Source organism: Tauraco erythrolophus, chromosome Z (assembly GCF_009769465.1).
Source record: "Tauraco erythrolophus isolate bTauEry1 chromosome Z, bTauEry1.pri, whole genome shotgun sequence".
NCBI classification, from domain to species: Eukaryota; Metazoa; Chordata; class Aves; order Musophagiformes; family Musophagidae; genus Tauraco; species Tauraco erythrolophus.
In genome coordinates this window covers 92,626,638-92,770,816 of record NC_141496.1, presented here as the reverse complement: position 1 = coordinate 92,770,816, position 144,179 = coordinate 92,626,638, and the positions used below count along the sequence as shown (strand labels likewise).

At 42.5% G+C, this 144,179-nt stretch overlaps 1 protein-coding gene across 1 annotated transcript; it reads right to left on the bottom strand.

The window, feature by feature from the left end:
* Nucleotides 1-48,255: 48,255 nt before the first annotated feature.
* SLC1A1 (solute carrier family 1 member 1) lies at nt 48,256-110,399 on the bottom strand. The gene is given in 13 exon segments (XM_086629836.1): nt 48,256-48,539; nt 51,882-52,016; nt 52,530-52,724; nt 53,826-53,948; nt 61,455-61,562; nt 63,559-63,743; nt 65,122-65,229; nt 67,122-67,164; nt 69,447-69,561; nt 71,409-71,501; nt 94,813-94,953; nt 110,308-110,335; nt 110,337-110,399. Coding segments are annotated over 13 exon segments (1,581 nt in total). The 3' UTR covers nt 48,256-48,295.
* Nucleotides 110,400-144,179: the final 33,780 nt, after the last annotated feature.

The window sequence follows — 144,179 nt, the reverse complement described above, 5'->3', positions numbered from 1 at the left end:
ACTCTGTGAAATACATAGCTCTGTGAAATAGCTCTGTGAAATGTTAGAAGTTATCAAGTACTAATCCCTGCTGTGAAACACTAACTACCCAAAAAGGCCGGTAAGAGAGACAAAACAAATGTGAGCAAGGTTGTAACTCGTGACCTGTAGGGAGAAAGACGGTCAGATAGGAGAGATAAGGACTAACAAGAACTGACATTTGCCTTCAAACAATAACAAGTAGGAGACAACCAGGTGTCCACTCAAGGCCAGGCCAGGCTGGGAACTGGTTTGGCTCTGCAAGCTCAGCCAAAACAAGAATTCTAGGGAAGAAGTGAAAAATACACAGTGAGGAAGACCTACAGCCTTCATCCTGAAGACCCGTGCCCACCACCACCAGGAGGCGTGTCGAGGAGGAGCCTGAGGTGGATCCTGAGGCGGGGGCTATGGAAATGTTCTCCTGGGAGAGACTGCCCTTTTGGGGAGGGGGTTATGAATGTGTCTGTATAAATACAAGAAAACTGCTACGGCAGGTGTGCACGTTTGTGGTGGAGCGATCCCCTGTGCACCCAGCACTGCAACGAACATACCTACTGGGCAACTTTCCCAGTTGTGGAGTCTATTTCCGCATGTCAGTTCTGTTGATTTGTACTTTGTGTTTGAAAATTATTTTTTTGTAAATGATTTTAAGAGACAATGGCTGTGTCTATTCACAAGAAAAGCCATGCTGAAGCCATTGAAAAATAGGAATAGACAAAGTTTAGAGGAACAGTGTCTTTCTTCTCCATTTATTCAGGCTGAGAGAGTTGGGGCTGTTCAGCCTGGAGAAGAGAAGGCTCCGGGGTGATCTTATTGCAGCCTTCCAGTACTTCAAGGGGGCCTATAGGAAAGCTGGAGAGGGACATTTTACAAGGGCATGTAGTGACAGGACAAGGGGAAATGGCTTTAAACTGAAAGAGGGGAGATTAGATTGGATATAAGAAATTTTTCCCTCTGAGGGTGGTGAAGGCACTGGCACAGGTTGCCCAGAGAAGCTGTGGCTGCCCCATCCCTGGCAGTGTTCAAGGCCAGGTTGGATGGGGCTTTGGGCAACCTGGTGTAGTGGAGGGTGTCCCAGCCCATGGCAGGGGGGTTGGAAGTGGATGATCTTTGAGGTCCCTTCCAACCCAAACCCTTCTATGATTCTATGATTTCAGATTCTTCTCTATTCTTTTTCAAACCACTCTCTCTGCCTGTCTCTAAAATTCTTTTAATCTCCCTGGCAAGAGTCCTTCCCTTGAGGGATGCGACTACCTTGGCTTCCCTCCGTGGTTGTTATTGGCACAAGCATAATTGATTGTTATTGTAGCCAATTATTGGCTACATAATTGATACGTCTGAAAGCCACAGAGTATGCTTTTGCTTGAGACCTTCACCCTGCCTCAAGGGGAACACAGCTCTGAGCACGGGACTCTTCAGCCCCTGTACAATAAAAGCCCATAGCCACATTCTGACTGGAAATGGGTAGTATAAATCACTTCTATAGAAGAGTAGTTTCTTGTACATTTACCTAGTCATAAGAGGAGCATCAAAGTAATTACCATGAAGTAGATGTTGTTAGTTATCTTTTATCTTACTTGACAGTAACATGTTCTTGTGCCTGAAATATTGTCTGAAAACACTGATGCTGTTTGGAGAAGGATATTGACCCATTTGAAAGAAACAAGAAAGTAGCAAATATTGATAAAATAAGTGGGATGAAGCTGAAGGCAAATCTTAGGTAGAATTTCAAGCATGAATACCTAAATAAAATTAGTGGTAAAGTTCCCATTTACTTCAAAGGGGTCAGAATTTCACTCCAAGGCATGAGATTATCTTTGAATAAGGCATAATTCATTGCAGTAAAACAGACAAGCTAAGTTCAGGCAAATGCATTTAATTTTTTTTCTTAAAAGACATTGCATAGATGACATTTTAATTCATTTTATTTTTGTAAAATATTTGCTCAATCTTTACATAATATAATGAAACATACAAGAAAACTTCCTCATACCTTCTAATTTGTCTATAATCCCTGTGGAAGATTACCTATGCTTTAAGGTGCTTGCAACTGGGGCTTTTAATTTTTTCTTTAGGGATGCATTTTATAGGATTGGCCAAGAATTCAAGTGTTTTCTGAACATAAATTTCCTAATTGTACTTGTGGTTCTGTGTTTTACAGTTCATAGAATTGCATTTATGGTACTGTATTCATGATAATTTTCTCTACAAAGTATAGACTGTTCTGAAGTTGACGCAGACATGGATGAATATGCAATTTCAGCTTTGAATTATTTTTTCCAAAATATAGCGTAACTTTAGAAATGTAGATGACATCTTAAAGTACACAAACATATATAGTATTAGTTAAGTTTAATTTTGCTTAATGGCAGCTTGACAAAGAATAGGGGAATTGTTTTGAATAAGTGTTAAATTGTTTCTATGAATGCTAGATTGTTAAATTAGTTGGTGTTATAATGAATTTGTTTGCTTCTTACTGTTTTCCTGAAGGTATTTGAAAGTGCCGTAGATCACGCTACAATAACTGAAATGCTTGAAAGTAAGTATGATCTTTAAAATGCTTGAATAGTTGAATAACTAAAAATGGTGAAGTAGGTCCATGCATTCCCATAGTCTGTTTGTCTGTTTGTTTGCTTGTCTGACTGTCTTTCTAAAGCGCGTGATCTGGAACACGTTGTTCCCCTTACATGTTGCTCTGAATTGAGCCATTTGAGCGTCAGCCTCTACTACCTCCACTCGAGTCAATGACATGATTTTTCCATTCTTAGGCCACGCTGTGTTCTGACACATAGTGTAACACTAGGCTAACCTGACAGGTCTGTTGTTTTTTTTTTTTCCATCAGCAATTCTTCATTTTGAAGTCTGTGAGAAGTCGTGAATTTCATGACTAAGCAGTCTTTTAAAAGCCAAAATCTTATTTATTGTTTGTAGGGAGGTGAGGGGAGAGAAAAAAAGATTTATGACAACCATCTGGCTACATTCTATTTCATCATTGCAAGTAACCTTTGGCCAGACTTTTTCAGTCATACCTACAGGAGCAGGTGTCGTATTAATTTAAAAAATTTTCATCTCTTAGCTTTAGTTCAGTTAGCATTCCTTTGTCCTTCCTGGGTCTCAGGTTTTTATCTTTTTGGAGCAAGCCACTCCTGTAAAGTCAACAGAAGGCTTGTGTCTTCAGGTAATAGGCAAGTAAATATTTTCCACATGCTAGTTAATTTGAAACTGGAAAGGATATTAGTGGGTGTTAGTTTTATGCCATGTCCCACAGCTTTCTATCACAAATTTCAGGACCTCCACCAATGTGATTTCCTTCTACTCCGTCACTTCTGAGGTACAGGTATTCTTGGGTATACACTTGAGGAGAAAAAAAAACTCTTCTAACTATACTAATTGAATAGTTTGTTAGGATTGGTCATGTTTCTTTATTCATAGATTCATAGATTTCTAGGTTGGAAAAGACCTCAGAGATCATCGAGTCCAACCATCCCTAATCCCCATTAAACCATATCCTCAAGTAGATCATCCACCCTATTCTTAAACACATCCAGGGATGGGGACTCAACCACCTCCCTGGGCAGCCTATTAGTGGCTGACAACCCTTTCAGAGAAGAAATACTTCCTAACATCCAACCTGAATCTCCCCTGACTAAGCTTATGCCCATTTCCTCTTGTTCTATCACCCATCACTAATGTAAAGAGTCCTTCCCCCACCTCCCCACCATCCCTTCTCAAGTATTTATAGGCCGTAATCAGGTCTCCCTTCAGCCTCCTCTTCTCCAGGCTAAACAGCCCCAACTCCCTCAGCCTCTCTTCATAAGTTTTATTTTCCAGCCCCTTGACCAGTTTAGTCGCCCTTCTTTGGACTCGCTCCAGGAGCTCAATATCTCTCTTAAAGCGAGGGGCCCAAAACTGGGCACAATATTCCAGGTGCGGCCTCACCAGTGCTGAGTACAGGGGCAGGATCACTTCCCTGCTCCTGCTGGTCACACTATTCTTGATACACGCCAGTATCCCATTGGCCTTTTTGGCCACCTGGGCACACTGCTGGCTCATATCAAGCCGGTAGTCAACCAACACCCCCAGGTCCTTCTCCGCCAGGCAGCTCTCCAGCCACTCTTCCCCGAGCCTATAGCGATGCTTGGAGTTTTTATACCCCAAGTGAAGGACTCTGCACTTGGCCTTATTAAAGCTCATGCCATTGGCCTCAGCCCAACGATCCAGTCTGTTCAAATCCCTCTGAAGGGCCTCCCTACCCTCGAGCAGATCGACACAGCCTCCCAGCTTGGTGTCATCCGCAAATTTACTGAGGGTACATTCAATTCCCTCATCCAGGACATTGATAAAGATGTTAAACAGAACTGGACCCAGCACTGAGCCCTGGGGAACCCCACTGGTGACCGGCCTCCAGCCGGATTTAGCCCCATTTACCACCACTCTTTGGGCCCGGCCATCCAGCCAGTTTTTAACCCAAAGGAGGGTGTGCCTATCCAGGCCAGCAGTTACCAGTTTCTCAACCAGAACACTATGAGAAACTGTATCAAAGGCTTTACTGAGGTCCAGGAAAACTACATCCACAGCCCTTCCCTCGTCAACCAGGCGGGTCACCCTGTCATAGAAGGTGATCAGGTTTGATTGGCAAGACCTGCCTTTCATAAACCCATGTTGACTGGGCCTGATCACCCGGTTAACCTGTATGTGCTCGTTAATAGCACTCAAGATAACCTGTTCCATGACTTTGCCCGTCACCGAGGTCAAACTGACCGGCCTGTAGTTCCCCGGATCCTCCTTCCGCCCTTTTTTGTAAATGGGGGTAACACCCGCCAGCCTCCAGTCCAGCGGAACTTCCCCAGTGAGCCAAGACTGCCCAAAGATCATGGACAGGGGTTTGGCAATGACATCCGCCAGCTCTCTCAGGACCCTCGGGTGGATACCATCAGGGCCCATAGACTTGTGGGCATCCAGCCGAAGGAGCAGTTCCTTGACCCGTTCCTCTGGGATCACAGGAGCTTCGATTTGCTCTCCCTCCCTGCACTCAGACACCGAAGGCCAGCTCACCTGGGAACTGCTGACCTTATTATTAAAGACTGAGGCAAAGAAGGCATTAAGGACCTCAGCCTTGTCCTCATCCCTAGTGACTAACGCACCCCCTGAGTCCAGTAGGGGCTGGAGGTGATCTTTAGCCCTCCTTTTGTTATTAATATATTTATAGAAAGACTTTTTGTTGTCCCTTACGGAGCAGGCTAGTCTAAGTTCCAATTGGGCTTTTGCCCCCCTGATTATCTCCCTACATGCCCTAACTTCCTCCCTGTATTGATTCCTGGATGCCTGCCCATTCTTCCAAGACTTACAGACATCCCTTTTTCTTTTGAGATGTTCCCAAATCTCCTTTGTCATCCAAGCTGGTTTTCTACCCCGGCGGCTCGACTTCCAGCACACAGGGACAGCTCGCTCCTGTGCCTCCAGAATTTCCTTTTTGAAAAAGTGTCAAATAGTATCTGTACCCTAATTTTCTTATTTCTAACAGTAGTTAAGTTTGCTAGTAACATTGAAATAGAACATGAATAACAACGTAGAGTTCATCTAGGCAGATGATACTCTTGGTCTTCTACAGACTTCATGTTGTGTGTCTTTATGAGACTGATTGGCATTTATGAATGCTGTTGTTAAGGTCACTGATTATGGAGCATTCGGATATAGTCTAAAGCCGCAGGCAATTTGTTAAAATTGGTTGTTGTTCTATTACAGCAAATTCAAAATATACTTCATGTTCCCTGTGTAACAAATGTTGCTTGTACATTTTGTATTGATTTTTCAAAATGTTTTGGTTCAGATAATCATCTTTCCCTTTCTTCATTGCATTTTGCTTTTAAGGGTTGATGATATAATAAAGGGCTATTTGTGATGTCATTCCAGGTTCAAAAACAGTCAGTGATACTGGAAAATGGAGATGCAAAGACTCAAATGGAGAATTTGTCATTATCTCTACATAAAAGCCTAAACAAGGCCAAAAAAAAAGTGATCTATGTTAGTCCAGAGAGTTCTCATCTTCTCATATGATTACTTTCATGCAAGCTTTGTGAGTATTGCACTGTCATGTAACTATATGTAGTATATAATGCTTGTTTGTTCCCTGGGCATAGCAGATTTTCTCTGTCCATTGTAGGGCAGAAAAGACTGTTCAGTGATAACTCTAAAAGGTATGAGACTGTTTTAAAAACTGCTAAAGGATTTAACAGTCTCCTCAGCATATTCTGGCACTATAGAACACCTGTTCTTTATTCTGTATAGTAGCTACATGTCTTTCATGACTCAAACTTCAGATGTTTTCCTTTTTTTTTTTTTTGGCTCTGCAAAAATATGCAGCTTAGAAATTTTGCTTACTTCTTGTACAATGGGATATGTTGTTTGCTTAAATTTAACTTCTTAAATTCAAAATTTATTCAAAAAACCTGAGTATATTCCTCATGAGAGGAACCAGTGCCTACCTATGCCCTTACTACATCAGAAGCCAGACCTCATATGGCATAACTGACTGTTTGCTTTCTTTTTGTAGTGTCAAAAGCTCACAAAAGAATTTTTCCTGGTGATTGTAAAGAATTAGAAAGAAAATCCTTATCAGCAATGTGACTAGAAAAAATGAAACTTTGCATAGGATTAAAAGCATTACTCTCATTATTAACTTTTTCTGAAAATTTTCTTCCTCATGCCATTGTTTTTTACGACGTGCTGGCTTTCTGGAGACAGTAATGTTTCAAAAGTTATGTCAACTCTCTTCCAACACTGTTTTATGATGATGCATTTGCTGATATCAACCTTTTTTATTTTATTCCTGCAGGCGGCTGATTAGAATAATTAGTTGTTTTCCCAGTGAAGTGACTTCTGGTCATACTTGAAAGCACTGAGAAATCAGCTGGACCAAGATTTAGCATGCTGTGTATAAAAACATGCATTTTACATACATTATATGCATTATAAACAGGCGTTACATATCATTATCCTCTGTCACAGCTTTGGACATTGTCTACACTGTGACTAGGTAGTCTGCCTTCAAGCCTTGCAGCCATCTTCATCCTCAAAATATTTTGGGGCATTTGTGACAGTTGGAAAGTTAATGACAGCAACAAACTCCAGTCCTGCTCTGTTAAGCCAAATCTTTCAAAACTAATAAAAATGTAAATGTCTTCCTTCCCTTTTGCACTCTTCATTTTATGTTTGGAAGACAAAGTAATCACGTGTAGCATAGTGAGAGCACTGGAGATGAAGTGAATAAGCTGTTTGCTGGAGAAGCAGTTACTCTCTCAGTCAAGCAGGCAAAAAAAAAAACCCTAATGTTGCCATGTTCTTTCTTGTATACAAATACAGAAATGAATGGTTTGGATTTGCTGCTTTTCTGTGGCTTTGTTTGCTGTGACCCTTAAGAATGTGAACTGAAAGGTTCCCTGCCACAGAGGAGGACGTTATACTAAAAAGGAACTGCTGTCTTAAACATTTCCAATGCTAAATAATTCTAAATCATGCTGAGCATGCGCCATCCTTATACCACTCTTCCTAGGCCCACTGATGTCCTAACCACCACCTTTTACTGACAACGTCTTTATGAGAGAGGCAACATTCTGTCAAGGACGTTAATAATTTACTGAGTTTCCATTGTATAGCTATTAATGAAAATTCCATGTAACAATCTTGACAGCTATTTTTATGTGGACCTTCCAGTAAAGGTTGACCTTGCATTTTATGAAGAGAACACACAAGGCTTTCTCTTCCCAGAGAGCAAGCTGACTCCTGCATATCCTGGTGTGGATAGAGAATTGCTCATGAAAACTTGTTTCCCAGCAAGTTGCCTGAAGCTGGTAATTACCATATGCGTCTGAAGAAGGAAGGAAGGAAGGAAGGAAGGAAAGAATTCGGCTACTTAGTAGCAACTTTATGAAGACTGGAGTTTGGCTGTCTCTTTGGTCCTTCTGAGCAGAGATAGATGCTCATGTGCTCTTTTGAATACGAAGTGCCTCAGAGAATGTCCTGAGTGTGTGCTATCCTAACTATTAAATCTCAGTCACAGACAGTAAGAATAATCTCTCTGCATAGGCAAGTTAGAAGCCCTAATAGCAACATTTTATGTTCAGTTATGTACCTCCATCCACAGATTATGTGAAAGGGCCAGGCGCTTAAAAGATTTTCAAGATTTTTTGTACCAATTGCCCTTGAGAATGCCAGCTTTCTATTCATTTTCTTTCTTTCATGTACAGGCCTTGTTTTTTTACTCTGCCTGTTCTCACTCATCGCTTGAGGGTCTTTCATTTTCATATCTTCTTTGTAAATCCTTCCAGTGCCTATTCTTGCTACGGTTCATTGTTTCCTGAAGCAGCAATAGCCTAAAATTATTACTTTTTCATCCTTCTCACTGCATTATGGATTAGATTCTGCAAAAGAAGCAATAAAACTAGCTTGAATATTATTAATCTGAGTCCATCGCAGCTTAGAATTGGTTTGAACAGGGAGGAGCATCCTTCATGCAGGCTCAATTTTGCATTGATTCATTCAGAATGTTCTTATAGCTACTTTACAAACTAGGCATTTCATTATTTCACATGAAAAGCTGGGGTTTTGTGCATAAATTGCAGATAAAGAAAATACTAGACTTAAGAAAAATTAAATGTTAGAAAGTTCTGCCTAATATAATAACACTTTCTATACATTTAGGAAAAAATATTAGAAATGTACTCCCTGGTTAACCAAATGCTACATCGTATGATTCCTTAACTTGGTCCTAAAGAACCAGCTGAAGGCAAAGAAGGTGACAACATACTGGTAAAAGAGTAGGTGATTTGGGAGTACCGTCAGACTAGCTCAGATCCAGCCAGAGAAGTGTCAGCATCACCTCATTTCTTTAGCCGGATCTGGGCCAGTCAGATGCTTCCCTCAGATCACCTGTTCTTTTACCAGTGTGTCATCACCCTGTTTCTCTTCAGATGCAGAGCTCATTTCTTTGCCTCTTCATCACTACTGCATCACCAAACCCCAAGCCCTCCCATGATATTTCCCACTAATTTTAGCTGTATTTACCAGATATTTCGGCTACATCTGCCTGTGGCATGGTTGCGCACTCTTTGTTTCAGCACCTGAAATGGCATCTGCTAACCTGTTTATACTTACAATACAGCAGTGGGAAAATTCAATATCCAGTCGTAAATTTGTTTAGCAAGAAGTTGAGAATGAGAGGAGGTGGAAAACTGTACAACCGATACTTCAGGCACAGCACCATGAAAGCATATTCTGTAACGCGTGGTGTCTGCTGTCATAGATACTTAGCTTCCACTCTCAACTGGAAGCCCTAGTTTTGGCCCGAGCAACGTTGTCTGCCAATCCCCTCAAGAATGTAAGAGTTTATTTTCACCTTCAACTATGAAACAGAGGAGGGAGAGCAATACCACCTATGAACCTACATTAGAGAGTGCTGCGCATAAAACACAGCCAGCAGAAGTAATGGTTTATCTATTTGTGAGCGTGTTAGCAGCCGCTATTGCCCTGTCTTCCTGCTGTCTCTGACCTCGAACACTGAAGAACAAAATTCTTGATGAAATCTAATGGTGTTTCTTTCCTCACCAGCACTGATGTTTTCTAACGAGGAAGTTCATTTTCTGCAGTCGTCTGTGTAGTTATGTCTACTTTGGTGGGGTTTATGCAGGAATGACTTTGAGATTGGCAATTGATGCCACAGCAACTGGCATATAGAATCATAGAATCATAGAATCGTTAGGGCTGGAAGGGACCTTCAAAGGTCATCTAGTCCAACCCCCCTGCAAGGAACAGGGATATCTCCAACTAGATCAGGTTGCTCAGGGCCTCATCCAACCGGGCCTTGAACGTCTCCAGGGATGGAGCATCCACCACCTCTCTGGGCAACCTGTTCCAGTGTTCTACAACTCTCATGGTAAAAAATTTTTTCCTAATATCCAACCTGAATCTACCTCCCTCTATTTTAAAACCATTACCCCTTGTCCTATCACAACTGGCCCTCCTGAACAGCCTCTCCCCATCTTTCTTGTAGGCCCCCTTGAGGTACTGGAAGACCGCTATAAGGTCACGCCGGAGCCTCCTCTTCTCCAGGCTGAACAGCCCCAACTCTTTCAGCCTGTCCTCATAGGAAAGGTGCTCCAGCCCTCTTATCATCTTCGTGGCCCTCCTCTGGACCCTCTCCAACTGGTCCATGTCCTTCTTATGTTGGGGACTCCAGAACTGGACGCAATACTCCAAGTGAGGTCTCACGAGGGCAGAGTAGAGGGGGAGAATCACCTCCCTTGACCTGCTGGCCACGCTCCTCTTGATGCAGCCCAGGATGCGGTTGGCCTTCTGGGCCGCAAGAGCACATTGCCGGCTCATATTGAGCTTCTTGTCCACCAGTACTCCCAAGTCCTTCTCCTCAGGGCTGCTCACGATCCATTCTCCGCCCAGTCTGTATTTGTGCCTGGGATTGCCATGACCCAGATGTAGGACCTTGCACTTGGCCTGGTTAAACTTCATGAGGTTGGTACGGGCCCACCTCTCCAGCCTGTCGAGGTCCCTCTGGATGGCATCCCTCCCTTCCAGCGTGTCAACGGCACCACACAGCTTGGTGTCATCGGCGAACTTGCTGAGGGTGCACTCCATGCCACTGTCCACGTCACCAACAAAGATGTTGAAGAGGGCCGGGCCCAACACGGACCCCTGAGGGACGCCACTCGTGACCGGTCTCCACATGGACATCGAGCCGTTGACCACTACTCTCTGAGTACGGCCATTGAGCCAATTCCTTATCCACCGAGTGGTCCATCCATCAAACCCATGCCTCTCTAGTTTAGAGAGAAGAATGTCGTGCGGGACAGTGTCAAAAGCTTTGCACAAGTCCAGGTAGATGATATCCGTTGGTCGACCCTTGTCCACCGATGCTGTCACCCCATCATAAAAGGCCACCAAGTTGGTCAGGCACGATCTGCCTTTGGTGAAGCCATGTTGGCTGTCACCCACCACCTCCTTGCTCTCCATGTGCCTTAGCATGGTTCCCAGGAGAATCTGCTCCATGACCTTGCCAGGCACAGAGGTGAGGCTGACCGGCCTGTAGTTGCCCGGGTCCTCCTTGTTCCCCTTTTTAAAAATGGGGGTTATGTTCCCTCTCTTCCAGTCATCGGGGACCTCGCCAGACCACCATGACTTCTCAAATACAATGGCCAGTGGCTTGGCAACTTCATCCGCCAGTTCCTTCAGGACCCGCGGATGGATCTCATCAGGTCCCATGGACTTGTGCACCTTCAAGTTCCTCAGATGTTCCCGAACCTGCTCTTCAAGTACAGTGGGCGGTGGTTCATCCTCACAGTCCCTGCTAGTTCTTTCCACAGCTTGGGTGGTAAGACAAGAGGCTTTATCAGTGAAGACTGAGGCAAAAAATTCATTGAGTACCTCAGCCTTCTCTATGTCGCGGGTGACCAGAGCACCAGTATCCTTCCGGAGGGGGCCTACATTCTCCTTGGACTTCCTTTTGTCCCCTACATACCTATAGAAGCATTTCTTATTGCTTTTTATATCCCTTGCCAAATTCAATTCCTTCAGGGCTTTAGCCTTCCTCACCTGATCCCTGGTCACTCGTACAGCTTCTCTGTATTCCTCCCAGGCTATCTGTCTCCGCTTCCACCCTCTATAGGCTAACCTCTTCATTTTCAGTTGGTCCAGGAGCTCCTTGCTCATCCACGCAGGCCTCCTGGTCTTTTTGCCCGACTTGTTCTTCATCGGGATGCACCTCTGCTGAGCTTGGAGGAGGTGCTCCTTGAATGTGGACCAACTTTCCTGGGCCCCTCGTCCCTCCAGGGCCACCTCCCACGGCACTTTGCCCATCAAGTCCTTGAAGAGGCCGAAGTCCGCCTTCTTAAAGTCTAGGGTACAGAGTTTGCTGAATGGTTTCCTTGCTGCCCCATGGATCTTGAACTCCACCGTGTCGTGGTCACTGCAGCCAAGGCTGTCCTTAAGTTTCACCTCACCCACCAGTCCCTCCCTGTTGGTGAGCACAAGGTCGAGCATGGCACCCCTCCTTGTCGGCTCCTCTATCACCTGCAGGAGGAAGTTGTCATCCACGCATTCCAGGAACCTCCTGGACTGCCTGTGCCCTGCCGTATTGTCTCTCCAACAGATGTCAGGGTGGTTGAAGTCCCCCATGAGGACCAGGGCTTGTGACCGCGAGGCTGCTCCTATCTGGCTATAAAGCGCCTCATCTGCTCTGTCCTCCTGGCCAGGTGGCCTGTAACAGACCCCTACCGTAACATCCCCTATCCGTCTCCATCCTCTAATCTTGACCCATAAGCTCTCTGTCAGCTCCTCCTCCGACCCCAGGCGAAGCTCCACGCATTCCAGCCGGTTGCTGACATAGAGAGCGACACCCCCTCCTCGTCTCCCCTTCCTGTCCTTTCTAAAAAGCTTATACCCCTCCATGTTGACACTCCAGTCATAGGAGTCGTCCCACCACGTCTCCGTGATGCCAATAAGGTCGTAGCCCTGCTCATGTGCGCGCATCTCCAGCTCATCCTGTTTATTTCCCATGCTGCGTGCGTTGGTGTACATATATAGGAATGGGTTCCTAGATCGTCTTCTGTCCTCTGACTCTCAGCAGCCCTTTGGAATGTTGACTGCTACTTACCTAAGCACATTAAACACTTGTCTGATGACAAAAATTTGTAATTCCAAACAATTCCGTTATATTCAGTGTAGCCGTTCCATCGGTCAGAGACTGGTTTTATTGCAACCTTTAGATGGCGACAGAGGCCCAGTGAATTTTTTGTGGCATTTCTTTTGGCCCTGTCTTGCTAAAAGGCATCTTAGTAATGAGGCATCCAGCTCTTGAGTAGGCTGCAAGAGACAGAGGACAGTGTCTGTTGCCCTGAACTGGCTCAACTCTATTGGAAATAAGTGAAAGGTTTACTTTGGACTAGACGGTTCGACCAGTTCTCTCGAAGATAAGCAATGAATGAACTTGAGGTGGTTTTGCTAGGAAGCTCCTAAGAATGAGACTGAGGATGTCCTTGAAAGACGTCTAGAAAGGTCTGTCTCTCTGAGGTGTTCCCTGTATGACGACTCAAAGGAGTGAAGTAGTTCTTATCAGAGCGGTACGCAGCCTGGGGCTTAGCCTTTTGGTAGCGTGAATTTATGCCAGATCCAGAAAGATTATAAGCGAGCTACCATATCAGCAAGAGAAACTGTAGTGAAAATAGTCTAAGCAATCCTATTTCCTCATTCTGGAACTGCAGGTGGTTGTGACCACCATCTCTTTCATCTTTTTAGCTATCCAGTCACTTAAACTCACACTCTAAACTCAGGGATCTGATAGATAGATTCTGCGTTAGGAATTTTGCGTAGGATTTCTGATTAGATTTTCAAAGAGGGTAGGTATTACACTATTAAAGTTTAGTGCATCGTAATGGCATTGGAGCACCTAGCTGTCTTGGACTTTCTGAGAAGTTCAGCTCTTTTTCAGATCTGTCATACCAACACAGCAAGTAAAACTGGCAAAATACAGTAAAAAACCACAGCTGTCCATTTTGGTGGCAACACAACCGTAAGACCTATGACTAAGACTTGCTGAAGAGTAAGATGCTGTATTTGCAGTGTCCCTCCAGGTCTCATTTCTATGTATTTTTTCTTTGCTTGAATCCCAGTTCCGAGGCATTATAGTTGCATGCAGCTGTCAAAACAAATGGCAGATGCTCTCATCCTTCAACTCAGCGAAACTCCCATAAAGCAGACTATGTAAATGAACCTCTGTTAGCAATTGCAGAATCCATGTGTGTGTTCCAATTTTGCATTGGCGCACTTCGTTAAGATTTTAAAGGCCAAACACAGTGACTAACACATCTTTCCCAAATGCCAGCAGATCCATACAAAGGGCTTTGCATCAGTTCTTTCTTAACCACGCTTGATTTCAATCTTCTTGTTGATATTCCACTTTTGTGAGTAAAAAGTGAGCAAATTCTGACCCTGTGCAGTGGTCTTACCTTTAGGTAATTTGCCTGCATATAAGTGAAAGCAGCCTTGAGCATTTCCTTACACAACCACTTCAACAGTCTCCTGGAGAGTGTGGCGATATATGTAGCATACCTGTCATGTGGCCATTTCCTCTCATGGCTTCTGTTGGAAACAAAGGGTTTGGACTGTCCCTTCAGCCTCAGGACCCTTTTCTGCACGGCCAGGTTGAAACGGCTGAAACGGAGTGAAGAAACAGCCGGCCACATCCTGGAGTCTTCCCTCAAGACTTAAAGCAAATTCAGTGGGATTTTCAGTTTACTAGAGACACAGGATTGGTTCCTTTATCTTTGTGACACAGACCCTAGTAACTCTAAAGCAGCACATCGAATTGGTTTGTGCTTGAGTCTGAAACCTTTAATGAAAAGCCTGTTTCTCACAGCTTATTCTTAAGCCCAGTTATCTCGGAGATCACCCTTGAGAAGTGTTGTGATAAAGCACTCTTGCAGATAACTCTTGTTCTTGGGCAGTAAAGTTATTCTTGTTTCTGCAGGTGGAACAGCTCAGTGACTGCTGGATTCTGACCTGAAGAACATACTGAGACTGATCATAGAATTATAGAATGATTTGGATTGGAAGGGACATGAAGATCATCTATTTCCAATCACCCTGCAAGGGCAAGGAACACCTTCCATTAGATCAGGTTACTTAAAGCCTCATCCTACTTGGCCTTGAACACTTCCAGGGATTGGGCAGTGACAACTTCTCTGAGCAACCTGCACCACCCTCAGAGGAAAGAATTTTTTTCTTAGATCTAATTGAAATCCACCTGTTTTCAGTTTAAGCCATTGCCCCTTGTCCGAAAACACTACACTCTCTTGCAAACAGTCCCTCTCCAGCTTTCTTGTAGGCCCCCTTTAAGTACTGGAAGGCTGCTATGAGGTCTCCCTGGAGTCTTCTCTTCTCCAGGCTGAACAACCGCAGCGCTCTCAGCCTGTCTTCATAGGAGAGGTGCCCCAGCCCTTGGGTCAGCTACGTGGCCCTCCTCTGGACTCACTTCAGCAGCTCCATGTCCTTCTTCTGTTGGTGACCCCCAGAGCTGAACAAAGACTTCAAGTGGGGTCTCACAAGAGCAGAGCAGAGGGGCAGAATCCCCTCCCTCGCCCTGCTGCCCACGCTGCTTTGGCTGCAGCCCAGGACACGGTTGGCTCTCTGGGCTGCCAGCGCACGGTGCCGGCTCATGCTGAGCTTCTCATCCACCAGCACTCCCAAGTCCTTTTCCTCAGGGCTGCTTTCAATCCATTCTCCACCCAGCCTGTACTTGTGCTTGGGATTGCCCTGACCCACGTGCAGGACCTTGTGCTTGGCCTTGTTGAACTTCATGAGGTTTGCATGGGCCCACCTCCCAATCCTGTCAAAGTCCCTCTGCTTGGCAGCCCTTCCCTCCGGCGTGTTGACCACACCACACAGCTTGGTGTCTTCAGCAAACTTGCTGAGGGTGCACTCGATCCCACTGTCCATGTCAGCAACAAAAATGTTAAATAGCACTGGCCTCAGTACTGACCCCTGAGGAACACCACTTGTTACTGGTATCCACTTGGACATCAAGCCATTGACCACATTCTTTGAATGTGTCCATCCAGCCATTTCCTCATCTACTGAGTGGTCTATCCGTCAAATCCATGTCTCTCCAACTTAAAGACCAGGATGTCATGTGGGACAGTGTCGAATGCTCTGGAGAAGTCCAGGTAAATGATGTCAGTTGCTCTTCCTTTATCCAACAATGCTGTAACCCCATCGTAGAAGGCCACCAGATTTGGCAGGCAGGATTTTCCCTTAGTGAAGCCGTTTTGGCTGTCACAAATCACCTCCTTATTTTCCATGTGCCTTAGCATAGTCGCCAGGAGGATCTGCTCCATGATCTTGCCGGCCACAGAGGTGAGTCTGACTGGCCTCTAGTACCCTGGGTCTTCTTTTTTCCTTTTCTAAAAATGGGTGTTGTGTTTTCCCTTTTCCAGTCCGTGGGATCTTCACTGCACTGTCACAGCCTCTCAAATATGATGGATAGTGGCTTAGCAACTTCATATGCCAGTTTACTCAGGACCCATGGTTGCATCTCAGCAGGTCCCAGGGACTTGTCCACCTTCAGGTTCCATAGAAGGTCTCGAACCTGATCTTCTCCTACTGTAGGTGGTTCTTCATTCTCCCAGTCCCTGTCTTTGCATTTTGTGACTTGGGCAGTGTGGCTAGAGAACTTGATACTGAAGACTGTGGCAAAAAAGTCTTTGAGTACCTCAGCCTTCTCCATATCCTGGGTAACCAGGTCTCCTGTTTGCTTCCGGACAAGGCCTTCATTTTCCGTAATCCCCCTTTGATCACTGACATACCTATAGAAGCTTTTCTTCTCACCTTTGATGTCCCTGGTCAGATTTAGTTCTATCAGGACTTTAGCTTTCCTAACCTGATTGCTGACTGCTCAGACAATTTCTCTGTATTCCTCCCAGGCTACCTGTCCTTGTTCCCACCGTCTAAACTTCCCTTTTATATTTGCATTTGTCCAGGAACAACTTGTTCATCCATGCAGGCCTCCTGGTGTTTTTGCCCTAGTTTCTCTTTGTTGGGATGCATTGGTCCTGAGCTTGGAGGAGGTGATCCTTGAATATTATCCAGCTTTTGGGGGCTCTTCTTCTCTCCAGGGCTTTAACCTTTGGTACTCTGCCATGCAGATTCCTGAAGAGGCTGAAGCTCTCCTGAAATCCAGGGTAGTGAGCTTGCTGAGCACCCTCCTTGCCTCCCTAAAGATCTTGAACTCCACCATTTCATGGTAACTACAGCCAAGGTTGCTTTTGAATTTTGCATTCTCCACCACCTCCTCCTTTTTGATGAAAATAAGATCCAGTATATAAGATCTCCTCTTTGGTTCCTCTATCACTGGGAGATATCTCTATTCTCGCTGAGTGTGAGCTTCTTTTTGTATTATACTGTGTCATATCTCTTAATCAATAATAAAATCTTTAAATCTGAAAATCTAAATTTGAATTTAAATTTTCTTTCTCTAAGATTTTGGTTTTTGCAATCTGATGTTGGATAAAAGTGGTTAATTGAACGATTACACTGACATAGCAGCTATAATTTTCAGAAAGGTTTGAAGTAACTAGCTTATTAACTAAGCTTATTAGCTTCCAGTACTTAAAGGCCCCCTTTAAGTACTGGAAGGCTGCTATAAGATCACCCCAGAGCCTTCTCTTCTCCAGGCTGAACAGCCCCAACTCTCTCAAACTGTCTTCATAGGAGAGGTCCCCCAGCCCTCGGATCATCTTCGTGGCCTCCTCTGGACCCGCTCCAGCAGCTCCATGTCCTTCTTCTGTTGGGGACTCCAGAGCTGAACGCAGTATTCCAGGTTGGGTCTCACGAGAGCAGAGCAGAGGGGCAGAATCCCCTCCCTGAACCTGCTGCCCACGCTGCTTTGGATGCAGCCCAGGACACGGTTGGCTTTCTGGGCTGCCAGTGCACAGTGCCGGCTCATGCTGAGCTTCTCATCCACCAGCACTCCCAAGTCCTTTTCCTCAGGGCTGCTCTCCATCCATTCTCCTCCCAGCCTGTACTTGTGCTTGGGATTGCCCCGATCCATGTGCAGGACCTAGTACTTGCCCTTGTTGAACTTCATTAGATTCTCACAGTCCCACCTCTCCAGCCTGTTCAGGTCCTTCTCCAGTTTAGAGACAAGGATGTCATGTGGGACAGTGTCAAATGCTTTGGACAAGTCCAGGTAGATGATGTCAGCTGCTCTTTCCTTATCCATCAATGCTGTAACCTCATCATAGAAGGCCACCAAATTAGGCAGGCAGGATTTGCCCTTAGTGAAGCCATGTTGGCTGTCACAAATCACCTCCTTATTTTCCATGTGCCTTAGCATAGTTGCCAGGAGGATCTGCTCCATGATCTTTCCGGGCACAGATGGGAGACTGATTGGCCTCTAGTACCCTGGGTCTTGTTTTTTCCCCTTTTTAAAGATGGGGGCTATATTTCCCCTTTTCCAGTCATTGGGAACTTCACCAGATTGCCTCAACTTCTGAAATATGATGGATAGTGGCTTGGCAACTTCATCCGTCAGTTCCCTCAAGACCCGTGGATGAACGTCATCAGGTCCCATGGACTTGTGCACCTCCAGGTTCTTTAGAAGGTCTCGAACCTGATCTTATCCTACAGTGGGTGGTTCTTCATTCTCCCAGTCCCTGCCTTTGCCTTCTGTGACTTGGGCTGTGCAGCTGCAGCTCTTGCCAGTGAAGACTGACACAAATGAGTTGTTTAGTACCTGAGCCTTCTCCATATCCTGGGTAGCCAGACCCCCTGTTTCCTTCTGGAGAGGGCCTACAATTTCCCTATATCTCTTTTTATCACTGACAATAAAATTCCCTACAACTTGTTATTATATTACACTGAAGAGTCAGCCAAGTCCTATGTTTGATACTAAAAGATTACACAATGGGTAAGCAGATGTTATCTATTTTATATTAGCCAGTGTTTAACTCTCTCCTACAGTGCTGGAGAAAGCACTCAATGCTTTTTATTTGAAAGTGCATCTTTTGCGACGGATAATGTTATGAGATAAAGCTCTGAAAGGCAGAGGGGCTCAAGAAAGTTTGTTGGTATTCAAAGATCCCCTCCTCCAAGCTCAGGGGTCGTGCATCCCAACAAAGCAGAAGTCAGGCAAAAACACCAGGAGGCCTGCATGGATGAACAAGGTGTTCCTGGACAAAATCAAGCACAAAAAGGAAGCCTACACAGATTGGTAGCAAGGACTGGTAGCCTGGGATGCAAAGACATAAATAATTGAAGAGCAATGGAGGTTCAAATTAGTTTTTCTGGCTCACAAACACAGAAAACGATGAAGGCCTTTAAAGTTTCTGTCTATGAAGTGAAATGAAAATGCCCTCCAGAGAGGAGACAAAAAATCTAAGTGATGTGGCTTCTCTTTATAGTGATGCTTATGCAAGATCTGAGCTTCACAAGACATATAGAAGCAATATGCTAACTCTCCCTAATTGAACTAATAACAAATTAGAAGCCTGTATCCTTCTGAAAAAGTAAGAAAGCAGAAAATCTGATTGATCATTTTAAGTTTCCCTATCATTAAAATCTTTCTGAGGAGTGAATGAGTGAGTACACATTACCTTCAGGCATGTGCTGAACCAACACATCAAAGACTTTGGGACAATGAGAAGCTCCAGTGTCCAAAGCAGTGATCATCTGTCACTGACTGGCTCTTTAAAACATGCTGCAGTAGCACAGCACTGAACGTACCCTTCATTTAAATGCTGTTTCGAAGGCAAGTTGCCATCCTTTTCAGGCTGTAGTGAAAGATCATCTCTGCTACCCTGCAGTAGGCAGCCTTTCAAATACAGTAGACATCAGTTTCAATATTCTCCCTGTTGCTGTCATTGGTCCAAGGAGAGTCACGTTAAAAAACAGAAATATTCTTAAAAATGGAGATACCAATCTAGATATACATCATGAAGTCTGTAGCAACCCATGCTAAATCATGTCAACAAAGGAAGTTTTAATTAAAGTCACAAAGCACACATTTACATATGGTATCACCTGTATTCTAAGGAATCTCTGTGCAATAGCCTACAGAAATACGACGTATTTTGCCTGTCGTGGTTTAGCTCAGCTGGTGATTAAGCCACCACAAAGTCACTCGCTCACTCCTCCCTTCAGTGGGGTGGAGGGGAGAAGAGTGTATCCAAAGGCCTGAGGGTCAAGACAAGAATGGAGAGGGAGCACCCACCAGCAATGGTCCTGGGCAAAACAGACTCGGATTAGGGACAAAATTCAATTTATTAAGTTACTTGAGAGGATAAAGAGAAACAAAGCAAGATCTTAAAAACTACCCCTCCCCTCTCCCGCCTTTCCTCTCTTCCCATCTCTACCTCGTTTCCCAGCGGCACATGAAACGGGGAATGGAGGAGTGCAGGTCAGTTCATCATACTTTGTTCCTGCTGCTCCTTTTCTTAAAGGAGGAGGAGTCCTTACACTCTTTTCCCCTGCTCCAGTGGATTCCTTTCTCATGAGGCAGTCCACAGACTTCTCCAATGTGAGCCCTTCCCACAGGATGCAATCCTTACCCAGCAGATTGCTCCAGCACGGCAACTCTTAGGGAGTGGCCACTTGCTCCTGGGCAATTCGCAGAGGTGCTGATTGGCACGATCCTGGCCTGAGGGGTATGGGGGTCTGACCTGGTGGCCAGAGACTAGTCAGATCCAGTCCCGAAGCCAGGGAAGTTACAGGGGGTGAATCCCCTCTCCTGCCACCAGAACCCCGTCACACAAACTCAACACATTGCCATAACACAGTTAGAAATAAGTACTAATCGAGTAGGTAAGTGGTAAGTTTTAATTCCTGTTTTTCTGCTAAACTGTCACTGAAATTTCGCAGTCCATCAGTGTTCTCAAGCTCTATCAGACAAATAGAGGACTGATCTCTGGGGCAGAGAACGTTTCTTATTTATTTAGGTGTACAACACTAGGGATCATTGCTTTACTGATTTTCCCTTGCACTGCTTTAATATAAACAGCATGTGCCTCAGTAGACTGCTCTGTGCTTTAATAAAGACATTTCCTTCATTTAGGCTACATATCCTTTCCTCTCACTGAAAAAGAATGTAAGTATTTTCTCACTGTATCATATGTAATTATGGAAGTGCAAGTAGGAAACAAACGATTCACGCTAAAAAGTTCACATTTGGATTCTCTTCTTCGGTGGCCGCTGCAGTGGACAAACAGATGAAAAACACAGTAACTCCACTCAGTAGCCTGGATAGTAGCATTTTAAACTGACCTTAAGTATATGTTGGCACAAAGGTTTTCCTATGTACTTTTATAAGCTACTAGCTTCAAAGATAGGTCATCAATGGGGCTTTTTAGAAATAGATGGAATAAGACACAGTCTAAAGTCTTAATATGTGTGGCATACTGTTTTTAGAGAACTGAAGTAGACATACCCAAGTAGTCTTCATGTTTATAATACTACAGAAGTAGCCACTATGGCCAAGCTACAAATGAAGAAAATAAAGCCCCAAGAAGACAGGAAGCTGCTACGAAGTTAACTCAGAATAGCACCTGCATGATGCACAATCACTTATTGGAAAAAAGAACTAGTTCCTTGCTATGTCCTACTTGCTTTACAGCAGAGTTAATCCAGGGAACTTATGCACCCACCAAAAGGTATTAACCTAGTGCTGAAGTATTCAAATGCATAAGAAGGTTGAAGAGCTTATTTTTCAGATGTCATTTTTGCAGCTTGCAAGGAGATCTTCGTGGTCTTTATTTTCTCACTGTCTCATGCTCCAAAAATACAAAAAAAAAAAAAAAAGGAGGATAAAGCTATTTAACAAGCTTACAAAAGGAGGAAGTCAGGAGTTCATGGTTATTTACCCACGGAACAGCAGATCAGGCTGAAATCATGCAAAGCCAGGCTTCTTCATCTACAGAAAAAAAAACTTTTGTCTGCTATAATTTTTTTACTACTGAGCCATTCAGTTCATTGGTACTTTGTTCAAAATACACAATTTTGCTTATCATAAAGCAAACACCTGACTTGTTTCTATTCTTTCTCTACCATTCCATAGTAGCTTCTGAGGGGGTTATTTTCATATAGGACATATTCCAATATAGGTTGTGAGACTTGTTCAACATACTCTAAGGTTTGGCAGTAACAAGCAGCAGTGCACTCACTTGCTAAAAAGATTTCGTCAAAGAAAATTTAATTCTTGGAAACAGAACACAGTGTTCTTATTTCTGTCTCCTTTCCCTTATTATATGCATATCACTAAGGATATCCAGAACATACCTGATTGAGATGTTAATAAACTAGATATTGCTAACTTACTACCTTACAAAACTATCTCAGAACAAGGTGATCATTCTAATAAAAAACATTTCATTTTTGTATCCTGTTATATTTCACATATCAGAGCCTCCAAGTCATGAAGAATCTCATAGATTAATTCAAAATTCCCTAAGTGGTCTGTTTGCTTATATGTGTACCTTAAAATGGTTTTGTATAAACACAATCCAGAAGATTCCAAATTCAACAGGTTGCTCATATAATCTACCAGGTGATCATATTCCTCTGTTTACCATTCCTCTCGATGTTATTTGTGACCAACCAGTCAAGCTTCAGAAGCACACAGGTTATTTATCTGGGATAGCTGCCTGGAGAGGCTTGTGTATCATCCAGTATAGTTTGTTCTCCATTATATGTCTGAAGACAGGCTGCTTGCAGAGAAAAAAGAGACCTTCCACTTGACTGCTGTGGATGTCCAGGACAAGTCCTTACTTCGTGGCTCGATTCTAGTAAACTGAATGGCTTCACTGCAGCAATCTCAGGTCCACAGGAAGTTTCCTTCTATCACTATAGAGACCTGTTTGTTCATCTGCTTACTGCTTCCTTGTGCTGTAGGCTCCCAGCTACTTGCTGTGATGCTATGCCTTCTTTTTCAAGGAATGTAGCCAAGAAGAGTGTCTACATGAAGCAGCTTGGAGGATTCCCTCTAAAAAGCTTTATCTTGAACTAGTACAGCACCATGCAGAAAGACAGATTTGACCTGAGGTCTGAAAACACTGTAGCCATGCCAGTATGATGTATGCTCATTCGCTGTACAGCATCTGTGCCTGGTGTCAGTCTACACAGGAGCACTCTGTGTGCTTCTCAGCTGTCCTGCTGCATCTCAAGATCATCATGGGGCCAGCTTTTGCAGGGCATATTGTTATGTCCACATGAACCTGTACTACTCATTAGAGAAGGCTGGTCTTTGTTAGACCAAGATCTTGCCAGAGCCAGTACTGCTCTCCATAGTTTCAGCACTGATTTCCCCTCCGAAGTCTACGGGCTTATTTCCACTCTCTATATATGGCATACAGTTGTGGTTGGTGTTTTGGGATGTTTTTTAAAAGCCTCTGTTACTCAGAAAAATCATTCTTTCATAAAAACATAACTGTGCTTGCCAGGAAAATCTAACATTTCGTTAAGTTGAAAAACTACAAGATTTCATTAAATTATTTAAAATTAAATTCTATATATAAAAATTATATATATATTCTATATATTTTCTATATATATAAGTGATGTTCCAAGTACATCTTGGACATATTCAAGATCCATTTCAACAGATTTCTTCACGAAGGAGGAAGAATACATGACACAGTTATTAAGCAAGCGAAGAGTCTTTACTCTTTTTATGAATATGCAATCTTTTCAGATTAACAGTTCCAGTGCTATAAAATTTTGGTGGTAATTTCAAGTGTCTAGCCCTGACAAAATACAGATGACAGTAAGGATTCAAAGACTTCCATTTGCATCAGTAATAAGCTAGTTACTTCAAACCTTTCTGAAAATTATAGCTGCTATGTCAGTGTAATCGTTCAATTAACCACTTTTATCCAACATCAGATTGCAAAAACCAAAATCTTAGAGAAAGAAAATTTAAATTCAAATTTAGATTTTCAGATTTAAAGATTTTATTATTGATTAAGAGATATGACACAGTATAATACAAAAAGAAGCTCACACTCAGCGAGAATAGAGATATCTCCCAGTGATAGAGGAACCAAAGAGGAGATCTTATATACTGGATCTTATTTTCATCAAAAAGGAGGAGGTGGTGGAGAATGCAAAATTCAAAAGCAACCTTGGCTGTAGTTACCATGAAATGGTGGAGTTCAAGATCTTTAGGGAGGCAAGGAGGGTGCTCAGCAAGCTCACTACCCTGGATTTCAGGAGAGCTTCAGCCTCTTCAGGAATCTGCATGGCAGAGTACCAAAGGTTAAAGCCCTGGAGAGAAGAAGAGCCCCCAAAAGCTGGATAATATTCAAGGATCACCTCCTCCAAGCTCAGGACCAATGCATCCCAACAAAGAGAAACTAGGGCAAAAACACCAGGAGGCCTGCATGGATGAACAAGTTGTTCCTGGACAAATGCAAATATAAAAGGGAAGTTTAGACGGTGGGAACAAGGACAGGTAGCCTGGGAGGAATACAGAGAAATTGTCTGAGCAGTCAGCAATCAGGTTAGGAAAGCTAAAGTCCTGATAGAACTAAATCTGACCAGGGACATCAAAGGTGAGAAGAAAAGCTTCTATAGGTATGTCAGTGATCAAAGGGGGATTACGGAAAATGAAGGCCTTGTCCGGAAGCAAACAGGAGACCTGGTTACCCAGGATATGGAGAAGGCTGAGGTACTCAAAGACTTTTTGCCACAGTCTTCAGTATCAAGTTCTCTAGCCACACTGCCCAAGTCACAAAATGCAAAGACAGGGACTGGGAGAATGAAGAACCACCTACAGTAGGAGAAGATCAGGTTCGAGACCTTCTATGGAACCTGAAGGTGGACAAGTCCCTGGGACCTGCTGAGATGCAACCATGGGTCCTGAGTAAACTGGCATATGAAGTTGCTAAGCCACTATCCATCATATTTGAGAGGCTGTGACAGTGCAGTGAAGATCCCACGGACTGGAAAAGGGAAAACACAACACCCATTTTTAGAAAAGGAAAAAAGAAGACCCAGGGTACTAGAGGCCAGTCAGACTCACCTCTGTGGCCGGCAAGATCATGGAGCAGATCCTCCTGGCGACTATGCTAAGGCACATGGAAAATAAGGAGGTGATTTGTGACAGCCAAAACGGCTTCACTAAGGGAAAATCCTGCCTGCCAAATCTGGTGGCCTTCTACGATGGGGTTACAGCATTGTTGGATAAAGGAAGAGCAACTGACATCATTTACCTGGACTTCTCCAGAGCATTCGACACTGTCCCACATGACATCCTGGTCTTTAAGTTGGAGAGACATGGATTTGACGGATAGACCACTCAGTAGATGAGGAAATGGCTGGATGGACACATTCAAAGAATGTGGTCAATGGCTTGATGTCCAAGTGGATACCAGTAACAAGTGGTGTTCCTCAGGGGTCAGTACTGAGGCCAGTGCTATTTAACATTTTTGTTGCTGACATGGACAGTGGGATCGAGTGCACCCTCAGCAAGTTTGCTGAAGACACCAAGCTGTGTGGTGTGGTCAACACGCCGGAGGGAAGGGCTGCCAAGCAGAGGGACTTTGACAGGATTGGGAGGTGGGCCCATGCAAACCTCATGAAGTTCAACAAGGCCAAGCACAAGGTCCTGCACGTGGGTCAGGGCAATCCCAAGCACAAGTACAGGCTGGGTGGAGAATGGATTGAAAGCAGCCCTGAGGAAAAGGACTTGGGAGTGCTGGTGGATGAGAAGCTCAGCATGAGCCGGCACCGTGCGCTGGCAGCCCAGAGAGCCAACCGTGTCCTGGGCTGCAGCCAAAGCAGCGTGGGCAGCAGGGCGAGGGAGGGGATTCTGCCCCTCTGCTCTGCTCTTGTGAGACCCCACTTGAAGTCTTTGTTCAGCTCTGGGGGTCACCAACAGAAGAAGGACATGGAGCTGCTGAAGTGAGTCCAGAGGAGGGCCACGTAGCTGACCCAAGGGCTGGGGCACCTCTCCTATGAAGACAGGCTGAGAGCGCTGCGGTTGTTCAGCCTGGAGAAGAGAAGACTCCAGGGAGACCTCATAGCAGCCTTCCAGTACTTAAAGGGGGCCTACAAGAAAGCTGGAGAGGGACTGTTTGCAAGAGAGTGTAGTGTTTCGGACAAGGGGCAATGGCTTAAACTGAAAACAGGTGGATTTCAATTAGATCTAAGAAAAAAATTCTTTCCTCTGAGGGTGGTGCAGGTTGCTCAGAGAAGTTGTCACTGCCCAATCCCTGGAAGTGTTCAAGGCCAAGTAGGATGAGGCTTTAAGTAACCTGATCTAATGGAAGGTGTTCCTTGCCCTTGCAGGGTGATTGGAAATAGATGATCTTCATGTCCCTTCCAATCCAAATCATTCTATAATTCTATGATCAGTCTCAGTATGTTCTTCAGGTCAGAATCCAGCAGTCACTGAGCTGTTCCACCTGCAGAAACAAGAATAACTTTACTGCCCAAGAACAAGAGTTATCTGCAAGAGTGCTTTATCACAACACTTCTCAAGGGTGATCTCCGAGATAACTGGGCTTAAGAATAAGCTGTGAGAAACAGGCTTTTCATTAAAGGTTTCAGACTCAAGCACAAACCAATTCGATGTGCTGCTTTAGAGTTACTAGGGTCTGTGTCACAAAGATAAAGGAACCAATCCTGTGTCTCTAGTAAACTGAAAATCCCACTGAATTTGCTTTAAGTCTTGAGGGAAGACTCCAGGATGTGGCCGGCTGTTTCTTCACTCCGTTTCAGCCGTTTCAACCTGGCCGTGCAGAAAAGGGTCCTGAGGCTGAAGGGACAGTCCAAACCCTTTGTTTCCAACAGAAGCCATGAGAGGAAATGGCCACATGACAGGTATGCTACATATATCGCCACACTCTCCAGGAGACTGTTGAAGTGGTTGTGTAAGGAAATGCTCAAGGCTGCTTTCACTTATATGCAGGCAAATTACCTAAAGGTAAGACCACTGCACAGGGTCAGAATTTGCTCACTTTTTACTCACAAAAGTGGAATATCAACAAGAAGATTGAAATCAAGCGTGGTTAAGAAAGAACTGATGCAAAGCCCTTAGTATGGATCTGCTGGCATTTGGGAAAGATGTGTTAGTCACTGTGTTTGGCCTTTAAAATCTTAACGAAGTGCGCCAATGCAAAATTGGAACACACACATGGATTCTGCAATTGCTAACAGAGGTTCATTTACATAGTCTGCTTTATGGGAGTTTCGCTGAGTTGAAGGATGAGAGCATCTGCCATTTGTTTTGACAGCTGCATGCAACTATAATGCCTCGGAACTGGGATTCAAGCAAAGAAAAAATACATAGAAATGAGACCTGGAGGGACACTGCAAATACAGCATCTTACTCTTCAGCAAGTCTTAGTCATAGGTCTTACGGTTGTGTTGCCACCAAAATGGACAGCTGTGGTTTTTTACTGTATTTTGCCAGTTTTACTTGCTGTGTTGGTATGACAGATCTGAAAAAGAGCTGAACTTCTCAGAAAGTCCAAGACAGCTAGGTGCTCCAATGCCATTACGATGCACTAAACTTTAATAGTGTAATACCTACCCTCTTTGAAAATCTAATCAGAAATCCTACGCAAAATTCCTAACGCAGAATCTATCTATCAGATCCCTGAGTTTAGAGTGTGAGTTTAAGTGACTGGATAGCTAAAAAGATGAAAGAGATGGTGGTCACAACCACCTGCAGTTCCAGAATGAGGAAATAGGATTGCTTAGACTATTTTCACTACAGTTTCTCTTGCTGATATGGTAGCTCGCTTATAATCTTTCTGGATCTGGCATAAATTCACGCTACCAAAAGGCTAAGCCCCAGGCTGCGTACCGCTCTGATAAGAACTACTTCACTCCTTTGAGTCGTCATACAGGGAACACCTCAGAGAGACAGACCTTTCTAGACGTCTTTCAAGGACATCCTCAGTCTCATTCTTAGGAGCTTCCTAGCAAAACCACCTCAAGTTCATTCATTGCTTATCTTCGAGAGAACTGGTCGAACCGTCTAGTCCAAAGTAAACCTTTCACTTATTTCCAATAGAGTTGAGCCAGTTCAGGGCAACAGACACTGTCCTCTGTCTCTTGCAGCCTACTCAAGAGCTGGATGCCTCATTACTAAGATGCCTTTTAGCAAGACAGGGCCAAAAGAAATGCCACAAAAAATTCACTGGGCCTCTGTCGCCATCTAAAGGTTGCAATAAAACCAGTCTCTGACCGATGGAACGGCTACACTGAATATAACGGAATTGTTTGGAATTACAAATTTTTGTCATCAGACAAGTGTTTAATGTGCTTAGGTAAGTAGCAGTCAACATTCCAAAGGGCTGCTGAGAGTCAGAGGACAGAAGACGATCTAGGAACCCATTCCTATATGCCAGTTGCTGTGGCATCAATTGCCAATCTCAAAGTCATTCCTGCATAAACCCCACCAAAGTAGACATAACTACACAGACGACTGCAGAAAATGAACTTCCTCGTTAGAAAACATCAGTGCTGGTGAGGAAAGAAACACCATTAGATTTCATCAAGAATTTTGTTCTTCAGTGTTCGAGGTCAGAGACAGCAGGAAGACAGGGCAATAGCGGCTGCTAACACGCTCACAAATAGATAAACCATTACTTCTGCTGGCTGTGTTTTATGCGCAGCACTCTCTAATGTAGGTTCATAGGTGGTATTGCTCTCCCTCCTCTGTTTCATAGTTGAAGGTGAAAATAAACTCTTACATTCTTGAGGGGATTGGCAGACAACGTTGCTCGGGCCAAAACTAGGGCTTCCAGTTGAGAGTGGAAGCTAAGTATCTATGACAGCAGACACCACGCGTTACAGAATATGCTTTCATGGTGCTGTGCCTGAAGTATCGGTTGTACAGTTTTCCACCTCCTCTCATTCTCAACTTCTTGCTAAACAAATTTACGACTGGATATTGAATTTTCCCACTGCTGTATTGTAAGTATAAACAGGTTAGCAGATGCCATTTCAGGTGCTGAAACAAAGAGTGCGCAACCATGCCACAGGCAGATGTAGCCGAAATATCTGGTAAATACAGCTAAAATTAGTGGGAAATATCATGGGAGGGCTTGGGGTTTGGTGATGCAAATTTCCTCAGTTGAAGCATCTGACCCTATCCCTGTGTACACTTTTAACTTGTAACTAATTAGGGGGCTGGGAGCCGTGTGCCTCTTTACAGCAACGGCTAGATGTGTTGAATAAAGCAGTCTGTAGAACTAGAAAGCAAAAGGAAACGTTAATTTGATTTCTGCGTCATGCACTGAACTAGCAACACTGATTCTTTCATCCTCGTTCATACGTTCCCCTTCCTCTACAAGAAGAGTCAGAAAGAGGATTCCAGGAACTACATGTCTGTCAGTCTCACCTCAGTGCTTGGGAAGATTATGGAGCAGATCATCTTGAGTGACACCACACAGCACTTAGAGAACACCCAGGTGATCAGGCCCAGTCAGCATGGCTTTATGAAAGGCAGGTCCTTCTTGGCTAACTCCATCTCCTTCTGTCACGGTCTAACCCAGTGGGCAGCTAAGCCACCATGAGGTCGCTTGCTCACTCCTCCCCCTCGGTGAGGTGGAGAGGAGAAAAATGTAATAAAAGGCCTGAGGGTCGAGATAAGAACAGGGAGGGATCACCCACCAACCATGGCCCTGGACAAAATGGACTCAGTCTGGGGATAAATCACCCTTTTCCCCTGCTCCAATGGATCCTCTCCTCCAGAGAGGTCCATCTCAAGCCTAATGGTTTCATGATTCTCATGCAAAACTGGATTTGAAGAATGTAACCTTTCACAAATTACCGTATTTGTGGAAACACTTAAAAAAAAACACTTACACAGGACAGTTAAATATAGGGCTGGTAAAACACACGCACACTGGAACAGGACTGTGGAATAAAAGACTAGGACCTACACAAACCTCAGTTACTCTACATAGCTACCACTTTACCTTGAAAGTACCGATCACCTGAGAAGCACTGTTTCCCTCTCTCTAAACCAGGCAAAGTCTGAAGAACACTGTCCTAGTAATTGTTAGTGCTTTGAAGGATTCGGATGGTACACCCTATTGGCTAAAGGCAAAGGTTTATCAATGAAACCCCAGAAACACTTTCCACTTACTTGAGTGACTGACAAACGACTTTGATGGATCTAAGTAGAACCGTGGGGACTGGCAATCACTGCCATATCAGGTAGCTCAGTTCACTGGCCCATCAGAAAGTACAACCAGTCTCAGAGATTTCAGGAGGAAGCAGAAGGACTATTTCAAAAATATGAAATAAACTGCCTATAGATTCCTTACTAAGTACAGAAATGTACAGATTGGTTTATGTCCTAAAGAAAAGGAGAGGGTTAAAACGTATTATATTTTTATAGTACCTAAATGTATCTTTGAATTCTTTGTTTGAAATATCTTTTCCTTTCCTGAATGTTGTTAATTGACTGACCTGATTTCCATCAGCCCTCAGTGAGTTTGACAAGCCAATTACATACTGAACAAAAAAATATTTCTGTTTATATTCTCAAATTTGTTGCTAAATTTGTTCAGTCTTCTGTCAATCTAGTAGACCAAGACAGGATAGACTTACATGCTGAAATTAATACTAATAAAATTCACCTTCTTAATGCAGTGGAGAAATTTTAAGACTTACACATCTGACTACAAATGGTGTGCTGTCGTCTTTTGATTTGTGCTAAGCAGATTCTAGGTTCAGTCTTGATGAATGCTACTGATTTTCTCTGCAGAGTTCACAGAAGTGGACTCTAGTATTTAGAGAAGGAGATTGTTATTTTAAGGACCTTGTAAGCCTTCTGTCGCTTTTATCTCTTTTCACTGATGTCTTGCATTGAGTCAATGTTAGATTCCTTCATTTTGGTGATGCAGATGCAGATCTTTGATTCCTTGTTCTATTTTGTCCTTGGTAGAGAACTTATCTGTAGTACAATTACCTAAGTAAAAAGAAGTACAAGACATTTGCAACTCCCTGGAAAGAAGGCTAAGCTCTAAGCAGAAATTAGGCCAGCAGGAATTGACCATATGATAGTAGAATTTAGATCTTTGTATGTACAAAATGGAAGAATCTGTGATTCTGTGTTGGAATGTGACAAAGTCAAAACCAGAAAGAAGTCAACATGGGCTCACATATCCTATCTCCTTTCACGTTATCTCAGTTGTATAACCTCTCTAGGGCTCAGTCCTGAAAGATTGTTTCCTGGTTGTCGCAGAGCTCAGAAGTACTGAAGTTTCTGAAGTACTTCAGAAAAGCACTGTGAGCTTAGAAAATTCAGAACTTAGGTTAAAATCTTGAAATCCTGACTTCTGTGAGAACTTATTCAAGTAAACCTTGTAAGTATCTCAAGCTAAGAGACAATTTATGGGGGACAAATTCAGCAGCTGTTTCTCAAACAAAAGTACTTTATCTGCTGTGAGTGTCTTGTTCCAGCTAGGAGGGCAGAATTTTGTCTCCACAGAATATTACCTAATAGATAACCTATTAGACACATAGCCACTAAACAGGGCACAGAAAGCACTGGTAGAACTTTCTCAGAGGAGGACTAACTGGTTGCAATTCATTCTGGATCAGAGGATGCAATGATAAATAGGGAAGCATGAATTCACTAAGCAAAAGCACGCAAAGAGAAACATTTATAAAAGCCAGATATAAACCACCGTCAGCAAAAGACAGGACGCAGTGAAATGCCATCAAATCAAGAGATTGTTATCTACTCAAACCTTACCTTTGTTAGAAAGAAATACAAGGATTATTTGTTTTTGTGGGCTTTCCCTGGAACAAAATATTTAATAATTAGGAAATGAGAACATCTAGGATAGCAGACAACAGACTGAGAAATGGATGGCTTTGGTTCAGCCAGTCAGATTTGCTGTTGTTACCACAAAATGTAGGACCTTTAGCATGCTGCCTGACCTATCTAGACACAAAGACAACAGTAAAGCTAGTCTCAGACTCAGTCAAAGGTTACAAAAGTGTAACCTGGTCTGCATCCTTGCCATAAATACTTGCATTAATTCTTCCTCCTGTACTGAAGTGGAAGCTCTGTAATGGTTGTTCTGTGGAGAACTCTATTTTTGGTGCTATTCCCTTAAAAATAAGTTAAGAGAAAAGGATTAAAAATATAATCACTGCATATACATCCCCTTTACAAGCAGAACACTTCAAGTCCTTCACTGCACCTGCAGAATCAAAAGTGACTAAATGAGGCACTGCAGCTAAAAAACACCTGTGGTAAACTCACCAGCAAAGAGCAGTTGTAAAGCAATTTTGCTATGAAAAGCAATACTTTGGTTTTAGTCTGCTCTCTTAATAGGTATAAACCATGCAAGAAGGGAAATATGATGCACAGGGCCAGCAAGATCAAAACGTATGCTTGAGGCACCAGCTCTGCCCCAGAGCATTTCTTCATAAAGAAATTCATAGAGTGAATCCAGTTGGTGGCCAGTCATAAGTTGTGTTCCCAGAGCTCTTTACTAGGGCTGATTCTGTTTAATATCTTTATCCATGGTCTGGGCGAGGGAATTGAGTGCCCCCTCAGTATGTTTGCAGACAACACGACGTTGGGTGGCAATGTTGATCTGCTTGAGGGTAGGAAGGCTCCACAGAGGGATCTGCACAGGTGAAATTGATGGGCCAAGGCCAATTGTATGAGGATCAACTAGGCTGAGTGCCGGGTCCTGCACTTGGGTCACAACAACCCTATGCAACACTGCAAGCTTGGGAAAAGTGGCAGGAAAAATGCTTGGAGGAAAGGACTTGAGGGTGTTGGTCAACCGCTGGCTGAATAGGAGCTGGCAGTGTGCCCAGGTGGCCAAGAAGGCCAATAGCATCCTGTCTTGTATCAGAAACAGTGTGGCCAGTAGAACTAGGGACATGATTGCACTCAGCACTGGTGAGGCTGCACCTCGAACACTGTTCAGTTTTGGGCCCCTCACGACAAGAAAGAAATTGAGGTGCTGGAGCGTGTCCAATGAAGGGTTACGAAGATGGTGAAGGGTCTAGAGAATAAGTCTTAGGAGGAGCAGCTGAGGGAACTGGGGTTGTTTAACCTGGAGAGAAGGAGGCTGAGGGGACACCCTCTACAGCTACCTGAAAGCAGGTTGTAGCAAGGTGTGTGCAAGAGACAGGATGAGAGGAAATGGACTCAAGTTGAGCCAGAGGCGGTTCAGTTTGGATATTAGGAAAAATTTCTTCACCAAAAGGTTCTCAAGCACTGGAACAGGCTTCCCAGGGAAGTGGTTCTGTCACCATCCCTGGAGGTATTTAAAAGATATAGAGATGTGTTACTTAGGGATATGGTTTAGTGGTGGACCCAGCAGTGTTAGGTTAACAGTTGAACTCGGTGATTTTCAAGGTCTCTTCCAACCTAAACAATTCTATGATTCTATTATTTTCTTTTAGGGTGGTTCCTTCAGGCTAGTGCAAGGCCAACCAAGATTTGCAATGCTTGTGAAACTCCAACCCATAAACAAATGCTACCAATTAGCTAAACAATTGGAAATTACCTCAGTGAAATGAAGGGCCTTATCCTGAAAACCTAACTCATACAAGATCTCCTACCATCTAACTCCTACAAGGTTATTAATCATTACGGTCTTGTTTAGGCTGTTTTACAACCCAAAAAGTTAGAGAGTAAAAGCATGAATTCTCTCACTTCTTCCATCTGAGGTGGGTAGTTCCTACTCATAGCCTATATAGAAGAGGGAGAGAGAGAAGGAGGGAAGAAGAGAGGGAGGGAGGAAGCATCGGTGATTTGGATTTATAGCCCTTCCCTTGACTGTGAAATAAATACCTCAGTCTTGGACTTGTCATTGAAGTAAAAATCAGTGACAGACTGAAATAATCTTCTATATGCCAGTGTAGAAGAGCAGGGTTGCAGTAGCCTTTTTGGAAGACAGGCAGAAAAGAGATACATGGACTTTAGAGAAAGATAATGTCCTGTTGGACCAGATATTATTACTGTAGCTGGAAAAAAGAGAACAAAATACAGTGATTTGTGCACAAATTGCAGGGTCTAGATCTTTGAAAGGATGTAAGACAGACAAGTCTGCCAGGCATCTCAAAGCAAAGTTAATGTTATTGCCACAACCTCCATGCAGTCTGGACATATATGCCGTGCAAGACTTTCACTACCAAGGGAACAAGTACCTATGTCAAAACAGGAAAGAAATGAAGACACAGGGTGACTGAACTTCATGAGGTTGGCATGGGCCCACCTCTCCAGCCTGTCGAGGTCCCTCTGGATGGCATCCCTCCCTTCCAGCGTGTCGACGGCACCATTAGGCTAACAAGCAGTCCTCCCAGCTAGTTGCGCTGGCCCTTGACATGTGAGAGCATCAGGAAAAAGGTGCCCTGAGAGAGGTTTTTATGAAACCTGCATTTTCGCCTTCTTTTGCCAAGTGGAAGTTCAAGTGACTTGTGACTAAATAATGAAAAAGAAACAGAGTAGCAACCCTCTGTGATGAAAGCGGTTCGTTTCAGTGATGAGTAGGGAGATACTGAAAGACCGTTCGGTCTCGTCTTTGATATCTGACATAATTAGCAGCATGCCTGATTTTTGAGAGAAAAACGATGGCATTCATTGATAGGACCTAAAACTGTGTCTCGTAATTACTTTTGCAAACCTGCAATCCTTACTCAGAGGAGGATAAATGAAATGGCTCAAGGCAAATTCTAGTGTCTAGAACAAGCGATGATATGTGACTTCAAAATTTATCTAATTCCTCTGACAACGCTGACCACAGGTTAGTATGTGCGCTGTTCATCTCACTTAACGTTGGTTATATGAAAGCTTGGCATTCTGTTTTGACTACTTGTCCATTTTAGATAATCAATGAAGAGAGGTAAGACTGCTAGTCTCTGATACACCCCAGTTGCCTTAAACTGTGATTTTATGAAAGAACAAATCACCATCTTTCCACCATCTATGGAAAGAACTGAGATGTTTAGCTGAGGCTAGATGTCAAACCCAAACCTGGCTGTAATTACCTTAGATGATTTCAACTTCACTGTTCTCTGTTCAGTGTTCTTTCTGATGCGACTATAGATGTCAGTTCAATTAATAATGAACATCAATTAAACCCACATGAAATATCATTATATTTGGTTCTACCAGTCCCTTGTTGCAAAGGCTGGAGTCTGACTGAACCTTGAGGTTAGTCAATGAATGACAGACAGAGAATGACCAAGAAAAATACACAGGAAGAGCAAATGTCCTTTTCCACTACAAATTCGGTATTTTGTTTGAGCAGTACTCAACAGAGATAGTCAGGACACGAAACCTTTCACCACATGGCTTTACCTCCACATGCAGGGCAATTACTCTAGAGCCTTTTCTTACTAATACCAATTACTTTCTGCTACTGCTAATCTAAGGCAGGTTTGAACTCACGACTGAGAGTGAACCAACCCCTCTGTCGTATTGCTATAACGACCCGTGCCAGCTACAGCTTTTGTGTGAAAACCTTTTCCACATTTGACATAGCTACAACTTCTTGGGTACAACTGCCATGTAATCTGATGTGGCAATGCAGCATATGACAAAATGCTGACCAGGTCTTTTAGTGTGCTAGCAGTGACTTTCTTTAGCAACTGTACAAGGAATCCTAGACCAAAGGTTGTATTTGCATAGGAAACTCCCATTCAAAATCATATTATATGGGTTTTGCTGCTGCTAATCGTCAAGTCAGTTAGACTAGTGCTGACACGAGTATGTTTTTTCTTACTACACCTCCAAGTGAAATGCAGGCATTGGCAAAGAGCTGTTTGGTTTTCTCCATTTTGGCCTAGTTGTAGGCCACTTAGACTAGATTTCCCTACAGTTTTTATTAAAATGTGGTCTGTAAACAGTTGTAAACAGCATAGTTGATGGGGAAACTTCAGTATAGCCTACCACTATTTTTTTTCAAAATTAAAGATTTGGGGTGAATATATTTTTTTTTAATACTTCTGATTACTTCTGTGGGTCTTTCATCTTCCCTCTGTACAAGTATCATGTCCCTCACATTTTCTCCATGACAAATAACTAGAATTACCCATTACTGTCTTCTGAACCATCAACCAACCTCATGGAACTGTTCCATTAGAATACATAGTAACAGAAGAGACACAATTTTCCACTTTAATTACCTTAACTGAGGTGTTTAATGCTTCACAGTTCTCAAAAGATGAAGCTAAAATAAAATTTTAAAAAAAGTATTTCAGTGATTACTATTGGCAATTAATCTTATATTGGTACTTTCAAGACATTAGCACTGAAGTTAAAAAGATATCACAAAACGTTTCTTACAGAAAATGCTCTTTGTAATCTCAATTACATTATGTATTTGTGTTACAGTCTTTCCATTTGGAACATTTAATTTTCCAATATGCTGACTGGATTATGAATAGTTCACATATGATGAGGGGCAGAACAGACAACACATGAAAATTGGTACATCATCATATTGATGCAGGGGTTTGGCTGCCCTGGCTGTAGGTATTCCTATTCACATTAGTAGACTTTGGATGAGGACCTTTAGAAGTCCTCACTGAAACAACAAACAACTGGAGTAACACATACAAACCTTACTCAGTGAAGAGGAAAGACATCGGGATGCTCTTTTCGTGAAACGACTTCAAGATCAGTTTTCTTCAGAGATATGTGCTGCTTAACAAGGGGGAAATCACTCACTGGAACTCCCACCTACGTGTTTACTAGCCAGCTATTGCCACCTGTCCATCCCAAACTGTTTTCTTTCGTGAACAGTTCATATGAACTGAAAAACAGCACAAGCCTTCACATAGTTTTAGAAAGATTTGTTTGAGATAGGTGGTATTATCAGCAGCGGTATCAGCCCTGTTCTATTACTAGCAGTGAATTATTAGTACCTTTTTTCACAGAGAATTTAAAAGAATCTTTTGTCTATTTCACATTTTGCTTCACCCTATGCTAAGGTAACGGCAAGGTTACTTCACTGAATGATTTAGAACTATCCACCTAAAAATGAAGAAATAATATCAGGATGCACTTCTTAATGTACAAAAATTTGGTCTAATGTAAAGCATCCCCAGCCTTCACAGACAATAATACACTCACTCATCCTGCCTTTCTTATTCTTTGTTTTTTTCTCCTCAAAAGTGCAAAAGTATGTACACAGCATAATGCAAACATTTTTTGCAAAATCACGTCCTCTAAAAATACAGTTTTCTCTGCTTTTTAGATTTAATTTCACAACTAGACACTTCCCACACAATGTAAAGTTTCAGGACAAAAGGTACATCAAGACACATGAGCATGTTTTAGGAATATAAAGTGACATACTATTTCTGGAAGTAAGAACAACTTTTCTACCCTCAGTTCCCTGCTCTGGCCCTCAACTCTCTGCAGTGAAAATCATTCTAAAGCAAAATATCTTCTTTTAAAGGTTAAGAAACGCTGCTATGAATGAAGCCATCAGAGTTGTTACTGTGAGAGGCAGGTTCTTTCTTTCTCGGAGAAACATGTCCTAGGCTCCCAGCTCCTGTCCACTGGGTCCCGGCTCCTGAGTAGGAAAAAGATGCCTTTTTCCCTCTTTCAAGCACTGATTACATCAATAGACAGACTTTTAGTGCTAGGCTCATAGTCCCGATAGCCACCCGCTACACTGTCTCTGCTTTCCACTCTGAAATATAAATCCCCTCAAAGGACTGGCAGTGTTCATCAGTGGGAACAGGGTGGATGGGCTGGAGCCTTTTGTGCGATCTCAGCAAGTCTCACTGCCCACTTCCTCAAGGGAGGCAGTGGAGTAGGAGATGCTGATCTCCTCTCTCTGATGACCAGCTATAAGACATGAGGAAATGGAATGAAGCTGCATCAGGGGAAGTTTAGCATGGACATTCAGAAAAGCTTCTTCATTGAGAGGGTGGTTGGTCACTGGAAGAGGGTCCCCAGGGAAGTGGTCATGACGCCATGCCTGTCAGAGTTCAAGGAGCATCTGGACAATACTCTCAGTCATATGATTTAGTTTTAGGTAGTCCTGTGAGGAATTGGACTCAATGATCCTGAGAGGTCCTTTCCAATTTGAGATATTCCATGATTCTACAATTCTTTTTAAACATGTTTGGCAGCAAGATGGTAAAGAACATGAAGACAAAACTCAGGTCAGCAAGATTAGGAGTCTGTTTCTGTTGCTAAATATTGTGTGGATGTTTCAATAAGGTCATGGACACTACGTTACTGGCTAATTCACACCAGGAACACCTGGTTGCGGATATGAAGGTCAAGGGCAGCCTTGGCTGCAGCAACCATGTAACATTGGAGTTCAGCACTCCGAGAGATAGTATCAAGGCAAAAACCAGGACCACAACCCTGGTTTTCAGGAGAACAGACTTTGGCCTCTTCAGGAATCTGCTTGGAAAAACCCTATGGAATGTGGTCCAGGAAAGAAAAGGGCTCCCTGAGAGCTGATTGATATTCGAAGATCACCTCATCCAAGACCAAGAATGCTCCATCCCAACAAGTACGAAATCAAAGAAAGGCAGCAGGAGCCTGGCAGGAGTAAGGAGCTCCAAACTGAACTCAGTCCTAAAAAGGAAGAGTGTTAAGTAGTGGAAGCTGTAATTGGTGACCCAGAAGGAGTATATAGTTGCTGACTGATCTTGCAGCAGTACCAACAGGAGAGCCGAGGCTGACCTGGAGTTGAATCTGGCAACATTCCTGGATGTGAATACATGGAGATAAGTTTTTGGTTTTGATAGGTTTTCCCTATCAATTTATAAAGAGAAACAAGATCTTCATGGCAAACTAATCCTTGCAGTTTTAAATTTACATTTCCTCTGAAAACACATAAAGTGGCATCACCATGAATTATTTCTCATTTAATAATAAATTACCAAGGTACAGTGACCATGGAAACCCATAGAGCAGTCAATCACTTTTACAATTTTAGCTCCTACTGCTGTGGCGTGGTGACAGTTGTCCTAATTTGAATTGGGTTACGGACTTTTTTCTTGATTCATCTTTGCATGTTGTGGTTGATGACATGGTTTCACAGTTTTTTGATCTCTGCAACATATACTGCCATTATCTTACTCTGCAGTGGTGTTTCAAAGGTAGCATCTTTGCTGATGTTATCCCAGCTGTGCAAGAACTGTATTTCTTGCAAGAAAGGTCAAGGACACCAGAAAGGGCTTCTTCAAATACCTTGCAGATAAAACTAGCACTAGAGGCAATGTAGGCCCACTGGTGAATGAGGAGGGTGCCCTGGTGACAGAGGATGAGAAGGCGGCAGGGTAATAAAATGCCTTCTTTGCCTCAGTCTATACTGCTGGAGGCTATCCTGGTGAGCCCCGGAACCCTGAGGCTCCTGAGGAAGTCAGGATACGGGAGGAGTCTACCCTGGTTGATGAGGACTTGGTTAGGGACCAGTTAAGCAACCTGGCCATCCATAAATCCATGGGTCCTGATGGGATGCACCCGCGGGTGCTGAGGGAGCTGGCGGATGTCATTGCCAGACCACTCGCCATCATCTTTGCTAAATCGTGGGGATCGGGAGAGGTGCCTGAGGACTGGAGGAAAGCAAATGTCACTCTGGTCTTCAAAAAGGGCAAGAAGGAAGATCCAGGTAAGTATAGACCTGGAGTAGTCAGCCTCACCTCCGTTCCTGGAAAGATAATGGAACAACTTATCCTTGGCGCTGTCTCTAGGCACATCAAGGATAAGAGGGTCATTAGGGGCAGTCAACATGGCTTCACTAAGGGGAAGTCGTGCTTGACAAACCTGAGAGCCTTTTATGAGGACATCAGCAGTGGATGTGGTCTATCTTGACTTCAGTAAAGCATTTGACACAGTCTCCCACGGCATCCTCACAGATAAACTGAGGAAGTGTGGTCTGGATGATCGGGTAGTGAGGTGGATTGTGAACTGGCTGAAGGATAGAAGACAGAGAGTGGTGGTCAGTGGGACAGAGTCCAGTTGGAGGCCTGTATCCAGTGGAGCTCCTCAAGGGTCGGTACTGGGACCAGTATTGTTCAACATATTCATCAATGACTTGGATGAGGGACTAGAGTGCACGGTCAGCAAGTTTGCTGATGACACTAAACTGGGAGGAGTGGCTGACACACCTGAAGGCTGTGCTGCCATTCAGAGAGACCTGGACAGGCTGGAGAGTTGGGCGGGGAGAAATTTAATGAAATACAAGGGCAAGTGTAGAGTCTTGCATCTGGGTAAGAACAACCCCATGTACCAGTACAAGTTGGGGACTGAACTGCTGGGGAGCAGCACAGGGGAAAGGGACCTGGGGGTGCTGGTGGACAGCAGGATGACCATGAGCCAGCAACGTGCCCTTGTGGCCAAGAAGGCCAATGGCATCCTGGGGTGTATTAGAAGGGGTATGGTGAGTAGGTCGAGAGAGGTTCTCCTCCCCCTCTACTCTGCCCTGGTGAGGCCGCATCTGGAATATTGTGCCCAGTTCTGGGCCCCTCAGTTCAAGAAGGACAAGGAACTGCTGGAGAGAGTCCAACGCAGGGCTACAAAGATGACGAAGGGAGTGGAGCATCTCCCTTCTGAGGAAAGGCTGAGGGAGCTGGGGCTCTTTAGCTTGGAGAAGAGGAGACTGAGGGGGGACCTCATTAATGTTTATAAATATGGAAAGGGTGACTGTCATGAGGATGGAGCCAGGCTCTTCTCAGTGGCATTCAGTGACAGGACAAGGGGAAATGGATCTAAGCTGGAACACAGGAGGTTCTGCTTAAACATGAGGAAGAACTTCTTCCCAGTAAGGGTACCAGAACACTGGAACAGGCTGCCCAGAGAGGTTGTGGAGTCTCCTTCTCTGGAGATGTTCCAAACCCACCTGGACGCATTCTTGTGTGATCTGATCTAGGTGGTCCTGCTCCGGCAGGGGGATTGGACTAGATGATTCTTTGAGGTCCCTTCCAATCCCTGACATTCTGTGATTCTGTGATATCCATCAGCCTCACCTACCACTTTCCCGAGGACTCAAAGTGCCTCACCAGCTCAAAAGTTCAACATCAAAGTTCATGCTGGTGTATTGTGGAAAATGATGCTGGTGCTGGCATTGCTGGGCAGCATGATGTTCTACAATTCATCTTCTTCCACCTTTCCTTTTTCCCTTGCCAATCACTACATAGTCTGGATGCAGGAGTGTCCTGTCTAACTGTTCAGTTTCTGGCAGCAGCCCTACCGCTTCTCCAGCAATTGTTTTCTTTCTTCCTTTTCCTTCTGCAGTGATGTTCTCCCCAATTCTGTAGATTCTGTCCTCATCAGGATTCATTTTTTGAAGTTCTTTAGGGTAAAATGTCTCCTCATTTGCTTTGTGATCATAATCTGTTAAGTAGTATGTAGGTTGTTGTACCCTTCTCACAATTTCAACTACAAAAATTTCATCTATGAACTTCTGCTCATAACCTCTCTCAAATCTCCCTCTTGTTCTAGACTCCCTGATGAGGTCTACTTTTTTGAGCAGAGGTGAAGATTCTTTAATTCTAAACACAACCCCATAAATAGTTTTCCAAACCCTTGCAGAGTTTAAAGCGTTGATGTCCACAGACCTGGCTCTGATAGCTTGGTGGAAGATATAGTTATAGCTCTTCATAAGCTTTGAAACGTATCAGCGTAGCAAGAAGTGTTACATGTTGTAAAATATCTCCACACCTTGGTTTGGAGCATCCTGTTCAAACGCTCTGTGACAGAGCCTTTTTTTTTAGTAATAACGTGGTGAATATTATCAGCTTTAACAGCTTTTTTTTAAAGGCTGGTTTAAAAATTCCTTTCCCTGGTACATCTGTAATTTCTTAGGCTTGCACTGTCTTCTAAAATTGTTTTAGAAGCCCCAGCTGCCTCAGAACATGTTTTGCCTTTTGGATTAATGGCTGAGGCAAGCTTGGATAGCATGGCTATCACTGATAAGATGTACTAAACACCGTCATTATGATAGAAAACTGTTGCATATCCACCAAATCTGCTTACCATGGTGCAGCTATCTCTGCCACAACTATCCATTTCTTTTGAAGTCCTTTCTTGCTGCCTTGTCTAAGCTATAAGCATGCTGGTTTGAAAGCCAGGTTGCCATTTGGCTACTATTGAAATCACCAGTTCACCTTTTAGCAGCTTCAAAAAAGGGATTTATACCCGCAAAGCTTCCTACCTCCCCAGGACGACAGTAGATCTCTGCTAATAGAAGCTGTGGCATAGAGGTCTACTCACATGCCATTACACATCCTTACATGTAAGGAACCACTGGACTACCAATTCAACTCCAGTACAGAGAAGCTTTGCTAGCAGCGCATGATGGGAGCTGGTTGCCAGTCAGACTTCTCCAGGCTTTTCCCTTTCGTCCTTGAACACCGCTGCCAGTTCTGTGCCCATGTTTTATTTCCTTGGCTGCTGCAGACCCAGACAGGAAGGCAGACAAGTCATGGCACACTTCCAATTCCCCCTCACTGTGTCACACAGAGCTTTCCAAAACCTTTTGTAAGGTCATCAACCTAAGGATAAGGTAATATACATAGCAGCAGCCTGCACCCCATAGTGGTCTTACAGGTATCTTCCTGTCATGGTTTGATGTGGAGGGGGTGGGGGTTCTGGTGGCAGGAGAGGGGTTTTGCTCCCTGTGACCTCCCCGGTTTTCAAACCGGGTTAAACTTGGTTCTGGCCACCAGATCAGACTCCCATCCCCCTCGGGGTTGAGCCAATAGGGCGCCTCTGCGAATTGCCCTATTTAAGTCGGGACAAAGGAACTGGAAAAGGTGCTTTGCCCAGGAGCGAGGAGAGAAGGGAGGAGGGCACTGCCCCCGCTCCCTGGCTCCCGGCCAGGCAGCTGCCTGCGTCGGGCCGGCGCCGCCCACGGAGAATGGCGGCGGCGGGGCCAGCTGGGGAACTCGGGGGCACCCCACTCCCGGGGTGCCCACTGGGCTGAGTTCACCTGGAGAGGACTGAGATCTGAGAGAAACAGCCGCATCGACAGCAGGTCAGTGAGGATGGAGCGGGAGGAGGTGTGCCGGAGCCGAGTTTCCCCTGCGGCTGATGGTGAGATGGCAGGCGGCCCCCCTGCAACCAGGACGGCCTCGGTGGAGCAGAGACCCACTCGCAGCCCGTGGGGAGAAGATGCCTGAGCCTGAGGATGGTCGTGTTGGGGTGCACGACAAGGCAGAGAGGCATCTGGAGTCTGCGTGACGACCCACGCCGGAGCGAGTGGCTACAGCTCCCTAAGTACCCGAGACTGTGGTGCAGCCCACACCGGAGCAATCTGTGGGGAAGGATTGTTTCCAGTGGGCTGGACTCACGCTGGTGAAGTTTGTGGATTTTTCCTCGTGGGTAGGGGATCCACTGGAGCAGGGGAAAAGGGTGTAAGGACTCCTCCTCCTTTAGGAAAGAAGCAGCAGTAACAGCACGGAATGAACTGACCTGCACTCCCCCAGTCCCTGCCCCCTGTGCTGCTGGGGGGAGGAGGTAGAGCCGGGAGGAAAAGGAAGGTGGGGGGGGGGGAAGGTGTCGGTTTTAAGATCTGGTTTTGTTTCTTTCTGTCCTCTCGAGTAACCGGTTTTGTTTCCCTTTGTCCTTCTAAGTAACCATTAATAAACTGTTTTGCTTTAAGAAAGCCCAGTCTGTTTTGCCCAGGACCATGGTTGGTGGGTGCTCCCTCTGTTCTTGTCTCAACCCTCAGTCCCTTTATTTTTTTTTTTTCTTTCTCCTCTCTACTTTACTGGAGAAGGAGAGACTGTGTGAGTTTTAGTTGCTGGATCAGCCTAAAACCACGACACTCCCACAGCTCTCCCCTTCCAGCCGCCCTCTCTGCATGATACCTCCACATTCAGTTTGTGGTTCACAAGCTGATTCTTCTCGTTCACATGGCCGTTCGAGGGATTTGCATAAGGTCTTTCCTCATTGGTCCAGCTCACAGGATCAGTCTCTGCAGGTGACATGATTTGCACCAGGGGCCTCTTGGTGGCCTCCACAGCCCTCAGGCATGTTCCAATGTATCTGTGCCCCACCACCTTCTTAGTGTTCATCTGCCCTTTTCAAGTTCCCCATCCCAGATATGTAGACCTTGTTCTACAGCCTGGTAAAGCGCAGGAGCCTGCCTGGCCTATTCATTCCATTACCTGTTACTAAAGAATGTTTTACCCATTTTATACCTTTGCTTTCAGGGCTATATATATTTCTATATCTTGATAAATCATAGAATCATAGAATGGTTTAGGTTGGAAGGAATCTTGAAGATCATCTAGTTCCAACCCACCTGCCACAGGCAGGGACACCCTCCACTACACCAGGTTGCCCAAAGCCTCATCCAATCTGGCCTTGAACACTTCCAGGGATGGGGCAGCTACAACTTCTCTGGGCAACCTGTGCCAGTGCCTCACCACCCTCTGAGTGAAAAATTTCTTCCTTACATCCAATCTAAATCTCTCTTCTTTCAGTTTAAAGCCATTGCCCCTTACACCCTTGTAAAAAGTCCCTCCCCAGCTTTCCTGTAGGCCCCCTTTAGGTACTGGAAGGCTGCTGTAAGATCCGAACAGCACCAACTCTCTCAGCCTGTCGTCACAGGAGAGGAGCTCCAGCCGTCAGATCATCTTCATGGCCCTCCTCTGGACCTGCTCCAGCAGCTCCATGTCCTTCTTCTGTTGGAGACCCCAGAGCTGAACACATTATTCCAGGTGGGGTCTCACAAGGGCAGAGCAGAGGGGCAGAATCCCCTCCCTCGACCTGCTGCCCACGCTGCTCTGGATGCAGCCCAGGACACGGTTGGCTTTCTGGGCTGCCAGCGCACATTGTCAGCTCATGTTGAGCTTCTCATCCACCAGCACTCCCAAGTCCTTCTCCTCAGGGCTGCTCTCAATCCATTCTCCACCCAGATGTGTGTATATTATCTATTGTACAGTGTAGGACAGTAGTAGTGGTAGCTCTATCATGTAGTACAGTGTATAGTGTATCCATGTATAAATAAATAAAATATATATTTACAAACATTTATGCAGTCTATTTATGATTCTATGTATGTAGATATTGTATATAACATTATGGTGGGCTAGCCTTCACCAGCTCCCAGCTGCCCATCCAGCCACTCTCTCATGCCTCCTCAACAGGACAGGGGTTGGAAAATAAGATGGTAAAGCTCATGGGTTGAGATAAGGACAGGGAGATCACTGCCAAATTACTGTCAGCCAAATGGACTCGACTTGGGGAAAATGAATTTAATTTTTTGCAAACTAAAAATAAGAGTTGGATAGAGAGAAAAAAAAATCTAATCCACCTTCCCACCCATCTCCCTCCTTTTTCCCAGGTTCAATTTCACTTCTTCATTGCTGACTCCTCTACTTCCAACCCACCCTGAGCATCCCAGGGGAATGGGGATTAGGGTCAGTCCATACAGCTCCTCTCTGCCATTCCTTCCTCCTCACACATTTTTCTGAATAGTGGTGATGATGTAGGGTTTTTTTGGCCAATTGAGACTGTCCAGAACAGTGCAACATTTGATAAACTCTACAAGGAGTCGTAGGTCAGGGAAAAAAATCTCATCTCCTCAAGATTTTGCCTTTGCCCAGTAGCCAATGGAGATACCGGCTTTCAGAAAGTGTGTTTATGAAGAGGTCATGGCCTTTCTCCATTACACTCTCCACACTTTCAGCACGTGATACTGGTCTGGTGGTCAAGAGGCTGTGATTTGGTTGCTGTTCCTCACCTGGTCTGCCTCCTATGTCCTGGGAATCCTGCAGTCCTCCAATCTGCAGTCCGCCAAGTGCTGCCGGGTGTTGGGCCAGGAAAAACTGCAGGCGGAAAACACAGAAAAAGGAAAACCAGGAAAATAGCCTGGCTGTAGCTCTACAGAGCTGTGCATGCTCCATTGTTTGGCATCTCATTCAGTGGGTGACAGGAGATGCTCCAAGGTACATTGTACATAGTCAAACGGGGCCTGAAAGTGTAACTTAGGGGAGGGACCTAACCAGGAGCCTGGGGAAGTAACTGGCCCTGTCTCTGAAGATCTCAAACTGGACAGTTTCTGCTCCAATCAGGGAAGATTAAAGAACAAGTGAACTGCACGTCATGACTGTTTTTAAGCAGTGTAAACTCTTGTGCAGCTGATATGGCTGACCTGTGCATGTTGACAGACCTGTGTATGCTTATGTCCAGGTGCTTCCTTTTCTCAGTGTTAAGAGTCAAATACAAGTCTCTGAGTATTTCAGCAAGGATGTGTGAGTGGGTAGCCTTGTCTTCCATGACTTAAAACCACACATGCTATTCAAAATGCAGGGTCCAATTCTGTGACAGCTTCTGCAGCCCCAATGACCTACAGGAACATAACACGGGGTAGACGGTCAAAACCTGTGGGGGATTTTCTGATGAGAGACTCTCCACCACTCTCCAAATCTTCTAGATCGTAGGCCATGGTGGAGAGGATGCACTGTCCATGCAGGTTGTTTCCATGTATATAGAAGGCACGTAACTCAGAATATTGTGTCAGGAAAAGCATCCTTGGACTTAACGGTATCTTCAGTAAATGGTTTGGTCTCTTGGTGGTGAACAGATGGTAAAACAGGACCATCAACTCCTGCTTAGTTGAATCTCACTCATACAAATGAATAATAAATAAATAAATAATCCCCTGCTTAGTGTGTGCTTAATAGTACACTCCCAACCCAGATCATCCATAGATAGGGGGCTTTCTTGCAATCTCAGTACTGTGCTCTTAAGCATTTATTTTAATGGAAGAAGAGAGTAATTCTTGTCAAAACTACAGCTGAGTCACTAGTGAAGATAACATAAATCCTAAATTCTAGTGGTTTTGTCTTTCTTGCTATAGCTAAAGGAACAATATTCTACAGTAAGGACAGGATAGTAGGCTAAAATAAGAGTAAAGAGAGAAATCATTTATTTAGAACACGTTAGGAACACTATTCACAGTACATCGTAACAGGGTGACTACATAGTGGGGTGATCACAAAAGAGTGACTTAAAAAAGCAAAGACAAAGCATAGATTATAGGCCAGTTGTGGAAATCAGTGGTTTTTTTCTTCCCATAAGCAAAGCAGTACAAATAAAGACTGTCTCATACTATTTCTGCACAGGTAAAAGACTGATTTACTCAGTCTGTACATTTTCTTTATTTTGTATAAACATACCAATACTTAGATTAACACTTCCATAGAGTTTACAATGTTTAATTTAAATACAGTATTATCTTTCATTGACTTGTTGATTTAAGGTGCAATTTATCAAAACCTACAGTAAATATTTTCTTTTCTTAATCAGTTCTCTTTGGCACGCCTCTGGTTTATTTAAATACAAAAGTGTAGGACTGAATCGAGTATATAACACTGCAGGAACTTGAAGCTTTTTTTTCTCAGCATATGAGTGCAATTTGAGGTTTGCCACAAGCTTATTTACAAAGAACTGTATATGAATTTCAGTTTACTTTACATATAAAATCACTAACAACTTTGATGTGCAAGGCAAAAAAATTTGTTACAGCAACTCCTCCCTTGAGAGAGCGATTTTTGCACCATGGAAATCTTATATAAAATGTTTTAGAAAATGGAGATTTCTTATGAGGAAGTTCTTGGTGCTTCTTATCCTACAGCAAGCCACCTGAACACATGACTTTCTGGGTCCAGAAATTGCTTCATAAGATACAGTTTGGCTGATATGTTGGCACTGTAGCAGTGTTGCAGCTACAAATTTGCATGTTCAACTGGCAAACTAAACCAAGGAGCCAAAACCCAACTAATTTGTGTAAAAAAGCTTAGTGACAGTGGCTTCTTTCTAGAAAAAGGTACACCTCCTATATTCCTGATTTTATATCTGTTTTTATTCCAAGGAGGAAAGGTTTAGAATTTGCACTATGCGTTGCTCTACAGTCTATTTTCATCTTCATGACCTCTGCCTACTTTTGGGCTGATCAATATTTGGTTAGTCAAAAGGTGAACAACAGCAAAAGGCCTTATTTCTGCTTCTGATGGAAATGTACTAGAAGGCCATCAAAGCAGACGTAAATCAGTGAAGTATCACTTTACCAAAACTCTTCAAATGCCAGAAGAGGAAACCCACAGCAATTTATTTCACATCTGAAGGTCAATCCCAGCAGGTGGCATTCACATGAAAGGCATGGAGAAACCTAGCTACATAAACACTGGAAATTCTTTGATCCCCAATTATTTCACAATTAAAGAAAAATGAAACCCTGTTCACAGTAAAATTCTTATTACAAGGCCTTTCCGGTCTGTTCCTCCTGAATCACCCAAGTGGTATCCTCTCAGCTGCAGAAATGAGTATATTGGCACATGATCAAGTTACAGTAGGTGTCAAGTACAGTGCAATCTGTTTAGAAGGCAAGGATGTTAAAAGGGATTTCGTACAGGTGCTTTGTAATGTGGGTAAGATGTGGAATGCTGTGCTACTCCTGAGTAAAACACATTTGGCTATCCCAGCTAAGATACCCATTTATCAGCATGCTGATGCCGAAGAGGCATTTGATAGCCTCAGCAATAGTGTATATTCTTTAAAAAAAAAAAAAAAAAAGTATTTTACAACTTCCTTTTTCTTCAATCTACCAGCAAGGACTAAAAGTGGTGAGTTCAAATTGTTGGGAGAGGTAAAAAGAAGTGGGTAGAATGGGTAAGGAGAATCAGAGTCTGTGTAGTAAATCAAATGCATGTGAGATGTAATTCATTCTCAATTATTCTTTAACCTTTTTGAGATATTGCATATGGCCATCTCCTTTAGCACTCCTTTTTCACCTGAAAGCTATCAGCCTTAGAACTGAGATGTCTGTGTGAAAGATATGGTATCAGACTTATCTACAGCAAAGCCTCCGTTGACGTACGATTTCTTGGTCTCTGTTTCATCATTATCAAGTATTGTTTCCAAGGCAAAAGGATTGACTATGTTGACTTCAGAGGTGACATCCATCTGCTTCAGCTCCTCTTTAGAGAGCTTCTCCACTATTCCTGTACCAAAGGCATCTCCCAAGACATTCACCATTGTTCTGAATCGATCCCTACGGAATAAAAATGTTGTCAGACAAACCATTCTGTATGTTACTTAGAAAATCCATTTAGTAGAAGTAAGCTGCTCTAGTAAATGCAGAGCTGTTTTTTTCCCAGTACAGATTCAGAGTTATTCTGCAAGTAAGAGGAAAAAAAATCATGTAGAATGAGAAAATGAATTTTCCTTAAATATATTTGAAGAAATCTGGAGTCACTTTCATGACAAATTACTTTGAGCAAGGTGTGTAAAACTGCAGGTCATGTCACTAGCCTGCTAGAGCAGTAATCACGCTGCTGTGCATAGCCTTACAAGACATTGTAGAGACCATTTCTCAGGCCCTGAAGTGTTCTATACACCTGGTTCTTGGTGTGATGAGACTGCTTTTGTTGGGAGGAGAGACTGTGAGGAGCAGCAGAAGAGTCTGTGTTGTGCCTTTTGTCTTTCTAACAGTCATTTCCTCAGCCAGAGGAGTGCCTAGCCTAGTATCTTCACCATTCCAGGCCAAACCCTAGCAATGGGAAGGGCTATTTTCTGTTAGCTTCTCATTAAATGGTTGAAGTAGAAATTTGTCTTAAACAAGTCACTTAAAGGAATATGATGCTTCTACACTGTTGATTTTTCTCTCAACAGAAATGTGACTTGCAGGCCTTAAAAATCTGCTGCTACTTGGCAGAGGAGCAACAAAACCATGCAATGCAGCAAAGTTTGAAAATTGGCATGAGAGTAAGGTAGGGACGGTGGAAGGTCATGCCTCCCTGTTTTGCTTTTCAGCTATGCAGCACCACAAGGGCTTCGTGGCAGAATGAGTGGCTCTGTCTGTGCAGAGATGTTGAGGTGGATATATTCACACATAGAAGGGACTGCAAAAACAATAGCAAAGTGAATCAGTGTGTCTTATATACATACTCTTCCGGTACAACTGCTGAACTCCAGTGCTAAAAAGAGCCCATATGTTCTCCATGTGGAAAGGAAATACAAGGTAGGTAAAGGAAGGAGAGGGGTAAAGTAAAATTCTGGTTGGATCAGTGTGGCAAGTGAGGAAATCAACAGCACTAGAAATTCGTATTTCATAATATTTCTATTCTCAAAGTTTTTCTATTCTTCATTAAAAACACAGAAGTACTCCTCAAGCCTATGTAAAAAAATCTCCATAAGTTCAGAATTAACTAGAGGATTGTTAATGAGCCACTACTAGCAGGTTGTAAAATAATACATTTTAGGCAATAAGTACAAAAGGTGGAAGTGTTAATAATCTACGTGGCATCATGATGTGCATTCCATCTGCTGAGATGCAAAATGCACTGGCAGTGATTCTTGGTACGTGAAATTAATCTTTAATTTGCTTTACGCAGCAAGACACCTTTATCTGAAACATATCTCAGTTAGAATCAGAAACAGCTTGAATTCTTTGTCTGTTTCACGGTGGAACAGGTAGCCTCCATGAATACATATTGTGCCTAGGAATCATATAAATTGTGGACTTTCAAAGTGGAGACAAGATCTGATCTGTAAAATTATGATTACTATGAGAAATAGGAAATTTGTTCTCTTTCTCTCTCTCTCAATCCCATCAAAGAATTAGGAGGAATTGAATAAAATTATTAGGATGTAGATTAAAACCAAACAAAATTAAATATGTCTCTGTGCAACACATTGTTACGTTGTGGAATTCCTCTCCACAGGACTTGGAGAAGTCTAAAAGTTTGTATGGGTCCCAAAAGCAATGAGGCATTCATAGAAGAAGAAGAAATCTGTTCAAAACTGTTAAAATGAAATCACCTCTAGCTCAGAACTCCGTAAGCTGCAATTTGCAGGAGGCTAGGAGAGTACTTCGGGAAAAGAACCAAAATACATTTGTTTTGTTCTTACACTCTTCTTTAGATATGTGCTTTAAGCCAGCGGTTCGTACTGGTCTTCATTATCCTTAACAAAACTAAATGCCCACTGGGAAAAGAAGAGAGCTGGAGAAAATGAAATGATCATGGAGCATAGCAAACAAACCTATTAGACCTTGTTGCAGACAGCCGATGGGGAGAATGTACTTGTGGCTGAAGCTGCTTTGTTTGGAGCAATTATGCTTATACAGAAATTGAATGGATTCTCAGATTCATTCAACAGCCCTGGTTTTCTGGAGACCAGCATTTCTCTCTACAGCTTGCAAAATTGAGTTATATAATCAAGTAAATCAGATATATCTGTGAAATATATAGGTTGCTGCCAGAAAGCCTTCAAGAAAATGATTGTTAAGCTCGAGGCAGGAACAGGAATGTGTCTCTACCTTGAGTGTAAATATAAGCCTAAGAAGAAGATACGCAGAGACTACAAAATTATTATGATCTCTGCATTGCTACCAATAAAATATCATCCATACTGAGTTACTGCAAGTGAACAAGGCCTTGGTCTGGGCACTAAAGCTTGCACAGTTTAGGAAGCAAAAAGCTGTATTACAAACTAAAGTCATACTTAACTTCTGACTCCTGTTACTCTTTCCCAGTGAAACACGGGACAAAACTGAATGCTGATGTCCTTCTGAAAGCTCTAGAATACACTCTCAATCTTTGGGCTTTTGCAAAAGTAGCAGAGAAACACTTTGGTGTAAGCTGAACAGAAAAGACCTCTGGTGAAAATGCTTCTCTCTAGAAAGAGCTGCTTAATGGGACTAAGAGGTTTTGATGTGCTCTGACGAGACGGTTGGCATCAGGCATAAGGAATGCTTTCTGAGTTGGCATGTGTGTGCTTGTTGCTCAAGGGGTAGAGCCTTTAAAAAACTCTCGGTGAAGAACAGCCCTAGCAAAGTAATGCTGGCAGCACAGACTCACGTACAGCCCACCACGAGTGTGCACGCGGAGTCAAGGACTAGCTTCGCTTTGTTCTCATTGTGCTTCACTCCTTCCTCACTAGTGTATGGATTGTATGTGCTTTGTGGAAATCAGCTAGACATTCTGCTTGTGGTCCCATTTGGTTTTTAGGAACAGAGTATGAATTTGGCATAATGCGGTGACACCTGAGACACTCCAGAGGCATTCCTTGGTACTGTCAAATTTGTCCTTCCCGAGTGTTGCGCTGATGATTTCTTAAAGCTGTGACCACTAACTTAAGGTTGATAGCACCTCTGGATGTGAGGTTATTCACTGGCATCCCATGCAGCAGGACTTCTCTCGAAATTACAGCCACTACTGCATTCAGCTGTATATCGAACAACTCTGGCCATAAAGAGAATCTTTGTCAAATTCCTGCAACAGTTCTAAATGATTTTGTTGCTTACTTTCTCACACCCACATGTTCCTACACAACTTACGTAAACATTAAAAAAAAAGGATAAATAATTAAATATCAAGTGCCTTAAACTTACAGAAGCCAGTCAACTGCAATGATCAGGGTAACATCTTCAGCAGGCAGGCCGACAGCGCTCAGTACAATCACCATGGTGACGAGTCCGGCTTGGGGGATGCCTGCAGCCCCAATGCTGGCTGCTGTAGCTGTGACACTAAATCCCAAATAAAGCCCAGAAAAGGCATTCAGAATACATCTTGTTCACAGAAACTCTGTTTTCTGGCACAAACAGGCTTATTTCACTGCAAGAAAGAAGCCCAAATGTTCCAGTTTTCCTCTTGAACAGTATCTACTAGAAGTCTGGTGATAAGTTTATGGGACAAGTCATGTATAGATACTGCCATGGTTACACTGCAGAATAACAGGCAGCAAACAAGCAAACTGGATAGACCCAAGGTACAGGCCGTGTTGGGTTTGAAAGTGTTTGCAGTGGAAGAATAATGGCAATTTCTGGAACGAGGCTATATACCAGCTGCATGTCCTGGTCCATTACCCCTCCTCACCAGGTTGCACAGGCAGGGCCTTGGACCAAGAAGTGAGAATGTTTCTGTTACTTACTGTGCTGTGAATGATAGTTTCAACTTTCCCATGGGGTATCCAAAGTTAATGTACCATTCACTAAAAAAAACCACCTCCATCAAAACGCATGTGATGATTTCAGTCTTACCTAATGGTAACTATCTGGCCAATATCCAGTTCTAAGTCATTCAGTTGTGCAATGAACACAGCTGCTACTGCTTCGTAGAGAGCTGTGCCGTCCATGTTGATGGTAGCTCCAACTGGAAGAACGAACCTGGTAATTCTTTTGTCGATGCAGTTTTTTTCTTCAGCACAGCGGAAGGTGACAGGCAAAGTTGCTGAACTGGCACACAGAGAAACACACAAAGTGACAGCATACCATTTTCCCAATTTTTCCTTTCCCTCAAAGCCTTATCTGCTCTGATACTCAAACAGAGATCTAAGGCAGGCAGGAAGGCTGCACCATGAAAGTGAGAGTTGGCTTTTAAAACAAGTAACTTTTGTTATCTCTTCTAGTTATGGGAAGAAATAACAAAGTCTTAGGTTATTCTAAAAATCACATGGTAAAATCATCATGATGTATGTAGTCACAGAAACAGAGTAACATCTTAAACTCTAGCAAGTCTGTGACTGATGAACTGAAAGGCAAAGAACTGTCTCCTCCTGGGAGGGGCAGACTCTCGTTTGGTGTAATGCCAGCGTAATCTATAGTGCCCCTTTGGCTACTACAGAAATAATGACGAAAGTAATATTTCAACTTCCAGGGGGTTTAGAACTGTCCAGGTGTCCTGGTTTCAGCTGGGACAGAGTTAGCTCTACTTTTTAGCAGCCAGAAGAGCTCCGTGTTTTGGTTTTAGTCTGGGATTCACTATGAGCAGAACGCTGACAGCGCACTGATGTTTGTAGTTGGCACTGCGGCCACAAGGACTGAAGGCGGCTGGTGCGCGGTGCAGCGGTGCGCTGTGGACATGGCGGTTCCTCCTGCCCCTTCGCGACCAGAGAGCCTTTATTCCGGCTGACCCTCACTTCTACACTGGGCATGACGCTGCACGATATGGAATACTAATTGGCCAGTTTGGCCTCAATCCTGAGTCTGAGTTCAGATCATAAGGAGAGTCATGGACCCCCCATCCCAGCCATGCTCCCCCCCATCCTGTTGTGCTCCTGCACACTGGCAAGAACACGGCAGCTGAAAAGTCCTTGAGACCCCAGTGCCAACCACAAACATCAGTGCGCCATCAGCGATCTTCTCAGAGCAAGTCCCAGACTACAACCCAACCACAGAGCTCTTCTGGCTGTTAAAAAGAAGTGCCAACTCTGTCCTAGCTGAAATCAGGACACCAGGTAAAATCAGGGTATGTAACAAAGTACCAATAAAATCAGAGCACAAACAATGCAATTACCACAAAGAATATTACAGAAAATAAATGTTTCTTTTGTTTACCTGGAAGAAATCATGAGGGCTGTCAGAAGTGCCTGAGCCATCCCCATGGCAAATCGAAAAGGATTCTTCCTCACTATTATTAAGTAGATCAGTGGCAGAATTATAATGGAATGGATTGCAAGTCTGCAAAATAAAATGGACTAGTTAAACAAATAGGTCTATCTTATTGCCTGTTTTCGTAAGCCAGTGATAACAGGTACCTAGCTCTGTCCTCAAGTACACTTACTAGATTTATAGAATTATAGAGTGGTTTGAGTTGGAAGGGACTTTAAAGATCATCTAGTTCCAACCCCACTACCATGGGCAGGGGCACCTTCCACTAGATCAAGTTGCTCAAAGCCTCATCCAACCTGGCCTGGAACACTTCCAGGGATGGGGCAGACACAACTTCTCTGGGCAACCTGTTCCACTGCCTCACCACCCTCTGAGTAAAAAATTTCTTCCTTAGATCTAATCAAAATCCACCTGCTTTCAGTTTAAATCCATTGCCCCTTGTCCTATCACTATACACCTTTGTAAAAAGTCCCTCTCCAGCTTTCCTATAGGCCACCTTCAGGTACTGGAAGAGTGCTATGAGATCTTGCTGGTGTCTTCTCTTCTCCAGCTTGAACAACTCCAACTCTCTCAGCCTGTCTTCATAGAAGAGGTGTTCCAGCCCTCAGATCATCTTCATGACCTTCCTCTGGACTCAATCCAACAGGTCCATGTCCTTCTTCTGTTGGGAGCCCCAGAGCTGAACACGGTATTCCAGGTGGGATCTCATGAGAGCAGAGCGGCAGAATCCCCTCCGTTGACCGGCTGCCCACGCTTCTTTGGATGCAGCCGAGGATACAGTTGGCTTTCTGGGCTGCAAGCACACATTGCCAGCTTATGCTGAGCTTTTCATCACCCAACACTCCCAAGTCCTTTTCCTCAGGGCTGCTCTCAATCCATTCTCCACCCAGCCTGTCCTTGTACTTGGGACTGCCCCGACCCACGTGCAGGACCTTGCACTTGGCTTTGTTCAACTTTAGTAGGTTCTCACAGGCCCACTTCTCTCCAGCCTGTCAAGGTCCCTCTGGATGGCAACCCTTCCCTCCCGGGTGTCCACAACACCACACAGCTTGGTGTCATCAGCAAACTTGCTGAGGGTGCACTCAATCCCAATGTCCATGTTGCCAACAAAGATGATAAACAGCACTGGCTCGAATACCGACCCTCGAGGAATGCCACTCGTCACTGAATTCCACTTGGACATCGAGCCATTGACCACAACTCTTAGAGTGCGACCATCCAGCCAATTCCTTATCCACCGACTGGTCCACCTGTCAAATCCATGTCTCTCCGAATTAGAGACAAGGACGTCGTGCAGGTCAGTGAAATGCTTTGGACAATTCCAGGTAGATGATATCGGTTGCTGTTCCCTTATCCACCAACACTGTAACCTCATCATAGAAGGCCACCAAATTAGTCAGGCAGGATTTGCCCTTAGTGAAGCCATGTTGGCTGTCACCAATCACCTCCTTGTTTTCTATGTGCCTTAGCATAATTTCCAGGAGGATCTGCTCTATGATCTCACTGGGCACAGAGGTGAGACTGATTGGCCTGTTGTTTCTTGGCTCTTCCATTTTTCGCCTTTGTCGTGGTTCAGCCCAGCCAGCGGCTAAGCCACCATGAGATCGCTCACTCACTCCTTCCCTGAAGTGAGGTGGAGAGGAGAAGAATGTAACAAAGGCCTGAGGGTCCAGATAAGAACAGGGAGGGATCACCCACCCACCAGGGCCCTGGGAAAAACGACTCAGCTTGGGAACAAACCAATTTAACTCATTAATGGCTCATTCAGAGAGGATAAATAGAAACAAAGTCAGATTGCAAAGAAAAAAAACCAGCACCTTCCCCCCACGCCTCCCTACTTCCTCCCCCAACGGCGCATGGGATGGGGAGTGGGGGGTTGCATGTCAGTTCATCACACGTTCTTACTGCCATTCCTTTCTTAAAGGAGGAGAACTCCTCACACTCTTTTCCCCTGCTCCAATGGATCTCCTCCTCATGGGTCAGTCCACGGACTTCTCCAACGTGAGTCCTTCCAGCAGGATGCAATCCTTATCCATCAGATTGCTCTGGCACAGCCTTCTTCTCCACAGAATCATGGCTTCTTAGGAGCTGCTGCCCACTCCGGCATGGGGTTCTCCACAGGTTTCAGATGCCTCTCCACCTCGTCGTCAGCCTCCAGCAGCTCATGGAGACCATTCACTATGACCTCTTTCAGGCACAGGCATCTCTGTTCCAGAATGGGGTTCTCCAAGAGCTGCAGGTGGATCTCTGCTCCACCACTAATCTCCATGTGCGGCAGAAGGGCCACTGCCATCTCACCACAGGTTGCAGGGGAATCTCAGCTCCAGCACAACTTCTCCCGTTCCATCTTTGCTATCCTTCATGTCTGCGCGCCCGTTTCTCTCAGGTCTCAGTCCCCTCTCTGCTGCAGCTGTCTTCAGTCAGGTAGTGGTGGTCCAGCATGGGCAGGCACCCACTCAGGAAGCCGGGGACCAGCCCGCCGCCTCCCTGCTCTCTTCAGTGCAGGTCCAGCCTCCGTTCGGGCTCCTTTGTCCCCGTCTCAAATATGGCATTGGCAGAGGCGCTGATGACTCGGCCCCGGCCTGAGGGGATGGGGAGGGCCTCACCTGGCCAGAGGCTAGTCCAACCAGTTTTGGAGCTGGGGAAGCTTTTCACAGCTACTTACAGGGGCCATTTCTGCAGCCCTCCCGTAAACCCAGCGCATCCTTTTTAAAAATGGGGATTATGTTTCCCTTTTTCCAGTCAATGGGAACTTCAAGGGACTGTCACGACTTCTGAAATATGATGGATAATGGCTCAGCAACTTCATCTGCCAGTTCCCTCAGGATCCATGGATGCATCTCATCAGGTCCCACAGACTTGTGCATATTCAGGTGTAACTTGTACACAAGTTATTAAAGGTGACTTTAGTGAAATCTATGTTCAAAATTTAAGGAGTATACTGTCTAAAAAAATGCACACTAATGCTCTTCTACAGTTTCTTTTGGAAGGGAGAAAGAGATTATTAATTGCCTCTCTTTCCAAAGTAGAACAAGAATTAACTAATATATTGGAAATCATTTTAAACTGATGAAGATGAAAAACTAAAGTAATAAATAATATTTAAACTGATATGCAGAGAGTGATTTGAAATACAGTAAAACACTCCACTCTCCTGCCTGAGGATAGCGATAAATCATGGTACCATTTGTTCTGCCAAAAATAGGCAATTATGAGAGCAGAATACAGAAATCCTTACAACACATACCAGAGACAAATCATAAAACAAATGATTTTTCTAAGTTTACCTGTCTTTATTACAGAACACATTTCAGAATTAAAGTTACATATGGTTCTCAGTCAAGGACATGTGAAGTCTACATCTTTCTGCAGAAACTTCAAACCTGATCCCACAAAAAATTCCACACTTACTTTGTGGAAAACTGTGTAAGCTTAGCTCTGCAATTAAAACGTAGTGAGGTACTTCAGACTGTGCAAATGAGCTGTATGTAGTCTCACCATGTTTCATGTTGTAAGATGCTGAAATACTGTCTTTTGAAGCTATTAAATTTTAAAATTAAGTGTGTTGACATGCAAAAGATCAAATTATGCTCTTGACTTTAACTGTTCAGGTGTATTTGCCTGGATATTTGGGTAGGTCTCAAGGACAAATTAATCCTTTAACTTGTGCATTAATTTTGAACACTGTGCACTAATCCTGAAAGCATATGAGCTTTGTGGGCATTAAGATTAGAGGTAAACAGCCTGCTGTGAGCACATTTGAGATTAAATACACGTGAGGGTCTGTGAAATATTTCCTATGTTCCAAGGTCACAACCAATTACAGCAGCATCGGCATCTTGTGAAAAGAAATTATCATAGCTTAGAAACACAAAGCTTAGAAACAGAAAGCTTAGAACTGTTGTCATGTATGACCTTGGGATTTCTATTCTGTCCTCACGAGATGTTCTTGCGAACATTACTGTGTTGTAATAGTGCTTTATGATTTCACAGCAACTGATAAAGATTGCCATAAATCATGATACCATTTGTTCTGCCAAAAATAGGCAATTATGAGAGCAGTAGTTACAGTACAGAAATCCACAACAGCACAAAAAAAACCCACCTATTTGCTTCCTTGGTAAACTTATCTTTTTAAAAGCAATAGCAATTAAAGTTTTCGTTCTGTATGCGAACAAATTATTTAGTGGAATGTAAATATCAGCACACAACATGTATTGATAAAATTTTGTAAAAAACTCTAGAAAGAAACCAAACAAGTTATATAATGGTACCTGAGAACAAACTGAATTCTGCAGAACATATAGAAAAAAACAGAAAGTGGTATGGGTATCGCTGAGTATCTTAACAAAATGCTAATGACAGTAAACATTCCAAGTATGTCCAAGTCTGATTTCCAATAGCTATTTTGAAAAATTTAGATCTGCACTTTTTCAGTCACAGCATGAACATGGCATTATTCAAAATAAACTATTTGTGTATATCTGCTTTGTTACTACTGATTTTCATTGAACAAATTTGAAGCAATACTTATTTTCATGCGTAAAATGCAACTCACAGCAAACACCAGGAATTCTAGTACCAAAAATCACAATCAACAACTGAAAACAGAAATTCTAATAGCACCCAATTTTAAGACAGAGAGAATCTTGTCCCTCGGAATCCCAAACTGGCATTCCTTATAGCAGCCAGAGATGCAGCTGCCTTGCCGCTTTCAGAAGAGACAAAGGCACAGGCAAGAGAGTCTGCTTGCTCCAGTTTTCTTTTTTTTTTCTCCATCTCAGTCTGTGAGTTCTCTGGCACTTGTATTATGCCTTTTACTTTGATTTTCCTCCTCCGTGACTGCTAACATGTGCTTATTGTGACACTGCCACCATTGAAAGTGAGAGGCCTAAGATACTTCGTGGCCAACTGGAGCAGAGGCACTGGGGGAAGTCTGTTCCCTCATGATGACCCGAATGAGACGCAAAGACTGAGACATGTTGCAGACAATGGTGGGTGAGAGCTGGTAGGGCTGAGAACGCGGAAGGTCATGAATAATAAAGCTAGGAAGAAGGTAAACTAGAAGATGAGCTGGAGAGAGAAGTTAAAGGAAAGGAAGAGGAGGATAAGACACTCCAGTCCTCACGCTCTTGCACATTTTTCTTGATAGAGAATATAAGAAATATTATAAGACAACCCGTAGTTCTGAGGATGAAGCTTGCAGGGAGGATGATAGAGACAGTTACAGAAGACACTGATGAACAGAACACACTGCAAACAGACAAGGTCAAGCAAATAAAGACGAGAACAAAAAAGATGATGGGAACAGCAGTGTTTAAGAAACCAAAACAAAGGAGTACAACTCCTCCTGTTTGCCAAGAGGTGGGAAAAAAGGGTATTCTTGCAGATGCAGAACAAGCACCTCTTCCCTGCAGCCTATAGCCTTATGTGTACATAGACATCTTTGCTCCTGTGATCGGATTACAGCATGCCTTCCCTGATGGTCAGTTTTGCAGAGAATGTGCTGTTGCTAGCCCTCCTCCACAACACCTTGAGCATCACCTGCTGTAGGTCATCCTGTAAAAGACAGAAATGCTGTACAAATCTACCCTAGCAGCCATCAGGGAAAATAGCGGCATGTGCAAAGGAGTTCGGTGGAACAGACACTTTTCCTCTCCGAGGATGTAAAGGTGGGCACCCTTACTACGTACAATCTTTCTGATGACACCCGGGAACCTACCAAGCCCACAGTCAGCAACCAAATGGGAGACCGTATGTGGTTGCCGTTTACTTTGCAATCAAAGCGCTCTGGAGAAGGCACTGTGTCTTCACACACCTTAAGGAAGATATGCCCTGTCCCAGTACAAATAGCAACCATTAATAGTTAAACAGTCATAAAACTTGCTATCAGACCTAAAACCGTAAAACTTGCTATCTGATCTAAAACTGAAGTCAAAGGGCAGTAATAATCCCTCCCATATATTCCTGCTCTGAGTTACTTGGAGGTAATAACGTAGAAAACCTGCAGAAGCAATACAGCATCATCCTATAAAAGACTTTTACCTAACTTGTGGTTATGGTCTCATTTATAATTTATATAGAAAATATTAGTCTCTTTATTTACAGTCTCTTGGTAAACATCAGCTTTTGCATCCTTTAAAAATTTGATTTCTTTTCCAAGTCTAAATGGAAACTAAAAAAAACCTGCATTATGCATTAGATGAACATAACGTGTACTCATCTCTGTAACATTTTGAAAAAGTCATGATTCAGTGCTATTTATGGAGATGTAATTTTTACTTAGAAAGTCATTATATCTCAAATTATTTTTGAACAGCTAGTCCAAACATACTGGCTTATGCTTAAAACAAAACAACAACTTTAAAATAAATACAATTATCTAGCAAAGATTAAAGCAAAAAAAAAGAGATCCTTCTTGACCACTTATAGAGAAGTTTGCATTTGAGACTGATATATTACCCGTGTCTCTGCTTGGTTGTCAGAAAGCATGAGAAGTTTGAAGAACAGCATGCATATACATAAAGTGAGACGAAAGAAGCTCTTGAACAACTTTAGATCCAGCTTCTAGACAAAACATGAATAAATCCTTAGTATAATGAAGGAATTATAGGAGTGGATGCTAAGGCAATGAACCAAGATACCCTAGAAGTTATGCTTCACTGAACTGGAAAGAGAAATTTAAATGCATTTAACTTATTGGGACTGTAATGTCCATTTATCTATCAAAAAGGTTCTTTGTAGGATAGTCTTCAGAGATATATAATGATCTAGTATTAAAACCTGTATCACTCAGAGGAGTTTCAGTTGCCCCTTCTAAGGCTCCATATCTGCAAGGCTCCACCTTGTGCAGGTGTAACCTCCTCCACCCCAGACTATTTTACACAGTCAAGGGTCTAGAAAAAGAAGAGAGAAAGAGTTTTGACGCTTGCATAAGTTATTCGGACAGCAACTTCTGCTTTTGCAGCTTCATCAGCTACCTCTGCCCTGAAGACGTAGCTAACAAACAGCACAGTCCCTGGGGCTTCTCTTGATGTCAGCTGCCTGCTCTGCATGGAGGTGGGAAGGAATCAGTTTCCTCTTCATCACCATTTATTGCACACTGCACTTACTATGCATTTGCACTAGGCAGCGGAGCTGGGCCTGTGCTGGTACATCTCGGGCCCACAGGTCCCATGGACGTTCCCAACTTGATCCAGATATTCGTGTATTTTCAATAGGTTGGCAGCTTCCAATAAGCTGTAATTCACAACCTCACCCTTTTCCAACTTCTTTTAGTATCTAAGAGAAGCATTACTGCTTTCAAAAATACAATGATATTATCTGTTTCAGCACTAAACTGAGAAGATTAAAAAATGAATACAAGAACAGCATTTGCTTTTTTTTTAGAACGCAAGGCAGTGACTTTTTAAAACAAAACATGCATTCAGCAAACTACGCATTCAAAACATTCTCACATAATTTTCACAGACAAGAAGTTTTGTCTCTGATCTGGAAGAGTGTTCTGACTGAGTTGTAATCAACTGAGCTCTAAAAACTGCACAGATTTAATTTCGTCTTTAAGAAATTACATACCCACTTAGTACTGTAGCCATATAAAGACCCAGTTTACGAAAGATTTCCCAGTCCTCAACTTCTATTATCTTCCCAGCAATTAAAAACACAATACCAATTGGCATATACCTAGAAAGCAAAAATAAAGCAATTAAAAATGCATTCTCAGAAACATTGCGTGCTCATCATGGAATAATTTATTGAAGAGTATAACTTTTTACAGCAGATGGAAGATTTTTTTTTAATTCTGTAATATAACTGATTTTATATACTTGCAACAAGACTAGAACAGAGGTGACGAAAAAAAAGATTAGAAAATCAGAGTAAATATAACCCTATGTATAGTCTAACAAGTACCATATGACGTGGTGTCGCAGAATACACAGAAGTTGGGAAGGAGTGTGGGCTTTACCTTACTGCAGCAAATGTTTATGCACAGCCATAAGCTTAGTTGGAGCTGGAAGTCTGCAAGGGTGAGACCAATATCTGTGTGTTCTGCAACCCCACACAGATGGGAAAGGTCTCCTATGCTTACAGCAGCAGACCTGCAGCACTGGGGACTGAGTCACTCGCACAGAATAAGAGTGATTTTCCTATGTTGGGATAGTACAATCATCAGTGTGTTGTTTGATGGATGGGTCCTCACCCCACCGTAAACTTACACAAGAATAGCAGCATGAGCTACTGACTACAGACAATTGAAGGTAAAAATCAGGACCCATGCTTGCACCAGCTCCACTGCATTCCTTTTGGTACCAGATAGCAGGCTGTCACAGAGGCAAGTTGCCACTCCAGAGTTTTGAGTAGTATAAATTAATTTATAAATTTATGGATATATAAAATGTAAATAAAATACTCATTTAAAAATACAGATTATCAATTTATAAAATCTGTGCGTGCTGCCTCACAAATAAAATAGTACCTTGTGCCTGTGCAAAGTAGGGACTCCTACACCCTTCTGAGTCCTGAACTTGGTGAAACCAGAACTAATTCCTCATGCTGCCAGCATCAAACTTGATCTTATTCAAGGCAACAGCTCCCACATCTGTAGAAACATGGGCAGCCTGCAGACACAGCTTCAGGCACATGCAAGACAATGGATAGCCAGCTTACGGGTAGGATCCTGTATTTGTCGTGTGTGCTAACTCTCAGGTCTCGTTAGTGGCAATTTGTTTCAGAGGGAAGCAGCGTATTTCACAGGGCAGTAACTCAGCTGGGGATTGAACCAGATGCCTAGAACAGGACAAGTTGCAGAAACTACTTCACCTTTCTTCAAAGGCAGCAAGAAGTGCGCAACTAAAGCCTGGACAGGTTTACTCTTCTACAGGCGTCTTGGTGTGCTAGGATGGCAGAAAAATCCATGGAAGGGCCAGATCTGATAAGCTACTGTTTGCGTGGAACGTGGATATGAGCAGAGTATTGCATTAAATGGCACAGTGCACTCCACATGTAGCATCAAACTCTGGAAAGGATTGTGTATGCTTATAGTCCTGGTCCTGTAATTGTGATCTGCATGGACAAAAGCTCTGTGAATAGCTGTGAAGCCCAACCAAACACTATCAGATGAGTTGCTACATTTTTAAATTGTTTTTTCTATCTGAGAATATTATGAGAGAATATTTTGGGAATGCTGTCTCACAAAACTATTAGCAGAAGGTAAATGATGTTGAGTTGTATTTTGAATAGCAATTTGGATTTTGCTCTGTGATGTGACTTGTATATTAATTTATATTTCTGAAGGAACTTAGCTCCAAGGACAGCTATCCTGTGAACACAACAGCTATCAGGGAGTAGTGTCCAAGACTGAGAACGGCATGTGGGTGGTAATGCTTCTACAGTCCTCAAATCACTAGCGCAGTTGTATGGGTTTGATATCAACCTCTAGAAAGAATGCCTGAAAACCTCAGGTTATACTGTTTCTCTAGTATAAAGAAAGTGGAAGCCTTGTCTCCAGTTTCCTCAAAAGGATAAAATTCTGCAGAAAGGAAGCTTTCACCAGCCTTTCTTTTGAAGTTGTTTGCTGCAAGTATTATACAAAAGCAAGTATGAGTCTGCTCCTACCTCTTCAATGACAAAACACACTTAAAGAAGTTGTTAGAAAATGCCAGTATGTCCTTGGACTTACCACATAATTATCTGAACTATTCTCATTGTAGCTTCATTCAGTGCATTGAAAAAATCCAACAGCACTTGTCCTTTCTCTCCCATTTTCCCAATAACCATTCCAAAAACAAAACAAAAGACGATCAACCCCAGCACATTGATGCCATCGGAATACGAGCCCACGATTGTGTATTCTTGAGTTTTGTTCTATAGATTAAAGAGAAAAAAGTGACTATCTGAAAACATTGCATTTACTTTAAAGAGTTCTAAAATGAAAACACATCCAGATCTTTCTTTGAAAAGATAAAGAGCTCTTCCTCAGTCACTCTACTCGCTTTCTGGCAGTGTCAAGTGGGCAAGTTCAGGAATGAATGTAGAACTAAATTGTCTTTGCAAGTTTTGGATTGTAAAGCTATGCAAGAATCTCATCAAATCCTAGCAGGGGATAAAGTACCCCTTAATTTTTGTTCTATAGACTTCTGGCACGAAGTATGGCAAGGTCTAGGTATCTACAGTCATGCCTTCAACATACTCAAGACTTACTCCCTATTGTGGAGAACAAAACACAGCTGATGTAGAATCTTTGTGGTTATTTCTGAGCAACTCAAGAGTTTGTGTCTGGATTTAAGATAAATAGTCCATTGTGTAAGAACTGAGACAATGGAGTCCAATTTTGCTTCAAGTTGAAGATCTATTGTTCAGTTGAAATAAATGAAATTACATAATTTACAGCAGAATGGGATGCATATAACAAAAATCCTGCTACTGCTAGGATAGTTCACACATTGCTCTGCGTTTGTGTAGTATGAACACATGAAGGAAAGGGTGTGATTCTTCATTGCATCCTGCTTCAGAATTTAATTAATGTATTTTCATATAGCTCATGTTCTCATGCTCTCATCACTATGACATGAAATTTGGAAGGAGTGTAAAAAAATGCATTTTGATTTTGTACTGTTTATAGTTCTGTGTTCATATTGTATTGAATTCTTTTCTCCCTCTCCTTCAATGTAATTCTAGTCTTCATAAGCCATCAACACCCATCAGCTTTCCACACCTCTAATGAGAGGCATGTTAAATCTCTTCTTCACTTTTGTCTCTTCACATTTTTTTTTGCAGATTAACAAACTATTAATTAACACATGCCTTCCATTGTTTTGGTTTCCATTAAAAAAAAATTACGATATTCCAGTCCTTTCTTTCTGCAGTGTTTACAGTTATCTTTGCTGCTCAAACATCTCATGCCAATATACATCTAGCCTTTCCACAGTGACTGTTTTCTTTCTCAGCAAATTTGCAATTCATTACCATACACATTTAATGGAGTATATGAATGGATTACTTTCTCACATCGTCTATTATCATTGGACTGCTTAATTACCAGTGGAGTTGTCTGGTGTTTTTAAAACTGGTTGAAGATCCTCATAATCACCTCTAGCATTTGCTTATACAGTTTTGTGCCCTTGCTAAAATCTACCCAGGTTCTATTTCTTTTCTTTTCTCCACCACTAAACATACGAACGAAATTTATTCTACGTTCTTTCTCTCCACATATTATGAAGGAATACAACAATTAAGGTCATACCTCTGAAGCCTCTGTAGTTGTAGCAGTTGTAACAGGTCCTTCTGTAAATGCGGAGCTATTATTATCCACATCAGTTGTATCTTCAACTTTTTCACGTTTGGTTTTATACTGGAAAAGTTTTTAAAAAAATAGAAGAGCTTATTTACAATCACAACGAAACAGAAGAATGGACAAAGGCATAGCCTTTGCCCAGTAAAAAAAAGGGAAAAACTACCTAATCTGACTTGAAGGTAGCAAACACAGACAAACATGTTATTTCCCAACTCATGTGAGCCATCACGGTTCTGCAGAGTGAACAAGTGATTCACGGATAACACGCTATGAGTTCCGCTCCCCAGGCTCTCGCGTGCCCTGTGAACCTGGTGCAGTCTTGTGGGGGATGAGATACAGATCCTGACAACAGCAAGGGGACTTTTTGCTGGGATGAACAGTGTGGAGAGAATTGCTGACAGCCACCCCAGGAGAGGTATGTAAAGCAGATGCACCTGACACAATCAGATCCCCGACATTGTGGTTAGCATGACTAACGTCATTATATAAAGCAAACAGTCATTCTCTGTGGCCAAGCTAGTCACTTATTAGTCTCCTTTCCCCTTGTTATCAGGCCCTCAAGGTCCTGTGAACCAAACAGATGAACCAAACAGATTTCTTCTTCCCCTCCTTATCAGCCTCAAGATTCCTGGGCACCAGGCTGACTTCTCCCCTCCTTACTGGCCTCGAAGGTCCCAGGCACTCAGCCAGCCAGATGCTGTTGATGACCCCGCCACAGAATAGGCAAGAGTAACAGCGCCCAGAGTACCGATCGTAAAATCAAGCAGTTACAAGTGCTAAGGGGGAACTTGGACCAGAGCTGCTGCTGGGCAGTGAGATCAGGACCTTCTGGTGGTGAGGGACACTTCCACCGTCATATGCTTCCTCTGAGGACTGAGTGACTCCTATCCTTTTATACGATTTTTGAGTCTAGATTATGATTGTTATGTTGATACAGCAAACCAAGTATTAAGATTTGACCCAATCTGCAGAGGGTCCAGGTGATTAGAAGCCATAAGCTAAGTGGTGGTATTATAAAACTGTACTATACCGATCCTGCTTATAGAAATCCTATCAATTCTGCACTATACTAATCGTAATATCCTGTTAAGAAAAGAAATCTTTAATTGTAACTACAATCTCGTGCTGTCAGCATTCTGCCAAGGACCCCTAAAAGAACACGTCTGTCCCCTTAGTGTCAGGTGACAGTAACTAACATATGAGCAAAACTACATGAAAGAATTTTATAAACTGGAAATACATTCAGTGCTGTGAACAGCAGGACAGTTAACGTAATTTCCTAGGAAAGGTTAACTACTTCACGTAAGAACCTCAGATAAACTGGTAGGCAGCTGCAGGGCAAAACAAAAAAGGGAAGCAGAGAGCATCACAAAAACCAGTTATGTATTTACAGACAAAGATAACCGAATCTGAAGCAAACCTAATATACAGACAGCAGTTTCCTCTTTTGTCTTGCAAACCTCACTTTTTCTGAAAGATGTCTCAAATAGACTCTACCAATTGGTTGCCTTTTCCTTAAGATAGATCATCAGGTCTGGCAATGGGCATTAGATGTGAGGCACAGCAGGGTAAGGGCTAAGTTATACAGATTTCATCAGGCACTGAGGCTTTTTAAGAAGAAAGAAATAGATGCTCATGACCTGGTTCTTCTAACTCTGCCTGTCCCAAAAGGAAAAATCTTGTCTTATACACGGCTCGCCTTCGGCACCAAGCTCATAAACATTGCCTTTTTGCAAGGGATGACCAAGGACTTAGCAGCTGATAACGGAGTGTTTATCATAATGGAAATGAAACCAAGATGCCTTAAAAAAAGTCTTTTTATGGGAGATTAAGATACTTCTGGATTTCTCATAAATAATTGTTACCTGACATAGTTTTGGGGGATATAAAAGAATAATTTGTAGCCAGCAATGAAAACTACAGTAGTGAAGAGGAATGTTCAAATTTACCTGTTGAAAACAGGCCTGGACAAGGTTTTCTGGGAACATATTCCTGTTAAAAAAGTAGAGATATTTCAACATTATAGCATACTAAGAATAAGTTGTTTATACAAACAAAACGATAAAATCTGCTGCTTGAAAAACAGATCAGGTTGTATTCTTTTATCTAGAAAGCAGTGTATTTAGCACCATCAGATATAAAGTTGAAAGAAATTAAAGGTTCAGGACTCCCAGTGATCAGTTGACTGTTTTCCTACTGTTGAATTTTCAGTTGTATTTTCACTGTTTGACATTTCTGTAGGTAAGTTACTAACTCTAGTGTTTTTTTTCCCTACTGTATCATCTCCATCATTTGTATGAGGAATATGAGGATTCATCATTTTTATTGGATTTGTTAAATATAGGCAGAAAAAAAATAATAACTCTTATAAACACTATGCTGGAAGAATCAGATATTTGGTGTGCTCTATTGTAGTTTTAAATTCAGAAATTAATCTTAGCTGATGGAACATTCCCATGTGTTGTTCCAGGTCAAGGATCATTTCTGCACACCGAAAAATTAGGAAATTAGATCAGAAGCAGTAAGACCCAGTTGCGGGCCTCCTTTCCGACCACGAATTTCAGATTCAAATCATTTCAGAAAAAAGTATTAATTAGGTATTTACTGAATACCCAGTCCAGTGCAGAAAAAGGCAGGTTACATATTGAAACTAAAGTCTTTATTTCCCTTCCAGATCTTTCACAAACTCCTGCCTTTAATTTTCAAGTTTTTAAAGCAAAATTTCCTCAAAGGCAAGAGTAGTTTGTACAAGCTTGGGAATTTCCTTAACCTTTACAAGACTGTCTGGATTTGGATCTTAAATCTGATTAATATAAGTAAACAGGGAAAGTAACTATAATTCCTTTAAAAAAAATTTCAGATCTCATTACAGTCTTACATGTGTTTACAATAAGTTGAGCTATAACCTGTAGCAAAACCTCAAACTACTCTGAATTACAATTCACACTGCTTCTTACTACAGGAAGACATTTTTGTGCATGAAACTACATTAGCTCTGTGAAGATGTGTGGAAACGTTCATGTGAAAGTTACTGGTAACAGACTGCATTAAGTTCTATAATGCAGCCGATTGCACAGTTCCCTCATTGATTCCTGGGCAAAGTGACCATGAGGAATGAGATGAGCCATCCAAGGAGCTGCCACACTCATCATGCACAGGCAGGAGGGGACAGAGGCTATGGATTGTTGAACATGGGGCTGGGGGGTTGAGGACTGTTAACTATCCCACATACACACCTTAGACAAATTGAGATATTCTCAAAGAGGTCTACCTTGATGTGTGTTGGGGCAGAGATGCCTCAGATGACAGCAGACTTCTGCTATCAAATAGGATGGTGAATTTTTCAAGGGAGATATATACATATATGTACATATGCATGAGTGTATTTCACAAGCGTCAAAGAACTGTGAATCTGGAGTTGTATCTGCAAATGCCAGTCACATTTCCTGAAATGAAAAATGCTGAGAAAGCCAATTTTAGATCTGTGGCAGTTGATTCTTACATGATAGATTAGTAAATATTCTACAAAAATAAAACAGTGGGCATGAATAGTGACACAGAACAGAGACTAACTGCAGCTGGAGAAAAAAAATAATCCACAGAAACATTTTTGAGGTAACTACTTAGCCACTATTGGAAAAGCAGCCCTGTTCTGTGATTTTTTCTCTAATTCCTTAACCATGTTAGCCCTGAAAACCTGCTCATGTCTTCTACAGATTTTTCTTGGGTTTTCTGTCTTCTAACCATTGTATCTATCACCTTCCAGGACGCTAATGGGGAAAGACTCATTATAAGCTTGCCTTAGATACTGGTGATGGAGCAAATTTGTTGATTGTGCAACCCTAAGAAACCTTTGCCTACTGTGTCTGTTACCCTGCATCCTGCCTCGAGGAGGACAAACGTAACACTGCAATTTCAGTGGTTGTCTACACTGAATGACACAGAAGCTGCTAATCAGTACTCCGCCAACCATTCAGTCCTTTCTGGATATTTTCTTCATACTAGGTAAATCTTGCATATCAATTTCTGCAAAGGAGGGAATTTTTGTTGTTGCTGGTTTATTAACCAAAGTCTATGGTGTAAAGAGAAATTTTTTTTAACAAACTGCTTTGAATATACTCTAAAATGTCTCCCCTGATGGAATACAAGTTTTTCTCTCCTTATTGATCCAAACAAGTTAAAAAGCATTTTTGTTGTATCACACATCACAACTTTATCTGCATTCCTTTCAACTTTCGCAGCAAGGGTATGGAAACCGAAAAATAAAACCTCACCTGATCAGATCCAGCATGGCATCAACAGTAGTGACTTCCACGGCACTGCCCACTCTGTCGATCTCATTTGCTGTTTGAGGCACACCGGGTTTAATGGTCACAACTAAGACAATCCCTGCAGGAGAACCAGAAGAGCTCACAGTGCAAGCAGAGGCATTGGTGCATCCTGCCTCAGTGTATCCTGTGTCGCTAAATTCTTCGTGAGCTAAGCTCATCAAATGCTTTCCCTGGGTGTTCATGCAGGGCTGTTCAGAAAAGAGAAGCCTACAGGTAGAGTAATTAAATGTGTAGGTTTTCCCAACACAGGAGCTACTTGTGGCTTTGCCAATGGACTCCAGTACTCCAGCGTTTTTCATAGAAATATTGTACTAAATCACTACTGCTCACCAAGAGGGTAAATTCCTTCAGCTGGGCTTCAGCCAAAGTGTTCTGCAACTTTTGCGTGGTGATATTTTGAACTGCTATTTAAGTTTTCCCTTATGCAGCTCTTCTTGTTACTAGCCTTCAGATATGAACACAAGTGCGCTGTCCTGTGGCACCAAAGTACAACAGGATGTTTTGAAAAGTTAGTTAACAATAAAGTTACATAAGAGAAGGGCTTCAGAAACACACTGAAATAAAAAATATGGGCAAGAAATACTAGCCTTGACCTTGTGAATACTGAAATCAATGACAAATTTTCCATTTACTTTAGTAGCTTCATTTTAGGCATTTTTAGTATTAGGAAAACTAGTAGGCCCTTCCAAATGTAATTTTTTTATTCTATTTTTTTTCCTCCCCAAATTCAAACAAACTTAAAGCAGATGAAACTATTAAATCTGAGTGTAAGGAGAAAGAGGCATTTGGATGACCCTTCAACTAGCTGGGACAAGGCTTTCTAATGACAGCTGTGAATAAAAGCAGGACTGAATTTGTGTAACCCCGCACAATGAAACAAGTAATATCATAATATCATAATATCATAGAACAGCAGGGGCCTCTAGAGATTTTCTGGTTTAACCTCTCTCTCAGGGTAGCGACAATTTCAAAGTTAGGTATGTATTAATGTTAGTTTTTGTTAATTTCCCTCACTGTGTATTCACAGAAAATTCCCAGACAAATGAGGTAGCCCAAATTATTTAACTAGAGTGAAACATTATTCCAAATGATGCAACCTCTAGAAATTAATCTGGCCTTATATGTCTATATGTGATCCTTCTCCTATTGTTAAATACTGCTTTGCTTTACAAGTAGGCCATACATGATATACATTTTGTCCTTCAAACACGTATTTCCTTTCAGTGGGTGATATCTAGGCACAGTATTCACTTAGGCTCAACAAAATACAAAGATAAGCCACAAACTACATGTCAGCTGACACAGCAGGGTTTAATTTTATTTCTTAATTAAGAAGGCAGGTTGAAGATTTTTGTTTAAGCAAATATGGAAGATGTCAAGGTTGTCTGTAGGGAACGAACTTCTTGCAAGAGGAGATGTGGACTTCAGAGAGGTAGTAGTGGAGCCTGGCAGTGACAGAGCAGACCAAAACCTTTTAGGAAGGGAATGAGACGACAAGCAAAGCGCTATTTTCTGAGACACCTTATACATTCTCTTATCTGAGAATCAGTGACAATCTATCATTTTGCTACTGAGGAAATTCACTTTGTAGTTAAGGCTGGCCTTTGATATTCATTCAGATTTCCCACTGCTGGTCACTGTTTACCTAAGCACACAGCTCCTGATCTTCCCTGAGCTGAAATGTATGGACAAATTGGCTGTGGCTTCACACTGGTTATGAACACAGCCCAACTGTGAACAGCGGGACTAACTTCTCCCTGTATCTGCCTACAAGTATGTGAGACGTTTGGTATGATTCCTGCCTTTTCTCCCCATCCTGTCTTGGGAAATTAGTCATGTCACAGTGCTGTATAATTGCAACCAGGCAATGCTGCAGATTTTAAAAGTTACAGTATTACAGAGTACCTAGTATTACAGCAATGACTGTAGTGGAGAAATAATATAAGACTGCTCGCAAACCAATCTTCCCAGAAACGCTGGAATCCAAAGCAGCAACACCTGAAAAAGAACCACAAAACCAAAACACTAAAAAACAGTCTTAGAGAAACTTATTGTAGAGACAATTATTTATTGTCTCTTATTTCTACGCAGGAAATTTTTCCGTATCAATATATTTCTAGATACCTAACTGCCAGTTGCACTTCTGAAAATGTCTGTAGCAGACCAACACATTTACTCCTGCTTCTATGCAAAAATTCAGTTTCCCTGTGTTTTTATAGGAAAAAGATAATTGAGCATTTCTGATTCCCTGATGTTGGTGATGAATTAGACCTATTTGGCTTATGAAAGTATGTTACAATTTGTTTCCATATTCACTGAAATAATAGCTTCACCTTCTTCAGATCTGTAACATTTTGGCTTTAAAACTAAACGCCATGGGATGGGAGATGTTCAGGGCTGTTACACCGTGTTGCTCAAAGGCACACAGACAAGTAAAACTCATTTCTGGTGGGCTCACCTTTACTAACAGGTTCACTTTTTTTTTTTTTTTAACTACAGCTTTTCTGAAGTCTGGGCTGTTCCCACTCCTCATTGCCAGGAACTGAGGGCAGTTTTTGCTAATGGAGGTAGGGAAAGTGCTGAGGCAGGTGTTATACTGAAGTCAGGTTAACTTCTGGCAGCAATATTATATCAAACTACTCATAAAATATTTTTCAACTGTTTAAAAGATTTACAGTCACACCGGTACACATACAATTCAGTAACCAGGGCAAAATGAGCACTGTGACTGTAAAACTTGATTGTCTATAACCACACTAGTTAATAATTCACCGCTCTCTCTTTATTATACGTTTGTGATTCATTTATATTTTTATGTTTATTGAGTCAGATTATCAAAGACTGGCTAGATTCCCTTGTATAGGAAAGTAAAAATACCATGAGGATAATTAACCTCAGAGAAGTATGATTTTGTAGGAAAATATGAAGTTTCAAAAACTAAGGAAGAAAAATCAAAAGATCTTTCTGACATAAATGTGACTTATTGATCTTTGAGCTCAAAAGCAAGCACACTTTAACCATGTGTCGATGTCTCTTTCAGAAGGTATATTAACAGCAGTAACAACTTGTCCCTAGAGCGTTCATATAATGCCTTACTCGTTCTGTTAATTGTTATTCAAAATGCAAACAGTACTGGGAGGGAAGAATGAAGGTTATTTTATTTCATCATCTGTTTGAGTATTTTGGGGTCTTCCATGGGATAGTGTATCATCAGACTAACTACAGAAGAACTACATATACCTGCAGAAGTCATAATGTAAAACTATCTCACCTGTACAGCAAATAAGGATAATAAAAGAACTATCCATATGGCGAGGGAACACAGACCAGTGCACAGAAAAAAGCAATGTCACAACGTAGCACAGGAGGCTGTGAGCACTAAGGATGTTTTCTGAGGCACAAACAACAGAATGGACACAGAATCTGTGCCATCATTTTTATTTCTCAGTTTGGGAACTGGAGAAAAACAGAAAGGAGAATTCCTGCATTGCTGTAGGCTGAGCTGTAGAAATTATGGCAGTAAGAACTTTCGAGAATGGATAGTAGTAAATAATGGGTTCTGTGGACAATACAAGAGCTGGTTTCAAAGGCTGTCAACGTTGAAACTTTTGCACCTGATAACTTACAAGACTTTACAACATGTTTTTCAAAGACAGCAAACTGATATTGCCAAAGTTCTGCATCTTTTAATGAAAAGCTCATAAAAAACAGAAATCATGGAATTTTATTCTAAAACTTGTTATATCGACTGTTAATAGCAGTTAGATAGACAGTGGAGGTAAGATAATAATCTTTTTGTGGGATGGAGTGCTTCACAAAGCTTGCCTTAAGATTTTTTTTCCCTGACAAGTCTTGCTGACTCAGCCAAGAGCCTAATAATCTTGCAAGACTATTTCCCTGGAGTATCCAGTTATAAAGATTCTACAATTAGTACGACACAAAGTTCCTGTGACAGCCATTCTACTGGCTCCGAATGAAATCCCATTGCAAACTGTTATGCTCACTGGAGTTACAGAGGAATAATTAAGGGAAAACTTTGTCCTTGCATTTTTAAACTGGATAATGATCCTGTTAGTGAGTGAGCTGTGCTGTAATCCAGCTTGTGCTTCCACTGTCATGTCGGTGCTGCTTTACTAGTAGCTACAAAAACACGCAAATCAGTCAGGCAGACGTGATCGAGTAAGTATTCTCTGAGGATGACAGGTGTGGAGTTGTCTTTTTTTCAGACTACTGTACTCTGACACAAAACTGCATTTAGGATTATGTGTCACCACAAGCGCCACAGACACAGGTTTGCACTGGGTGCTTTATGCGCTAAGCCGCTTATTTTTTGTGTTAGCTTGTTACACCTAGGAAAACATAACACATAAAAATAGATTTTCCTCTAGATATCATAGAATCATAGAAGGGTTTGGGTTGGAAGGGACCTCAAAGATCATCCAGTTCCAACCCCCCTGCCATGGGCAGGGAAACCCTCCACTACATCAGGTTGCCCAAAGCCCCATCCAACCTGGCCTTGAACACTTCCAGGGATGGGGCAGCCACAGCTTCTCTGGGCAACCTGTGCCAGTGCCTCACCACCCTCTGAGTGAAAAATTTCTCCCTTATATCCAATCTAAATCTCCCCTCTTTCAGTTTAAAGCCTTTGCCCCTTGTCCTATCACTACACACCCTTGGAAAAAGTCCCTCTCCAGCTTTCCTGTAGGCCCTTTAGGTACTGGAAGGCTGCTATAAGATCACCCCGGAGCCTTCTCTTCTCCAGGCTGAACAGCCCCAACTCTTTTGGCCTGTCTCCATAGCAGAGGTGCTCCAGCCCTCGGATCATCTTTGTGGCCTCCTCTGGACCCGTTCCAGCAGCTCCATGTCCTGCTTATGTTGGGGACCCCAAAGCTGAACACAGTATTCCAGGTGGGGTCTCACGAGAGCAGAGTAGAGGGGCAGAATCACTTCCCTCGACCTGCTATATGTCCTACTGTCATTAGTAAGCAATTGATAATATATTATAATTGATAGCTACTGGCTGCCTTCTTTAAATTTCCTTTGAAGTAACATCATGGCTTTATAATGGTTGGTGTTGAGGGGTGCTGAGGTGCCGAGGGAGCTGGCAGATGTCATTGCCAGACCACTCGCCATCAGCTTTGCTAAATCGTGGGGAACGGGAGAGGTGCCTGAGGACTGGAGGAAAGCAAATGTCACTCTGGTCTTCAAACAGGGCAAGAAGGAAGATCTAGGTAACTATAGACCGGTCAGCCTCACCTCCGTTCCTGGTAAGATAATGAAACAACTTATCCTTGGTGCTGTCTCTAGGCACATCAAGGATAAGAGGGTCATTAGGGGCAGTCAACATGGCTTCACTAAGGGGAAGTCGTGCTTGACAAACCTGAGAGCATTTTATGAGGACATCAGCAGTGGATGTGGTCTATCTTGACTTCAGTAAAGCATTTGACACAGTCTCCCACGGCATCCTCACAGATAAACTGAGGAAGTGTGGTCTGGATGATCGGGTAGTGAGGTGGATTGTGAACTGGCTGAAGGATAGAAGACAGAGAGTGGTGGTCAGTGGGACAGAGTCCAGTTGGAGGCCTGTATCCAGTGGAGTCCCTCAAGGGTTGGTACTGGGACCAGTATTGTTCAACATATTCATCAATGACTTGGATGAGGGAATAGAGTGCATGGCCAGCAAGTTTGCTGATGACACTAAACTGGGAGGAGTGGCTGACACACCTGAGGGCTGTGCTGCCATTCAGAGAGACCTGGACAGGCTGGAGAGTTGGGCGGGGAGAAATTTAATGAAATACAACAAGGGCAAGTGTAGAGTCTTGCACCTGGGTAAGAACAACTCCATGTACCAGTACAAGTTGGGGACTGAACTGCTGGGGAGCAGCACAGGGGAAAGGGACCTGGGGGTCCTGGTGGACAGCAGGATGACCATGAGCCAGCAACGTGCCCTTGTGGCCAAGAAGGCCAATGGCATCCTGGGGTGTATTAGAAGGGGTATGGTGAGTAGGTCGAGAGAGGTTCTCCTCCCCCTCTACTCTGCCCTGGTGAGGCCGCATCTGGAATATTGTGCCCAGTTCTGGGCCCCTCAGTTCAAGAAGGACAAGGAACTGCTGGAGAGAGTCCAGCACAGGGCCACAAAGATGATGAAGGGAGTGGAGCATCTCCCTTCTGAGGAAAGGCTGAGGGAGCTGGGTCTCTTTAGCTTGGAGAAGAGGAGACTGAGGGGGGACCTCATTAATGTTTATAAATATGGAAAGGGTGACTGGCATGAGGATGGAGTCAGGTTCTTCTCACTGGCATTCAATGACAGGAGAAGGGGAAATGTATCTAAGCTGGAACATAGGAGGTTCCGCTTAAACATGAGGAAGAACTTCTTCCCAGTAAGGGTACCAGAGCACTGGAAGAGGCTGCCCAGAGAGGTTGTGGAGTCTCCTTCTCTGGAGATGTTCCAAAGCCCCCTGGACGCGTTTTGGTGTGATCTGATCTGCATGGTCCTGCTCCGGCAGGGGGATTGGACTAGGTGATCCTTTGAGGTCTCTTCCAATGCCTAACATTCTGTGATATTTTTGGATGCAACTGAAAGAGTTAATGGAAGATGTATTAAACAAAGCATACAACTAACACTGATTCAGTTCATAAGAAAACTTATTTCTCAAACTAAGATGGCACACATGCTACTGAAAATGGAAAGCCTGCAGTGTTGTAAATAAAGATAAGATCATAAAAACAATGTAATTAAACTTGGGTATCTACCCACTAAAGATTATCACTAAACTTTTATAGCTATTTTATTTGCTCTTTTCCTCCTTCAGCCTATCCTTAAGTTTTAAATTGTTTAAACAGGTTTGAGCAGACAAACTGTAAATGTATTCTGCTGTAGAGAATTTAAACAGGCATCGTGGATTCTCCTCCACCCCAGGCACTTCAAAACTGCAGTATTTCAGATTAGTTCCTTAAATTTTCCTGCAAGAGATGTTCTACTTCAGCTATAGCCACTGAAGTATGGAATGCAATTCTGTGGCTGTGATATAAAAGACTTAAAGGAGATGATCAGAAAAGACACCAACTGGTGTTAAAAACTGTTAATCTATCTACCTCTCTGAATATATTTTTTTAGCAGAATAGAGTTAAGGTTTTATTATCTGAAGCCAAATTTGGAATCGTCAAGTCTTCTGTAATTTAGCTTTCATGTTTTCTATGTTACAGTCTTCAACTTAGAGCTTTTTGTACCGTTTTTCTCTTTTGCACAATCTTCTCTAATTTGCAACACATACACCTGTAAAAGAATAAAAAGGAAATAATCACTGAAATCAAGTCTCTCACATCTTCTCTTTCTGGTCCCAGGATCTAAAAATCCTAGCAAAATGCAATGTTGTACTGTATATGCACCTCTTTTTTTTTTTTTTGAGGAAAAGATGGGAGGGTAAATTATAAAACTGACGTTAATTATTTTGTTTGACAAAGTATTAGAGGGCATCAAAACACAACAGGGACAAGGACGGTACAAGACTCTCAATCAAACAGAAGAGGCACATACTTTTGGGTAAGGTATGTAGACATCTTATTTTAAATACTGTGGAAAAAAAGGAAAACTCTAATCCAGCTATTTCTCATATTCTAATAACTTTTTTAAAATTCTGTATACAGTCTTTTACCTGAATCTTTTGGTTGCTATTTCCAGGAAGCTTACCAATTTAATTTTTTTTTATTTTTACAGCCATTATTTTTGCTCTATTACCACAGGAATCCTGGGACTTCCCTCTTTAAAAAATAACCAGAAATGAGGACAATATCATGAAACTTGCAAAAAATCAGAAGTGGAAAAATGGAATGATTACAACTGACTAGTTTAATCCTGTGTTGTGTTCAACTACTGATTTCTGCATGTGGAACATGTGTTGCCAAAGATAGAAAAAGACGTACAGCTTCCCCAACTCTTACTTTAGAACTTGTGTCTACCTTGTCAAGAGCATCAAACCAAGAGTCCTGTTAAGACTGGATGACAGCATCATCAGTCGTCTGCAACTTTCGAAGTCCCCCTGAAATGTCTTCCATAATCTTGTTTTATGGTATGTATCTAGAGCTGATTCACATAAATGCTACTGTATGAAGTTACTTTACCTAAGTGAAGAGTCTAATTTAAACAAAACTGAATCTAAATATGAAACATAGTGTTCCAGAAATTTTTACCAGTAGCCACTGATGGAAGCATGAATCATTATCTCAGTTACCCACAGACTTAAAAAAATTACACTTAAAAAAATAACACAGGGTTTCAACTTCATGAAGGGCCAACATTTACTTGTCTATTTCCTCTCTGACAAGAGTGATTTTTTTTTCCTGTTTTGGTGTCACAGGGGAATAGAGAACGCTCCTAAACAAAGCTATAATTTTCAAAGTGCTGGAAAAAGTTATAATGAAGTCTTGAAAAATCATCAAAATCTTGAAATACATGTTTCAACGGTACTGACTCTGTTGAAGCTTCATGCAAATCCAAGAAATTGATTTTCTAAACCTTTGGTGATAAATACTTGTCTTTCTTTGCCTTGCTGCTTACAAAGGTTGTTTTGAAACATTCTGAGCACAAACCACTCTTTAGATTTTCTTTCTTTGTCCTCTCTTTGCCGCTAATGATAACTCCACTGCCATTAAACACAGGAGTGTCTTTGGTCCATTGCCAACAGTCAACCTCTTTCCACTGCTTCCAGGTTGGTCTACAGTTTTCTTATTACTTCCTAGTAAATGTAATAAAATTTGCAATGATTTCTGTACTTCCCTTCTAGTTTTCAAAAACAGTAACTCAGATCTTTGAGAATACAAATAATGCATAACGTTTCAGGTAAAAGAAATCACGTAGCTAATCAAACAAACTCCGCAGGTGCTGGAGTCAGCTAGGCCATTCAGACAAATTCATAGTCACAAACCGCACCTGTCTGCCACTTCCAAATGGTCCCTGGAAAATGAAATACCCACAGTTTTTTGTTGAACAAAAATCGAGCTCTAGGGTGCTAGCAAAACTGCTGTGAGGCAGGGTAACTATATATCTTTGCATCACGGAAAGTACTGTGGACTTCATAACAAATCCTAGAGCAATGTGCTTCATGTTCTCTATGTTTGAGGCATTCATTCAGAAAATAGGGAAATTGTATTTTCTTCCTCTCCTGACGCAGGAGTGGTGGAAAGTGCCACCAATTAGCTACACTGCCATGTAGAAATTCCAAACCAGTTGTAAGGAAGTATCTTTCATCATCTGTGTAACTGGATTGCAGACTGTGTTGTCTTTGAGTGTTGCTGAGGCCAAGAGCTGAGTAGGAGACAGAGGTATTGAATCTGTACAGAGGTTGTAGAAATACTCAAAATCACAACAGTTAATAAACGTGAAAGATAAGAGAGACCAGTTGTTTCAGTTCACAAAAACTAGGTTAAACTGAAACCTCTGTGGTTTGAAATTATTTTGCATCTGGATATTATAAAGCTTTTTTATCTTTTCTGAAGCTGGCCATTAAGACAGATTTTAAGAGCTGATGGCAGCTGCTAAGAAGCAACCTATAGAGTCAGGTAAAAAAATCAAATACTCATTAATATTAATATTTTCATTTTATTTAATGGGGTGCAGGAGAGAGAATCACTTGCAGTGCATTAACAAAACCTTCAAAGATGTTGAAAAGTTACTACTGCCTTAGCTCCTCCTCCTATTTTGTTCCTGCCTGTTAGAATGACCTACATTTCTAACATAAAATAGAAATTTTATGCTGGTATCAACGTGTGGGAACCCTGTAAGAAAATCCATTATAGAACTACATTTTTATACAGCACGGAGTGAAAAGCCAAGTGACTGACTGCAGCTGCTACCATCACATAAAAATTACCACCACTTGAGAGATCTACTGTCCAGGGTAGAACACTTGCTCTGTACCACAGGTACCACCAACCCCCAGCAAAAACTGAAACCGTGTGACCCATGAATCACAGAACTTTTTTTCCCGCTATGTACAGTTGGGATAAATATTTTAAACTGAAACAATAACTGAAACTGTTATTCCCTCAGGGATAACACCTACATCCTTAGAGTTTGTCATTCCATTCTACAGAAGTGTTCCAACTGTGCACAAGGATTTATGCTTCCAGGTGTTCTTTTTCAATACTTTATAAGAGACTATATCTACAATTTGGTGCTATGGTTGACTCTGTTCAGCAGCAACAATCATACCTAGACACCTTGGCATTTTTTTTTCACTGATCTACAAATTTCAGCGTCATCATGAAGTGCACCACCTGCAGTACTTCTTGGCTGCTCTGAAAGCTTCTGAAGTTGAGTGGAAGCTGATAGGATCCGTTCACCATCTCACTTCATCTGCACGACAATTTGATCATTAAGTATAAACCAGCAGAAGACTAGGCTGTTTACCTCCCTTTGCCAGCACTGCTACACTTCTCTGCACGAGGATCGATGCTGCTTAGCCAGCTCCTAGCACTGGTGGTAGGCTCTCCTCTCTTAAGAGTGACTCAGTGCCAGAGGAAAGAGTCTGCCGCAGAGGCCTTCCATGTCCACACAACTGCCAGCCACATTATAGCTTTCTTGATCAGTTTTAGGAGCTAATCACATTTCTGAGGAGAAATAACTGAAGTATGGTATGGTGCACATCAGCTGTGCACAATTCTCTCAGGGTTCTGATATCTAATTCACTATTATAACAAAAGTATAGCAACAAAAGTTCCTGAAGAGTAGAATGTTACAGCTTTTACACCTTCTCATCTATGACTAAGATGCTGATTCAAGGACAAAATGCAGTTATAAAACTGCTCCAAACTGTCAGCAGCCTCATTGCTTCAATGGAAGAATTTCTGCAGATGCTAGAGGAACCACTAAAGAATTCTCAACTTCTTCCAAGTGTACATCTTAATCCTTCTCTTCCGTCTTGGCTCTTCTGGCTGCAATGTGCAGTCACTAGGTCACAGAAGTGATACAATGGACATAGATTCATAGTTTTCTAGGTTGGAAAAGACCTTAGAGATCATTCAGTCCAACCGTCCCTAATCCCCATTAAACCATATCCTCAAGTAGCTCATCCACCCTATTCTTAAACACATCCAGGGATGGGAACTCAGCCACCTCCCTGGGCAGCCTATTCCAGTGGCTGACAACCCTTTCAGAGAAGAAATACTTCCTAACATCCAACCTGAACCTCCCCTGACTAAGCTTATGCCCATTTCCTCTTGTTCTATCACCCATCACTAATGTAAAGAGCCCTTCCCCCACCTCCCCACCATCCCTTCTCAAGTATTTATAGGCCGTAATCAGGTCTCCCCTCAGCCTCCTCTTCTCCAGGCTACACAGCCCCAACTCCCTCAGCCGCTCCTCATAAGTTTTATTTTCCAGCCCCTTGACCAGTTTAGTCGCCCTTCTCTGGACCCGCTCCAGGAGCTCAATATCTCTCTTAAAGCGAGGGGCCCAAAACTGGGCACAATATTCCAGGTGCGGCCTCACCAGTGCCGAGTACAGGGGCAGGATCACTTCCCTGCTCCTGCTGGTCACACTATTCTTGATACATCCAGGATAGTCAGGTCCATTTAAAAATTTTTTTACAGAACCTTGCAACAGACATATGACAATAAACAAAAAAAATAGGAGAATCTTAAAGAGCAGTGTTGTTTTATTGCCAGGGGTGCACTATGTCATGTGTTGTTGCACAAATGTAAGATTTACTCTTCGAAAAAAACTAGGAGGGGGGCAAAAAGAATCAGTGCAGACACAGTGCCTTTGATGAACGGATAGCTGTCTGAAATGCATGAAGTTACTTGGCTTTGAAAGATGGAGCTGGGAGTAAGTGTTTCTAATTTAGGACATGAGCAGTATCAACATTTCAACTGCACCTGACTATATAGTATGACCCCTCCGTTTTAATTTGGTTTTGGAATGTCATTTACCTCGTACTGACCGTTCTCATTTAATCCTCTGATCATCACAGAGATGATGGTCAAGTCATACCAGCAAAAAATCTTAGAGGCAAGTGACCATTTTGAATTAGTTGTCACACTTTTCTTCTACTCGCAACGGGAAACACTGCTAATATTAAAACAGTATTTGGCCTGTGTCTTTGGAAGTGACACGTGATTTTTGCTTGAGGAACCGAACACCAAATTCTAGCTCCAGTGTTGACTCGTGTAGTAAGCTTATTGCTTATTTTCTTATTTCTCTATGTTTAAGAGAATCCAAATTTGTATTCTTGTTCCATGGGCTACTGCCGGCTCTACTCAGCTACTGCCAGGAAAAGAAGGAATCTCACACGTGTAAGATTAGACTTCATCCTATTTCCATGTAAATTTTGTCACTGTTTGACAGTTGAGTGATGGATACAAGTGGGAAAGTTTCCTTTACGCAGTAGGGAAAGGTCCTCTCTGCTGTCCTATGAATTTGGGAGAATTGACAAACATAGATCTTTGTGCTCAAATTGCTGGCATCACCTATGCAATCTCCCTTGTGACTCATCAGTCTGAAGTGATTCTTCTTAAACAGGGACACATGTTGGAGTCACACTCCTTGAGACTCAGAAAGGGTACAAATAGATGAAATGTTAAATTCATCAACTAATTTTAACTTTTTTTTCACCCATCCAGTCTCTTGGTGACACGGTTATATCCACTTCAGATGTCTGCTTTTGCAAGGCAACCCTACCACTACCTCTTCACCTCCTGTGCAAAGAATGCTCTTCTCAGGGCTTCTGAAAAACAAGGAAGAGCACCAAAGACAGCTGTCCTCTATCGTTTTGTCTGGGCCCAGCATTTGCTTTTGTTCTTGGCCTACGCTCACCTTTCAAAGGGAAAACAGTGCTGCATCTTTGACTCATCTGTGATTTTTCCCTCTTCCCATTCCAGACTCTGAGTCTTTTCTCTCTCATTATGCCCTTTTAGTTGGAATGATCTTGCAGTATAAGTTAACCCTGACCGTGATTAATCTCCTGAAAGCTCTCTTTCTTCATATTTTCCCTGAAATCTAAGTTTACAGTTAGGTTCAACAGGAATTACTGTTGTTTCCTTCCAAGGGCTGAACGATTAATCTTTTGCTCTTTTTCCCTTTGCTATGTGGAATTCTCTAGGAAATGCAATACTGTATCCCTTGCATATAAACAAGACTGTCAGGACCGAGCAAGTAATTCACAAGTGTCTATTGAAATACCACCCGCATTCAGGACTTCAGACAGCATGATTCTATGCATGACTTCACCATTCAGCTGAGACACAGGACTCAGGTGCTGCTATCTGTTATTACCTGGAGATCATTCTCAACCATCTTTCACTTGATATGCATCTCATAATTTTATTTTTTCCTCTTGTTTACAGTGACATGGGGCTCTGAATTATCTTTTGTATCTAGTCTTCGACTAGCTAAATAAATGACATATATAGCTACGTCTCATTAGGAGTACAGTTATGAGTCAGATGTTGGCTGAGAAGACCAGATAATGAAGAAGCTATGGCAAACTAAAGCCCTAAAGACATGGCGATATTCTGTCTCTGAAATGAGATTTTTGGTGACTCATCACCTCTGTTTTTAATGTTTGTTACTAGAAGGCTTCCATTCCTACTCTGTCAGTCCCCTTATAACAGCAGTTATCCCGTCTATTCAAATTTCGTTGCTACTTATTGTAAAGGAAAAGGATTTCGACACCAGCTTGTAGCAATCACCTTTTCAATAGACTCAACAGAAATTTAACTCTCTCTCTTCTTTGGAGCAAACGATATTTATTCCACTAGTACTGTTGTGTAAATGCAACAGAAGAATGTCTTAGGAATGAACTGAAAAAAACTACCAACTTGAGAGAGGGGAGCACAGAGGGAGAAGTGGGGAGAGAGAGAGAGATGCATGCAGGTAATGAATAAGCATTTGCTAGTGCTATTTAAACACCATAAAAACCAAAATCAGAAAATTCCCAGTTCTTTCTTACATGATTTAGCGAGACTACCACTGGATTAACATGACAAATATCGGTCTTCTAACTTTGAAGAGGCATTAAAAAAAGATTATTTTAAAAAAAAAACAAAACAGACTAAAACATGGAATGCAATAATAATTATAAAGAATATTCCAAATACTCGAAGGGGATATCCTGGATGATTTAGGATAGGCTTGAAGAAGCAGCTGTTACAAACCTTTCTAAATACCAGATAGAAAGAGAGGAATAAATGGGAGATGAATGGTCTACAACAATGCAAGTGACGAAATCATTATAAAATGGAAGGAAGTTCAGGTAAAATGCAAAGAAAATTTCCCACCCTGGATATCAGTTTGCTAAGGGACTGCTGTGCTGCCCTATAGGTAGCTAGCACATTCAGCATTGCAGCATTGTATTAGGATCTTTCCCTACAGAGTTTATTGGACTAGATGCATAGAAAGAAGGTTATTAGTACTGCCTTCCATTCCTCTTATTTGCAAACAGTATCACTTGTAAGAAAACTTGAATTTTCCTCTAGAAAGCTCTTAGAGGTTATATAATCTCAGGTTAATGTCTTTTCAGGAGATATGATGTTCCTTGTCTGGAATATAATAAGAGCTTATAAGGGGGAAGATGACACATCAATCTGCCAACATGGACAGGCTAGCGAGATTCATAACAGAAATTAGATTCAGTTCATGGATGTAGCAGAAATACAGCCTCCACACTGTTGCAGGGGAAATACGTATGGAGTGAATACAGAAAATCTGCAGTGCTGAAAGTACTTGAATTACCTCAAAACTTCTGGTGGTAAAACATACAGGTGGACAAGTTCTTGCTTCCAGACTCTCAAATAAAAGAAAACTTTAACATGACACATTTTTAAACAAATCATGATGTTCACACACAAGGAAATGGAGTAAAAAAGTGAACGCAATCTATTTTATACAGTGGAATTGTTGTTTACATCCTGAGCTCCAGGAAAACAGAAGATACTAACTCACTTCAGACCCATTCACAGCGGTGCCAACAGCAGCGTACCAGTGATACGGCTGGGACAGGAGGCAGAGACTGCCAACCCGATGTTGCCGAATGGCTGTTGTGTTGCGGCTCTTTGCCCTTGAGAGCTGGTGTAATCACGCTCCATGAACCACAAGTGCACTTCAAAATTTTATTACTATAATTTAAAACCTTAAATAACGTAGGGGCTGTCTTGGTTGCATAAGGTCAACTGATATTGATGGAAAAGGAGTAGATGACTGTGATAGAAGTAATCTGAAGAGGATGGGCACAAAGCCTTGTCCATTAATAGCCCATGACTCTGCAGTCCTCCCTGCCTCAATGACTGCGCATGGACAGGGGACAGGACTTCCAGCATTCCTCAGTACAACTGAAGGCAAAATTCATCAACAGTAGTGTAACACCTTCCGTCCTTTGCAAAATGTACATCATTCAAAGGAAAAAGGTGAATTTCCTGCCTAAGTCCAGGTAACTAGTTTACTAGTACCACAGAATGAACCTGCTTTCTCAGAGGTTCTTGTGGCTTCAGAAACAGAAAAGCAAGAGAAGTACATGCAGATATCCCAAGAGACAGTCTCTGAGTACACTACGCTAGATCAAGGATTCCCCAAGGAGTGGAAACTAGTGTGCCTGCTGGTGATGCACAGAGCCTGTTAAGGATGCCTCGGTCACAGAGCATCTCTCAATAGCTGCATTTCTTGGACTTGCAGAAATGGAAACTGCTGAGGCAGCTGCCACCCCAGGAATGGTGATACCAAAGGAAAATTGATTTGGAAGCCCTGCATTATAGGAAACAAAATAGATTTGTTCTCCCATGGTTTCCTTGCCTGTGCTCCTTTACAGTACTTTAAATCTGTGAATGTTTTATATCTAATGGAACTGGCAGGTCTATTCCTGAGCATAGGCACAGCCTCAGTGTGTTTTAACTTCAATTACTAACACAGTGGACAAAAAAAAAAAAATGTTCTAGTCTGATCTGTTCTTACTCTCAAAGATAAAAATAAGAAATAAGAACAATCTGATTAATACTCTAATATTTTTCTCATTGCATTCCAGCTCTTTTGTCTCCCATTTTGTACATTTTGCCTCCATTCACCAAACTTGGTGGCACTGTGATAAAGCAAACTAGTAACTTCCAAGGTAGGAAACCGACACTTTACTTTTGAACAATGGAAAAGATCAAATAACTTACTCAGATATCCATCTATCAGCCATGATTCAGCACCTTCTTTCCACAGGGAAAGCCACAGTCTCTGCAAATGGCGAAAGTCACATGGCCCGGCTACCTCACTGGGACATTCTTCTCTCTCACATAGTTTTGATACGCCATTGTCGGCTAGAATAAGCCAGATTTGTTGTGGAATGATTATCTTTGCACCATGAGCAAGAAGTGCAAATAAAAGAGTGTGCTGTTGGTACTGGAAAGGTGGAACTGGCAGGATGCTTCAGATAGTACTGCAGCAGTAATCAAAGCAGGCCCAGGAGAAAAAGAAGAGTTCATTTCTATAGTCATGGAAACCTAGTCGTTGGAGCAGCACGGGACCCACAGCAAGGCAGATGTTGTATTTATAGCTCACATACCGCTGCCCTCAGAAAGGCCATTGATACCGCATGTTTTTTTACTGTTCCTGAGGTAGCTGTGTGGAACCTACAAGTACCTCATCAATTGCTTTAAGGAATTCTGGTGGTCCCCATAGCTGATGCTGCACAAATTTACGAGCCAGGAAACTCTCATGCATCTGTTCTAGCCTCTTTGGAGCTGCCTGTGAAGACCGGAAGTGCAGGGAAGGTCAGAAATATAAGGAAAAGCTTTATTAATGTTTTTTCAGGGAAAAAAGAAATGAGGGAGAGGTTATTATAGAACTTGAGAGATGTTGAATAGCTGATAAAATCATGTCATCAATATCGAGATGTGAGATATGGACCTCCCATGATACATGTAACATCTTTAAACCCAAAGCATGATGCAGAAAACAGAACAGACATGACCACTACACAGCTATGATTTCTGGCATTTATGAGTAACCCTGGAAACAACATTAAAGAAAAGGCATTTATCAGACACGTGATGCCAGCTTTTAGGAGAATTTTTTGACAGAAAACATTCTAGCAGTGAAGAAAGACCTCCACATCATGGTCCATGGCTTGAAAAATCAGTAAGACAAGTAGTCTGGAACAACCCCAGCTTCGAAGGGTCTAGAGCTGCCTCACGTTCACGAGCCCTGGTCTTCATGAGGGACTTCAACCACACCAATATCTGTTGGAAGAACAACACAGCAGAGCATAGGCAATCCAGGAGGTGCCTGGAATGCATGGATGATAACTTCCTTCTCCAAGTGGTAGAGGCACCAAAGAGAAGAGGTGCTTTGCTGGACCTTGTTCTCACCAACAAAGAAGGGCTGGTGGGGAACGTGACGCGCAAGGACAGCCTTGGCTGCAGTGATCATGAAATGGTGGAATTCAAGATTCTTAGGGAAGCAAGGAGGGTGCACAGCAAGCTCACTACCCTGGATTTCAGAAGAGCAGACTTTGGCCTCTTCAGGGATCTCCTCACTAGAGTACAATGGGATGAGGCCCTGGAGGGAAGAGGGGCCCAAGAAAGCTGGTTAATATTCAAGGATCACCTCCTCCAAGCTCAGGAGCGGTGCATCCCAACAAAGACAGAGTCAGGTAGGAACACCAGGAGGCCTGCATGGATGAACAAGGAGCTACTGGACCAACTCGGATAAAAAAAGAAGGCTTATAGGGGGTGGAAGCAAGGACAGGTAGCCTGGGAAGAACACAGAGCGATTGTCCGAGCAACCAGAGATCAGGTTAGGAAAGCTAAAGCCCTGATAGAGTTAAATCTGGCCAGGGACATCAAGGGCAACAAGAAAAACTTCTATAGATGTGCCAATGATAAAAAGGGATCTAGGGAAAATGTAGGTCCTCTCTGGAAGGAAACGGGGGACCTCGTGACCTGGGATATGGAGAAGGCTGAGGTTCTCAATGACTTCTTTGCCTCAGTCTTCACTGGCAAGAGCTCCAGCTGCACAGCCCAAGCCACAGAAGGCAAAGGCAGGGACTGGGAGAATGAAGAACCGCCCACTGTAGAAGATCAGGTTTGAGACCTTCTAAAGAACCTTCTGGTGGACAAGTCCATGGGACCTGATGAGGTGCATCCATGGGTCCTGAGGGAACTGGCAGATGAAGTTGCTAAGCCACTCTCCATCATATTTCAGAAGTCGTGGCAATCTGGTGAAATTCCCACTGACTGGAAGAGGGGAAACATAGCCCGCATCTTTAAAAAAGGGGAAAAAAGAAGACCCAGGGAACTACAGGCCAGTCAGTCTCACCTCTGTGCCCGGCAATATCATGGAGCAGATCCTCCTGGCAACTATGGTAAGGCACATGGAAAATAAGGAGGTGATTGGTGACAGCCAACATGGCTTCACTAAGGCCAAATCCTGCCTGACTGATTTGGTGACCTTCTATGATGAGGTTACAGCATTGATGGATAGGGGAAGAGCAACTGACACTGTCTACCTGGACTTAGCCAAAGCATTTCACACTGTCCCACAGGACATGCTTGTCTCTAAACTGGAAAGACATGGTTTTGATGGATGGACCACTTGGTGGATAAGGAATTGGCTGGATGGTATCACTCAAAGAGTTGTGGTCCATGGTTCAATATCCAAGTGGAGGCCAGTGACGAGTGGTGTCCCTCAGGGGTCGGTACTGGGACCAGTGCTATTTAACATCTTTGTTGGTGACATGGACAGTGGGATCAAGTGCACCCTCAGCAAGTTTGCAGATGACACCAAGCTGTGTGGTGTTGTGGACACGCTGGAGGGAAGGGATGCCATCCAGAGGGACCTGGACAGGCTGGAGAGGTGGGCCTGTGAGCACCTTATGAAGTTCAACAAGGCCAAGTGCAAGGTCCTGCACGTGTGTCGGGGCAATCCCAAGCACAAGTACAGGCTGGGTGGAGAATGGATTGAGAGCAGCCCTGAGGAAAACGACTTGGTATTTCTGGTTGACGAGAAGCTCAACATGAGCTGGCAATGTGCGCTGGCAGCCCAGAAAGTCAAACGTATCCTGGGCTGCTTCAAAAGAACCACGGCCAGTAGGTCGAGGGAGGTGATTCTGCCCCTCTGCTCTGCTCTCCTGAGACCCCACCTGGAATACTATTTTCAGCTCTGGGGTCTCCAACACAAGAAGGACATGGAGCTGCTGGAGCATGTCCAGAGGAGGGCCACGAAGATGATGCAAGGGCTGGAGCACTTCTGCTCTGGAGACAGGCCAAAAGAGTTGGGGCTGTTCAGCCTGGAGAAGAGAAGGCTCCGGGGTGATCTTATAGCAGCCTTCCAGTACTTAAAGGGGCCTACAGGAAAGCTGGAGAGGGACTTTTTACAAGGGTGTGTAGTGATAGGACGCGGGGCAATGGATTCAAACTGAAAGAGGGGAGATTTAGATTGGATCTAAGGAAGAAATTTTTCACTCAGAGGGTGGTGAGGCACTGGCACAGGTTGCCCAGAGAAGCTGTGGCTGCCCCATCCCTGGAAGTGTTCAAGGCCAGGTTGGATGAGGCTTTGGGCAATCTGGTGTAGTGGAGGGTTTCCCTGCCCATGGCAGGGGGTTTGGAACTAGATGATCTTTGAGGTCCCTTCCAAGCCAAACCATTCTATGATTCTGCAAAGGACTGATGGAAGAGAGACGGGAAGCAGAACCATGACACTTCGGCAGCATCTGGAGGGCTGGGGGTTTTGGGTAAGATCAAGATTTCCTGACATGAGCTACTAACATGGGACTTAGGTGCAGGAAGGAAGGCCAGACAGTTTGTGTTCATTATTTAGCTCCTGGCTGGGACAGGGGAACAATTGTCCAGGAAACTGGACAGCTGTCTCCAGACTATGTTGCGATCCATAGAAAACAGATTTGCAAACATTTACCGCCATTACATAATCTGTGAATCTCAGTCCATGAAAAAGATGGCTTAGAGTGATTATAAGGGGCTAGTGTAGTCAGTATGCAGACGTGATGAAATATACTGCACAACTCTAGAGAAGATTCATTCTCTGAAGGAAATCAGGGTTGTGAATTTCCAAGACTTTCAAAGACATTTTATAGGCTTTTAAGTACTCCTGGAATGATTAGATTTAAACCTCAGAATTCCCAGGAAGCACGCCAGAGATTCCTCGCAATTCTTTCTCCCTACAGGGCACCTAAAAATAATATACTTCTGGTATCTGTCTAATTATTTCTTCTTTTAGAGCATTACTTCAAAGAAGTGGGTTTGGGGTGTGGAGTATTACACTCAGTACAGGTGTAGGTCTGGACGTCATAGCAATTGTCTTGAGTAACACCCTAGATTTTAGATTTTCATTTTCAATTTTCCCATGCCACTACAGCAGGAAACAGAAAATACAAATAATTCCTTCACATGAAGGATGCATTAGTTTACTACTAGCTAATTTGAGGGATAGAAATCTCATGGAGATCCAAAAGAGCTAGATGTTTTGAAATCAATTATCAGCGGTGGGCTTATGAGTCAGAGTAAATTAAATTTACATCTGCCAACCATTAAAATAATTATGAGAAGAAGAGAACAATTAAAATTTGGCTTTGAGGTAAACTAAGATTAATTTAAGAGCATGGTATTTTTAGACTCTTCTGTCCACAAAGCAAGGATCTATAGGAGGATCTAACCACACTTTTCAAATTTTTCCAAACAAATAAATCCTTCGCGTTTATGTTAGTTTTTTCACTAGGTTACAGTTCAGCCTCTAGCCAGGTCAGTGGAAAAATTCCAGATACCACAACTCATAAGGTATGTAAAATAAGTATGTAAACAATGCCTTCCCTCTTTTACACTCTGATGAAATAGGTTTGCAAAGGAATAGCACATTCTACACCCCTCCATTTAACTAAAGAGGGAGAAATTTGCTTCTTTCAATTTGAAAATAAACTGTGTTCCTTCTCTCCTTGAAGAAGTCAGTGAGAGTTTTTCCACTAAGACAGGATTTCCCCCAACAAGTTAAAATTACTAATCGTTTAAATTTTGCAGAAACTCCTGTAATCTCAAGGAGCGATTCCTACCCTCACTGTCTTTGCTGTGGGCTTGATTTACATCATGATGTCCGAATGGACAGGGATCCGGTCACGGGACGTGCATTGGTACCATAGCTCACTGTATCAAAAGCATATGTATAAGTTATGTTTTTCATGATGTGGTATTACCTTTTAAGACATTCTAAAGAAGAAAACTACAGATTGCATTTTCAATAATGTCTTGGTGATTCTTGTGAAAAAATGTCACCAAAATCCAGTATTTTGACATGAAATACATTCAAAAAATAGCCTCCTGTAGGCATCAGAACTTCCTAGAGGCCTCTGAACGTAACACTATGGTCTGGTTACAGTTCTGCACAACACGAGCACAACTGTGGTTGTCTCTGTGCACGCTCTTCACCTGCAGCAAAGGCTCAGTGAGATGACTTAATGTTTAACTTTCTCTCATGGTGGTGAGTAGCATCCGCTTAGCTCATGAACTAAAGACAGCCACTCAGGCCCAGCACATGTGCTGTCACAAGTTTTACCGCAGTGAACTTCATAAGTCCTGGGGCCCTAAACGTCACATGAACACGTATGCAGGTCCGACGGCTGTGATCATCAGGCACAAGCCCTACAGGGGTCTGCATAATATGCAAATCCTGAGGAGGTGGGCATACTCAGAACACAACTGGTCCCAGCAATCCTTGTATGCTGTCCTTGGTGCTATCCTTGTATGTCCTGCATTCAGTTAATAATGATGAGGTTACTTTTTAGGAAAATATTTTTGTGTCTCATTCCAGGGAAGGTTCACAGTCAAATGCAGAGAGATGTGCCCTTGCCACTAACAGTGAGGTGTCTGTCTTGTTTACAGACATAGCTGAACACACATCCTTGATTTTTCTTAATTTTTTCCTTCCCCTCCTTGTTTCATTCTTTACAGTTCTCTGTGAGGTGTTTCTTTTTTTTTCAAATGTGAATTTTGCTGTGGTGCTAACATTCAGAATTGCAGAGAGGTCATGTTGTCTACCTTGACTTTAGTAAGGCTTTTGATATTGTCTCCCACAACATGCCCACAGGAAAACTGACAAAGTACAGGTTAAATAATTGCACAGCAAGGTGAATTGAAAACTGGCTGAATGGCTGGGCCTAGAAGGTTTTCTGTTGGAGGCAAGTCCACTACTGATGCACCCCTGAGGTCCACACTGAGGCCAATATCATTCAACACCTTCACCAATGACCCAGATGATGGGGAGGAGTGGGCAACATATGACATGGTTTTACTGCTATTCAAAGGTACCTGGATGGGATGAAGAATTCATCTGAGAGAAATCTCATGAAGATCAACAAGGATAAATGCAAAGCTCTACATCTGGGGAGGAATAATGCAAGGCACCAGTATAAGCTGGAGGCTGACTGGTTGGAGAACAGCTCAAGGCCCTGGTGGACAACAAGCTGACCATAAGACAGTAAGATCTCATAGCAAATACAGCCAACAACCTCCTGGGCAGTATTATGAAAGGCACTGCCAGCATGTGGAGGGAGATGATAACACCAGTGAGGCCACACCTGGAGTACTGTGTCCAGTTCTGGGTTCCCCAGCACAAGAAAGAGACAAATTTACTGGAGAGAGTCCAGCAAAGTGTCACAAAAATGATGAAGGGATTGGAACATCTCTCACATGATGAGAGGCTGAGAGCTGGAACTGTTCAGCCTGGAGAAGGGAAGGCTCAAAGGGATCTTATTCATGTGTATAAATACCTGATGGATGGGAATGAAGAAAGTAGAGCCAGGCTCTTCACAGTGGTGCCCACACACCAGACAAGAAACAACAGGCAAAAATTGAAACCCATGAAATTTCATCTGATCAGGAAAACACCGTTTTACTGTGAGGCTGGTCTAACACTTTGCCCTGAGGGGTTGTGTCATCTCTGTGCTTGAAGGTATTCAAACCCTGACTGGGCAACCTGCTCTAGCTGACCTTGCTTGAGCAGTGGGAGGGTTGAACTAGATGGTCTCAGGAGGTCCCTTGCAATTTCAATCACTCTCTTGTGAAAGAGGAAGAATGACTAGTGTGCTTTATGATTACACACAGGCCTACTTACTCAATTCAACTATGCATTTCTGATGCTTGCAAGGTTACCATATTTCTTTTAGAAGAGGCAAAATATCTTATCAACTTCCTGAAGAAAGATGCAGGTGAACAGTGAAAACCATCATGCACGGATATGCCTGGTCCAGCTGCTTCGCACATTTCAGCATTATTTGCACAGAAGCAGCTAGTGCTTTTGTCTTCAAAAGCAGCAAATCTCTATGTACTCTATTGAAGTTGCTTCTGTTCTTTATCAATCTTGTTTCTTTTTTCTTGTCTAAAAACCTAACATAGAAGTGTAGAAAAAATAAGCCCTTCTTTACTATGTAAATTGGATATGCCAAGGTCAGAATCTGGTTCTCACCTCTGTATATGAATTTAACTCCCACAATCTGCAATCTTTAAAATCCAAGCTCATGTTAGCAGTTACAAATGCAGTTTACTCATACTGGAACGTTTAAATAGCAGCATAATATTTTTAACAGCATGATTCTTGTTTCCCCTTGCAAGAGCTGGACAGGGATACATTTAATAAATAATTGATTTCACGGTTATCCTAAAGATACCGTTTATTTCTGAAGACAGAGGCCCAACTTCACTCAAAAATAAAAGCTTGCTCAAAAAAAGGAATATATTAGTCTCATCTTGGCAGCTTTTCCTGGATCTCCTGTCACAGACTCAAGTTCCAATACGATAAAAGTAGAGTTCAGTTTTCCTTTGCTTTCTGTCTCATTTCCTCCTCTATACAAAAATGCTGCTGTCTTGTCTATTAATTAAAACACCAAGCTCTTTTCATCTCTCTCTCTGTTCTTCTCTTCTTTACATACTAATAACTGATCATCTCCCTTCATTCTTTTGGACACAGTCCTTGACTATTTTCTGCTGTCATTTCTCACTCTGCCTCTTGCAGCTTTCCTTTCTGGATGTATCCATCCTGCAGCTCTTCAAATTCTCCATTTCAATTCTAACACTGGGTCGCTGTCACCCTGCATTATAGATTTGCCCGAAAGGCCTTGGCAGCTTCCCTTAGGCTCTTCCTATCATAGGCCCACTTTGAGGTGCACTGTTGAAATTAGTGGTATTTTTGGCCATGATGAACTTTGAGGAGCTTGGGAGTTTGTGTTCAATATCCTATTCTTGAAAGCACCTTCACAGCATGATTGAAATTCCCCTTTCATTTTCTGATCACAACACCCTCTTCTTTCCTGCAGTCAAATGTCTGATGTATTTCCATGACCATCCAACCAAACAACAAGCACCTCGACATGAGTACATTCACAAAACAGAGGCTTGTGGAGACAAAAGGGGACAGTATAGTGACAGATGTGTCCTCATTCATTGTAGGAAGCAAAAAGAAAATAGTCATAACGCTTGTTCCCTCAGTAAAGGCTTAAAGAATAAAGACAAGTTTGTTTGGCTTTCTTTACCTCTTCCGCCACCCCAGAAAAGGCTATCTGACATCCAGTTCCGCCTCTTCACTTCAGGCTTGCTCCAGCAAATCCTCCCTAATCCGGGCGTTGTTAGCAAATTCTAACATGCCATGGTGGGGTTCCAGCCAACGGCTTGCTTGCTTTTCCAAAAGTGGGAAGCTTTGCTCTGCTTTCCATAAGCCCTTCCTGGCTACACAGTCTCCCTGCTCTCTTGCACTTGCCCAAAACTCCTTTGAAACAAGCATACCAAACAGATTTTTTTTTTTTTTTTCCTAATTTATAGTTTTCTGTCAGGTCAGTGAATTGAATGGACTCACGGAAGGATTCAGAGCTCATGCATGGTACCTCATGAGAGTTTGTTGAGACCAGGGAAGTGTAGGTGGGGAATCTCCTCTTTTTCTGACAGTCAACTACGAGATCAGCTCTCCTTTCCTTGTGAAACGGCAGCATGAGACTACTTACAATAGTTAACTCTGTACCTGAGAATAGGCAGTTGCAGCTTTGGGCTTGCAATTTGCAACTGTTTAACCCACTCCTGAAAACAGGGAGAAAGAGATACAAGTATCTACAAACATGTTAAGTTTTTATCTCACAGCTCTTTATAACTTATTTACCAGATAATGGTGCTAATCCTTCCAAATCCATTCTCATTATACAGAGAAAATCTTAATCGAAATATATGAAATCTATACTTTTTATTATAGACTCCCATCAAATTGTTTTTAAAGGTTATTTCTTTTAGAAAAAAAGCTAAGCCACAATGATGATAATCTCATCAGCTAATAGTACATTTCCAGTCATACCTGTGATCATACTTGATATGATTAATGGCAGAATGATGAGTTTGAGCATTCTCATAAGCACTTCCCCGGGAAAGGAAAAGTACAATTTATCCAGGTTAGACAGTTTGCCATGTTCTCGTACCAACATGCCGACTCCAATACCTAGAAGGCACATAAAACATACGACACAAATTAGCAGTAATTTATAGTAGGCATGGGAAAAAAAGGAAGAAAAACAGAAGAACAGTAAAACAACAAGAACGAGCAATAGACACGTTTTCACAACCATGGTGGAATTTCTAAAGCAAATTAGAGAAGATATATTTCCTTTTCTGTTCTATATATTGATGATAACAATAATAACAGCAGTAACACATATAATTCTGAACTTGAAGGATGTCTTTAGGTATGCCTTTGGAAAAATCTTGATTATGCCTTCTGATTATCAGTCCAGTCCAGCAGTGACATTTTACTTCGTTTCATCAGCTCTAGAAGACCCATAACTTGCATTAGAAAAAAAATCAATACAACATATCAACACTACCAAACATTAAAAAAAGACAGTGATGTAATTATTTTAGATAATTTGTACTGGTGAAAATATGTCTATCCAGCAGTAATACTTCCAGTAACTGAAAGTAATTGAAAGCAATACTTTCAGTAATTGCTGCTCTACATAATTAGAAGAGAGAGTGACTACAATCACTAAAAATTAACCTAATAATTTCCAGGAAATTGATCAACAAAAATACACTCAGAATATTTCACACTTACACCACTACATGATCGATCTACAAAATACCAGACTGTAAGTATAATCTGTGATTTAGCCACGGCACAAGGCACCTTTGTACTTCCTCATGTTTCGATTAAATTAATTATCAGACAGTTCTAGCTTCTGAGACAAATCACAGATAAGAGTTCTATCAAAAGAAAATAAATCACAGGCCAAAAGACATATTTCTTCAGTTCGACAGGCTTATTTTCCATCTCAACATGGTTTTCAAAAGAAAATCACCGGTATAGGAAAAGTGTTGGCGAATGTTTAGAAAGCCTTATGACTTGTTTCACATATGAAGTTCATAATGCTTCAGTCCTGGCTAAACTGGGTATCAAGAGATCAAATTTGTAACTGGACTCAGTGAGAGACACAGCAACTCAGAACCCTTCATTACCCACTGAGTGCTCAAAGGTCTTATGAGTAGCCCCACTGAAGTTAATAGAATTTTTTACACCTCTTGGTATTTTAACGACATTAATGGTGTGTATTTTGCAGCAGAATTGTTACAACAGCACAAGAAGGTGCTACCAGTCTACCTTTACCAGCCGCAGTGGCTCATGTAAACTTTCAGGGTCCCAGGAAAGCTGCTAGTGCCCAAGCCAAATGCACCTCTTCCCCTAGTTTTATTTCTGATGATACACAAGACATTTAAGTTGGATGTTGTTAAAGAAGGTGGTGTAAAAGTTTGACTAAGTAGGCTTATAAGATAGGTTCCTTATTTTAAGTAATTGAAGTTGTGGAGGCACACAATATCACCAGGTTCAAAATCAGTTTAGGCAAATCCACAGACAACTGGTCCATACTATTGATACTGAAGGAAACAGACAGGGATCCCATACCAAGTTCTCAACTAAAGAAGAAATTCATTAATGTTTTTTTTCTAGAAAGTTAAGGATTTTTGCAAAAATCCTCCATAAAGATTCACCATGGCTGTGGCTTGTGCTAGTTCACAGGTTATCTGGACGTTAGTTATGTAGAAATGTAAACTACTAGTTAACTTGACAGAATGTGACTCTGAGAGCACAAAAAGATAATGACTGTTCCTCACAACAATCTTGAATCCTAATAGTTTTGAAGATACTTGTGATATTACATAAAGGCCCTTGATCGGTGACAAAGACACAATGAGCTCTATTTCTAATCTAGTGACTAAACTAAATGTGTTGAAAACAATTAGTCCACACTTTTAGATAACCCAAGCAAAAAACCACAACTCTGTAAAATGCTAAGGCTTTGATCCTGAAAACACTAGTGTAAATAGATGAATCTAAGCATACAGGTATTCTCCATGTATTCGGACTATTCGCATGAGTTAGGGTAGGCATATGCTTAAACTGCAGCGAGACTTGACTGTATGTTTACCAAAAGCTGTGTAATGCTGCTTTAGTTTAAGCAGGTGTGACTAGGATATGTTCTAACTATGCGCCTTTCATTCCAGGTGGTGACTGTCATGTTTGACCAGCTGAGAATTGGATCATTGTACATTTAGCAGGACTACTAGCAGGTAAAAAGGTTCTTTCTCATTTTCATTTTTCAGTGTTCTCTTTTCCACCTCTTTAGATTACAGTACAAAAACTTCCCCTGTGCTTTCAAAATTTTAGTAGGGTTTCCTTAAGCTTTTTCACTTACATATTTACATCTGTTTAATTTTTTTTGGTGAGGATATTATTTATCTAGTGGCAGTAACTGAGAATAGACTTCCTCATTCCAACAATCTCTTGAAATTACAGTATTGCTCTCACTTCCTTGTTGATGCTATGCCTTTACCAGAAAGAGCACTTACATCTATATTAACTTGTCATGCCTAGTATGTCAAAATACAGTAAAATGCAGCTACCTTTTAACTGGAGCTACCATCTAGCATATGCTGTTTGAATTTAGCATGGGAATATAGGAAGCAATTTTATTTTGAAACAGTAACAAGAGAAGGTTAGACAGTCAGCAGAATAAATTTGCTTAGGTACTGGAAATGGATGGAAACAGAACTTTTCCATCCTCTTCTCAAGCTCAGTTGGAATTTTCTTCCTGGGAATTATAACACACAGAAAGAGGTGTGGCCCAGCATAAACATATTTCACATAGTCACCAGTGCTTTTAACATCACACTGATTACAGCAGCCCTAAGCTAGTATAGATTAAAGTCTTATAAAACGTTAATTTCTCTACACGCATGCTACCGATACGCCACCATTTTCTTACATGTGCAATTACTTCTAATAAGCACAAAACACCCTATGGTAGGTAAGGCCTCTACTATACATTAGGATTTTTCCTTTCTTTTCATTTCTTTTTCATTTACAGCATAATTTGCTTCTGCTTTTTTTTTAAAGAGCGAGACATCACTTTTCCTGCTTCTCCTCTTCCTTCTTCCTGTTTCAACCACTTCACCTTTCCTCTTGTCCATGCTAAACTGTTTTTTCTTTCTTTTCCATCCCCTCTCCTTGCTTTTCCTTCTTGTTAGGATACGATTTTTACTACACAAGCAATCCTCTGCTTACAGCTCAATGGCATGTATTGCTTAAGGTCCCGATTTCTGCAATACTGGGCAGAAGTGAAGAATGAAGGTGGAAAAACCAGTACAGTCCCATGTCTTTAATTTTCTAAGGCAAATATCACTTTGCAACTGTGTATAGCACAGCACATGCTGCATAGCATGGTGTCTACATTTTCTCTCCCAGCAGACACTGACACAGAAAGCAAAAGGTGCAGTCTGGGTTCCTGGGATTGCAACGAAGGAAAGGCCACGGGATGCTTCTCTTGTCTGAACCCATATGAAACAACACATGCCTTGACTCTTTAGCACTACTCTCCCAGGGAGCACACAGTGTTTTTGCAAGCTTGGTAACAGACAGAAGAGAGGCTGTAAATGCAGACTAAGAGAAGCGAGGAGTGAGGGTGAGAAGAACAAGAGAAGAAAAACAGAGCAGAAGAAAATCGTTGAAAATTAGCATACCGACAGCAATCTGTCAGCACTCATCTTTCAGGTAGTCCCAGCAGTCCCAGCATAAAAAGCTAGAGGGAATATATGCTTCCTCTATATGGGATGACCTGTTTCTTGTTGTGTTACCCAGGGAAAGGGGAGCAGGAAGTACTGCACGGGGATATCACCTGCAACTGGCTGCACTGCGTGTACCACTCAATCCATCACATCTGCCAAGCCTGAGGCTTTCCAGGGCCAGGGAGATGATGGTAGTGTGTAATAATAAGGCAGCAGAACTAGTCTGGCCTGCGTACGTGTGTACAGTCAGTGAACCACTAGGTAAAATGTGTCTTGGGAGACCATTATGTTGTAGGTTCTGCATATCAGCAGAGCTAACTCTGTGACATTTGGTTATCTGGTGAAGACTCATTTATCACAATCTGCCCTACATCTACAGTACGTCTTCTTGCGAATTGCTGTTGTTTCTGAAATGTTGTCTAAGGAAAAAAGGCAAATTATTTGCATGGGAACAACTATAGGACTACTACATTTTTCTTCAAGTACTGTGCTGCAGTTCATGACACAGATTTGGAAACAAGTAAGAAAAGAAACACACACCCTGTTCAAATAAATTCTGTAATCTCTGGGCTCATCTATGCTAGCACACATGAGGAGTGTCACAGATTGTCCTATAGCTATTGTAAACTTGTAAAAATGCACTGTCTTCTCAGCAGCCACCTCAGCAACCAAATACAGAGACTATTTACAATTTTTCAGAGAGTGATGGCTAAATCCTGAAGCCTTTTTTGTATAATTATGAGGGGTCAACACAATTCAGATCTTCAATTTGGAAACTCAGAACCCTGAGTAAATGAATCCGTTCAGGACATGCAGTGTATGAAGTGACTGTAGTTACTTGTTTTACATCATTGCCATTGTGGGTTAGATGCTCTTCAGAACCTGAACGCATTTTTGATAACAAGACAGCAGGACACTATGCACCTTTACCTTCTCTACCTTCATTCACAGGTAAAACAACTCACGATTTAGAAACAAATAACTGCAGTCCACATAGACATGCTGGGTCCTATTTCTCACTGAAACAGAATATAAACCAAACAAAATTGGCATCTAACAGGTAGGACTTCCTAACATGTTATTTGCACTCATGGATGACAACAATGATACGAGATGCATGCTGTTAATTCACAGGGAGTTCTCATTCCACCAGTGTGCATGACACCGCAGAAATAGCACATCGCCTTCAACTCCCACTAACTTTATTATGGGAATGATCCTTAGGAACGATAAAGACAATGAGAAAAGAAATCCAGCATATACTTCTGGAGAACAAATAATCTGTTTTGTACAATGATCTGTTCTGAACGACACCACGTCTCTCTCTGAAAAAAGTTGTCGTATTTATTTTTCCCGTTTTCAAATAATTCTAGCATGTAGAAACTCCCTTTCAAAGGAGCAGTTAGCGATTCTGGCTGATAATGACAGCCACTGGGGGAATTCTAGGAATTTTTCTTTGATATGGTATTCAAAGAAGAAAAACATGGGCACATCCCACGGTTCACACCTGATATTATTTAATTGTACTGCAGCAACATGGATTGTGCTATTAACAAAGTGATTAAGATCTTCACAATTTCACACTATATGCTGTTCATTGGTAGACTAACAGACAATTACTTCTATCATATTGGTGGGTCTTAATTGGATTATCTTTACAGTAGATGATTCATGGGACTGAAAGGCTGGCAAACAAAGTTCACTGACTTGATCTGAAATACAATGCAAAACATTCAAAATAAACATGTCAAATTGCACCACAGGCAGGCAAGATTTTTGCAGTCTGTGATACAGTTTGAGTCCTTTTGTAATATTTTATAAAATCCATTCTTTTTCTGCTCTCTTGAGTTTCTGTAATATCACTGGCTGTCTCTTAACTACAAAGAAATACCCAGTGCCAACTACAGTACACTAAAATAGAGGGTGTAGAAGATATTCTTACTTATAATAATACTTTATAAACTTATTATTTCAGCTTATTAATTCAGCTTTCTTTGGATTATTTTTAATATTTTCTAATGTTACGCATTTTACTGTTTTACATTCTACTTAACAATCAATATTAATTCTAATAAACATACTGATGTTGACTGAAAAAACCAAGATTCTTAGAAAACTGCAGACAACTACTAAGGTAGGATTTAGAGTCTCTGGAGAATTACTGCATGACAATTGATCTTAACTCTCTGGATGCTGGTGTTGCCCAGACTACCAGCTTGCTTCCAAAGATACATTAAGAAAAGTCCTCCCAGAAATCCTGCAGAAGAAAGTTCCCAAGTCACACGTCAGCCTACTGAGAAAGATTTAGTAAGAATGTACTGGAGGAAGGTGTGCTCATTCCTCCACCTTGGTAAGGCCTCCTGTGTCCTCCTGTTGAGAGTGCAGGGGTTGTAAATTCCTTCACACAAACAACACATTGCCATCTGACTGCAGCGTGAAGAAAGTTTGGGTGGACAGTGACTCCCTGTGATGGACCTTCAGGAATGGAGGCAAGGTGGAGAACTTCCCAGAGGGGTAAAAACCAGCTTCCCCAGCGTGGGCTACTCCCCTACTCACAGCAGGCGTAAAGGCCACTGCAATCAGCAAAGCCACATCACTCCTGTGACTTTCTGTGCTGTGGGAGCCTGTAGCAGGGCTGATAACACAGAGTGGCCTGTAGCAGTCACTGATAGCACAGACCAGCCGCTCTGCAACACAGCGCCGCACAGGACCCACCCCACTCTTAGCCAGACCAAGAGCTGGTATTTCATTCAGCCAGGAAAAGGGAAATAATGGCCAATTCTCCTGTGACTGCAAGTGACCAAAGTTGGGCTGAACGCTGAACCAGTGTTGCCCCAGAACGACAACGTGCTAATGGCTAAGCAGTTTGATAATTTAACAGTCTCTCTTATTGGACACTTAGTTTCACAGAATGGTTTGGGTTGGAAGGGACCTTAGAGATCATCTAGTTCCAACCTCCCTGCCATGCGCAGGGACACCTTCCGCTAGAGCAGGTTGCTCAAAGCCTCATCCAATCTGGCCTTCGACACCTCAAGCAATAAGGCATTCACAACCTCTCTGGGTAACCTGTTCCAGTTTCCTCTCATTTATCTAAATATGCTGTAGATTAATTTCATGTGTACATATCTTCCAAATATTTTCAGTATGCAGATGTCACTTCTATCTGAGCAAGTCAAGATGAAAGAATACAGTTGAAGGAAAGAAAAAAACTGTTATGATCATGCTTCATCTGTGTATGTATCTCAGTACATTAGCAAGAATTGCCATACAGAACCTATCCATAGAAACAGTTCACTGACATATAGAAAAAAATACAGAGAGGAATTGTGAAGAATTCATTCCTTGGTTTGTCCTTAACTCTGTTAAAATAAATTAAGCTGTATCAGAGATACGATCTGCCTCTTTCACAGCTTTTCAGCAAACTCGGTGACTCATTAGATTTGCACAGTTAAGTACGACACTTAGAGCCTTAACATAATAAACACCATATTATAAAGATCATGTCACAAATTCAGTAATTTCAGGAAAATGACAGTTCTTTCCCAGCAGCTATACAACCTGTATTTCCTCATGAATTTGGATGTGTTCCGGTGAAAGCACCTGTTCTGTTGGGCAATACTGTGTGAAATGCAGTATAGACTGTAGAGTGATGTACAGTACAGTAGGACTGTAGAGTGATGAAGAGAACAAGGATGCTACCTTCTGAAAGGAGATTAAAGAGCTTAGTTTGTCCAACAGAGATGAGTAAGCTAGAAATACAGAAAATGGTTGAATAGCAGAGAAAGAGCAATGTTTTAACAAGCGGAGGCATATTCAACCTGAATACATTTAGACTGGAAATTGTACGGTTTTCAACAATCAGACTGATGAGTATGGCTTCCTAGGAGGACGTGCAGCACCAAGAAGGCTCTCCAGCTTCAAGGTCGAGCATGATATGTTACAGAAGTTTATATAAAATGTTGTAACCTGAAGCAGCAGCAGACTAGATGCGATAACCCAGGCCATATCTTTCTACTTCATATTTCTGTGTTTTACAGTAAAATTGAAACATAATCTGACAACAGTAACTTACCCTTCTTTTGCAGACCTTCCCTATGACTCCTTTCAGCTTTCACTTGTAAAACCACTACCATTCTCCTTCACCCCACCTATCTGTAGCTTAGGTGCCTTCTTTAACCATGACCTCTCTCCTCTGCAGTTATACAGACATGTATACTTCTTATTGCTTCCTCCACATCTCCAAATCCACTCAATTTTATTAAAAAGTGCTTTCATTTGGACCACTCTTGTGACTCATTCAAGATACTGTCATGTCCCTAATTGTGGTGTTCCTGGTGTCTAACATTTTGCTCACATGGCCTAACATATTACACGACCACCAATGGCACCATTCCACTGCCACCCAAAGAACTGGAGCTTCTCACCCTTTCTTGTAAAAGCCCACTGATCTTCTGTTCTCTTTCCACAACTGTTGCTTGCTATCCGAAAGCTATATGAGCACCTTTGCACATCCTGTATAGCCCAAGAGACAGTAGCTCAACAGAGCATATCAGGAAAAACACATCTTCATTTAAGACCCCTGAAACACACATGGAACTAAATGGTTGGCAATGGCATAAGAAAGGTAAAACGCTAGTAACTGGGAATATCTGTCAGATTCTGAGCCCTGTTATACCTTCTGTTTTAAACTGTGGTGAGAGGAAAGGACAGTAAACAGGATATACTGTTCTACCTGTCTCCTTGCTGGAAGGGTAGTGGAATGGTTCTGACTGCAATAAATTGAGATAAGCAGCCAGAAAGGCAATTTAATGGAAACTAAAGAGTGACAGATAGTGACATGAGGAAAACATTATTCTGAAACTAATGAAGACATCAAAGCCTTGCAAAATCAGAGGTATGACTTAGAAAATTAATTCAGACTAAGCATGGCCAGGCTGTTTGTGATTCCAAAAGCACGAAAGGACCAAGAAGTGACTGTTTTGCAATACATTGTGAAAATACTCAGATTATATATAATCTAGAAGAAATTGCTATCACGTCACATTTAATTTTCTGGCATGCTATTGCGTTCTCATGGAATGTGTCTACAAGGGTAGACACAAAAATAAATCCGGAACATTTAGTTCAATGTAGCCCTGATCTTCAGCACAGTATATGATAGAGACGTGATCTCACACCATGAGATACTGTTGTGGGGCCATAAGTAAGAATGTCTTCCACAAATCTTACAAAGCTTTTGTAAAAATCAAAAGGCATATTTGCAAACAGTACAAGTGTTGTTTGTAAGTAGCCTCAACCTGAACATTATCTATTTGCTGGAGTAGGTAAGAAGAAAGCATCTTTACGCTTTGTTAAGATATAAACAGAAAACAAAATATTTTCGTAATCACTAATTCCCAGTATCATTTTCCCTTAAATGATATTGGGAAATTTGAAACAGTAAATATTTTGCTGGTATTTGTATTGGTGTTATTGTTTCAAATGGAAAGAAATATTTCATTGACTTTGGTAGCTTTGAGGCTTTGTAGAGTGTAAATTGACCCGAGGCTCGCTCCTTCTAAAAGTCTCCTTATTCAGAAGTTCAGCTCTAGTGATAGTTTCATTTCACTCCTATAAAGTGAAACCCAGGCTTTACGTTAAAACAAGACATGAAATACATGGAAAACAGGCACTTCAGCTATCTTTGTTTTCTTTTGTTGACTGAGTTTCTGGCTCAGAGCATTTTTGATCCTCAGTAGTATGTGAAACTCTCAGAAGAAACTGTTGACCTTTCTCCATTTTACTTTCTGTCTTTAAAATTAATTTCAGACATTCTTTCAGAATTGCTGGGTTTCACATATTTCTGAACAGATCTCATCCTGTATTGAACTGTATGTAGTGAAATGGAGAAGAATTGACAGATAAGCACCACAACTGTCTAGAGAGGCATAAAAAGTCACAAGTATCATCTACACTGCTCTAAATCACATCAGGAAGAAATTAGTCTTCTGTTAGATATCCATGCTACCGCAGTTGATTCAGGACATCTGGTTTTCACCTGTTATAAATTCCAAATTAATAAAACGTTATGCTTCAAAATTCACGAAAGGAATCAGATGTTTGCTTTACAATTATACTTGTCAGAAACTTGACAGGGTAATAATTCCTTCATTTCAGGATATTCTCTATTTTTTTTCCTGCAGTGAAGAAAAGAGCTCTGGTTTTGCTAGTGTATTTCAAGAGGCAATTAATGTGCTTGATTGTTCGTAACCCTCACACTGTGTCGTGCAAGGAAAGAGAAATGGTACAGGAGACAGCCTAAACTAGGTTTATAGGTCACTTTTTGGTAAATATACGAGGATGTGAAAATGAAAAACAGTGAAGTCTTATTCCGTATCCAGAATGGGTTTTTTATTTTTAAACTATACTTCTCAGAGACAAGAGCAACTTACTGAGAGAAACTGAAAGACTTTACAGGTTTATGGCATTTAGAGGCTGTAGGCTACGTTTGCAAAAGAAACTTCCCACCCTCAGGAGTATGGCGAGATCCCTGGATTCACGGTGGCCTTCCTCATGGTGAGAAGCCATCCATGAAGTGGTATGTTACTAATTGTTCTGTTGTTGTCTTCACCCTGAGACATTCATTCTTGCAAGAACGCACTGGTGGGCTTCCAGTAGTGCTAGCACGTGCTGCACTGCTCTGACATGGATGACTTTTAAAGGAACTAGTGTTTTTAAAAGCAGCTGTCAAATCTCCTCGTATCTAATTACAGAGGGAGCCCACCCTCTCTAGCTACAGTTAGCAGATGTGAATGCACAATGCACCTGACAATTTTTTTTAAGAATACAGACCTGTGAACAAAAAATATTCTTATAGGGAGATACTACTACATAACACTATAATATAAAATAATATTTTTCATTAAAATGAAAAAGAACAAATTTTTGGCATATAGACTGCTAGGGTGATAACATACAGCACAAAACAGAAGCTCCAGAGGCTGCTGCACTCATCAAATCCTGGCAAATAGCTATAGCTGCACCACTCAAAGTTCCTGCAGTGCTGGTGGTACAGGCAGGAACTACGTATATTTCAGTCCCGCTCTCAAACGCGGTGGAACAGGAGCTCAGATGCCAGCCTCAATCTCCCAACACGGGAACCGCGCAAGCAAGGCGTCTGATCCTGCACGGACTGACTCCCCTTCACTTCGGAGGTGCCAAAATCAGCTGTACCCCCACCCCCTCCCTCTCTCAGTCACTTCTGGCTGCTGACGCCCGCAGCCCCGCACGCCGCCGGGCTCGCCCCGCTGCACCGCGGACAGCTCCCGCGCCCCCGCACGGCCGTGGCCCGGGAGACCCCTCCTCAGCAGATCCGAGGGGCACGGCACGGGTGCCGGGAGCCGTGCACATCCGCGACGAGGAGAGCGAAGGAGCAAGTCAAAGTCAGAGTACAAAAGTGTCCTTCACTGCATTTATGGACCGTTGATAAACGTGATTTATGGCCGGCTGAAGAAAGGACACTGCCATGCACAGCCCCTTGAGACTGGTGGCTGTATCCATCTAAACATTGCGTATCTCGTATCTTCCTCATGACTACCTGAACAACTTCAGTGTCCCCCATGCTCTGGTGAAAAAACACTTCAGAGTCACACGGAGGCTCACAGGAGTCTGAAGTTTTGAATTTGTTTAGGAATTGACAGACAGACATTCCATTAGTGACAAATAAAAGTACTTGCAACGTGCAAACTGATGCAAACTGAATCCCTTAGAACCACGTTCCCCAACAACAGAACTATTACAAAAAGATATTAGTCTAATAGATTTTAAAAATATACGTATTCAGAAAAATTGCAGCCTATTTCTGTATACTCTCTGAGTACGTAAAAAGATCTCTGCTGTAGTATGGTGTGCTACTGCAAATCAGTACTCGAGAACATATGTCCTCTAATTGCTTACACTTTTATTTCCACAGTAAGAAAAAAGCTGTTTGCTGAAGAATTGCCCAGGACTACCAGCTATTAGGTTACGACCCACAGACTAATGAATGAGTATTTACACATCATCAGCCTTTTTACCTTCATGACTGGCTTGGTTGCTTCGCAACAGTGACTTCTTGGAGACAAAGCAACGATAAAAAATAGATGCTTTATGAGAATCCTACGAAGTGTGACTTACACTCTCCTTTTGCAATTGTCCTTTCGAAACCTGTTTCAGGGTGAGTAAATTTCAGGGATATTTTTGGTTTATTTTGACTTGATTGTACAAACTGGAAGCAATATAGCTTTATTTAATAAAAGCTGAAGAAGCACTTGAAGTAAGTTGACTTTCTAACTGCCTTTGTTGGCTCAGCTGCTGTGGGCTCAGTAAGGCCAGTGGAGCAAAAAGACGCAAGATATCCCTTTTTTTGCAGCTACCTATGCGAGGCTGCTGCTCTCCCACCCCTCTGCCTCCTACAGAAGGGCAGTGAGACAGGCGAGGCACAGATGAGCCCAAACATCACCTCTGAGTCACTGGCCAGCACAGGTGACCCACTGCATGCCCTAAGGACACACTAAGAAGTAATGAACAACAAACTCGCTTCTCAGGCCCCATATTCGGGCAAACCTACCACTGAAATTACGCAAACCACAAGCCTCAGAACTAGCCCTGAATCTAGCCTCTTCCAGTACCTCAAGGGGGCCTACAGGAAAGATGGGGAGAGGCTGTTCAGGAGGGCCTGTTGTGATAGGACAAGGGGTAATGGTTTTAAAATAGAGGGAGGTAGATTCAGATTGGATATTAGGAAAAAATTGTTTACCATGAGAGTTGTAGAACACTGGAACAGGTTGCCCAGAGAGGTGGTGGATGCTCCATCCCTGGAGACGTTCAAGGCCAGGTTGGACGAGGCCCTGAGCAACCTGATCTAGTTGGAGATATCCCTGTTCCTTGCAGGGGGGTTGGACTAGATGACCTTTGAAGGTCCCTTCCAGCCCTAACCATTCTATGATTCTATGATTAATCTGAAATTCAGTCAATTTCAGACTCCAAATCTTGAGTTCACAGATCTCTCCCCATCAGTTTGGCAGTCTGAAACAGAATCTCTATTAAGGTAAGAAAAATAACCTCTTGAGTCTCATGTTTTATTTTCTCTGAATAATACACACGTGTTTTCACAAAAAGGAGGTGACATTCTTAAGATATTTCATTTCATATAATTCTTCCCTCCAAATTCTATAAAAAAAATTTCAGTGTTTTGAAAACGTAAGTGACAGGCAAATGATTGAATGCTTCAAATATAGCACACAAAATATTTACTCTTGAAGGAAGAGGTGTTTGGAATTCTGAGGGGTTTCTGTCTCCTCTTGCCAGAGATGGGCAAAACAAGTAATCAGGAAAACTTTTTGGCTTAGTAAGGGTACTAGCAAAGTTAAGCGTCTCACTAGGATGCTGAGCATAACTCTGATAACGATGAGCAAAAGTCATGATTCTACATGATACTGTTGGAATATTGGGCACTTTGCAGCACAGCTGGAGAGCTTTCACAGTACATTTCCACAGCTTGCTGCACTTCATATTTCCACTCCTCACTCACGCGCACTTTTCTGAAAAGTCTAAACATATCTTCTGCTTTCAAAATAAGTGCTACTCATCTGTTCACGAATGCTAAATTGTTCGTCCAAACTAAGTAGATTAATAAACCTCAGGGCAATTCCCCAGTGTATATTAGAAAAGAATAAATATATAAATTTAATTATTAAGGGTTTGCAGACTCCAAGTATATTACTAACATTCCTCAAGTTGTAACAAAAAGATCCTTACAAAGTTTCACTGTTCTCTTCGCGTAACTTATTTCACCAATATATTTTCTCCAACAAATATTGAAAATGCAGCAGATACGTAGCTTCTTGCAAAATGTAATCTAGTCCAAAGCTCAAGGTATTTTTATGAAGACTCTCTTTGCCACACTATAGAGCTCCCCTGAGTTCTGGACTGTTAATTACAGCATAGCAGGTAGAGAAGTCCAAAGACACAGGAGGTATTTGGGTGACTGTCACTCTCTCACTGCAAATTGCCATTGGTTTTGGGGGGATTAGGATCAAATGGACCTACAGTTCCAACACTGCCAAGTTCTGTGGCTCTCAGGGAAATCTCATTTCAGAATGATCAACTTGCAGGATCACATCACACACCTGAGTTCTACCTACATTCATTGAAGATAATGAGAGGGGAATATTTCTTAACCACTTCTGTAATTGGGAAGTAAGTATTTGAACTCACAGAAGTGTACCTGACAGGACTACACAAAAAAGCAACTGTACACACACAAACACGGACACATATACACACCCCTCCAGTTGTTACAGCCAGATTTTCAAAGCAAGCCTTTAGCACTTGGTACATAGAACTCACAAAAATCTTTCCACTTACTAAAGAGGTGAAAAAGAACTGAGATCTTTCAAATATCGAATGTGTGCAAGGAAACATACATGTATACATAAGTACACCTCTGATCACTGCCTATAAATAGCTGGGTGGAATTCCAAAAGAATAATTCTCTCCTGAATAAACACGTACAGAAATAGATACATTCCAGCCAAATTCAAATCCGCAGAAAAGTCATCTGAAAGAGACCCATCAAACAGAAGTGCTGTTAATAAAGTATTTAAAGCACAACACTTCTCTACAGGAGCAATAACGCCAAGGAAGCTCTGCTTGCTTAGCATCAAAACAATCACCAGGAGAAAATGCAAAGGCTGTGTGACTAGGACCAAAATTACGTCCCACCGAAAAGTCTCTTCAGCCACGTCATTTGACTGCTAGGACCTTTTGCCCACCTATTCTTAGTAAGATGGCGTTCAATTCATTTCTCCTTCCGAAACTTGTCAGCGAGCGGAGGAGAAATCCTCCTACCTTCGCAACGACACGAAAAACCTGAAAAGCCCACTGAAAGCGGGGTGGCATTGCCGAACTTCGCCAGTTGTGTCACTTGCTCCGGCCGCGAGCAGCACCCCGAAGCCACATCCAGGCTCTCCTGCCCGGCGGCCTCCACCTCAGCGGGGCTCCGACCTGCCCACCCGCCGCAGGCGCCGTGAGCCGGCCCGGCCCCCCGCCGCCGGCCCAGCCGCGCTCCCCGCACCGTGAGCAAACGTGGCGCAAGGCGCAGCCCGCCCGCGCCGGCGGGGCAGCCCCCGCTGACAGCCATCGGCGCGGGGCTGCCCCGCTAATGACCAGACCTTTGTCACCAGCGCGGAGGGCCCCGGCCACCCCGCACCTCGGCGCCCCGCTGCCGACCTGGTCGCTCGGGCTCGGGGCGCGCTTTGTCCACCCACCCGAAACCCCGTTTTAGACCGGCCGCCGCAGCGCCGTGCCGCTGCCGACCTGTTCCCCGCGGCCACGGCTGAGCGACGCCCCGGAGCACCTCAGCCGGCCTGCGCGGCGCCGCGGGAGGGCAGCCGGCTCCCCTCGCCCTTCAGAACCGCTACCCTCCCGCGGCACGGCGGCGGGCGGCATGGAGGCGGCGGGCGGCATGGAGACGGCGGGCGGCATGGAGACGGCGGGCCCGCGCTTCGCCCTGCACCGCCCGGCTCGGCCCGGTCCCGCGGCCGCGGAGCGCCCCTCGGCTGGCGCTGCCCGGCGCTCCGCCGCGGGCCCCGGTCTGGCGCCGCGCCGGCCCTGCGACGGGCAGGGCCATAACGTGCCGGGTAAGGCTGGGCGGGGGGCGGCGGCGGCGCCGCACTCCCATCCTTCCCGCACGCCTTCCCTCCCGCGCCGCACTCACCCAGCAGCACGGCGGCCACCGTGCTAAGGCAGGAGCCAGTTCCTCCTCAGGAAGTCCGGGCAGCTGCATCCTTTCCTGCCCTTCTTCGCCATAGCGGGGGGCGGCGGCAGCTGAGGGGGGCGACGGGCCTGGGGCGCTCCGCGCCGAGCCGAGCCGAGCCGCGCTGAATCGCGCCGAGCCGAGCGGTGCTGCCTGCCCGCCTTCGTGCGCTCCGCGCTGCTGCGCGCTTGCAGGAGAGAGGCGGAGACGTTTCACCTCACCTGGCAACGAGCAAGCCCGGCCCCCCGCCCGCCCGCCGCCCTACCCACCCCGCTGCGCGCCCTCCGCCCCCCTGCCAGCCCCGCCGTCCCGGTGCCTCCCTGCCGTCCCCGCTGGCCCGCGGAGCCCAGCCCCGCCGCCGGCCGGGTCTCCTCGCTGGCCCTTCCCGCGTGCGCGCCGGGGCTGCGCAGGGGGGCACAGCGCCCGCCGGGGCGCGGGCCAGCGAGAGGAGAGCAGAGGGCCGGGCCCACCCCGCGACTTGCCCGCAGGGCCGCGGGCTGAGCGCGCAGCTCGGAGCCGCCCCGCCCGGGCCGCAGGGCACGGCCAGCGGAGGAAGGCGCAGAGGCGGCGGGGGGGCCCCGCCGGAGGCCGACGGCCCGCGGCCGGGGGCGGTAGGGTGCCGCGCCCAAACCCCGCCGCCCCAGCCCGCTGCCTGGCTCCCGCGCCCTTGGCGCCCCGGGCCGGCCGGGGCGCTGGTTTCGTGCCCGAGACACGCGAGCCAGCCTCCGCGGTGCCCGACAGCCCCCCCGCCGGAGGGGAGGTGGTCCCGCGGCAAGGGCTGTGCTGCCGCTCCCGCCGCCAGGCGACCCCCGTGTTCCGCGCGGTTGCGAGGGCGGCCCGCATCGCCAGGGAGAAGGGTTGGTCCTGCGTGGCGGCGGCTGCGGGGGCCACCGGTGGTTGCCCCGGGATCATCTCTGGTTAAACACTGAGGGGAGGGCTTCTGCCCCGTACTGCTGTGGGGAGAACTTGGTGTAGAGAGTACAGCAATGGCTTGTAGGATTTTACACTAGGGTTTTATCCTGGTAAGATTAAATACCAAAATTGGCAAGAAGCATTTATTTCTCCATGGTCTCCTCCCCCTCCTCACCCATAAACATGATGAAGGTGTATGTAATATTGCAGCCCAATTCCCTGTGGGATTATGGTGGGTTTTTCAAAATCTGTTTGTATATTTGTTGATTATGATTTGCAAACTTGGAAATCTATTGTCAAATGTAAGAAAAAAAAAAAAAACAAACAAAAAGACAACTGCTGTTGTCTTGTTGAATGACGTGAAGGACAGTGTAGAATGAAAGTTTAATTTGTCTCATTTAATTACACTTGACACCATCCATTCCAAACATACGCTATGGAAGTTTGCATGGTTTCTGTCTGTGATGACCAGGTACCAAGGCCTGCGGTAGATCAGCACAAACTGCAACTGAAACCTTGTCGCATTCCTCTTCGCATGGATCTGGCTGTTCTGGGTGACAGATTGGAGAAGAGACAAATATGTACCTTGCTGAGATAGTGAAGAGTGCTGAAATCCACCTGGACGAGAAGCAAGAGCTGACATCTATCCCAAGTGTTAAAACGTGGAGCCAGCTGCATAAATGTATAGAGTCTCCCAAAAAAGTGGCCTTATTTTTCAAATGCATTGAGCTACTGCAGTAATTTGTCTGCATCTGTCACCATCAGGAAAATGCAATTAAAAAAATGAAAGGAAGCCTAGTGGTAGAAAGGAAGCAGATGAGTAAGTATCATATTAGTTTAATTAAATCATAAAAGGTTCTAGACAACTTGAAAGGAAAGCTGGCATACTACTGTGTTACAAAGCCACAGAAAGCACAAACCAGAATAACCAATGCAAGCAAACAATAAGAAACGCAATTACTATGTCCAGACTTTGGTACAGAAATGTGGCAAAATATGAGTGGCATTGAAGAGATATAGGAAGAAAAACGTATATGAGATTTCAGAGTGAGCAAGATCAGGCTTATCCTGTGCAGAAGGGCTCTGGCCTTGGGTCTCACTGCCGCAGAGTGTAGTTTTTTATTTTTTATTTCCCTCCCCTATATACTGGGAATCTCAGATGTGGCTCTCGGTAAGTAAAAGGTCTCCTTTGTCCCAGGAGGCAGGGAGGGTGGTGCCCCTCTGACAGCAGTGACAACACTAGTTGCAAGACAACTTCAGAGTTTAGGCCTTCCTTTAATTTTCTGTCTATCCACTTTCTCATGTATCTCTTCTAAACTTTGCTTGTCTTTGAGCTGTTTTGGTGAGCTAGAGGAAATAACTGCAATATAATGGTTCCTGAAACTAGCTAAAATTAAGTTAGAGTTTACTTCTTCCTCCATGGAGTTTCCATGGTTTGTGTGTTTCCCTTAGTGCTTCAGTATCCTTTTTTCACATTAAGGATTTGACGGTACCTTTTTGGATGAGCTAGAATTGTCTGCAGCACTCTTAACACAAAAAATGCCTGCCTACTGGTATAAGCAGTGTGATTGAAGCTGATACATGCCTTCCTGGAGCTTGGAGTATCATCGAGGAGTTGTGCAATCTTAGAAAAAAACATAATATGATTACGCTACATAGCTTTTGAAGACAGACATATCTTATTTCCATGTCTGCAACAGTAGGAGAGTATATATTGAATTATATTGAAGACTTCCACATACTTTTCCTGTCAAAGTTTCTGTTCTTTACTGATAGTGTTTTGTCCCTAAAAATATGTGAGAAATAAGGCATACCAAAATGCTAGGCTTTTTTCTTAATAATTTGTCTTTCTTTTTTTCACTTAATCAAATACGATTCCAAGGACATGACCTTGAAAAATAGACATTGATAACTTATGGCATCCATAGAAACTAAAAAAGCATTTTAAAAAAAGACTTAGGCAGGTGAAATAGGGATGTTTTAAAACATCCTGATGAGCAAGCTGGTTTTAATTTGATCTTCCTATTATAGAATGACAGACATTGGCTTTGATCCTGGATGCAGAGTCAAGCTGGCAGTTTCTGTATGGGGAGCTATAAAAGAAAAAACTGTAATAAAAGTGTCCCAATAAAATAGAAAAGAATTAAAGTTAGCCCAAGCCCATGGATCATTCTTGAAATGTTGAAGTTATTTTAAAAAACAACTCAGCTATGAAAAAAGACCAAAAAGAACTAATACATTGGGAGACTAGTTGCCTGTACAGCTACCAATCACAGCTGCTGAACAAACAAAATCTAATTCTATTTAAACCATTTTTAGTTTTCTGAGATTTTGAGACATCCTGGAATAACTATGAAATGAATAGGATGCATGTGTGAAAAAATGTCAATACGCTTCATGTGCACAGATTATAGGAATACATTCTTTAGCTATATTGCTCACTGTTACAAAGTTCTGAGTAGATCATGGGTAAGACTGTATGTGTGACAATATGGTGGATTTTTTTGTGTTTAATTTTTTTTGATGTTAATGAAAACATACAGAGGAATCAGTCTTGAAAGTCTGAACATTTGCCTGGGAAAAAGTGACATGCATTTACATGTATGATTTTTTCTTGAAGGCTAAACTAATCCAGGTTACTTTGTTGTAGACCTAGGATCATACATAATACTTAAATAACTATTATATTGACAAGTTATTACCACATGGTCACAGAATCACAGATGTTAGGGATTGGAAGGGACCTCAAAGGATCATCTAGCCCAATCCCCTGCCGGAGCAGGACCACCTAGATCAAATCACACAAGAACACGTCCAGGTGGGTTTGGAACAATCTCCAGAGAGGAGACTCCACAACCTCTCTGGGCAGGCCTGTTCCAGTGTTCTGGTACCCTTACTGGGAAGAAGTCCTTCCTCATGTTTAAGTGGAACCTCCTATGTTCCAGCTTATATACATTTCCCCTTGTCCTGTCATTGGATGCCACTGAGGAGAGCCTGGCTCCATCCTCATGGCAGTCACCCTTCCATATTCATAAACATTAATGAGGTCCCCCCCTCAGTCTCCTCTTCTCCAAGCTAAAGAGACCCAGCTCCCTCAGCCTTTCCTCACAAGGGAGATGCTCCACTCCCTTCGTCATCTTTGTGGCCCTGCGCTGGACTCTCTCCAGCAGTTCCTTGTCCTTCTTGAACTGAGGGGGCCCAGAACTGGGCATAATATTCCAGATGTCACCTGATAGGTATGTAGCCCATGTCTCAACATTGATTTCAATCTGATGAACTATCTTAACAACATTTTAAGTGAATTACTTATGAACATAGCAAGTAATTTCACACAAGTTAGGAATATTTTCAACTTTTGAGGTACTTGACCTGTTTCAGTGCTGGGAGAGGCAGAGAGATCCTACAGGAAACATATACAGTACAGTGTAGCAAGTGGAAGCTTGCCTCTTCAGACTTCTTAAAAGATATCTTCAGAGATTGTAGTTAAGAGAGGGGAAAAAGCCATTGAGTTTTACTTATCTAATGCTTCAACTTTTTCTAGCTAAGTCAGCCTGTCGTTATAATTTGTATAAGCTTTGGTAAGAGACAAATTTGATAGATAGAAAACTAATTAAGTGCTGTTTTCTTCTGAGTTTATGGTGACTAGAGACAAGAAATTGCATCACAGGGAAATGCTAAAATTGTGGGTATTACATTTTTTTAAATACCTTGATAAAACAACAGTATTTAGCAAATATTTCTTAAAGCAGGTGCTAATAGTCTACCTAGAATGCAGGTAGAATAATTGAGTTTGATTTTTCATTTGAAGCCAGTCTACCAGATGGGAAGTTTGCAACTGTTTCAATACCATAAGGCCAGGGAGCACATACAAAATTTCAAAACACAGAGTAATCAATTCCTGTCTAATATTCTCACCTTAATGAGAAAATAATCCAATAAAAAGGACAGTATTCTAAGTACTGTGAACATTTCCAGTTGTGATGCTTTAGCACTGGACCATGTTGCTGCACTAGCTTCTTTTATCATTAAAGTAACTGAAATGCTTTTGTCCTCTGGAATATGGTAAGTTGAAGAGCAAAATCTTTGCGGAGTTAACTGAGCATGAGCCATCAAGCACAATGCTTTTATCTCTGAATTCTAGAATTAGACTTTTACCAAAGTCGCCTTGCTTTAATTCCACTCTTTAGCTTTCTAGCCAAATATGAAAGCTGAAATTAGAGATGGAAATGAAAAGTGTGATTCTGGATACAGTTCAGTGAAGAGCCAAATGGGCCTCAAGGAAATGCACAAAAATGTGTCTTATGTGTGTAAGAATACTTTAACTAAACGCCCAAAATTGCAGGATTTTTCCTTGTAGCCTGGAACCTGTGCCCCTGACATCTAACCTCAATGTTTAACTGCCGTATACACTATGCAATACAGCTGGATAAGCCAAAAAAAAAATTCTGGTGCTGACCAGTAAAATAAATAAGCAAGACCTCTTCAAGAGATGTTCTGACTGTCTCCATGGCAGAGCTGATGGGGTGCTGGTTTTTAGTTTTGGAGGGAGGAATGCTGGTTTCATGGCAGTAATGTCTTTGCACGCAGAGATCCTGTGTAATCCAATGTAGGTTTAGATTTAAGCTACCAGATCCCATATTGGTGTATTTAACTAATCCAACTCACTCTTTTAATTTTAAAAGCATACCTATTTCTATTTCAGTAGCTGGTTTCTGATGCACAGAGGGATCCTTGGTTATCTACTTATAACTTCCAGTAAGATTGCCAGTAGCTACTTTATCTTCTGTTTGCATAGGTTTTTTTTGCTGTCTTACCAAAGACACTCCAAACCTTATCAAATTAGCCATTCTTCTCTACATTCCTCCTCAGCTGAGTTTTTTTCAGAATCATGGAGTTATTGGACAAAATGCATTCCTTTTAGGCAAAATGGTCTGGCTTTGGCCTAAAATCAACAAGGAGAGGATGGTTTTCTTTTTTCTTTCTTTCTTTCTTTTTTTTTTTTTATTAAATTAAATCCCGTCCAAGATCAATGGAATTTTTTGGCTTTGTTTGAAGCCATGGCATCACAGCTGGGAGGAAGATGACAGAAGAAAGATGGGATTTTTATCTGCTAGTTTATAGCCTTCTAATGCTGAATATCTTTTTTCTACCAAAAACCCAGTTTTATTCCGTCTCAAATAAACATTAGTGTTTTATCAGCCATTTTTCACTGTGAGCTCAGAAGAACTAACATAAAAGACTAATGATGAAAATATATTAGAATTCCTTGATAATTGTGTATCTCTTATTATTTAAAACCTTGGATCTGGAACACTATGATCTAGATCACTTCTATAATTTTCTAAGTTATGTTCCTATTGCCACTAAGAATACTGGTCATAGATTTTGATGAAAGCTGGAAGAGACCATGTCCATGTGATAATTAAAGGAATTCCTATTAGTGAGAAATGCTTTGAATTTTTTCTTTCTTGTTTTAAGTAGTGTAAATACTACTGCTTGTACATTGCCTGGCTGCAGATCTTTATGTTGTAAGTAGGCTGCAAGCAGAGTGGGAAGTTGGCATAAAAACGTGTTTCACAAATTGAGATTTAAATGGTAGCTATGTACTATTTACAGAGGGTTCAAGGAAAGCTGTGCTCTGAAAGTCGTCAAGGGCACGTATGTTTTACAAAGTTCAGCAGTTCTCGTTTGCCTAGAAAGTATGATGACATAGCTGTGAAGTAATCATGAACCAACAGCTGTATATATTTAGGTGAATATTGTAGTAATGGTTTTAAAAATGGTTCTTCTTTCTTCTCAATTATTCAGCCAATTAGATGTCCATGAAAAGAGCTAGACCAACATGACTGCAAACAGGTTTTTTTCCCAGTTACACAAAATGTCAAGGATGAGTGTGGACAACACATATTTCTCACAGCACTGCTCTTTAGCCTCATGCGACAAGGAGTTCTGGTAGTAATGAGAAATGAATTCAGTTTGCATGATGATGAAAAATTTCTGAGTTTCTGCAAAGCATTTAAAAACACCTGGCAGATAATATCAGCATGACAGGGATGAGGTTTATGTGGAAGGATGATCTCTTAATGGGCAAACTTATATTCAGTAATTGATTTTTAAATGTTCATAGAAATTCATAAAGGTGCTGTCAACAGATGGATAGGTCCAGATGTGAGTAAGATAGGATTGGATTAGAGAAGATAAATACATCTGCAGTCTGGAGTGGAGGCTGACCTTTTGATTTCTGCAATAGCTTGCCATGTGCTGACTCAGAAATGTACACTGCTTAAGGCAAATGACTGACAGGAATTCGACTGGAACTTGATACATTTTCCCAGATTTGGGGCCGTGAGTCAAATGTTATTGTTTGCAGACGTGACTTGCTATTGGCTGTTGCAAAAGAAAAAATGATTTAATATTGCTCTTTGGCACACCGATACCTACACGGCACGTCCACCTCAGAGCAAGAGTTGCTTCACAGTAGCACTGACATCTGCCCTCCAGGACCGTGTGAGAAGCTGGATTCTCACTCTACTGGCAATCGGCTCTTACAATTTAAAAAACTGAGAGGTAAAAGCATATTAAACAAATACCATTTCATTAGTGGAATAATAATTGTTCCCCAAAGGGAGATGGTGATATTGCCTTGCCATGTTGGAGTAACATTGTGTTATCCCCGTAGTGTGCAAAGTGCATATGCATCAATATGTGGTGACAGTGAACAAAGGGTGAAGTATAGGGTGATATTCTACTGCTGCTCCAGCAATTCTGCAGAATGACTCATTATGTGATGTATCATACCTGTAGCTACTCTAATACATACGTAATTATAAAATTATTGGTTCTTGCAGAGAGCTCTTTACCACTCTTCACAAATGGCATAAATGGAATTGGAGGGCTCTGTTCACCCACACGCCATTTGGAGACTTATTTTAATGAAGACATAATGAAGCAGAACACTTTCTTGATGGAAGATAATGATAGCAAATGACAAAATTATTTTAAAGCTCAAGTCTCTCGGTAACCATTGAAATGGATGAGTGGGCGAACACTAATTTGGAGAACGTTGAGCAAGTTCAAGGAAATAGTTAGCTTACATACCCAAAGATCTGGCGGGTGAAGTGGAAAAAGGCATTCAGAATTACTGGCTATGCAACTCTCAAAAATAGGCTCATGATCTGACCTTTTGTCCTATTTGAAGAATGTGAAAATGCTTGGTGCCCTTGACATCCTTTCTAGCCAGAGCTGAACAATCATTGCATTGCCCATTTGTCACCAGGAGCTTTATCACAAGACTTGGAGTATCAGTGGGCTGTATCTAAGCCTCAGCTTTTGTAGTTGCCCGAACAAATTAGACGATTAGCATCCAGTTGTAAACTAAGATTCTAGCCCAAAAGAGTGTGAAGACAAAATTGAAAAATATAATATATTGAAAAATATAATGGTAATGCACTTTAAACACTCTGAAGGCAAGTAGAACTCATCTATTTTTTTAATCTCATGATGTTTAAAGCCAGTCTCACTGTTTTCTAGGGAAGGACTCAGGATTTTTTAACACTTTTGGTTGGCAGTCCTGTACTGTACACATCTGGGGAAATGTAGTTATTCTTGAAAGTCTTATTTGTAGTCTGTAAAGTCTTTGTGATAGGGGACATCACTTCAGTCCATATTTAAGTATTGCTTTTTCTAATAAAGTCTGCTCCACAACTGGGTCTTGGGACAATTTCAGAAGCTATATAATAATAATAGTAATAATAGCAATCTCTAAATAATAATCAAGGGAAGGCCATTTGCAGTGGCCTCTATGCCACCAAATATCTTACCCATCAGCATAAGAAATTGGAGAGGAGGATAGGAGACCCTAATTCCTGAAATGAGTTTGCAGATATTATTTGTCTTTGAAAGGATGATAACATTATTTTCTGGTAGGCAGTTTGGCCTGCAGTATGCAGGAAAATAAATGACTTGCATTGCTGTTGGGATAGACAAGGTACTGACTAATGGCAGAGGTCAGGAATCAGAACATGAATGTGGATTTGAAGAAAAAAATGGAGAGCAGCAGAAGAAAATGATGCTGAATTCATCCAGGAGTACCAAGATTCTAGCTTGTATTAGCAAAATCATGTTGCATTTCAATGCACGTATTTATTTTTGTCATCTGGGAGAATACATACCTGTAATAGCCCAATTGCAACTGACAAAATTAGGAGATTTGGGAAAATTGTGTAATTAGATTCTGACATTAAGTTCTGCAGCATGCTCAGTACTATACTTGAAGCTGGGGTTGCTGTGGATCTTTGAAATTTAGGATGAGCATAGGTGGAGTATAGATATTGTGCTGGAACTGCGCCATTGAGTCATACTTGTTTATGTTTTTCAGAAAGACTGGGAAATAAAGTATGTCTAGAAGGATAAGTAAAACAGTGCAAAAGCTTGAAGTGTTACCTGGCGGTTAGAGTCGCGTAGGAATTAAAAACAACCTCCCTATCTAATAAGGCTAGCTGAGTGGAAAACAAAGAGGCCATTTTTCTTTTATTTTGTTACTAGGACAAAAATATAGGGGAGATCTGAAACAAATTTTTCTTTTGACATTTCTCATTAAAACATTCTTGTGTCTCTATGTTATCTGATGACTGATATTCACAAGTATTACACTTTCACTCCATATCATGGGACTCCAGGGTATGACTGTGACTTTGGAAGTGGTGGGGAACCACACATGGCAGAAAGAAGGGAGGTGGACAAGAAGCACCAGCAGATCAGCTTTTACGTCTTAAGAAAAGACCTCTGCACTTTGCTAAAGGCTTCTGAAACATAAGAGGGGTCCTCTCCATCCACTCTCCTATGGCTATGAAGTATTGCTGATGGAAGATAAACCTGACCCTTACAGCTTTCATTCTGTGCATCCTTTCTGCATGCTTTGAAACATCTTCTGAGAAAGACAGAATTACTGCAAGAGCTGGGGGACAAAAGCCAGCAAAGGATGTATGGCTCCAGGAAGAACAAGGTGACCACCGTGAGTTAGCATGTGTCCTGATTTCAGCTGGGTCAGAGTTAGTTTTTCTTTTCAGCAGCCAGAAGAGCTCCATGTTTTGGTTTTAGGCTGGGATTCACTACGAGAAGAATGTTGACACTGCACTGATGTTTGTAGTTGCTGCTGAGACATCAAGGACTTTTCAGCTGCCGTGTTCTTGCCAGTGTGCAGGAGCACAACAGGACGGGGGGGGCATGGCCAGGACGGTGGGTCCATGACTCTCCTTATGATCTGAACCTAGACTTAGTATTGAGGGCTAAACTGGCCAATGAAGCATTCCATATCATGCAGCGTCATGCCCAGTATACAGATGAGGGTTGTCCAGAAGAAGGGCTTTCGCTCTTCTGGGAGCTCTCACTCTTGGACTATAGGAGTGCTCTCACTCCGTCATTCTCTTTCTGGGGTCTCACTGATCCAGGATTGTGGTGTCAGGACTTACCTGTTTCAAGATCATTTACGGGGACGGGGCAGGTGTTGATCACCAGATGGTGAGCAATTACACTATGCCTCATTTGTTTGTATATATTATTATAATTATACATATTCGTATTCATATTATTATAGTGTTCTTATCTCAATCCAAGAGGCTCCTTCCCTTTTCCTCTTTAATTCTTTTCCCCATTCCCCAGGGGTGTGGGAGAGTGAGCGGCTGTGTGGTGTTCAGTTGCCGGCCGGGCTAAACCATGACAGCATGTCTCCACAAACTTAGATGAAAGGATGGCTGACAAACAGCAGCCCTCCTGAATTGCAATGAAATAAACACCAGCACCTGTAGCTGTAAGGAAATAGCTGATATTTGAAAATTTCCATGGTTTGGAGGCAATATTTTTTTGAGACTCGGAGCTTAGCCAGTGGGCTTTGGTTCAGCACACTGGAAGTCATAGGCCAAATTTTCATGGTTGTAGGAAAGCCTTAGAGGGCCAAGCATCTGTCTCAGTGGCATTAACTGCAGAAAAAGCCTGCTAGGAACAGGAGAAGAAATGAATGCAGTGCAGTGCCGAGGAGTCAGGTGAATGCTCGTCAGTGTGGTAAGTAAATCTTACACACAGCTGTTAGTGGAGAAGAGCTGTATTTTAGTGCAAATTATGCAAGCAGTTTGTACAGTGGTATGGTCATTGTTTCGGTATATCACGTGAGGGATATTGTGATAGTAATTCACAGGGCACAGGGACTTACTGTTGTTCCTAGTGTCTTCTACCTTGTAACCATTCAGTCCTGTTTATGCCTTCTAGTGCTTCAGTTCTTAGCCCTATGAAATGAGGATGATGATGCTTGCTTCTCACCAGAGGTCTGTCTAACCTTGGTAAGGGAAACAGTGCTGTACAGTAAATAAGGATTTCCAGTTTATTAGTTACAGTAGCCAAAGGAGAAATCTGGAGGCTTTGCCTTAGGGCTTTAGTCAACCTGGTAATTATCTCTAAGAAATCCTTTAGCGAGAGATCACTAAACTACCAAGTAGGAAATAGAAAGAAAAACACAAGAAATTACCATTTTATTTTTTGAAATGTTAAAATATGAATTTTTAAACACCATGTTGTCATGGAAATACTGCTAGGGCTTGAAGCAGCTAACTTTTTCAGCCAGCCAGAAATTTGTAGTCACCAGCAGCAAGCAAGACTTCAACCTGTGATTTTAGGGAGCTTTATAATTGAGTTTGTCCATGGCAGGTTAAGCATATCTTCACAGTTCTGACAGGAATGTCCTGTAGGAACAAACAAAATCTTTCTGAAAATAGCCTTTAGAGAGGCAAAATGCTTCTGAGAAGCAGCAGTGAAAACTCTTTGTCATCCAAGAGGACATAAAGTCCCTCCACGCATCAGGACTTAACAGTAGTACAGTAAATTGTATGCTAAGGTTTTCAAGTGACTGAAATACAAAAGAATTTTAACAAGTGAGCAATTTATTTTGTCCTGTGCTAGCAAAAGGACTGTGTGAAAGTGACCCTGCACTGTTGCTCAGTGTCAGCACAGCTAGTTCAGAAGCCCAAGAAGGCAGCCCCTTCCCATGGCAGCAGCAGAAAATGTTCAAGAATCTCTTTGCAGCAGATTTTCTTTTATGTGTGTGTAAATTCATATATGTGTGTGTGTCTATCTGTGTGTGTATGCTGCAGTAGACATTGAACTCTGTCCCCTCTCCCCACCCTGGCCCAGTTTGTGAGAAGACCTGTGCCAGCATGTGCCCCTACTTTTGTCCTCTTTTCACCTGCTAAAGAGAAGATGAGGACCTGCAACCAAGTGTGTTGCAGAATGTTATCTTTCAAGCTAATAGATTCAATTATAGGTTTGCTTCAGAATTTTCACAGAGGTATCTGCAGCTCTCCATGTTCTTTGAATCTGATGACCACATAAAGATATCACCATGACAGTAGTCTCATTTTCTCACAGAATCATCTAGCAGGAAGGAGTAAAACCTGTTCTTTGTCAAAGCGGGAGTCATAGCACAGGAATGATGTTGATGTATAGTCCTCGTAAGGTCAGCCGATATTGGGGAAGTCCTTTTCATCTAATGTGCCTGTGGTGTATTCAGTTGCATCAATCTAAAGAATCCTGATTAACCTTAGAATGTTATTTTCAGATTGAGATCACCTGTTTCTTGAAAATAAATAATCCTTTCTACTGGCTGTTATGTCACCTTTACGGGAAGGTAAGGAAGAAGTTCTGATACATAAGGGGAGATGTTGGTTCAGTGAAATGACTTTCAATGGTGGCTTGGTCATTTAGTTTTCAGATCCAGTGGCACCACAAGTGATCACAAGTTGCAAGAAACTGCAAAGAATTCAACCTGAGCAGAACAGGCAGAAATCTCAGAACATACGGTTTCTGAATGTATGTGCTGAGAGAAAAAATGAATATGCTAGACTAAAAGAATCAGTTAAGTTCTGAAGATCTGAATGCCAATACTACTAGTGAAATTATCCTAGCTGTGCAATTTGCAAGAACTCTTCTCTTAATGAAACATCTACTGAATGGAGTAAAAATTAATAATTTTCTTTTTTTCTCAGTTTGAAAAATAAACCGTTAAATATCCAGTAGATACCATTTTTGGCAAGGAGGTTTGCAATTCATTGTTTGAAGTATTTTTCCAATTACTATTTTATGTCACTTTAGCTGTGAGTGTGATGCTGGAAGTTTGTTAGTGCCATTTTTCTGAATTCTGGAAGAGAAGGGCCTGAAACATAAAACAGAGGGCGTTGAGGCAAGCCAATGCATTCCGGTGAATCCAGCAATCAGAGGGGCAGTCTGGCTTGGGAGTGCACAGTCTGTATGTATCATCCAAGACACAGGAAGACTAGTTCTTGACAGCTTGATCAATTATATTGAACCCTTTTTCCCTCATCTCTGGTACAAGCCAGACATTCCTTCAATATATGTAGAAAGTGAGATAAACATTTTGAGTGGGAGTAAGTCAACAAAGAAAGATAGGCAATGGGATCTTCTCTGGTGGGACATGATAAACTCTGTCTGGAGACAGAGGAGAATTGCAAGTTTCTACAATGCTTGCCATAACTTATAGCTGTAAGTAGGGAAGATACCTAGGGATGATATTACAACTGAAGTCAAGTTGGAATGGTCCTAATTTTCTTGGGGAAATCACACTTGGATCACGAGGGGAATCATCATGGCATAGACTTAACAGTGCTAGAAGACTTGTTGTGAAGAGATCTTTTCTAGACTCACTCATTACAATCCTGCAGAAATTCCCCTATAAACTAATTAGAAAACCACAGCCTTCAACTTTGCTAGGTCATCACTTATGTATAAAAAGGCTTTGACAAATGACATGGCATTTACATGTAAAGCATGACTTGTCTCTGCTTTGAAGTTTAATATTTTCTGCCAGTGGAATGAGGAAATGCTTTGGATGGCCTAGTGTAGCAAATCTAAAATCTAAAAATATGCCAGGGTCACTGTTTTTCTTGGTGAAACTCTTGTGTGTGATTAAATAAAAAATTTTTGTTTGAAGATCCCTCTGAGCAATAGCAATAGAGCTGGCATTATGAAAAGTCCTGAGCTAAGCTGTCTGCATGCTACCTTATCAGTAAGTGTTTTATGAGTTTTGCAGGTCTGCTGAAGACTGACAAGTCAATTTCGGAGTTGCAGCTACCAGTATGGTGCCTGTAAGTTGGCCGCCCTTCTGTTTCTCCAGCCTGTGGATTCAGCTGGGCATGACCTTCTGCCATTGCATGTGGCAAGATCTCAGTGCCTTTTTCACATTTACCCCTTCCAATGCATCTAACAGGCTGCAGCAAAGCAAAGTGGTCCCTAACGAGGTGGCAGAAAAGCTGACAGGGAATTTGCTGAGGAAGAGAGAACTAAAGGAATGTAAAGCTTAAACAAAAGATTAGAAGACAGAAAAACTCAGCTCCCTCATGCAGGCAAACTGGTATTACTTTTTCCGTTGTTTTAAATACGCATATGTTCAGTGAGTCTGTCCTCTCACCAGAAAACATTCATATGTCCTAAACTGACATGTTCCTAAGCACACACAATGAATCTAGGAAAATAAAACAGAGCATATAAAATAGAACAAACCGATATAACTATATTTTAATACACATCTTGTAATAATTAAATTATAACAATGCCAAGTAACTTGTGTGTGCTTAGAGACCAATCCTATTCATCTGATTTCCCATTTTATCACAGAATTTTATCTCATTGTGGTCAGTGGGGATTACTGGAATTGTACTAGAGAAACTTCTGTGTACAATTAATATACTTTTATGTATATTAGGCCCAATGTGTTTTTTTATAGTTCAGATTAAGCCTGCCCAACAAAAAGACTACAATAACAACTGAAAAGCTCCTAAATAGGTGGTTTTCTCCTGTATTAATTAATGTCTTATTTTTACATAACATTGTTTTGTGTAATTATTTTGCTGAAATTATAGTATATAAACATTATTGTAATCATAATAATAACTAGTAAAATAACTGCAATGCTTTTATGCAAGAATAGGATTTGTATTATCATTTTTCTTAGGAGCTGTCAGTTAAAATAAGGTGACTGCTTCCAATTGCATATGTTACTCCATATCATTTAATAGGTTCCTTATGGCTGAATGGGACTCTAAAAATTTGTTCCTTGCAATTTAAGTGGATGGAAAATAGGGACTCAAGTGGAAATAGTTCAAAATTGCCTAAGTTTTGTGTTCCAGCAGTAGATAGATTGGCTTGTTTATCTGTCCTGCTATGCCTGACTTTGACTTGCTCATCTTTAGCACTTTGAAAACAAGGCTTCAATATCTCCAACTGGATGCTCCACATCACTCTCTTGCTTTGAAATACTGGTCTGATCGCTGTGCCTCAACTCCTTCCTGAGAGCACTAAGGATGATCCTTAATGCTGTAATTTCCCCATTTCGTCCCACCATGCATATCCATTGTGCTTTCATTTGTTGCTTCTATTTGCATGTTTGGTAGGCTTTCAGCATGCTTCGCTTTGTGCACTTGGATCTGCAGGGTAAGCATGATGGATTTGTCTGTCTCACTCTCTCTTCATGCTCAGTGAAAGTGTCCTTGTACCATCAAGTACTTGTTTCACCTCGCTGCATCGCTACAGAGCTTACACAAGCAATCACAATGCTAACGCTGTTCTAAAAAATGATTGCAGAGGCACTCTACTTATAAAAAAAGTAAGAAAGAGGTGTTTTCTTCTGAATGTCTTTGAGACAAAGCAGTCCTACTCTTAATTTTGACTTGGACCCTTTGAAGTCTCTGACTTCAGCAAGCTGGATTGTGCCCTGCTATTATTATTATTATGATCTCTTTATGTGCCTGATTGAGAAAAGTATGTTTCGAAGGCCTATTAAGCCTTCAGTGCCTATTCAGGGAGACTCAAGAAGGATTTCTGCCATTCCTCTGTATTATAAACCATCTAAATTTATTTAAGGTGATATTGAGCAGCTTGCATTGGCAGGTAGGAACCTTATAGAGAACTTGAATTACAGAAGACTTTAGTTTCACAGAATGATGATTTCTTGCCTCTTTTTATTCATTGTTGATCCATGTTGTTTTGGAAACCAAAAGAATCTGATTATTAATTATCTGTGGGTTCAGTTACGAAGTACTTGAAAATGGCATCTTGAATGGTACGTGAAAGAGAGAGAATACTGTTGTGACTAATGAGTCAGTCATGCTACTGTTGTCAGTTATACGAACTGTCAACCTTCTTACAAGACCTTGGCAATCAGGCTGACGTTAAGGACAAAGTCATTACTATATCAGCATTCTGTATACATTTCAATTGTGCTCATTGCACAATCTTCTGTATATCATCCATAAGAAGCATATATCTGTATTTCCATATATAGGAACTTTGCCAGATTTCAGAAATAGATGTCTGTGTAGAAATATACAGCACACAATTAAGAAAAAATGAGGCTCTTTTGTCTCATTCAGGTTGCTTTCCTACATTCCTCCACACAGAGCGGAAACATCAGGTTCAGTCCAAGCTCGTTCTTTCCAGGTAAGTGCAAGTTATCCTATGCTGCCTTAAACTACATTTTTCCCTGAAGCTCCGTTCAGAGAGAGTGATCCTGACGGTGCACTCGGAGAGCGTGATCCATGTGCTCAGAGTAAGGTAGAGGTTGTGAGCAAGTAGGCAGTCATTGCTCTTCAAATTTCTATGGAATTGTACACAATTTCCCTGAACAGAGTAATGATTGTGTGTGTGTGTGTGTGTGCAAGCAGCACGAGTAAGCTTGTGCAAGCAGCGTAAGTAAGCACAGCCTTGCAAAACCTGTGAAAAAGAATTTTTTTTTGTCAGCATACTCACTAACTCCCTCTCATGGCTTAGCCAAAACACTCCCCACATCTGTATTTTTATATTGATATGTCTCTTTGTTGAGATCCAAGTAGACAAGAAAAAAGGGATTTCAAGTTCCTGAGGATATTTTCACTAACTGATTATGTTTCGTTGCAAAAATATTGAAGACTTGCAATTAATTGCTTGGAGAAATCAACAGATGTTCTCAAACAAGTGTGAAGGTGGGTTATGTTTAAGAGAGTTGTCTTTGCTCAGTGTGTATTTTGTTTTCTCTTGGGCACGAATATGGAACCACATTGACAGATGTTAAAGCAAATGGACTATGTTATTGGTAGAGATAGTAGGAGGGAAAGAGAAAGGAATAACCATTAAAGAAGCTTTGACAGAGTTTCTTCATGCTTTCTAATAAGATAAATGAATGGTAATCTGTGTCATTTTCTGACTACATCAAATGCTTGTTGTGGAGAAATGGAACTGTTTGCTTGACAATGATATTACATATTAGTAGTGCTCTAAATTACTTTGCTTATGCTGGAAACAAGTAATAATTATTCTTTTTTTACCCATCGTCATAGCCAGGTGTAACTTCATCAAGGAAAAGAATGAGGGATTTTAAATAAAGGCACACGAAGGACACAGTAAATTAGTTAGTAAATAATACCGAAACATATTGCTAGGCAGATTCAAAAGAAGACACCAAAACATATGAACTCTCGATTAACTGAGTAAATGGTGATCTAACCTTTTTATGAATCCTGTAATCTAATAAAGAATTGACTTCACAGAGGTGTGTCCATTTTCGTAACTACGGAAACAAAGTCATAATTGTAGATAGTGTTTAGCATGTAATTAGGATGTGGTCAGAAATCCATGAGTTCCAAATCCTCTTGTAGGACATCATTAAACAACTGGTTATTGTGGAGCAGATTCCTCACAAACAAGATGTATCTAGGAATGAATTCAGGCTCTGAGTAGATAAGGTAAGGGTATGACAATTGATTAAAAGACCATTGTGTCACAAAGCATATGGATTTCAAGAGTGGACCTGAGATAAAGGATCTTTCTATTACTATTGAAGTGTTTAAAGGGGCTGATGAAGGAAATGTGTGTGTGTATGTACACTTATCAATAACAAGAACAATCACAGTTTCTACAGATTCAATTACTACCATAGAGCAATTTATATATATGTATCTTCAAATGTAGTAAAATACTGTACTTCAAAAATTGTCAATTATAGCTATATAACCAAACCTCAAAAGAGTTTTATTAGAGTTGCATAATCAATCTTCGAAAGTGAGTAGCTTCCAGGATTAGTTTCCACTGGACTTTGATTCCTTTCTTTTCTATGTATATATTGTTACATAGTTTTTAATTACATGCCACATGCTATTTTTGTACATAGGATCAGAGCATTGATTTCACAAAAATAAACAGACCCAAAAAGGCACAGAAAATAATGTGATGCTATCTCTGCACAGCATTTCCAGTCAAACATTCAGATCTGCATTACAAGCACTGGTCTGCTCCAAACCAACAGCCACCTTTTGAGTTTTCTGAATTTGCATTTCTCATAGAATGATAGAATCAACAGAACAGTTTGGGTTGGAAGGGACCTCAAAGATCATCCAGTTCCAACCCTCCTGCCACGGGCAGGGACACCCTCCACTACACCAGGTTGCCCAAAGCCTCATCCAGCCTCACCTTATGATTCATAAAAACCAGAAAAAGTATCATGGAAGTACTGGTAAATGTTAAGAAAGGATTTAATTTTGCCATCTGTGTTTATTTCCTCTTCTTCTTGTTGGCCATCTTCTACCTGCTGTGAAAGACAGCATTACCTGTCTCTCAGGGTGGAAGAGGAACCTGTTGAGACTGGCTGGAGTGGAGAAGGTTACTTTCCGCACTGGAGTACCAGTCTTACCACTGTGCCTACAGCTTGGTTAAGCTCTTCAGCAGCAGGAGTGAGAGCTCCTACCTCACCACTCTGTGCCATATCAGGACTGGGAAACAGGCTGGCAGTTGTTTTTGTGATCTGCCCTCTCTTCTAATGCCCTTCTACCTATAACATACTAAGTTTCTACCCAATTTAAGGGGAACTTTAAGGTTCCTCTTGGATGTGTTGCCAGTATTTTTTAACTTCAGCAAAGCAATGTATTTTCTGGAAAGAACACTTCTGACAAAATTTGTCATTAAAATTAAGAGAAATTATCAGTCCTTGACAGACAGATGGTACATACAGTTTCAGCTTGGGTGATTACATTTAAGTAAAACTAGAAAAGCTGGAAGTCAGATCAACAGAATGGGAAAAGGCATGCTAATTTAGCAAATGAACCAGTCCCCAGCATATAGTTTGGCCACTATCATTTCTCTTAATGTCTTTAAAGCATTTTAAAAACATGTTTTAGGGAACAAGCTTATGGCAAGAATGAAGTTACTACCTTAGTTGTAAAATGCTTTAAGTGCAAGGAGTAGCAGGTGAGAGCTGTGCTGTTTACAAGAGCTGATGATTTGGCAGAAAATAACACGGGGCCACAGCTGCTTAAAGCAAGCTGGGGACAGATGTGTTGGACTTACTAAGACATTTTCTGAAGGTTAGAGGATGCACATCCTTTTTCTTCCCCTGTCACTGCAGTGGCCTCTGCTCAGTTCTCTACATCAATTAGTCTTAATCTAGTAGAAAACATTGTCCCAGAGAGTGGTGTGCATGGCTGACTTTGGCTCAGGCTGACATAAATTGCTTTTGCAACTATAGGGGCATTTATTTGATGCAAACTTTTCTCATATTTATAGACAGTAATCAAAATTCCATGCATGGGAAAGCAGGAGAAAAGGTCAGTAGTTTGTAAACCTGAGTCTATTTGTTTCTAAGTCACAGATAGGTGTGTAGCGTGGAAATGAAGGAGAGTCTACAGCATCCTTGCTGCATCCTTCAGCTGCTTTTGTGTGGATCCCGTTAGGTCAAGGCAGAACTGTGGTTCTTTCACTTGTAGAAGAATAGTAGATACTGCCTCAAGGATGTTTGGCTGGTACCTGCCATCTCTAATGGCTTAGAGTGGGCAGGCAGGCTTACTCTGCACTGCAGCATTGAGCAGCAGGTACCACCCTGTGTGCTGGGTTTGTGTGGTGGGGTTTTGGTAGCAGAAGAGGGGCTGCAGAGATAGCTCCTGTGAGGAGATGCAAGAAGCCTCCTCGCTCCAAACCGGTCGGACCTGCCACTGGCCAGGTGGACCTCCTCTCCCCTCTGGCCAGGGCCAAGCCCATCACCTCCTCTGCGAATGCCCTATTTAAGAAGGGGATAAGGAACTCCAACTGGGCTAGACCTACACTGAAGAGAGAGGGGAGGCGGGCAGCTTGGCACTCCTTGCATCCCTGGCCTCCCAGGCGGGCAGCACAGCTTGGAGAGCCCCAAAGTGCGCCACTTCCATGGCGTCCGCTGGGCAGAGTTCATCCTGCAGGGACTGCTGGGGGTCATTGGGCCTGTCAGGCCTAGCACGGCTGCGACAGAGAGAGGACTGAGACTCAAGAGGCTACACAGACACCAAGGTCCATGAAGATGGAGCTGCCAGAGCTGAGATTCCCCTGCAGCCAGTGGTGAAACAGCAGGCAGCCCCTCTGCAGCCTGTGGAGATGAACAGTGGAGCAGAGATCCACCTGCAGCCCATGAGAGAGGACCTCACACTGGAGCAGAGATGCCTATGCCTAAGGGAGTTCACAGGGGACTGTCTCTGTGTGAAAGGACCCCCCGTGCTCTGGAGACTGACGATGAAGCAGAGACGCATCTGCAGTCTGTGGGAAGGGACTCCACACCGGAACGGGTGGCTGCACCCTGAGAAACTGTGACTCTGTGGGAAAAGCCCACACTGGAGCAATCTGATGGGTGAGGATTGCATCCTGCGGGAAGGACTCATGTTGGAGAAGTTTGTGGAGAACTCTGTCCTGTGGGAAGGGGATCTACATTACAGCAGGGCAAGAGTGTGAGCAGTCCTCCTCCTTAACGAAGGAGTGGCAGAAACAACATGTGACGAACTGACCTGCAACCCCTATTCCCCATCCCCCTGTGCTGCTGAGAGGAGGAGTTAGAGCCAGGAAGAAGGGAGGGGTGGGGGGGGGAGGTGTTTTTAAGATCTGGCTTTGTTTCTCATTATCGTCTCTGAAGTAACTGATGATGGATTAAGTTAATTTTACCCCAAGACGACTCTGTTTTGCCCAGGGTCATGGCTGGTGGGTGCTCCTTCCCTGTTCTTATCTGGACCCTCAGGCCTTTTGTTAAATTTTCTCCTCTCCACCCACTGCAGGAGAGGAGTGAATGAGGAGCCTCCTGGTAGCTTAGCTGCCAGCTGGGCTAAATGATGACACCTTCCAACATGTGCTTTGTCCGAAGGTGGTAATTTAATTTATGTGATGGAGAAGGTATTAGTGCCGTAGTTGGATTTCCTAATCTCCTTAACCTACCTGAATGATAACGTAGGGTGTGGGAAGAGGTTTCAATCTTTTTTTTTTTTTTTTTTTTTGTAAATATCACTTCGGGAAGATGTTGTGAAGAGGAAACAGCAGGAAGGGAAAATAACACACAATCAAGTCAGCTTACTTGTACTGTGGAAAAACACACCTGGGTACATATTCTTTGTCTGCCACCTCCAGCATTGTATCTTGTGCCTTCTGTTACCAAATCAGCTGAATGAGGACTACTGAGTGAGGCTCTGCATTTTAAAAGTCTCTGTGCTTCAGTAGAAGGAAAAAAAAGATGCAAAGGGTAGCAGGGTTCAATTCAGTGGTGACAAATACATTCTCCTGCCTGTTGCTGGCTCAGATGTTCTGAGATCAAATTGAAGGCATAGACTGCGAGCCAGTATTTTCAGCATGGAAACTGCAAGTCTTGGTAAGGAAGCTTTCCACTTATGGCTCCTCTCTTCTAAGGATATATTTATCTTCATTTTTACTGCTCCTTTACTGTATCATGCAGAAAGTATTTTTAGCTGACTTGCCAGGGAAACAATCCAGAAATGCTATGCAGATACTTCTGATGTTTCTATTAATAAAATTCCATCATGGTGAATACAAGACCAGCAAGAGCTCTTTAAAGTCTAATTCATTATTTTAAGGTGGTTATCTATACAGGAAGAAACTATTTTGCACATGTTTAGCCCTTCATTTAAATGTAAATTATTTCAGAAGTTATAAATTCCAGATCAAAATAATGAAAATTTTCTAGATATTAATAAACTTACCATTCCACAATGCAGAACATTGTGCAAAAGTGTTGCTAAGTAAGTCTGAACTCCTGAGATGTGTATGTTCAGCAGCAGCAAGTATATCTTATGCTTAGATCATGTTGTAAACATCAGCATATGCTTGTTTATAGTGGGAGACTTAGACCTCTCCACTTATATCCCGTTTGAGGGGGGAAAATCTTTGCTCTTTAACATAGCTGACCAAATGATTCAGTGCTCAAGACTTTTAGCACTTCTTTAAAGTAGGGAAGAGGAAGCAAAGAGGAAAGGTGTGGTTTTTTCTCCATTTTCCAGGATCACATTGCTAGCTCTTTGTTTCGAACGTGTGAAGGATTGACAAAGTGTGCCATAACCAGCCTGTAATTTTATCCAAAGATGTAAGGTGCCAGATTCCAAAATTTTTGGATCTGGAAAATATTGTCAAATATCTGGCAGTTAAGAGACAAGATGGAATTATGAATTACTCTTTTGACTGCAGGTGATTGTAAAGCAGGGCATTGATTTTTACATCCAGCTCTGCCCCATTGAAGTCCTATTTTTGTTTCAGTTGTGTTATTCATGTCACAAGATTTTTTTATAGGAACGTGTTGCTCATTCTTAAGAAAAACAGAAGTATCCCGCCTGTATGTGTTCTTGTGTGATCTGATCTAGGTGGTCCTGCTCCAGCAGGGGGATTGGACAAGATGATCCTTTGAGGTCCCTTTCAATCCCTGACATTCTGTGATTCTGTGATTGTAGCTCTGCTTTATCAACACTGTCACACAACTTAGAATTGTTTAGCTCCAGCACAGTCAGACGTGCAAACAAATTACAATGGGAGGTGCTATTATGATAGTTCAATTGCATCAGAACTAGCAGATGCTTGAAAACATTGGGGTTTTTTAAATTTCAGCTTTTAAAGTCACAAGACAACTTAAAACAGGCATTAACACTTTCAAGTCCCTGTTTCTTTCCTTTAAAGATTATTCTATTGATTTGTCTGAAGTCAAAATGTAACATGCCTCTGTAAGTGAAAAGACACTTAGGTCTGCAATAGAGCTCTCAAGGTCTTTTCTCTCAGAATGCTTTCATTATTACAGTTTCCACAAAGTGAGAGAAAGTGTTTGCAGGTGTTCATTTTACCCCCTCCCCCCACCCCATATCGATCAAGGAATTCTAAATGAAAAAAAAAAAAAAATTGTCTCAAGTCAATCTGAGGTTAACCCGAATGTCCCTATTTTGATACATTATCCAAAGGGAATTGGAGTTCACAGTCCTGACACCTCTCATCCCTTGCACGTGCCAAGCTCCCTGGCGGCCTGTTTCCCCTGCAGCACAGCTTGCTCTGCTGCTTGCACCCAGGCTGAAGCAATGCCTCCCTGGCTCAGCGGCTGCCGCACGCTGCTGGACAGAAGCTGGAGTCCAAGGAGACATTGCTGTCTACAGAGGCGAGTGTAGGTACCAGAAGTTATGGGAATGCAGGGCCAAGCAGACACCAGCATGTCTCTCTACAGATCTGCTCTAAGACATACACGACCTGCAGTTGCTGAATCACACTTGTGGTGTTTTGCTATGCAAAGAACTAGCGACTCCAAATTTTCATTTTGATTCTTGACGGAAGTTAATTTTGATCTTTTTAAGAGGCAGAATTTTAACTTAAGGCTCAACTCAGTCCGGAACAAATATTTGTTTCATGGCATCGAGCCTGTTGCTACATACTGAATGCAGTAAAAGTTCAGAGACATCTATTTCCCAGCAGTCACATTCTGGTCTTTGCTGTAATCCCAGTGTCCTGAGAGTTGTGAGCATGCATCAGAAACCAGAATATCTGGCTCCTACTCACTGAATAATAGTAGACATTGAGGTAACAAATCATGATGATCAAGTTGTTGATGTGGCACATGCCAAATTCCCTGCACACTCAAAGTCTAAAAGTGCATTCGTTTACTACCAGCGTGCAAATGCAACAGAATTCAACTTAGAACAAATTTGCCTAATGCAGTTTATATTAGACTGGTTTTGGTATTGTCAGGGTACTAGAGCACAAAAATAAAACTCCAGTAGGAACAGAGTTGAGTGGTTTCGTGAAATTCACAGAATAAGATAAATCAGGGATAGAAGGAACCCTAAGAAATCATTTAGACACTCTAAGAAACCACTTAGTTCATTTCTCTTTTCTGGTTACGGCTGTTGTCGTTATTGGCATATCTATCTAAGCTGTTGGCAAAAAGTCTCCAGTGATGCCAAGAGCGGAGTCATATGCAAGTATCACAAAGATGATATTTGGCTATCAGTTTATTTAATGAAAGCTATAACAGGATCAAAAGAGAAATCTGCTGTGGCTAATTATTCTGCCTTCAAAGCACATTCTGACCTTGGACTCTGCCAATGGATGGAGATCGTCTATTGTGAGAGAGATTTAGCAGATTGCATGCTAATTTCTATGATGCTTTTTGGGGTCATGGGAGGGACAGTTTTATGTTGTAATTTTGTGCTTGACTGCTTCTGTCAAAATTTGCATACATCTCTGGCTGAGTTCAGAGTGGCCTGCTATTAGCTGAACACAGAGATTACTTGTAGTCTTAGGAGCTGTACTGTCTGTGAGAATCTGGGCTGCTGTGCTTCCGATTTCTTTCATATGGAGAATGAGTAAATGAATTTTTAAATGAACATTTTTCTTTCACCTACTAAATGTAAGAAAATTAAAAGTTTTCATCATTCAGCAAAATTCCCATTGACACCTCTGAAGCAAGAACACACATCTATTGTCTACAACTAATGATTCCATGGTTAGACTTTCCTGCTGAACTTTTAAGGTACAGGTTAACTATGACTGTGTTCAAAAGGTACAAATTATTTTTCTCTCTTATCCTGCGAAAAGACTTGATGTATGCATATGTTGCTTTCTTGTTTACTCAGAAGCTGTCCTCTCATCAAGATTTGTTAGGGATCCTATATTTGGAAGAACAGATGTTCTGTTCCCAGGTAGTATGCCAGCCCATCCATATCCATTAGGGCTGATCTTGTTTTTATTCTTATTCTTGTAAATTATAGTGATCACCTCCCTGGTCTTGGTTTAGTGATTAGTCTTCCTGTGTGTCCTTTCAGTCCTCAGGCAGAAATGAATACTTCCCCGTATCCACCTCTCAGCGGTTGTGTAAAGACACAGGAATCACCATTCTGGGTCAGAGCTGAGGTCCATTTAGGCTTGTATCCTGTCTCTAGTAATGGACAGTACCAGAAGCATCATGGAAATGAACAAGCGTTATTTGCCTCCCATTCCTGTGAACTCTTTCCTGCCCTGAAGCATGCAGTTGCTTTACTTTCCAGTCTCTTTTTTTCTACTCTCTTGTTTTAACTTGTCATCTTTTTTTTTTTTTTTTTTCTTTTTAATCCTAATTTGGTTTTGGCCACAATAATACATTCTTACAATAAGCTGGGTTCTCAGTAGCAAATCTGAAAGTAGGGGACTTCTGCTATGATACATGTGGGTCTTAGAAAATAAATACAGTAATTGCAGTTCTGCTAGCAATGGTTTGCTGGTGTTGATGATAAGAATGTAAGAAGACAGATGGAAGCAGAGATGCTGAGGCAGTCCAAATAAGAACATAATTTTCTGTCTAGCAGAGCTGGTTTTTTAAAAGTGCAATTTAAAAAGCACAGATACGCAATGTCTGTGGTTACAGGGACTTACAGAGGTACCAGGGCAGTGCAAGGACAAGCTTTATTCTGCCATACTATGTGGTGCTAATGCAAAGGGCGGAAGAGGAGGAAAACAGGCTGAGAGAGTTGGGCTGTTCAGCCTGGAGAAGAGAAGGCTCCGGGGTGATCTTATAGCAGCTTTCCAGTACTTAAGAATTGGGCCTACAGGAAAGCTGGAGAGGGACTTTTTCCAAGGGCGTGTAGTGATAGGACAAGGGGCAACGGCTTTAAACTGAAAGAGGGCAGATTTACATTGGATATAAGGGAGAAATTTTTCACTCAGAGGGTGGTGAGGCACTGGCACAGGTTGCCCAGAGAAGCTGTGGCTGCCCCATCCCTGGAAGGGTTCAAGGCCAGGTTGGATGAGGCTTTGGGCAATGTGGTGTAGTGGAGGGTGTCCCTGTCCATGGCAGGGGGGTTGGCACTAGATGATCTTTGAGGTCCCTTCCAACCCAAACCGTTCTGTGATTCTATGGTTAAAAGAGTGGAAGTAGGAACATCTTTTCTCCTTTTTTTCTTCATATATTGCAGTTCATTCTTTCTACCCACTGCTCAGCAGGTGCCATTTAGATGGTGAGCAGTTTATTTTGTTCAACAACAAATACAAGCTTTTCTTTCTTTATTCTGTGTCAGTTCTCATGAAAGATACCAAACAGATGGGTTTGGAAGCTGAAGCTCTCTACCTACAACAAAAAAGTCCAAAATACACATCAATCAATGTAAGCAACCCTAATACTGCCAGACATGTTGGGGCACAGGAGATCTGAGTTTTCATTGCGTTAATTTCCTATTTTCTGTGCCATAACTGTTAACAGGGTACCTACTGTAGATTTTGAAGCTCAGTACCCACCATTCAGAAGGAATGGGCTGGAGGCTACTAAACAGATATGACAACTGGACTAGCTTTTGACCAAAATCAGGTAGAAGAACTCATCTGTTTAATTGATTTAAAAGAGCTTCTGTGGAGCTTTCACCAGAACTTTTTTGTTATTCCATTTTCTAGAGGATGAGGCTTTTCTGATTCTGCCATTCTTTTCTGTGAATGTGTATGTGTTCATCTGTATGTCTGTTTCCCTCTCTTCCTAGAATTACTTTTGCACCTTGAGAATCCCAGCTACATGCCAAAACAGTCTCAGAACTCCTGCAAGAGTCATGCTACTGTGTGTCTGCATGAGACGGGCAGCATCAGTGCCTTGCTGAGGAAACACTGTAAGACACAGATCCAAAAGAAATGCGGCTTCATTAATTACTGAAATCATTTAACTTCTTGGTTTTGGATATGTCAGTTCATCCTCTTTTCTCCTTCGATTCACTCTATTAAGAGGAGTGTCCTTGGTAAACGTCATCACCTTATGAGTTTATTTTCAACCCTTGAAGAGGGTGAAGTTCTTCACCCTTGAAGAACTTTGTATGATCCTAGAGTGGGGGTTCATTTTTTTTCCTCCAAGAACTGTTTCCAATATGGCAGTCTCACCTTAAGCATTTTCTTTGTCTTCAATGCTTTTTTTTTGTGAAGTAACAATTATTTGGCTGAAATCATCAACTCAAACTGTTCAGACATTAAATCCCTTTTCCAGTATAAACATGTAGAACCCTAATTTGTGGTAATTTACATCTTTAAAAACTATTTCAGTGAAATAAATAGAGTTCTTTGGGTAGCTTGCAAAAGTGCTGATTTGCAGAGATATGCTACATGCTATGTTGGCTCTGCCCTACCTTGCAAAACATTTTGTTTCATAAATTTTGCTTTCATGTAAGGAACGTTCATTATCATTCATATGTTATTATAATTTAAATACGATTAAGTCATTGACATTTCTAACCTATATGACAGACATGGGAAAAAAATGCACTTGTAGTTAAGAACTTAGAAATCTTTCTGTCTTATAAGCTTATGGACAGGATTTTTCCTGTTTTGTGTAAACGAGTGAGAATGTCAGTGCTTTTTTTGGAGTGTTGTGAATTAAATTGTCATCATCTATATTTTTTTTTTTCCCCAAAAGTTGAGTCTACCTCTGTGCTTGGAAGAATTGGCTGCTCCTCAGAGGGAGTGCTGCCGCCTATCATTGGCCCATACAGCTGCCATCGCTAGAAAAGAAAGATGAGAACCACTTTCTACTAATGATACAGAGTAGTATGGCAAAATTGGTGTCTGAATTTGTGCCTTGGAGCTAGGGTACACCTTGAGAGTGAATCTTCTGGTGGGGTTTGTATGAGTGCAGATGCTCATCTGCTCATGCCCTTACTCATGGCCCAGAGCCACAAAAAGCCTTTTGGCTTTTGTCCTTTTCATCCAGGCAGTGCTGGCACACCAGACTGGTCAGTGGCATTGACCCTCAAAGTCCCGTTTCAGGAAGATGGCTGCACAACACCCTTCTGCAAAGGGGTGAAATGCAGGGCAGAGACACAGGAGACACTATTACTAGTTTCATGCAAGCTATTTAAGTGGGGATTTTCCTAAGTGAGATTGGATAACTAGGCCCTTATGTATGCAGAATATAACTCTTTTGATTGAACATCAGAAGAATTGCAAAAAGAAAGGAGGAAAACCTGTTTTATTCTTAATTGGAGAGATGATGACGGCATATCCCAGTGCAATGACAGCAGAGAAATGGTTTGCTATTAAGGGAGAGTTTGCACTGAGTATGTGCAAACTGGGCTGTATTGGTCTGGGTGATGAAGTCACGAGGCAAGGTGATAAGATTGTATAAGGGAAAAAAGATTTAAATAATGTGCTGTGTAGGAGATGAATAATGTAAGCAAGAATATATCAGGAAAGAAAGTAATGCCAGATAGTGGGAATCAGGTTAGCAGCCTTTTTCTAGATTTAGTACCCTGAAAGGTGAGGAAGCACTGGATTTCAGATTTGTTGTCAGTAGTCTAAATGTTATTTTAATTAATGCTTTTTCTAACAGTGATTATATATGTTGGAAAATGAGACAAAAGACAGTATTCAACCTCTGCAAATAGTTAAGAGTCTTGGCCCTGAGACTCTCAGGTGGGGCAGGGGAATCTCAAACTGAGGAGAGTGAACTAGGCATCGGTTTCCGGGTGGTGAGCAGTTGTACTACTCACTTTATATTGTTCTTTTATTAGTATTATTGTTGTTATTATCCCTTCTCTCTCTTTGTGCTGTCCTATTAAACTGTCCTTATCCCAACCCATGAGTTTTACCTTTTTCTTCCCATTCTCCCCCCCATCCCACCAAGGGCGAAGGAGTGAGGAAGCAGCTGCATGGTGGCTTAGCTGCCAGCTGGCCTAAACCACAATGGTCCTTTTTGGTGCCCAACATGAGGAACAAAGGGTTGAGATAACGACCGATCTGACCAGAGTGTGTTAAAACAAATTTGTTGTAAGTGTTTATGTTGTTAGTTGAGTAGCCACTGGCCATAATGTTGCTTTGGTTGCTCACATGGTTGTGTTACGTAAATCCTCATACGTGTTCCCTGCGGTGCTGCTGAGCATCTCTGACGGGGCGCTCAGCACCCGCGTTTCGCTCCCGCCGCCCGGTAACCGGCGCGGTTGGTGCGCGGCGCGGTCGGCGCGCCGTGCCTCGGGCGCCCCCTCGCGGCATCCGTCCGTAACCGCGCCCAATCGGCGGGAGGGCGGAGGGGAAATGCTTTCCCTGCTTTTCCACCTCTCCGTCCTCCGTCGGGGTAATTACAACAGCTTTTAAGAATGTTGAATATTCTGGGCATGTTCTAGCCAGCACGATCTTATTGCTCTGTCTCCCGAAGGTGTTTCAGGTCTTTTTGGGGTTAACAACTATTTACTAATATCACACAGAGATCCACCCCGAGGCTGGACAGTTGTGAGTGGCAGGGTGTGTGGCAAATGCCTAGCATGGTGGTTACCTCTGGTGTTTTGGAACCTCACCCCTGAACAAGCGCAGAATCCTAAAAACCTAGTAGAACATTTAAAAAAAAAAAAACTGCTGTTGCCCTGACAATTCCAGGGAGACACAGCTGTCGTGGGTTAGGCTGCTCCAGCAACCGAACCCCACACAGCCGGTCACTCACCCTCCTCCAGCCCCAGGGATGAGGGAGAGAATTAAAGGAGAAACAGGAAACCCATGGGTTGAGATAAGAGCTATTTAATACAGATAAGTAATTCACAGTCTAGATGCTCACCACCGCCTCTTATCCGCAGCCCGTCTCGTCCTGAAGCTGCAATCCCGGACGAACGCGAGGCCCCGAAATAAAAAGGGGGGGAGAGAGAGAAAGTACTCCGAGAGTGGGAGTGCTGGGAGAGAGAGAGAGAAAAAAAAGGCAATAGAGCAAAAGTGCAAAAGAGCCAAAGTGCAAAAGCCCTTCTGTCCGGCTGACCCTCACTTTTATACTGGGCATGACGCTGCATGATATGGAATACTAATTGGCCAGTTTGGCCTCAGTCTTAAGTTCCACCACAAATCACAAGGGGAATCGTGTCCCCCTTGTCCCAGCTATGCTCCCCCCTTATCCCGCCGTGCTTCTGCACTCCGGCACACTGAAAAGCCCTTGGAGTCTCACGTCCAACCACAAACATCAGCTTGCTATCAGCATTCTTCTCAGAGTGAGCCTCTGAGTGAAACCAAAACACGGAGCTCTTCTAGCTGCTAAAAAGAAGAGCTAACACTGTCCCAGCTAAAACCAGGACAAAAGCTCACTGCAGTGTGCTGGGGCCTGGCCCATGCCTAGCAAGCCCTGTTCAACACTATTGAGCACTCTCAAAGGAAAGAGAAGGTCTCTGGATCTGATGACAAACAACAGGCACTGTGTCTACTCCAACCCCCATGACAGACACTGCATCTGAACCAAAGAACCAACCCATTCCGGGATCAGTCACCCCTAGACAGAAGAAGAAGTGCATAAAGAAATCACTTCGCTTAGTGAGGGACGAAAATGAACCAGGACCATCATAAGAACAGAAGGAGGAAGAGGCAGAACACACTCATGAGATGGTAACTATCTGATCTATATGGCAGGGTGAGCTGCGAGATATGCAAAAAGATTTCAGCCGCCATCCAAATGAGAACATTGTTTGCTGGCCGCTCTGATGCTGGGATAACAGAGCTGGTAGCCTGGAATTAGAGGATAGAGAAGCTAAGCAGTTAGGATCCCTGCCTAGGGAAGGGGATGTGGACAAGGAGATTGGAAAAAAGCCATAAGCCCTCAGCCTCTGGAGGTGACTTCTGTCAGGCATGAAGAAAAGGTACCCCTTCAAGAATGATGTTACATGTCATTCAGGAAAGTGGACCACCATGGAAAGAGGTATCCAGTACCTGAGGGAATTAGCCATGTTGGAGGTGATTTATAATGATCCAAATAACACACAGTTACCCACAGATCCAGAGGAAATTCAATGCAATCAACCCATGTGGCAGAAGTTTCTGCAGAGCACACCAGCATCGTATGCCAGCTCATTGGCAGCAATGTACTGGAGAGAAGGCGAGGTACAAACGGTTTAGTTTGGATATTAGGAAAAATTTCTTCACCAAAAGGGTTCTCAAGCACTAGAACAGGCTTCCCAGGGAAGTGGTTCAGTCACCATCTCTGAAGGTATTTAAAAGACATGTAGATGTGGTGCTTAGAAACATGGTTTAGTGGTGGAGTTGTCAGTGTTAGGTTTACAGCTGGACTTGATGATCTTAAGGGTCTTTTCCAACCTAAATGGTTCTATTATTCTATAATTTTGCAGTCTGTCTGCCTCCTCCCTTTCCCCCATCAGTGAAATTGTTCCAAAAGTTACAGTTAGTGCTTCCACCCATTTCACTGATTCATTGTGCCCTGCTGGAGGTGAGAAGGAAACAGTTACAAGCAAACTGAAATCACACAAGGGTCTCTTTCACAAGAGATGCTGTGAGGAGGAATACAATCCAGCAGCAAATTGACAGGGAAGATTGCTCTTTATACCTTTTGGTCAGACACTTTTACCTCTCATCAGTGTCTCACCAGTAACGTGGCAGCAGAGCTGTCCCATTGCAATCCTTCCCTAGGCAGTCACGCAGGGCTCAGCACATGGCCACACTACAACCATGTAGACAGTGTGTCAGGTGCTATTCCTGTGTAAGCAGAGATTGTGACAGTTGGGTGCTGTGCATTGATAGGAATAGAGAGACCAATGAGGGTGTAGTCAGCCATGGTTGCTACTGCACTTTCACTGGTTGAACCAAATGATGTCCTCAGTTACTATTATCACTTCTTCCCTTGGCCTGTGAGCTTTGTGTGATGCTGCTGTTGAAATAAGACACTTCTCATCAGAGTAAACAACAAACAGCTTCACCATCTCCACCATCGCTCACCCATCTCACATATCTTTATTGCCAAATAAACACAAAAATCTTTCCTGTGTCACAATTCCTATGAAATCTCCAAAAGTCAGAGCTTCAAACAAGAAAGGCTGCATTACACTGTGCAAAGTTCAGTAAGTGACTCGCTCTTCTTAGCTGGCTGTTTAAGTTATGATAACATGCTGAACAAGAAGAGAATAAAGCTATGCCTTCAGTCATGGTAGGGCTGTGAAACTAATCCCAAGTGCAGTATCACCCTCTTTGCAGAGTTAAGTATCCAGGTCTCTCTGTTCTTGACAGACTGTAGTTCAGTTTTAGCTGCATATTCTGAGGAAATGCCCAAGCTTCCAAACGTAGCAGTGAGGCTCTGGCAGCTAGCCCATCATCCATCCCTTTAGGATAGCTCATTTCTAAGCCTGTTCTGAAGGTTTTCAAGATAGGCATCTGTGGTTTAGGCACTGCTGATCTGGTTTTGGGCAGGAGGGGCACCGCAAGACCTTCTGAGCTCCCTGTCAGCCCTGTGGTCTATCACACCCCCAGACTAGATGGGCTGCGCTTGGAAGGCACAAGGATGTGAGGAATCCTGCATAGCTCTTCCTGGTTTCCTCTGCAGCAGACAACTATCAAGCAGCACTATTCTTTGAAAACAAACTCAACTTGTTGTATATAGCTTCGTCATCACATCCTGCTGTCACAAGATGCATTGGAAAGTAGCTTTCTATCGTAGTTTGGGAGTGCAAAGAGCAAATTAGATGATATTGCAATTCTCTCGAGATGGCTGCTAATGCAGAGGGTTCATGTGAAGGCAACATTTGCAATACCATGTTAGCTTTGGCTAATCTGCCCCTCCTGCAGCGGTATGCAAACCGGGTATGAAAATGGGAAGAGGTACAATTGCTGAAGAGAACTGGAAGGGCTTTCCCATGCACGACTGTCCACTCTGGGAATATAAAACAGCTTAGGGGCTGATTACTCTTCCAAACCGTTGTACTAAAGCTACGCATGGGTCTGGAGACTTACCAACTTTTTAACACTAGGATGTTTTGTGTGCTGTCTAGCATGAAAGAAGGCAATTGAATAGTGAGCCCACAAAATTCATCCCAAACTAAAATTTACCTTCATGGGGAGCCACAAAGCCAATGGGACACTGTGATTTTAAACACTGAGTAACTGTTAATACGTTATAGTCACAACTCTCAGAATATCTACAAAGCTAATGGAAAGACAAGAGAGAGGTGACGCTGTCAAGGTTTGCTTATTTATTGAAGTTGTTCATTGCAGATCATTGCACACAGTGCACAGAAAAATGAACAACGTATTTGGCATGCTGGGCTGCTTCCACACCCACATTCTTGGAGTTGCTGGGGTCTGAAAGGAGGGAAAGACTAGGTATTTTTGTCCTCAGTTAGATACGGTGCTTTTTGTTAGTGTGGACACCCATAAGGAAGGGAATCAGGCCATACAGGTAGCTATAATCAGGGCATTTCCTGACTTCTGAGTGCTTGAGATTTACATCACAAAATTCTTTTGGGGGTTTGGGTTTGGGGTTTTTTTCTCTATCGTAGCATTCTGTTCAGTGGCTGAACAGGTCCTTGATGTCACATCAGTACCACAAAAAGATATGCTGGAACCATCTCTAGAAAGGAAGTAGAACAGAACAGCAATACACTGCACTGTGTCACCACTAACACTGCTTTTAGATACTCGTATCAATACCTTTGAAGCTCCATCTTTGTCATCGATTGTAGTACAAAACTAGAACATGAGAGTTGATGAGAGCTGATTCTTCATCTTGAGTTGATTAGCACAAAAGCAGGGCAATAGCAAAGTCCTAACTCATGCATTTTGTACTCCAGAATGGTTTATCCACGATATTCATAACTCCTGTTGCAAGATATAACCTTTCAAATTACAATACTGCCATATTTTCTCATGTATTA